Source organism: Limanda limanda, chromosome 14 (assembly GCF_963576545.1).
Source record: "Limanda limanda chromosome 14, fLimLim1.1, whole genome shotgun sequence".
Lineage (NCBI taxonomy): Eukaryota > Metazoa > Chordata > Actinopteri > Pleuronectiformes > Pleuronectidae > Limanda > Limanda limanda.
Genome location: NC_083649.1, coordinates 7,946,034 through 8,087,409, shown reverse-complemented (window position 1 = coordinate 8,087,409; position 141,376 = coordinate 7,946,034). Strand labels below are relative to the sequence as shown.

The following is a 141,376-nucleotide window of genomic DNA, read 5'->3' as shown; positions in this document are numbered from 1 at the left end:
AGTTTAGAGGACAACAGCAAGACTTCAGGTACCGTACACTTTTTACTCAAGATAACTATTTGCACCCGATGAACAGAGGGAGGATCTGTTTTTTATATAAATGCAAATCTACATAGTACCTGTCCTCTACAAATATACAAATATTTCTGGTTTAAAAGGGTTATGCAGGTTGTTTGAAAGAAAAACTGTCATGCATAAGATATTAAGATGACCTTCAAATGTTGAGGCTTCACGAGGTCTCATCGTTAATAAGAGATTTGATCGTGACAGGATTGTTTATTGTTTATACAGAGAAAAGTGTGTGTGGATGAATAAGAATTAGATTTGTAAGTGAGTAATGAGGTGTGAGCTTATTTAGACTATGATTGTGTCAACTCAAATATAAAATGACATTGTGTGATTGATATAGAGATTTTGTGATCACATGTACATAGTCAAATGTGATCGCCATAATCAATCTGTTTGCTGTCAACAGTCTGTTTAATCCAAATTCGCTGGGCATGAAGAAGTATTCCCAGTGGAGGCATTTGAAATATGTAACACACCCTTTTGTTTTGTTGATGAAAGCAGGAAATGACTGATGCCTTTAATTGGCATTAAACAAACAAAAAAGACCTGAAATAAACCTGTTTCTCCTCAGGTGCGTTATGTCGTCGGAGCTGGCCGTGTTGTGCTTCCTGCTCCTGCAAACTGGAGCTCATGGGTTCAAGATATTACCCGGGAAATCTCAGAGTCACATGGAAATCACTGAGGGTGCAATTTTAAATGTTGTTGTGCAAGTGTGCCATGATCTGGCTCAAGCTGAAGGGACAGACTTCACATTTCCTGTAAGAGTTCACTGCCCTGGAAGTTTGCACCAGAAATTACTACGTCTCTGTTAGTAATGTCGGTATGTGTTGACTCTGTGTGTGTGTGTCTTTGTGTGTGTGTTTGTTTAGTCAAAGCCTTACACCACAGAGGCTGTTGCTGTTGCATGCAACGCCAGAAAGTCCTCCAGGAGTTTTGAGCAAGCCGTCAAATCTGTCATAGTACACAACGTCCGGGTGGATCTCCGTCATGCACTCAACGGGAGCTTCCACTTTGACGCTGAAATGTTTGTGCGAGGAAGGAGAATCATCGCAGAGGGAGTCCAGGCCGTCAAAGCGAGCGACAAGCAAGAGAACTTTGAGGCAGCGAGGGACAAACTGGGGGAGATTTTACATCCATTACAGGTTTGCATCATTAAAAGGTTTACTCACTTAGATTCAGATAGATTTGATGAGTTATTACCTCTTATCTTCTTTGGTTAAGGATTTCTACAGTCATAGTAACTGGGTGGAGCTGGGGAAAAAATTCCCAAACTCTAATCTGCTCCGACCAGACACCAGCATTGGAAACCTAGCAGGTAATGAAACAGTCGAGGAATGCAGTCTGGGTGTGATTGAAATGATTTCAAAGAAGAAACCAAATGTCTTGTTGATGAACTTTCCCTCAGACATAAGCAGAGCAACATGTCGAAACTGTGATGGAGACGACTGCACCAACAACATTCTGGAGGACGTCATAGCGGAGGGGATACTGACCTCCGGTTATTTTGGTATTGTGCCTCTGGTCTCAACCAAACCAGACGGTAAATCATTTGTTAACTTACCAATTCATGCCGCAGTCAATATAACCAAGAACTCTCTATTACAGGCCAGCCTCCCTAGTATACAACTCAATCAGAATCAGAATCAGAATGTATTTATTGCCAAGTAGGTTTACACCTACCTGGAATTTGCTCTGGTTGTTTGTGCATACAATGAACATAAAAACACAATAATTACAACACACACAAGAAAAAAAAACAATATATAAAAGAAAAAGATATAAAAGAAAAAAGATATAAAATGTAAAGTAAAAAGTGAAATGCAAAATGCAAAACAGGAGAGCAAAATGCAAAACCGGAGAAAGCAATGTCAATTTGAAATATGCAATGTAATGCAATATAATATAATATGTGTTAATGTAACACATCCTTGAGGCGTGGGGGCGGGATAAAAGTCCAAGTCAGGTGGGGGTCCCGGGCCTTGTTGATAAGGCCAACTGCAGCAGGGAACGGTAAGGCCCAAAGGAGCCCATGTGAGACAGCAGCAGGAGATCCTCCGGAGGTTCACCGCGAGCGATCAGGCGCGATGAAGACGTTTGAAAACACATGAAAGACACGATATTCAACATACAAACAAAGATAGAGATAACTGTGTTGAGCGTATTTCATGTGTGAAAAACAAACCCCGGAGAAGGTCCGGCCCAAATTTGTTGGACATTCTGCAGAGTACATTTACAGATAAATATTACGACAATAACTTTCCTGATTACTTAAACATCTATACTCTAAATACTTAGAATTCTAGTGTTACTGCTCACTGATTTTAAAACTGGTCAAAAATGTTATCAGTCGAGGTTTTTATTTTCACAGTGTATTTGTTGTACAGGTAAATGCAGCCATGGAGGGGGGGTGGATCTAACAAGCAACATCAAGCCTAAAGGTGGAATCAACAAAGACGCGTTTGATTCCAGTCACGGACATCTCCACACTGAAGCAGCAAACCTGGCCGGAGCTGCAACCGCTCAGCTGCTAGATGACGTCCGAAGGGCCGCCGGCGACAGAGTCTTCCTCCAGTACGAAACCCTTTCTGCACGTTTCAATGTGCACAGTTGCTCAAAGTTTTTTTTTTCCAATCTCTTTTCCATCTGTCTACGTCCCCTCAGGATGTTGGGAATCTCCAAAGGATCCAGTAAAGCTCTTTGTTTTGTGATCGACACGACAAAGAGCATGAGTGATGACATTGAGGCAGTGCAGAGTGTCACTTCCTCCATTATCAACAGCGAAGTGGGAACGGAGAACGAGCCCTCGACTTACATTCTTGTACCGTTCAATGACCCAGGTGGGATGATTTTGTTTTGAAAAGATGCACATTCTTTTTATTAAAAACTGTGGCATGGGTTAACCAGTAGAGTTCCATGTTTCATCGTAGAAACCAAAATTCTTTCTCCTGTTTCCAAATGTTGTACAGGATTCGGGCCGTTGACAAAGACGACAGACCCGCAGGTGTTCAAGAACGTTATCAACTCCCTGTCGGTAACTGGTGGAGGGGACGACGCAGAGATGAGTCTCTCTGGGCTTCAGGTTCGCTGACGCCTTGGAGTCGATTCAACTACTTTAAGAAGACTTGAATTTCTTAACTATAAACCATCTTAACTGTTTGATTTGCTTTGACTCAGCTGGCTCTAACTGCTGCTCCCTTGAACTCTGAGATCTTCGTCTTCACTGATGCGCCTGCTAAAGACAAGCAGCTGAAAAGTGCAGTGATCGCACTCATCGAGCGAACTCAAACAGTGGTGAGTAACGAATACACTTTTCTGTTCCTTTATGTGACTAAAAAACATCCATCAATTATCTTCCACTTATCCGGGCTGGGGGGCTAGCGAGGGTTTTCCAGAAGTCCTTCTCCCTCGCCACGATTTCCGGCTCTTCCTGAGGGATCTCGACGGGTTCCAGGCCAGATAGGATATCAATGCGTGTTTAGTTTTTGCTTTGGGTGGCACCGTGGTAAAGCGGTTACCACTGTCTGTGGTTAAAACACTGGTTCAGGTTTTTCTGTATAGAGCTTATATGTCCTCTCCATGTCTGTGTAGGTTTTTTTCGGGTAATCCCGGCTTTTGTTAATTGCTTGGTTTTGTACGTCACTCATAACTTAAGTCCTTCATGACTCGATGATGTCATTCACATTTTTGTTCTCCAGGTTAACTTCATGATTACTGACTCAAATGTGACCAATCGTCGGATTCTGAGCAACAAAACGGGGAGACAGAGGGCGATCGCCACATCAGACTCTCAGGTGTACAGAGACCTGGCTCAGGCTTCAGGAGGTCAGGCTATTGAAGTCACAAAAACTGAGCTCCCCGCGGCCACCAGCATCATAACAGAGTCCACCAGCTCCTCATTGGTAATGGCACAACCATCTCACTGCTGGTCAGCATTGTCACCTCAAAGATCTCAGCTGGGTCACTGGTGTTATGCGATTTCTCCAGGTGACCCTCCTGCAAGCAGCCAGGAACCCGGGCAAAACCGAGAATTTCTTCTTCAGGGTCGATCGGTCTGTAACAAACCCGAGGGTTTACATCACCGGGCGATCTGTCACTTTCACTCTCATCAGCCCCAGTGGTAATACTGCCTCTCTAAATACATACACTACTCCACTATTCCACAAATTACACCATATGCAGATTTGCTGTTTCATGGAGCAAAGCAGCAGCAACGATTTGGAGTCAAGTCTATCTATTTCCGTGTAATCGCAGTTATCATCAGACAGCAAATGCATTTTCCTAATTTATTCAAAGTTCTTTCTCTCTTCCAAAACAGTAATTCTAAGACATATAAGAGTATAAGTTTTAAGTTTTCTACGGGAATCAAGAAGGTTTGTGAGGTGGTCTGGTGTGAATGTAACTGTAACCGTCACACTTTGCATTTCTGTTCTTTTACAAAAAGGAGATTGTGCACATATTATTGCTGCATTATTTCTTACCAACGAGCTGTTTTGGTTTTGTTTGTAGGTAAATCACAGCAAAGCACCGACGCAACAGGGTCACTGATCACCTCGTCGCAGTCAGTGGGAAACTACCTGAGTCTGCGTATAAAAACAGAAGTTGGACAATGGGAAATAAGAATGGTGTCGACTAATCCCTACACTCTGAAGGTCATAGGTGAGAAATCCATGGTTGATTAAGATATATCACAAAATCAATCCCTACACTTAAAGCTGAATCCTTGATGTGGCTTGGAGCTCAGAAAGCGAGTTCTCCTGTGTGCTTGATATGTGCAGGAAGGTTTTGTGTTCTTGTCACATATCTGAGAAATGCAGCTGAAGTTATAAAGAGATTCCTTCTTGAGATACCACATCAGGTTCAGCTACTGTTCCCTTAGAGCCTTAATCTTTCATTGTAATCTCGCATGGAACTCCGGCTTCCTCCCGCAGTCAAAAGACAAGCAGCTTCGGTTCAACAGCGACTCTAAATTGCCTGTAGGTGGTGGTTTACTTCACCTTTTTGTTTTATTCTTTCTCTTTTTCTTAGCTCAGAGCTCTGTTGACTTCCTGTTGGACTTCGTGGAGGCGTCGCAGGGCCCATTCGCTGGATACGATACACTTGACACACGCCCCAGAGCTGGTAAAGGAATGCTTCAGTGGGAATTTGATGATGCGCCAACACCATTAAGTCAAACAAGATAAAAATGAATTTCTTTAAAAGGTGTGAACGGTACCTTGTTGGTGACTTTGACGGGGAGTAAATCTGGCAAGCTGACGGAAGTCACCCTGGTTGAATCGAGTGGGTCAAATGAGGTAAAAGGAGTTGTGGAGTCACAGGGAAGCGGAAATTTCTTGGTCCGGGTTGACCAGATGCCGTCGGAGGAGTTTGTGGTGCGGGTGAAGGGGCAAGTTGGCAGCTCTTCATCGGGCGTCTTCCAAAGGCAAACACCTACCAACTTCAGAGCCTCTAATGTGACTATCAGCGTGAGTACCCATCCAAGACCATCAGAGATTGTATTTCAAACATTAGCATTTATTCACTACAAATACTTTATCCTTTCTCTGTATTTAGGCCGATTCAAATCCCATCCTAATACCAGGAACACTATTCTCTGTGCCCTTCACCGTGACGACCGGTGGAACCGGGGGAAACTTCACCATCCGAGCCACCCACAACCAACAACGTTTTGACTCAGTATCTCCAACCTCTTTAATCCTGGTATCTGGAAACAGTACCGATGGCACAGTGAACATCACAGCACCGCTCAACACCCCATCTGGAACTGATTTCACCCTGACCATTGAGGCCGAGGCTCCAGGGGGCGCTGACACCAACTACGTCATGCTGCGTTTCTCGGTTCTTAACACGGTAAGACAAAGTAAAAAAACGATATATAGCTTGTTACTTCTCTTTAAAAAATGTCAATACTCATTTGTCACTGGACCTTTCAATCTCCATAGTGTTTTACAACCTCCTTCTCGGGCCATACTTAATGACTCAGCACTTGTCTTTGTCTGATGTCAGATGATAGTGATGATGATGCTGGTACTCCCAGCTGGTATCAGCCAAAACAACTTTCTCAAAGGAATTATCATCACACAGATCAGAAGACAGTAATTCCTCCGTCTTGTTAAACTCTCTTGATCTTGATCTTGATCTTTTGGAATTTGTGAGATTTGTCTGGAAATTTTTTTGTAGTGTATTTCAATGGTTTCTTCAATATCTCGGTTCGTATCAGTAATCTGCTACGAGAGGTTGTTGGTACAATTTTAGTTTCTTTGGTTCTACCAGCTCCACAGTGGCAACAAATACATTTGACTGTAAAAGGCTGCAGCTTGTTAGCGATGTGCTCGACACTGTAAAACACGCCTGCGTAGGATTGTGTCTCCAACAAAGAGAGTTCACTTGAGAGCATCGTTCTCACAGCTCATCCGGTTTGGCAGCATCTTTCCAGCAGAGGCCTGAGACTGGAACACCTGGTTTATCATTCACTTTGAACAAAGAGATAGTTGCTTTATCACTTCTCTGATGAAGTGTGGTATGACTTTCACATTTCTTTTCTTGGTAATAAAGCTGTGTGTTGCATTGGATCTTCACCACCTTGACATGTTTGTCTACTTTTTTCTGTTGTCTTTACCCTTCATGAGATTTACTTTCGTGGTTTATTTTGTATTCATGACCTGGTTGACAGCTCAGATTAAATTGTCATGTGGGCCACACATGTCTGGTGGTTCAGAAATATCTTTTCTAAATACCCTTTATTTTGTAGTAAATTACACATTTTTCTTTTCCATGACATTCATTAATATATTAACTCAGTGATGTCATCTGTTTTTTCTTGTCTTCATAGGTGACCGATTTCACCAAGCCGGTGTGCCAGCTGCTCAGCTTGCAGTCCCGGTGCTTTGGTGCTTGCAACTCATCGACGTGGGAGCTGTTGGTGCAGGTGACTGACGGGGATGACGGGACGGGTGTCGAGCGCGTCAGCCTCAAACAAGGAAACGGGTCCTTGAACGCCAGCCAGGCCGCTGGCAATGCAGACATAATGCTGGTGTCCTACAGGGCGTCTTGCTGCTCACCTGACATGGAGCTGCTGACTGTGGATCGGGTGGGAAATGTAGGCTTCTGTTTCTACTCTCTCACAGGGAATCCGCCAGCTGCTCTCTCTTCATCCACCAAAGTCACTCAGTCACTCTTTCTTTTCCTGAGCATGGTTGGGCTTGGGCTCCATGTTACGAATGTGGGGGGGGATTCAGTGACTCCAGGAAAGCTCTGACCAACCTGCTGCATAACTGCAATCTGATGGGTCCCGATTGTTTGGGCACAGGGTGTTTTCTTTTTCCTTTTCTAAAGTAGAGCTGGTTGCAATACTGATGATTGCAATCTTACATTAAAAACTGATTTTCATCTGCATTGTAAAAGTAGTTTTTCCTCAGAGAGATGAGGTCTGAGGACTTTTGTGATCCGCCTGCTGTGAATCCTGATGGAGAGAAATCCTGTTGCTTCCCCTGTGTATGCTCCACCAACAAATGGAAATGACATTTTGTTTCTTTAAAAAAAAAGAAATTTATTGTTGTCATAATAGTGTCTAATGTATAATACTTTACAGAAAACAAGCGTTGCTTTTCACATTTTGCTACAAGTTCAACAATCTCTGTCCAGTTTCCTTTTTCACTATTTACATTTTGAAAAGTTTTCAAAGGGGCTCATTTAAATCAACTGTTCAGTGATTATGGGACAGGGGTCAGGGGTCATGAAGCGAATACATGTGTTGAGAAACATACTGCTCTCGTACGCATGTTAATGGTGACATAGTGGCGGTACCAGTATGTTTACTACCATGTAAATGGAAAAGTTTGAAGATTAAATTTACACACAAACAAAAGCCATCCCGTTGTTGATATTTTTTGAAGAAACTTATTTAAAAAAGTGATAACAGTGTCCACTTACTTTACACCTTTATCACAACTTGCACATGTCCCTCTAACCTGCAGCCTCTTCAGTCCACTTGTGCACCCTTCTCTTGTCAAATCACTTTAACTGGTGTTAATACAACAAAATATCTTTGCAATAGCATTAAAGGTACAATATCATAAAACCAGAGTGGGGATTATGTTGAATCAGCGACAGAAAGTGTTTGAGATACGGATGTCTGTTGTTAAAAAGTGTTACACAGTCAGTTTGCATCTAGATTGTCCAAATTCCTGCCCTTAAATGGCACCTTTCAAGGGACAACAGTGTTATCTGAGTATGTAGGGGAGCGGGTCCTCGACAGTGCAACGGAAATGTGTTTATACGAAATTCAGACCAGTTCTTCAGAGGGTGAGTTCACATGCACATCAGGCAGTGCCATTGGTGTACTGCGAAAGCTTATTCTCCAAGTCACAGATTCTCTTCTCCTGAGACAAAACTGTGGCCTTCAGATTCTGAATCTCCTCCAGCAACCTGTCGAGCAACTGAGGCTGGACAGGAGGAGAGTGGAGAGAAGGAGGGGGGGAGGGAAACAGAAGAGGAAGGAAAGAAAACAGACAGCGACAGGGAGGGGGAAATTAAAGGATAAAGGAAAGGAGAGAGGAAAAATAGGTCAAGGACAGTGAGCGACTAGACAAAACTAAATCAAAACAAAGAAGGGAGCTCTGGAAAAATAAAGTGGGCTGTGGGTACAAATAGAAAAGAGATGATCAGAAAAGGGTCAAACAGAGATACAGATGAGGTCAGGAGTAACAGTGCATTCAGGTTATAGACCGCAAAGATAAATCAACTCGGTGTAATGTTACAACAGGTGAGCCACAGAACTTACTGGCATGCTGTTGGTGTCCAAAGTGGACAGGCTACGTCGGGTGGTGGGTCTGGAGTCCAGCATGTTCTTCTTCGCCACTTTGAGCTCTCGGCTCTTTGGCGGCACGTAGCCCTCCTTCATGGACATGAGGATCGGGTCCTCGTCGCGGCCGTCCATCCACTCCTCGGGCTCCATGGCGGGCTCGGGCCCGGCTGTGTCTGGGTACAGGTCGTCCTGGAAGAGGTCCGACTGTGTGAAGGTCAGAAAAGGAGAGGATGAGACAGTGATTGCTTTTGCAGGGTTAACCAATTTTCTTTGTTTTTATCTCTTGTTCACTTTTCTTTTAGTCCTTTGGAAATGTCAACAGATTGTGAAATGGGAATGGGAATCATTTAAAAATCCACTAAACAGCTAAATAAAAACACCTCACTATTGAAATAACAATAAAAAGCACTGTATTGAAAATATTGCATAAGTAAAAGTACAGGAGATTTCGCTTTGCAATTAAACTAACTCATACTTACATTTTGTTGCAGCGTCCGTGTTAAAAAAATGTCTTGACATGAGCAGAACATTAAGTTTGTAGCTGATAAAGTTGGAGCTGATTTGAATTTCAATTTGTGTGTATAAATTTGACACACAGCACAAAAAGTAGCAGCACTAAGGAGATGTGGTGAAATGGAAGTATTATCCTCACAATAACAATATACAAATACAATGTATTTATTGTGCAATATGCCAGATTTATATTGTGTAATATGTCATTAGAATGTGGCGTTGAGCAGAACTAGTAACTATAGCTGTGGAAAAAACAAATGAAGTGAAAAGTACAATATTTTCCTCTGACCTTTCGTGAGATTTAAGCAGGAAGTAGCATAAAATTGAAATATATGAAAGTAAAAATATCTAAAAATTACAGTAGTTGAGTAAATGATCTGTGCTCGGTTGTGAGGTTTGATCAGTGAGTCAGCGGGACTTACTTTTCTGGGCACTGTCATTGTGATGGGTTCACACTTCTTGTCCAACAGCTTGAATAACCTGAGAGAGTTAATACATAATGATTGTGTTAGTGTGAGTAAATATAACAGGACTGCATTCATTGGATATAGCCGACGTATACATTTGGGGGATAATTGTAGGGGATAATAAAAGATGATCAGGCTTTGAAGACACTGCATCACAATTATATGTCCTTATGAATTCCATTAACCTTTAGGCCGGAGGGTGACACACTCACATGTCCACTGACCAAACTAGAATGACACTACGCCTGCCAACAGTTGCCTTAAATTTAATTAAGTTGCACCAAATCACACCAAATCATACTTACCATTCACTTAAATTTCAAATTTTTGAAAGCGCTATATAAATGCAGACCATTTAAATGTGCCTGTTTCTTTTTCAACAATATCCACAAATTATTTCCTGAGACATCTAAGAGAATCTAAATTGATCAAGGCCCTAACTTACAATGTGCTGAAAAATGATTCCCGAATGTTTGTTAGAAACCACTGCACAATTGATTGGATTCTTTTCTGACCCATGTTTCATCCTTCCAACAAATTGTGCTCAATAGTTTTTTGCGTAATCAGAAACAAATCAGTGGGGAAGGTTAAAACCGTCAAGTCCTGGACAGAGGTAATAAGATACATAAAATATGAGAAACACCTCTAATGATTGTTGACATCAATATCATACCTGCTGAATGTCAAATCTCATAATACTATGGATTTGTCATCAGGCCCAAAACTGGATTAGAGCTTGAAAAACTTCCTCGAGCGACATATTGCCTCTCCTATTCTCTTTACCTCCCATCAAACGAGCTGTGGTCTGATTCATGGCACAGTTTGGTTCTTACCTGGCGATCTCACACTTGCTGACGTCCACTCCTCTCTTTGGCATGAAGCCCATCCCCCTCTGCGGCTCCTTGGTGCTGAAGGTGTTGAGGTAGTGGACGTAGGGCGGCTCCTCTGTGATCTCAAAGTAACGGACACTGCTGTCCCCCTACACACACACAACCAGACACACACACAACACAAATAAAAGGCTGGCCTTGTCATAATGAACACACATGCACACGTGTCTATACATATTATTACACTTAAATTCTGTGTACCTTCCCACAGAGGTAGACCATGTTTGCATCGGCATCATAATATGGTAACAACACTCCGTTGCTCGTGTCCAACTCCAACAGGGCAATCGGCTCCTCGAAGTTCGTCTGTGGAGAATCAAACAACATTGAAGGGAGCCCATATTTTGTTGTGTACGTGTATATATAAATGTGCACATATAGTATTTGTTTCCCTTTTTGATAATGCATGAGCAGTATATATATAATAATGGTTTGTTACCGGGTCCCAGAGCCCGAGCTCTCTCTGGCTCATCCTGGTGAATCCGGTGGTGAAGATGTTCCCGTCTCTGGTGAAGATGGCTCTCATCGGCCGGATCCCGTCGTGCGGAGCCAGACGTTCCTGTAGATCAGCCCAGGACAGACATTACTATAAAAACTCAACTTAGGGCTTAAAATATCTTTTCAATGTTTCATTTTTAACCTTTTATCCTCTAGTTGAATTGTACATTACTCTGCTATTTGTCTTGTGACCTGTATCACATTTTATTTATTTATATTGTATTTCATGTTTATTTTCTACTCCAGGGGTGTCAAAGTCATTTTTGTTATGGGGCCACATACGGCCCACTTTGATCTCAAGTGGGCCAGACTAGTAAAATCATAGCATAATAGCCTCGTACCCCCCCCCGTTTCTTTCACCGCCGCCGCCACGCCCCTCTGCCCTGGGTTACGTCGTACAAACTTCCTGAATAACAAAGTTGCAAAGATCACATTTTGATAATAAAATAATATATGTGAAGAGAATGTCTGATCAATTTAAATTATTTCTCGCAATAATCATTAACAACGATTTCCACAACAATAATGGTAGGAAACAGATATATTAAAACAGGCTTTATTTTTTTGTTAAGCTGTTTCAACTTTGCTTAAATTCAACCTTATTGAAGTACTTTTGGTGCTATTTATCACTACATTCCTCCATCAATCTGTACTTTTTCAAAAATAGAGAAACAATAAATTAAATTAGAATCACTTTGTTACAACGATGATGAAGTTCAACCAAAAATAACACATGCATGTGACTGGGGTGTAATGTTTCTAAGTGTCTTCTTAATTTGCTGGGTCTCATACTGTCAGCTGCCAGAGTTTTCAGACCTAAAATATACACTAGTCTCTCCTCATCCCCCCCTTCATTCACGCCTTGTATCCGGCGGGCCAAGCTAGACCCCCTGGCGGGCCGTATTCGGCCCGCGGGCCGTATGTTTGACACCCCTGCTCTACTCACTCACCGCAACCACCTCCCTCTTGCGGGGGTCGCAGACACGCAGCCGTCGGTCCTTACAGGTGGTGCAGAACAAGCTGCCATTTCGGTTCCAGCTGATGCTGTAGATGAGGTCCGGGTGGTCGTCCATGGAGACGAGAGGCTCGCCCGTCCCCACGTTCCAGACGATTACCAGGTTATCACTGCCTGGTGGGGGCGATTGGAGCAGAGTAAAAAGATGGACGTCTGGACGGAGGCTGAATTGTGTGCGTGTCCTGAGACATCAGAGTGTTTGTGTGTATATCCTACCCGCAGTGAGGAGGATGTTGCGTGCGGTCGGGTGCCAGGTGACGATGCCCACACGCTTGGAGTGTCCTTCCAGGATCACCACTGGGTCGGAGAGGGGGCGGGTCAGAGAATGATCTGGGATCTGCCAAACCTGGAGAGGAGGGAGGTCGGATTGAAGAGCCAGTGTTGTAATGTTGATAACAAATCATTTATACCATGTGATTACAAATTACTGGTTCATTTAACTAGGCTGTGGATCTTGTCTCTGATGTTTTGGTTGAAATAGTTACTGCATTACTTCGATATATGACATCATTTCCTGACTACATAGTGATGAATATTTGCACTACTGCACAAATTGAACATTCATCTGTAAAGATATATATTTAGATGTATATATTTTATTTTCTATTTAAAATTTTTGATATTCTATTTCATTGTTATTCTATTTTATTCTTTTTTATTCTATTTTATACTATTTCTATTTTTATTTTATTTTTTTGGGTTGAAATTACTGAGCATTGCTTAAAGAGAGTGTGTGACCCAAGCATTTCATTGACAGTGACTGCTTCATGTTATCTCTGTGCATTTGACAATAAAAATCTTGAATCTTGAATCTTGAATCTTGATGTCAGGCCGACATCAGTCCTTTATTTAAAGGAATTTATTATTTATTTAAATCCACATAACCTTTAGATCCTGTTTATTTTCCTATAAGATGCAGAGATATCTTAAAAAGGGAGTTTTTAAATACATAATGTGACGTCATACGCTGAGGAAGCATTTTCTGATTAAAATATGTTTTGGATTTTCTCTCTGGCTCAATTATTTGCAGAAATATCCTAAACGTGTTTTATAGATATTTTCTTGATGCTGACCTTTGACCTTTGACCAATCAGTTCTTACAACCCTCACCACAGATCCAACATGTCACATTACTTCATATAAAACCTTTATTGTGAAAAGCAAATCATGGCATTCTGTTACACGAACAGGTGTTTCGTTCTGAACACATGCTGTGTGATCGAGAACACAAACTACACACAGACACACACACACTCTCTAATGAGGCTCATCAGATGACACAATGATCCGTTGACATCACAGCTATGGCCTCACTGTAACTGCACAGTGGTTACACAGCCAGGACCGGACAGCTGCAACTGTCTGTCTGTGTGCTGCACATAAACTACACACACACACACACACACACACACACACACACACACACACACACACACACACACACACACACACAAAGTGAGCGAGAACATCCCAGCAGCTGCTGCCATAGGAGAGGCAGCGATTCGATCATTCCTGTGGTGTTGTTGTGAACAAGTGTGAACTGAACTGATGCACAGATCCATGTTGAGACCAGAGACACGTTGTCTTAACTCCAACTAAAATAATTCTGTATGATTTACACTTGACATGTTGCACAGTTGAGCATAAAGCAAAAAGCAGATATAAGCCAATGACGGATCATATTATCTAGTAATTTTATCTGTCAATGAGGCTGAAAATGTCTCTTGAAAATCTACTGACTCATACTAGGACATTTAGTAGCAGCAGGGTCAGCAGCTGTGTTAACATCAGCAGCTGTGACAGAGACGGCTGCGGACAGACCCCAGCCTGTGACCAACCTGTGGAGGACAAAGTATGACGAGCAGACTGATGAAGAGGAGGAGACGAGGCAGAGCAGGTGGGCGGACAGACAGACAGGTAGACGCAGCGATGTCTCCACTGATCCAGGTCCCTTATGGCCATTATACTCAGGCGGGCGACAAACTATGAATGTTACCTGAGTCACCGAACAACAAACTCCTCCACATGCATTAGCAACTTCTCCCTCCCACACACACACACACACACACTTTTATGCACAGCACACACACACTTACCATTGCAGTGCAATCCTCCGAGCCACTGGCCAGGATGTTGTCGTCATGCGGGCACCAGTCGATATCCAGGACGGGCCCGGCGTGGCCGACCACCAGCGGGTAGTCTTTGCCCACACGACCCGACTGCAACACACCAGCAGCACAGACACACAGGAGTGAGTGAGGGAAACAACTCGCCACAAACATTCACACATTCCTCATGACAGGAGACAGAAGTAGTGATGAACAGGTGATAAAACGTCATGAAGTGTAGGTTAAACATCCAATACTACACATCTCAGTATTTCAATGAGGAACAGGAAAATACGTTCAGAGTGAAAGTTTGTAAACTGGTTCATTCAGTAGCTGCTCCCCAGCGTTTCATGGTCTCACACGTCCCCCTGAACAGACAGAGTTCAGTTGTGGAACTTTTTGACAACTTATACAAATGGGCCTAGTGGTGACAAATTGTTTTCTCCTCTACTATTTCCAAAAGCAGGAACAAACCTTCAGACAACGATGAACGAGGAGGCCTTAAAAGAAAAGCCACCACAGCTCAACAAGTAGGAAACTCCTTCGGCTGAATATGATAAAGTTATGCGATAGAAAAACTGATCATGAGGGGAGATAATCAGTAACATCGATAGTATGCATATAGGGTTTGATATCTAGGAATATGTCCATGTGAACATGCATATCAGCTTTTGAGATATGTAACCCTGCACACACACACACACACACACACACACCAGCAGAAACACACCCCGAGGGAGTGTGTATTTATATCCGAGCGACGAGGCGTTGAGAGGGGAGTTTTTCTTGTGGCCTGTTGGGGACCCGGAGGGGGGGAGATGCAGGTCGGTGTGTATTATTAGCACGAGTCTTTTCACTATGACTCCAGTATATAATCACGTCCACCTCCCGGCGTCTCTGAAAAACGGTGAATCACTCTGCGTCTTCTTGCTACTTTAGTACCACACACGCTGATGAATCCCGGCTGCGTCGGTCACCTTGTTTCACCCGGGATATAAACTGTTAAACTATCTCATAAAGTAGAAAAAAGTGCTCATCATACTTTGTATAGTCCGATAATAACACCAGAGATATACTCATGTGGTTTAAAACATAAAGTAAGCATGTTATTTATATTTTTCAAACACCACAACTATTTATCTTAGTTTTTTAATATAACAGCATTTTTCGTGTAATTCAATTAGCTTCTTCACTTAAGTGACTCCAGCCCCTGGACTCAGTGCGGATCAAACTGAAATCTGCTGAGTGGAAGCTTCTCTCGGGACAGGTCAGATCATTTGTTGCAGTCTTGGCTGATAGCAGCGGCGTCGTCAGCTATTTGGAGATTTCCTCCTCGAGCTGTGATCTGCAGCTCAGTGAAACCGGCCGTTAAAACACAAAGCTAAAATGTAAAAAAATCGTACTGCAGCATCATTGACTGAACAGGGAGATACAGGTTATATTTCCCAATCCTTCCCCGTCAAAATACAGACTGCAGTTTAGTTTTGTCTTTGTGGCGTCCATCATGGCGTTTATTTTAAAGCGATGTTGTCATCATCATGATGCAAGAGTAACTTTGACACCACGCCGAACCATCGAGGCTTTAAATGTCTGATCTGTCTCGACCTGTCACTGTATATTCAGGGCGTCCTTCCTAAATATAAATAAATAGAGATCCTAGGTTTTTATCATGTTGAACTCACATTTATTTCCCTATTTTAACCTTTAAAATCTATTAAATGTGATGTACAGGCCTGGTTATCTGTTTTAATTTCAGAAGTTGCATTTGCTAACATTTCTGCATCCACATCAAAACACAAACTGAAGTTGCGTCTCGTCTTTGTGGCCGTGTCCATCGTCGTGTTTATTTTAAGACTCTGATGTCTACATGATGAACTTCAACACCACGCTGAACCGATCTGTCTCAACCTGTTGCTTTTCCTGTCGCTTTATATTCTGTTTCAGTGATCAGGGCGTCTGTCCCATAGGGCCCAGACAAAACATGATGTCCTCTGCTATCAGAAGGGAAACATACCAGAACATAATAATATTGCATGTTGTGTTATTTCTTAAATGAACTCGATTTTATAACCATCCCACTATCTTTCTGAGGGAATTACACTTAAGAATTTAGGAACAACATTTACCCAACGGGCGGAACCTCAGAGGATGAGACGTATCTGTTGTTACAGTAAATTATTTGCAGTTAGAAGCTGCGTCTTTGCTTCACTCTGCCCTGTTTATGTCTCACAGCTTTGTTTCTGTTACAGACTCATCCCTAAATTTTACAAACTGATCAGCTTCTGATGATGAGAATCCAAACAGGAGCAATGTTTAGTTAAGAAATCTGAAAGCACCTCCGGCCAGAGCTGTTTGGAGAAATGCATCATATCAGGTGGATCGTATATTTCCATTTGAACAGATCAATACACAGAGATCAGAGAAACAGAAGTGATGTCAGGATTCATCCAAACAGCTCCTGGGCACTGAACTACAAAAGAATACAGGTTGTCCATTTAAATCAAAAATACTTTTTTCTTTTCCTGTAAAGTTCCCCTCCACTTCCTTCCACTTATTTTGAATAAAAACAAATAGGAATATTTAATACTGTTTCCATAGTAATTAAACTCTGAAGACATGGACGAGTTTCCCCTTCGACCTCACTGACCTTCGAGAGGGGCAGGACCAGGAACGCTCCTCCCCCGCTGGATTCGACAATGACCGCCAGGAACTTTGGGTTGACGGCGCAGAAGGAGCTGTCCCACGTCACCCGGGAGACGCGGATGTCGTCATAGCCGTGCTCGGCCTTCATCGTCTGGCCGAAGACGTGACGGAACTTGCTCTGCCGCACGATGCTGCGACTCATGGCTGAGGTGAGGAGAGGAGACAGAGGTGAAGAGCAGGAGAGGAGGGAGGATGAAGCAGTGGTGAAGGTTAGAAAGAGGAAGGGAGAAGTGAGAGGATGCAATGAATGGAAAAAAGACTATTAGAGAAAAAACTAAACTTTTATCCTTACACATTTCAGCATCAACTCAAAAAAATGAATTAGTGACTCATTTTACTTTGAAAATACTGCAGACCACTTTAAACAACAGCGTTGGAATAAGACAAACGTGTCATTTAACATGCTTTCAGATTGTATTGTGAAAGTTCACATGATATTTCGTTCTCCTGTGGTGTTTTTATTCATTCAGATTGAAAGATGCATCACACAGATAGATGTGTGTGTCCTGCTACTGGTTGAGTCCACTTCTTCCTTTGTTTTCCACTTCACTCATAATTACATTTACTGGACAAACCCTGTTAAACTGCACTCACACAGATCTCCCTCCACAGCAGTGGAAAGTACATTCACAACAATTAGAGATACTTACTGTGCTTTTCCATCTAATTTCATTTGCTAATTCCAGAGGTAAACATCATTAACAACTTTTCACTCAACTACACTTCATATAAAATTACCTACATATAGATTTTTAGTCCTGTCATCAATTTAACTACCAAAGCAAGTAAATCAAAGGTTAAATATAATTCTACCAAAGTGAGAATAAGTAAGTATCTGCTCTTCATATTATATTCGTCATCCGGTCATTACAGTAGGTTACTTGATTACTTGACCATGAATTGATAATATTATTATATTTTCTCTTTTTTTTATTTCTCGTCAGGATTTTAGCAGTTGTTGTTTTGTTTTTTTGCCCAATTAGCTCCACGACAACAACACAATACAATGTCTTCAATCTATTTACTGTGTCCCCTCCTTCAGTGGACCAATCAGGATCCACTTGGTTTGTTTGTTCCCTCTCAATCTGACCTAATCAAACCCCCCCAGAGTCCTGTTGAATGGGATTTTAAAGCAACTCTTCATAAATAGATTGTGAATGTTTTTGTTTCCACTTGTTAGTCATCGAGTGATGAACATATTGACTCCGCTGTGTGTTTTTAGACTTGGTCGTTGACTGACCACTTGTTGTCCTGAAGATCACAGGCCACAGGCCAGAGAATCTGTAATCCTCCGAATCACAGGAGTTATTCTATAACAGTACACGACCATCAGAGTGGTTATTAATAGGTGATTGTCCCCCTGCGCGCTATGTGGCGGCCAAACATCAGAGACAAACACTAAGACACAGAGAGCTGATAAAACGTTGTACTTCATATAAGGTACAATACCAACCAGGGTGAAGCTAGAAATACACACTCATGTGATACATCCCTATGAGAGTGCAGTTTAAAAACTGATCAAACATATATTCCCTGACTGCACTGGCTTCCACGAGGACACAATTAAATCCCTTAAAGTAAAAGTAGGCCTGCATCCGTCCCTGAAGTCGCCTGATAAGAGCAGCTCAGTTCATCCTCGTGTTTCGTGGATGATTATAAACTCCAACTGTTCTTCTCCTGCGTGTCAGTGAGGAAGGGAAGATGCAGCGACCACAGCTTAAACTGGGAGATTTCCCCAAACTCAGATGTGAAGCCTCCCGGTTCCATGACTCCACCACAGTGATGAGAAGCTGCTTTCCTGGACGCTCGCCACTATCAAGAGATTTACATTCCAGCGACCATTTCAAACAGGCCAGCTGTGGGGCGTTTCAGGCCGAACACACAATATCATACACACCTCTATAAATACCTCCGGCCTACAAAGCCTATAAATATTTGTATTGATTCTGTGTCCGTGAGTTGTTGTAGCAACAATAGGATTTTACTTCTGTGTTTGTTTTTTCAACGTGGAGCTGCAGATAAGGACGATCTCCTGGGCACAAGTTAAAAACTAAATAATCTATGTGTATATTTATAATCTGATTGAACATGAGAATGCTTTAAAAACATTAACGATGAAGAAAAGCAAAGTGGATTCGAAAGAAATAAAATCTTCAACTCTCTCCAAGATGGTTTCCACACATTAGGAATGAGCTGGAAGAAGCCGGCTCCCAGATTGAACTAATAATAGAAATAATAAAGTTTATCTATATAGCACCTTTTAGTTACTATAGGTTTGAAGGTGCTTTACAGGTTAAAAATAAAAAAACAAATAAAGCCAAACAACAGTAAACAATATAAAATACATTTAGATCACACATACAGAAATAGAACCTGTTAGAGATAAGATAAAAATCTACAAAATGTTTATAGAATAGACAGTAAGACACCTTCAGAAATGTGAGATTGGTCTCATGCACCAGCTCTGGAGCGTCGGGACCAAGCGAAAGAATGACACTGCCACTTTCCTAATATAGCCATGACAGACTGCACTGTCCCACCCGGGGCCGCCCCCCCCACCATCCCCACCCCCCCCACCAGCCAACCCACCCCCCCCTCCGGCCTGCCTGCTCCTAAATAGCCCCAGAACGAAGCCATGGCACCGTGCGTAATGAACGACTCGTAAATTTTAAAACAGCCATTGCGCACAAACGCAGATAAAGAACAGAGGTTGTGAGAGAGGGAGAGAGAGAGAGGAGGGGAGAGGGAGGGGTGGTAATTTACAGTCTTTTCTTTAAGTGTCCCCCAGCTGCCATGTAAGACCTGTTCTGGGGACAGGGGGGGGCGGCTGTGCTCCCTGCAGCAGCCACACGGACACACACACACACACAGAGAGAGAGAGGGGGTCCTCACCTCTTCTCAAGGGGAGACCCCTCTTCCCTGGACGTCTCTGAACCGGGTGGTGCTGCTGCTGCTGCTGCGGGGATCTGACTCCTCCACCTCCTCGTCCTCCTCCGACTCCTGCTGCTGCTGCTGCTGGTGGGGGTGGTGGTGGAGGTTTATTCCCTTTAGAATGATCCGGCTTCCAGGAGACGCTGCGCACTGGACAACTGCGTGACGCTCCTCGGAAGGGAAGGAGAGAGAGGGGAGCGAGCCGGAGGACCGGGGCAGGACAGGGTGGAGGGGGCGGAGGGGTGGAAGGGGGGGGTCCATCTATTTTGGAACCGGGTCTGTGAGTGCAGGGAAACGTGACGCGTTCCTGTTCCGGGGGGGGGGGGGGGGGGGGGTCAACGCGTCCCTCAGAGTCACTTGTTGGGACTTCTAATTTTTAACTATAGGTTGTGGCTGACAGAATTCTAACAATAAAGATAGGAACAGTTTTAGCTGGATATAATGCTTCATACAAATGATTATAATAACTGCTGCTTAGTGTTAATAATGAATCTTTCACTCCTTCACTCATTTCTAACTTCTGATATTAAAGGCTTATTCCCTCAGATTCATTAAACTCACATAGAGTTCCAGGAGCTGTCTGATAAAGTTCTGGAGGTCGGACAGAGAGACTTTGTTGACTTAATTTTGTGACATTGTTTGGTTTCGAGGATCCGAATGTTTACACAGTCAGGTTTGTTTTGATATAGCTGAAACATAATATTCTTTGCTTCGCTGGACAACAATTTTGCCCCACATTGCATCTGCTGGTTCAAGGATTTTCTTGAAGTAAACAGGTTGCCAAGCAACTATAGCGTCATTGGGAGTGTCTCCCTGTTCACTTCCGTATACCAAATGCCAGGAGGATGGATTACGCCTGCGCACTTCCGAGGAGGAGAAAAAAAGACCTACTACTATAAAATAGACAGATGCCGGATGTTCAGGGCGCTCTGATACATCTTATGTGTGGAAGCCCATTGTTTTGCCATAACCTGTTCATTGCTTTCTAAATAAATACTTGAATTGAGCAAACCGAATTCGGCTCTTCTTCTCTTAAAGGATAAAATAACACGTTTTTAACACACTCCAGAGGTGTGTTTGGCTCTGATAGAAGAGCTGAGGCTTTATTACAGAGAATAAACACACAGGTCAACTGATGTCTCACGCTCCTGGTTCATCCTCTTCTTTGTTCAGACACAAGGTGATGATGGGTTTTTAAAAAGCCACCACAGCACAACAAGTAGGAGCAAGTAGGAAACTCCTTCGGCTGAATATAATAACTCCTCTGAACTGCAATAACTCCACCAAACCAGCACCCTGGAATATTTGCATATTTGCACCAGCACCATAATAAGCATATTTGAATATTTGCACTACTGCACAAATTGAACATTCATTGTAAAGATATATATTTAGATGTATATATTTTATTTTCTATTTTAAATTTTTGATATTCTATTTCATTGTTATTCTATTTTATTATTTTTTATTCTATTTTGTACTATTTCTATTTTATTTTTTTTGGTTGAAATTACTGAGCATTGCTTAAAGAGAGTGTGTGACCCAAGCATTTCATTGACAGTGACTACTTCATGTTATCTCTGTGCATTTGACAATAAAAAATCTTGAATCTTGAATCTTGAATAAAGTTATGCGATAGAAAAACTGATCATGTGGGGAGATAATCAGTAAAATCAATACTATGCATATAGGGTTTGATATCTAGGAATATTTCCATGTGAGCATGCATATCAGCTTTTGAGATATGTAACCCTGCACACGCACACAAATGAAATGTTGACCAGTAAAGCATCTGTGGGTGATTATTATTTACACAACAGGTAGAACTCTAAACCTGTATTTTTTTCAAACTCAATAATTAATGTCACACACAAAAGTACTTTTTATAGGATCAAAACACTAAAAGACATTAAAAAGTAGTGTCATTATGTCATGATTGTATCTGGATTAGATTTCATTCACTTGCTTTTATTATATTGCTTTACCAAGTGAATGTTCCTGGCATGGGATCAATAAACATGATCTTATCTTATTTATTGCGTTAATTCAAGTTTACATTACAATAAAACTACTATACTCACTTTACTACATGTAGAACTGCTTTGTAGTGGATTTTAAATGCTGAAAGGTTTCATATTTCATCTAGAATTAAGTAATTTGAGTTATGAGCTGCAACAGAAATGTGTATCTGATCATTATACACTCGTAGGATCATTACATGTGTTTATCCACACTTACCCAACATTGACAGGCTTCTTAAATGTGGAAAGAAATGCCTTTTATTAAATATTAAACACCACATGTTTAACTATCTTATAAATTCATAAGAACCTTTTTACTTTAGCAATGAAGAGGTTGTTGTATATCATGTACCTGATACAGGATGTTTTAGAGACCTGGTCTGTTCCTTCCACAATCAAGTAACTTAATTTCTTTTACATAATAAATAAATATTATATATTTAAAAATCACAGGTTTGGGTGTTGAGATCTCGCATTATATTCTGCGAAAATTGTGATGTTTAGTCTATGAAAACATCAACTTATTATCTTAAAGAGAAGAAAACTTTCACTATGACGTCACCTTTTCATTAAAGCTGAAAAGTATTCACCTATAAGTCTTGTTCTTCGGCTTCACAGACACACAGCAAACCAGACGGACTCATTTCCATTGTTTAATGGTCACAGTTGAAGCACATGATATAAAAGAATATTTACACTGATAGTTTAAAATAAAGAAAAAGGTTTTTGACAACACACACACACATACCCAACAGCTTCTACAATCTAAGCATGCTCCTCAAAAGTAGCAACCACACATTAAAAAAACATTAAAAATTAAGCCACATTTAAAATTAAAAAGGGAGTAAAGTGCATGTATGACAGTCGTCTCTGTACAGACATTTCTGATAGACTGCAGAGAAGTTTCACTTGCCAGTCACAGGCACACTCCTTCAACGTGTACAAAGGAGATAACGATCCAGAATTTTAAAAAATGTACACGCCCACATGGTAAAAGTTGTGCTACACAGTCGCAATCACACACACACACACAGACACACACACAGACCAGATATAAAAACATGTACAGTTCATTAAATGTCAACACTCACAATAAAGACCTTTACTTCTTAAAAGAGAACAAAGCAGAAAACCCAACCCCCCCTAACCTAAGCGTTCTCACACACAGCAACACGTACGGAAAAACAAACATCTAGTCCTAGTGGCATCGGAGGACACGAGAGAGACGAGTTCAGTTTGTCAAGTAGTGAAATGCGAATTGTTTCTGATTGAGACGGACATTCCAGGGAATCCGGAGCCTGACGTTTCTGCAGGTCCGATTCGGTTCAGACGTACTGAGGTATGGTGTCGTCAAAACAAACATGAAATAAACAGCTTGCCTCTTTCTCTTTGCAAAGTTTCAATGACTACGCTCCGTCACCTGATCCGGGAACAACTGTCTTTGGGGATAAAACACTGATCTATAAGCGTCCGCGGTTCCACCTGAGCGGTTAGATCTGATGCTGCCAGCACAATTCAAACATTAAAGTACAGCAGAATATAATTTAATAATATACTTTGTGTATTTTTGCCAAATGAGCCAAAGTTTATACATAAATAATCTTTAAAAGACGTTTGTGTGAGCGTTGAGTTGATGATGGGCAGATTCATTCGTGGTCACATTGCACCAGGAGGACAGCCGTGTCGTTTAAACTCCGCAGCACAACTGGTAAATGCTGATGGAGAGAGATGAGAGCACAAGAAGAGGAAAACATAGGCTACATTCCACCTAACATCAGGCCGAACTTTTCAGTCAACCGACAGCAATTCAGTAAATATCAAAATGTTGACGGAGAAACCAGCGATTTTGTGCAGGCTCAGGCTTGTTAGCTTTTGAACAGAGTTACCCACGTACATCTGGAGGATTGTGTTAGCTGCTGTTTGAAATCTTCCAATTTGACTCTTTGTGTTACTTAATCGGAACCTTCATAGCCTCGCCACTGCCCTTCCACCGAAACAAATATCTCCTAACGCAGATTTCACAGAGGCTCGTTGTGGATCTGCAAGAAAAAAACACACGGAAACTATTGAACATATCCTTTAAGGCAAGAGGCATTGGTTTGTTTTGCTGAATAGATCCAACATATACACTAAATCTCCATCTCTCACAGGTGCACATTATCCCTGTCTCTCTCTCTCTCTCTCTCACACACACACACACACACACACGGACACACACTGTGAGGGTTACATGGTGTGGTACAGGGAGCTGACAGTTCTTTTCTTGAGCCGGGTCAGGGGGTGAGTCCTCCCGTACTGCTGCCTTGTGGCAATGAGCGACAGCGCATGTGAATGCAGGGAATCGGGACTGATGCTGCCGACGTCTCCTCTCTGCTGACTCTGATATGAGGGCGGAGGGATTCCTCTTGAGGTTTCTCCAGCTTCAGAAACCCCCTCCACGTCAACCTCCAGGACCTCTGGCTGCTGGTCGGCCTCGGAGGGAGAGTTGTGCACCCGCTGCTTCTTGGACTCGTCGCTCGTGTGAACTGGATGTTGTTCTGACAGCAGCGAGACGGGCGAGCGGCTGAGCTCCCACTCGCTCAGGTCGTTGGCGAGCAGCTCCAGGCAGCCCAGTTTGGCCAGAGAGGCTGAGCGCTTCATGAGGGACGGGGGGGTCAGCCCTGCCTGGCGAATCCTGGCCTCCACCTCTCGGACCCTCTTCTGGATGCTGCTACTTCTCTTCTGAGAGGATCCAGCACTGAGGCCGAAGAACTGGTCCACACAACTGGTCTTGTAGGCTCCGGCCGTGCTCACCTGCTGCAGGAAGGCACCCAGCTCACACAGGGTCTCCCACGTCTCCCTCATGATAATGTCACTGTGGGGTCCTTCTGGGGGGCAGTCCCAGTCGGTGCCTGACTCGAGCTCCGTCACGCCCTCCAGACACAGAAAGTTCACGGAGGCAAAGGGAGAGTGGGCAAAGTGGTTGAAAGGATAAGAGGTAGAGAGCAATCTACCATCAGCAGGCTGGAGTTTGTGTCCTTTTGTGCTTCTGTCATTAGTTCCTAGTGCTCCCATCTCAACGACATTACCACTCTCCCTTTTCACTGGTCCGTCCTCCTGCTCAGTGCCAACGATTGACTCCTGCGAGCAATCAGACCCGTCCTGCAATAGAGACGCAGCCACAGGATGGATGCTGGGCGCCGGCCGCTGGGAGCAGGACGTGCCAGCAGAGAGGGATGGTGGCGATGAGGAGGAGGTTGTTGGAGTCGTGTGCTCCATTTTCATTTTTTGCTCCAGCTGTCGTGTGACGCGCCGCACAGAGCCCCTCGTCCAATCGCTGTAGATTCGAGCAGGATCTTCTTCCTCCTCCTCCTCTTCTTCTTTGTTCTTCACTTCCTCTTTTACATTGTCAGCCTCCTTCTGCAATGAATCATTTCTATCCTCCATTTCCTGCGTAGACGCCCTCACCTCCTGGTCCCGAGGGCCCTGAGGCTGTGGTTGAGGGCCAGTAGATGAAGTCTCTGTGAGCACTGCAGCCTTCAGTCCTGTGGCCTGCACAGGGACAATAAATTCCTACAATAAAGAGAGAGATCAAATAAAAGTGTTTATATAACCATGAAGTTAGTTAGGAGTCATTAGAACATTTTCAGATTCAAATGTGTTGCACTTTGACTTTATACCACCAGGTGGTGCCCTTAGACTCAAGAACCCAAAAGCTAAACAGTTAAATCAATAGAGACCAAATTTAACTTCAGTGGATTCAATAGATTTAACAAATATCTTTTATCTACCAATTTTTCTGACAGTGTATTTTACATTACATTGTAAATAAATATCTATATCCCTTTGAAACAGACCACAATATCCGAACACCAATCAGATTAAGACCCTCAGAGTCTTAGATGAGATGCTCTGAAGACAGTTTATATGACCCAGAGCTGAAACGTTAATTTGGGCAGCTGTCTTTGGAACGCTTTCCTCACCTTTCCTTTCTCCTCCTCCGTGGAGACCTCCTCAGGCTGCGGCTGCTGTTCCTTGGCACAACTCTTCACCAGGGGCGACTGCTGCACTGCAGCACAGGGAGTTTTACCGTCTTGACTCATCCCCTTGAACTTTTCCCTGGCACTGAAAAAGTTAATGTGATCCGCACTGGGGCCGACCAACACTTCACCGTCTTGAGGAATGGCACTGGGATGGCTGACGAAATCACTGGTGGAGGGAGGATGAGCTGCTGAACCGTCCAAAGACGAGCCACACAGCTGCTGGTCACAGTCTGGATTTTTGACAGGCACTGGTACAGACAGACCCTGGGGTCCAGCTGATAGTGTGCTTGGTGTTTGTGTTGCCATGGGCTCAGGCACGGACACTAGAATCTTTTTTGTCACAGGCTGAGGGCAGGATGACACCGGTGGTCGGATAACCTCGTCCGTGCAGGCTGGGGCCGGAGCGGGAGAGAGGGGGAGGTGGTGAAGAGAGGGGGGCGGGTGAGGCTGGCCCACCGAGACACTTTGTGCAACAGTCACCGTATCTGTCTTTTGAGGCTCAGGCACCACGGTGGCGGCCCTCGGCTGGGATAAAGGAGGTGATGACGCCGGCTCCTCAGCGTCACATAAGCCATTGGACAGCCGAGGAGATAACGGAGAAACGGAGCCAGCTGTGGATTCAGGACGGGGGGGATCCAGCTGGCGTCTCTGAGCTGCAACAAAACGAGGGATCTCCAGGCCGCGAGGGACAGCATCACCTGAGAGAGCTGCAGCCCCCTGGAAGGATGAAGAGCTGAGCGGATTGGACTGGATGCCGGTGTCAGACTGGCTGGTGGAGCGTGTTGCTTTGCCAGCCCTGGCTGAAGTTCCCAATGACTCCAGCAGTTCTTTCACAGAGGGACCGGGCGCGCTGCTGGCCTGGTTGTGAGGGTCAGAGCGACCCAGGCTGTGCGGCTGACCTAACGATTTGCACAGTGGCTCGTGGTGCTCGGACAAGTCGCTGTCGGAGTGAGAGCGCCACAGTTTGTTGTGCCTCTGCCGGCTGTTGGAGAAGGTGACAAGAAAAACATCTTAATGTCTCACGATGTCTCTCGTGTCCTCTCTATGTAACAATATACTGCTGGAATTATTAACCTCGCCACTTTTTTTTTACAATTTCATCATTTTCCCAGCAAATGATTCATTGATTTTGATAAAAACAATTAGGCATATATAGGGTAACTGATATATACGTGTGTGTGCTTTTTGGTGTGTTATACCCAGAAATCCATGCTTGTGTGTGTCTGTGTGTTTGTGTGGGTACCTGGCCAGCAGTATTCCCTGATACTCCTCCAGCTGTCTCATGAAAGAGGGGTTAGGTTTGGTCACAGCTCGACGCTCCTTGACATAATCGAAGGCCTTTTTCAAATCCCATGCAAACTCCTTCATGGCGTATGCGATCACGGTGGCAGCAGAGCGACTTATCCCCATTTTACAGTGCACCAGACACTTGGATCCAGCTTTCCTGGTGAGGATATAAAGGATCAAGCATGAGATAAATATCTGACCGAATCCAATTTTTCCATGGGAGATAACTCAACTGACACGAGCAGACAGAGAAGGGATAGCTTTTCCATAACAAGATACATGCAGTCATCTGAAACTCACTTGGCTCTAGTAATAAACTTGTAGGTGTCATTCCAATAGGCGAGCAGGTCGGTGGCCTCCTCGTCATACACGCGGATGTTGTGGTACTCGAATACACCAGGGAAGAAGTTATCTATCTCCCTCGTTACATTGAGGATGTACTGAACCCTGTGGAAGAGCGAGACACGAATGAGAGGAAAGGTGAGACACGTTCATTGGATGGGCAGTTGTTAGACTGATCTTGAAGAATCGATGTCAGTATAACTTTAGAGAGTGGTTTGGTGCCTTCGTCCTTCTCCTTACCCGTGGTTCTGCAACTCCTCCAAATTGGATGCATTCCACTCAGATCCCTGTAGGACACAAAAGCAATCCTCAGACTTATTCAGGCCTTCTACTGAGCTTTTCATAATGCTTAAATCCTTATGTCCAATGTGTTCTCCAATGTCCACTCCAGACCGGAAAATAACAAAGCACCTTAAAATTGGGAGCCACAGACATCCTGACACAAACTGATGTGCATGTACTCAATCTGATTTACTAAAAATGATAAATCATTCACGTCTAAGCAAAGAGTGTTCTTGATATAATCTGAGATCGAGCAGCACCTGTTTCCTCCTGTGGATGCAGCATCAGAGTTGTCATGAGGGGACCTACCAAAAAGACGTAATCGAAGATCTCTGTGGGACTGTCCATCTGGCCCAGGATGACAATCATCTCGTTGTCGATGTACTCCTTGAACTCTCTCAGGTTGCACGTCATGTGCATTTCCAGCTCCGTTCGGATCTGAAGAGCGCGTCCAGACAGGAAACAGGTGAACACACAGATACAATCTTGCAAACATTAACCTAAAATGCAGGTATCACAAGTTTCAAGTTAAATACTAGCGGTGACTCACCTCTTTACAGGTCACATTCTCCAGGTCTTTCAGCATCATGATTTCTCTCAGACTGGTTTTGATCTGCCGCTCGGTCAGCTCTCTCTCTGTAGGTCTGCAAAAACACAGTGGCATTGAAATGTGTTATATTTAATTAGACATCATTTTCCTAACGGAGGAGAATTAAGACCGAACTGTTTTAGTCTTAGTAAACAGGTGACTGTTGAAATTTGTTAGTGTCATCAATAAAAAGAAGATCAACAAAATCCTGATCAGACACCTAGTGGAAGAAAATAAACACATTCCACACGATTTAGATACTTACGCATCGGAGAAGAGGACGGGTGAGTCAGCACGGTGCGACATCAGATCCTGCATGGTGTTCCACTCATTGATGCGGACTTGGTCGGAGGAGACCCTGCTTTGATAGTAGCTGACCCAGGTGAGGAACAAGCTGCCAGGGAAGTAGTTATGACAACGAGCCACGTCACACGCTTTGTGGAGGGACTGGAGGGCCGACCTGTCAGATTGAGAGAGAATTTGAGATCTTGAAATAAAAAAAAGGCTTCTGAATCAATGGCACAAAATTTGACACCGAGATGAACACTTGCTAACAATACAAGGAAGATACAGGTGTGCATTTCTACCGACCGGTGTGATTAATGCAGGGTGACTCACCACATGGCTTGCACAGAAACCGGCTTGAAGACAAGCACTCTGCTATCAGTTGACACAGTGAAACCCCTGGAAGCACAGAAGGACAGAAACTCAGCACACTGGTGTTGTGATGGATGTTTGCTCGGAGATTTAAAGATTGATGTGTTTTCTCACCCATCTCCATCCAGATGTATCAACGTGTCGCTCCATAAGGGCAAAACCAGCCCGACAGAACATGAGCTGCAGGTGAGAAAAAAAAAAAAACTCCATGTTACAACTTTTTTTTTTTATTTGCCTTTATTTAACCAGGTCGGTCCCGTTGAGATACAATGACCTCTTTTCCAAGGGAAGCCTGGCCAAGACCGCAGCATACAAAAAATGTCAACAATCACAAGACACACAGAAATCACATAACACAGATAAAATACATTTAAAAAAAAAAAAAGATAAGGCAACAGGACTAAAGCTCCGGATTCACACCAAAACAAGAACAAGTGCGGTATGAAGCCGCTCCAATTTCTCTCACACGAGTCTTCAAAGTTTCAAGGTTTATGAGCTCCTTTAACTTTAGAGTTTTTTGCAGTGCATTCCAAGCAGCAGGTGCAGCGAACTTAAAACAGTGCTTACCAAATTCAGAGTGAACTTTGGGCATAATTAATAAATAAAACTCATTTGAACGTAAGCAGTAATTGCTCTTGGATTTAAAGATGTAATTACATAAGTAGTGGGAGAGCAGACCCAAGATAGCTTTATCAAAAAAAAATAAGCCAATGTATAAGGCGGCGTGCTGCCAGAGATGGCCACTCAACTCGAGCATATAAGATGCAGCGGTGAGTGAGGGCTTTACAACCAGTGACAAAACTTAAGGCACCATGATATACAGTGTCTAGAGAACGCAGACAGTTTGCTGGGGCATTCATATATAAGAGATCACTGTAATCGAGTACAGGGAGGAAAGTGTTAGCAATCAACTTTTTTCTGGTAAAAAAAGAAAAACAAGATTTGTGACGGAAGAAGAATCCCAGTTCCACTCTTAATTTAAGCACTGAATCAAAACAGAAACACACAAGCATGCGTGTGTAACCGACTCACCTATCTACGGGACTGAAGTCCATTCCCAGCACCACGCTCTCCTCCGTGTCCTGACGACCATTGGTTGACACCACCACCATGTAGCGGGTGATGCCCGAGTGGATGCTCTCCAGTCGAACCGCCTGGAGCAGGAAACAAGACGCGGTTGGTTTCGACAATCTTAAGAATGAATTTTGCACGTGTTTGTGTAACAGTGAACGCACCAGTTTGATGTTGTCCTCCGGTCTGAGGAGAGTGAACATGGTTTGCAGGTGCTGCTGGATGTCTCCTGAGAAAACACAACTTGTATTAATGTGTGAATAAATGAAAAGCTTATTTATTAAAAACACCAGTGATAACAACAGATATCACTTTTAAGAGGTGGGCAGGCAGAAACCTGAGGGTTATTGACCAGTGGCTTTGTGACACGGGTATACAGCCATTCTCCTATCTACAAGACAAATTCCTTTTACGCCGAAGTGATATGTTCCGGTATTTTCAGATAAGAAATTACATTACAAACCATACAGATTGGAATATAATCAAAAATGCTCCAACGAACATGGAAATTTACTTTATTAAAATAACTAAACATCAATTACCCAGTAAAAAGCATGTTTCCCATATATACAGAAATCTGTTACTGGATACATCAGACAACCCTTTTTATATTTAATTTGCAGATAATCCAGCGGCAATATACTGCTGGAGACGATGTGGAATGGTTGGCGACCACTCACACATATTTTGGGATTGCTAAATGATGCTTCCTTTCTGGAAGGGGATAAAGAGCGAGATAGATAAAGTTTTGGGAATTAATATACTATTCACCCCAAGTCAGTTTCTTTTCGATCTAACCCCTGAAGGCATGTACACAAGAGACCAAGAGCACTTGTTACATATACTCTTGATGACTGCTAGGAAAATGGTAACAATAAAATGGTTGAATCCACAGCCACCTACAGTGGCACAGTGGAAACAGCAGCTGAGGGAGGTGTATGGAATGGAGGCTTTAACTGGCCAATTACAATTAAGGTCTAATGTTTTTGTGAGGAGGTGGCTACCTATTGCAGGATACCTCACTGAGGGGAATCCTGTGGTACGATGGAATGTCTTAACTGTCCATTTATTTATTTATTATTTTTCACTAATCAGTCTCTCATATATAATTTGTGATGTTGTCAAGGAATGTTTGTGTTTCTCTTCAAAAAAGTTCTAAAAATCAAACAAAAAAAACAAACACCAGTGATGCATTAAACAGAGTACGGCTCTTGAGGTAGGCCGTTTATCTTACCTGCATGTTTGCTGCGCAGCTGTGAAAAGCGAGAGGCAGAAGAACAGGTGGAGCCATTTCCTCGAGGTAAGAACAGAGCGGCTCCTTTGACTGTCAGGAAACTTTCACTGATGCTGGACAAAACGAGAGAGACAAAAGTCATTTATTCAAATCCTTTAGTTATAAATTTAAATCCTTTACTGAAGTTTCCCAAAAAAATCGAACTGACTACAACCAGCTCCAACTTAAGAATTACAAAAAGATTAAGAACCTAAATGGCACATGTGGCCTTCGATGATCCTTCAGAGATGTGTGCAGATGACTAATTGAAGCAATTGTTGAATTAATTAATTAATTAGTCCACTGAATATCAAAACAATATTTTAATGATTCACTGCTTCTCCGTCTGTTTTGCAAATGTGAAAGATTTCTGCCTCTAAATAAATAAATATGTAACCGTGGGCAATGGGCGATTTAGCCGGAGGGAAAATAAATAATTGGCCTCCTGTAGAAAAGCAGATCTGCTGTGGTTTCAAATGGAGTTAAACTTTAGTGAACTTCGCTTCACATGTGTGTAACCGTGCCCTGACACTGTTGCTGCTGCTGTGGGGATGCTGTGTTTTTATTGGCCAGCTGAATGAAGCAGAGGGTTTTGTTCTTCATAATGAAAACATCAGGTGAATATTGAGTATGAGGTCTTTTGTCATCTGAAGATTGAAAGTATCTCAATAAAGGTGATTTAATTTGATATTTTCTTAAGACAACACGGACGATATCCTGAACAAACATCATAGTCAAAAATAACAATAACAGTGAAGTTTATGGGACTTTATGAGCTTAAAACACTCGACTGTGCAGTTCGCAACAAACAGCAGCTGGTTTTAATAACGTGTCGGCTTAACTGAACCGGACATCGAAAAGATGAGGCAGGGGGCAGAAGAAAAACAGATAAATAGAGTATCAGAGAGGAAACTGCCAATTCTACCAACCTCTTCATCACATGAACCCTCCTCTTCCTCAGACAAGCAGATCTAGCCAAAGTTTTGCATCATTGTACTCGGAGTAACTGGCTTTCAGACTTCAGTACTTTAAGGCACAAAACTGAACAACTACTGGCATGAAATGAGCAACTGCAACTAAGCTACTTGGCAATTCTGAGTTATGTAATGGACTTAATGAATTCCTTGGAGTTTGACATTGCTCTGATGTTTTCTGAATCACAACCAAACTAGTAGCAAACAAATACACCAGACAAAGGGATAAAGGCCTCAGTGTGTTTTGTTATGATGGAGTGAATGTAGAGACAACAGCGACCCCTGGCTGTACCTTTCTGTCATTACACACTGACTGCAAAGAAAAACACATGGCAGAGAAGGACGATGAAGGAGTGAGACAGAAGCTAAGGTGAAAGACCCCGAACGGACAGCAATTAAGACAAAAGTGAAAATAAGGCAAATCTCTGCTTCACAACGATGGGTTTAAAAAGTACCCAGTTATATTCCCAAGTTAGAAAAATAGATGTTAAGAGATTTGATGTTCCATTTTTCTGAACAGTCAAAATCTGCATCTTCTTTACAAACAGATTCCTTCATGATGAAATTAAATAAAAGTGCAGCAATAGCACGGACCTCAGCATAACTGTCTCCCTGAGAAACCATCACTTTAAAGTGACGGCTCCAACACATCTATTGCCAATAACTGGAAGTTTGCATTCATCACATCCTCTGACTCATGAACAGTCTGTGCCTCCCTCACTGCCCCACAAACATCCATATTAGGCACATCTCTCAAATGGGGAAACAACCATTGAAGGTGGGTGGAGTGCATGTGAGCAGATGAGTGTGGCATCCAGGAGCAAAGGGAAGGAAACACCTTGTTCTGCTGTCATATCCCTCCCATTTAGTCATCATGGGAAACACCACAAGCCTTTGTCATACCAGATCTCTGCCAAGCACTGGAGAGCTGGACAAATAAGAACATGAACTGTGTCGAGATGGGATGTACTGGGATTTTCCATGACAGCTACCAGAGGAAACAATCCCTGCCTGGATCAGACTCTAGACACGTCGCTAATGAGCACATGAGAACCATGATGAGAACACCACCACCACCTCAGAAGCCGCTGCGAACACTTCTTTAACTCACAGCTGGTCAATGTCCCCCTGAGACCCCACGGAGGTGTCCACGCCGAGGCGAGGGCTCATCTTCCCGGCGCAGCAGACGCAGAAGCAGCCGGCGGACGAGCTCCGTGGCGCGGTCACCACCCCGGGAGGCATCGCTGCTCCGGTGGCCGGGGCAGGACGCGAGGGAGGCGGGATGGAGTCACCGGGGGTCGGCTCTGATAACAGCGGTCCCGTGGTGCTCCTAATGAGCTTTTTGCAGATTTTGGGGAAATATCCGCGGAGGTGATGTTTGAAAGAGCGGAACGATGTGCGGACAGATGTGGAGCAGGTGCTCGGGAACATCTGGTCTGTGGAGCTCCTGCAGCACGCTGCGGTAAATCCTGCAGCTGACGGGGGGGAGGAGACTCACTGACCAATCAGCGTCTGTCACAGCGTCTGTCACAGCCCTGTATGGAGGCTGATTAGTGCCACTGTGTCTGTGGTCAACAACAGACCTGTTTTCAAAGCCTCCCTCTGATGCTGCTCATTCTGCACATGATTGATGTAAGAAGTATATATTACAGCTGGGCTACATGGTTTTCAATTATATCAAGATCAATATTTTCCATAATTATCATAATGAATGTCAACCTCTTATTTCTGATTTAAAGACAGATCTTTGCTGGTTTGCTGGTTTCTGACTCTTATGTAAATTTTAAACACTTGATAAACAGCTAAACATTTTATAAATAATAATTATATTGCAATAATTATTGATATTGTTTTACTTCCAAGTCCTGATACTCACTATTTATATGTATCATATGCTATATTTTTCTTGTAATTTTTTTATAATAATAAACCATTTTTTTATTAGAGCTGGGCATGAAAACAATATCAATAGTTTACACAACATCATTTTAATTTATAACAAAAGTCCAAATCATGTTGATATATTAGTTATGCATTCTACAAGCACAGTGAGAAGGTATAACACATAATTGATAAATCTCAGATTTGTAAAATGTTTTGCTGTTTATTAAGTGTTTGTCATTCTTTTCCTATAAAGAAGATTTTAAAACTACAACCTTCACTTTGGAGGAAAACTTGGTCTTTAAATAAATGAATCATGTGACATTTATTGTGATATTATTACTGACATTGACAGATATGATTCTTCTTGATATCATTTTTGACCATATCGCCCAGCCCTAAATTTTACACAACATAAAATATCTGTTTTACACAGTTACTTTATTGTAGATCAGTTCGATTACCATCGGACCTTCTCTGAAAGACTGTGAAGACTTTGTACGTAATATTACTCCCAACAAAAGGCGAGGGACTTATTTAAAATTAAATTTGAGTTTTTAAAAAAAACGTTCTTGATAAAGATGGATAGAATGTTTAAGACTTTTCAAGACTGCCGATCCCCTGAATGTTAGGTCCTGCTGTGATGGCTCTTATATGATTTACTGTATATACAACATACAAGACGTGTATATGTCAAACACAAAGGTCTCAAGTCGACCTTGAACCAAGGGCATCTTATATGTTCAGATAGTATTTCCCATATCTTTCGATTGATCATTGTCATAGCCAAGATACAGAGTCAGACAATTAAACATGAAAAGCTGTGCAATCTTAGAGGCCATTTGGAAGTTTACTTAGTACTTACTTCTGCATCCTATCTTGATCCCTAGTGTTCAAATATTTTATATTAACTTATTCAACATGTTTATTTTCCTTTGTGGCATTTATTCAACATGCCACAGCTTTCCAGACTGATATAAATGAAAAGGGTGGTGATGACATCACCAGAAAGCTTGTTACTTAGCTACCATGACAACGCTACTCCTGATTAAGCATCAATTATCCCCCACACGTGTTTTTTCTGCACCCTGCCGCTGAAAGGTGGCAAAGTAGTGTAATCAATTCGAGGTCTGTAGCCTTACGGGGAAATTCTCACCGGAGACAGCGACACCTGACACCTTAGGTGCTGCTGCTTCTAGCAACACCACCACAACAACAACACCACCGCCACAACAAGGGAGATTGAGAAATCAAAAAGGACACAACAGGCCGCTCATGATCCCATGGGGAAACTTGACCTTAGACTTGGTTACGCTGCTTGTTGATTCCTCATGGTTTCTGTTTATAGGCTGGTTTACACACCAAGGGTTAATGGGTGGTCACCACCTGACTTCCAATTCAAATCACAGGATAAACAACACCTGCAGTGGTGTTTTCCTTTAGGCCCAACTGTGACCCAATATTGCAAGTGTGTATCTGCTTGTGTCGTGTGTTTTTGTGGTGTCTTTGACCTCCGTGGTCAAGAAGCCAAGACACATGATTCAGACCCAAGATGAAGTTGGTCGGTCTCTCAGTGATCTTCACACGATGAAGAGTGTTTATTTATTAGACCGTTGATTCACAGGTGCTTTATTGAAATATGTGCATTAGATAGGAAGTACAGGCACTTAGTGGAAACACTGGAGGAGACAGAGGGGCATATTTTAAATGTTTGAGAGTTTAGTACTCTTTACTGCCCTTTCAAATCCCTTAGCTGCTCTACTTTTCCATCTAGAAGCGCATGGACTCTCAGCAATCTACGTGTATTCTGTGTTTTTGGACAAAAAATTCTCAAGTTCCATTTTACTGTTCTCTCATTTGTCTGCTGAAATTCACACCATCCAATCCAGAGCAGTAAAGGCCGGAATGTGGTCGTTACATGCAGACAGACACCGGACACTCCTCTGTTGCTCTTACGTCTCCATGTATACAAATACACAGACAGTCACCCTTGGGATCAGATCACATACATATATATATAAATACATATAAAAATATATATATATAAATAAATAATAAAGTGCATCCGAGGCTGTTCAATTTTTATTTACCTACTGATTTGAAACAAAAATACACAGACATACACACACCGGGAGACAACTCCAATTGACAATAGAGGGGGTCGCACGACTGATATGTAAAGACAACAACTCACCTCCACATTCACACCTACAGGCAATGTGGAGTCGCCTATAATCAGATGAAAGTGTAGAACCAGAACAAACTACAAACACAAGTGTCGACTCACAGACTCAAACCCTGAACCCTCTTGCTCTGAGGAAAAAGAGCTGAAAGCACCATCATCTCACCCAAGATTACAAGAGTGACGTAAAAAGGTTTAACAGTCGCAGCGGCATGATGTAAACTGGAAAGAAAATTAAACCAGTGACCTTTTTGAAATTCATGATTTGACTTTTCATCTTATTGAGGATTTACACAGATTATAAAAGACATGGAAAAAAAAACCTTTAATCAAAGCACCACATTAGAATTCCTCTGTCTCCCTCCTGTAGGTCCTCCAGTGACGTTGCTGCTTCAGCTGATGTCACAGTGTTGCTGATGTCAGTGGCTTTAATCAGCAGAACTGCAGCGGGCCCTGCTTACGCACACAGACACACTGCATCACTAAACCCTTCTTCTAGTCTGAATGAATGTCGCTACCTGTGTCAGGGATGAGCTCTGCTGCAGCTGCTGACGTCTGACGACAAGCACACGGACATCTGGAGCGTGGGCGAACACGGACAACCTTGTCTCAAGATTTTAGGAATGTCAATTCAGGAATTCAACAATACTGGTTGTCTATTTGATTGAACCGCGCCCACATGTTCTGTTAGATCTTAATTAGATCTCCAAAGACACACAATTTGCTTCACTATTACAGCAAAAGCAATATGTGATGCTGTTTTTAGAGGAACAGATCATTAGGGCCTTTCTCAAGCCTTATCTGTGTCACCAGCTGATCCATTAGGTTTCTGAACCTACCCCAGCTATACGTCCTCAGTGTTGGGCTGTCAGGCTATAATCGGGCTGACATTTGAGTCCGTGCCTGACACAAGACAAGATTCTACTCCTCACTAGGACCTTAATATGTACAGTAGGCAATTTGTAGGGGGATGAGGGGTGAAACCATCCAAAATGACCAAAAAAACGTTTCCCTTTTAATAACGTGTCAATCCAGCCATCCCTTGTATGAGAGCGCGTGCTGCATGTGCAGTTAGATAATTTGTGTGTGCAGGTTAGTAAGTCAACGCTGCTAACTAAATCGCAGAATCCACCATTTTTTTTTGAAAGTTGATCCACCTGCTTCTACGAGATTTGCATGGGCGGGACCCGATGTAAATCAGGAGGTGTAAGCGCAGAGAAGTGGTCAGAGTCACACAGTAAATACCGACCAGAGGGAAAAGAACAGGAGGACAGCGCCCCCTCTCTCCAATCCTCGGCAGGCAGGCAGTATTCAGCATAAAGTCGGAAGAGACGGCTCTCACTGTGCACATTCTGGGGGCGGGTCTCGTCCCCAGAATTCTCTCCCTCTTAGAACTTTTTTTTTGGCATGTCCGTACTAATATCATGGTGTCATGGTGTAGATATTTCATAAATGGGTGTAACAACAGTAAAATCAAGCATCACAGGACCCTTTATTATTCCCTTGAAAATGTCACATGGGTGTATGAAATATTACGGTCAAGGGTCAAATTATAATCAGACTTCAAAACAAGATATTCTTATAAATAATATAAGTTTACAAAATACTGTTAATTGAAATTACATCTAATCCTTTCTGTCCCTCCTTCTCACACACAGACACAGAGAGACACACACACACCCACACACACACAGATTGAGAGACACACACACACACACAGACACACACACAGAGCCCTGCTGCATGTGAATATAGATTTCACTCCCAGCTGCACAAATACAGACCGTCCTCTCAGTGGGATGGCACAGAGCTCCAGTGACCAGACAGACACAGAGGCACTCTGACTTTGGGAGTGGCAACCAATCAGCCCCTGGATCAGCAGTGCAGCTCCTCTGACCCACATACCCAGAGCTGACTCACAGGGAGCCGTCTGCCCTCTTATGGACAGACCGCAAACCACACCTTACATCAGACGAGAGGATTTCGGGATTTCTTTTCTGATATCAAGAGACATTTAACACAAAGGGGAAGTAAAGGTGTCACTGCAGCTGAGGTTTACAGTATCATTAGCATCTAAAATAAATCACTTACTCTTTGTGAACTAAAACCAACTGCAAACGTGGTTCAGTGAAACCGGAAAAACAAGATTCCCAACTCCAGTTCACTGCCTGAGGCAACAAGGGACCACACACACAACACCACAGCAGCTCTTTGTCATGTCACCATAATAAAAGAAGAAAGTCCTGTGGGCTCCGACACATGTAATATCTCATGACTCATCTAATGGTTCTTCGTGTTAAGTCTATTTCCTGTTTCCAGGTCAGGGGTCAGTGGCAGCCACAGAACAGGCCCTGTGTTCTAATTTAGGGGTTGGGTCACAAAAGGGTAATATAATAAGGACTTGAGTGGGAGCAGATATTCAGCATAGTATTATTTAATATCTTACCTCCTCGGCTGAGAGCGGCGGTCATCTTCCCCACTCCCCGACTCCTGGAGGGACAAAATGAGAAAATTTAATTTAATAATTTAAAAGTTCAGAAAAAATACTGTACAGTCTAAAGCTGAGCATGAGACAAATGGAGACATAACGCAAGATTAAAATTATTGTTTCAAATATGAGCAAGTGAATCATCTAAGTGATCAAAAGGAAACTCATTATTTCACTTTTTTAACTCACTATTTTTAAAATCATTTCACTGTCATACATTAATAGGCAACTTATTTAATGGTTGCCGCTTGTCGAATTTGCTGATACTCTTTATTCCATATGATAGTATGGGCCTACTGACTTTTTTTGGACCAAAAAAGACACAATAATGTCATTGTAATGAAAAATAATAATATTTAGTTGAATTTCTCATTTCTAATTCGTCATAAATGTAACGTCCTTTCGGCAGTCATTTGTGAGAGATTTCAGTCAACATTAGTTTTTATGATTAATTCAGAAAACCCAATTATGTAGCACATTTACATGTTAAAACACAACTCAAATGGAATGTGAAATCACTCCTCTTAGGAGGAATATATGTAATATTCATAAAGGCAGACATGTGAATAATTACTGAGATTAAAAGCATGATCATGGTCTTTTAGTGTTAGGTTTATAAAGCTCTGTAAAGGATTTTGTAACTTAATGGCAAAGACCGTCTTCAAATTCAAACCAAACAATGTCAAGGAAATAAAACCCACTGTCCTTTGTTGGGTAAAAAAACACACACACAGCAGAGACAGCAGGGAGAGCAGAGTTCAGCTTCAACTCAATTTACACGCTCTCCAGGAAAATGACCTCAGTCTGTTTTTAAGGTGTGGTCGGTGGGACAATAACACATTCACACACAAAAACAAGCGAGTCTGTGAGGAAGAGACACAACGACACACAGAACGACTAAATCTGCACACAGTGGAATATAACACTTTGCTGAATGAGAAGCCTGAGGATTAGTGGCGGATGAACAACTGGCGGTCATGGTGTAATGCCCGGTACTGAGATGTTTACGCTGTACGTAAGCCTAACAACATAAAAGAGCCATTAACAGCTTTATAAAGAGAAGAAGTGGATTACAGGTTAATGAGAGGCCACATTGAGCCCAGACAAAAACATGAACTCAGCTCAGATCGTTTGTTTTGACTGAAGCAATATGGAAAAATGATATCACGGCTCAAAAATGCTTGATATGGTCAATATGAACTGTGTGCCCTGCATCTATGTATTTTCCAGTGGAACTTAAAAGCAGCAAATAACCAGGGGATTATTGCATCGTTGAAGATAAGGGTTCAGGATGCCAGTATTTACTGATGCGACACTGTTGCCGATCCAGTGTAATAATGTCGTGTTTAACGATGTAATAAATGGGACATCCACGCCCTTTCACAACCGGGATATCCAAAGCAGGTGTAGTAGTAGAAAAACTATGCATAACAGATCCTGTGGATTGATGAACACCTCATGTAAAGTATGTGATGCTGGAGCCCTTGTGAACTGATTATTATTACAACCTGTCAGCACAAACTATTGAGAAATTGTGTATTGAAATGTCTTATTGAGACAATATCGCCTTAATGTGTCAGTTATATTGCACTTCATGCAGTTTGAGCAGGTTACAAAAAAAGCACAAAGCACTTGACTTGAACGTTTACATGTGAAGCAACCGAGAATGACTTGATATCTCTGGAAATGAAAAGTATTTATAATCTGTTAACTTCACAGCCAGGTTTATTTTTTATTTATTTTATTGGAAACTTTAAGCAGCAGCTCCATGTTGATGCCTCTGAAATTGTGACACAGTACCCATGCAGCTTTTGTTTGGACGGGGAAATACACAGATGTTTTGCATATATGAAAATGAAAGAAGATTTTACAAAGCTTATGGAAATGTTACGCCTGATCATTCGAGCTGGGCAGGCCTCTGCAGGACTGGAGTTACTACAGCACCTAACCTTTATTAGTTTAACCAAAGTTAATAAAATATTTATATAAGTATAAATGCATCCAAGTGTATTCAACACAGTTTGTGTGTTTCCAATACAAACAGCCTTATTGTGAAGCAGACACATACCAGTGAGTCTGGACGGGCTCAACGAGAGGTTCAAGTAAATATGGTGTAGGGGGAGGGAAACAACAGCCAGCAGCCATCTCATGCAAAGTTTTACACGAGACACCATACGCACGCCACTTGACAGCAGGACAGGAAACCAGACATGTCTGTGTAGCGTGTTATCATTGTTTGTGTGCGTGGGTTGCAGCTTGAAAGCATATTTCCACAAGAAAATGCTTCACATCCTTCGACACCTCTGCCTGCCTCACCTTACACATGTGCATATCTTCTGTTGTAATGAAAGAGTCTCGCTCACCATCACACCTCGAACACGTGATTAAACCTGTGGCTGTACACGAGCTGCTCTTGCAACACATGACTCAATGTGACAGTCCGTGTACAAATTCTTGTTTCCTCCATTCTTGTATATTTCTTTTAACAATTCTTGATGACAGTCCCAGCAGATTTCCTAACAGTTACTCACAGAACCTGTTTTACTCAGGGAAAATAAAAGGTTTAAAGTACATGGTCCCTTTCAATGGACACAACGAATTTGTGACTCACTCTCAACTTGTGTCAAAAGAAACTTTCCATCGTCAAATTTCCATCCTCTACAGTTTCATTATTATGCTTAATGAGGCAATATGCTCATGTCAGCCATGAATGACTGTGTTATAACATTTTACTTGGCACAATATACATCATGTGGATTGAGGCTAAAATGGGAAAGGTTGCTTATCAAAAAGCAAGACTGCTTTATGACAGCATGTAAATTGTTATACAGTTTTTCATCTTGAATTGCCAGATATTCAAGTGACTCCATTAACAGAAATAAGACACCGCCGTCTGATTGTTTTCGATCGCTGTAGAGCAGAAAGGAGTCAGCATCTGTGGATCACTCTTCATGAGCATATGTTCACTTTCATAATCACTTCTCTGAAGTTGTGTGAACCATACAGAGAACAACATTTGAATGAGAAGCAGACGGTGAACTTGTGCTCTAGATCACTTCCTCACTCTCTAGCCCACAGTCTAGAGGAGTTACTCGTGTCGGTAGAAAGAAGACGAGCGGAGGGAAAAGCAACAGGACAACGAACTTTATAATAAATGTCTCTGTTTTGCATTTGGGTCAATCCTCATCTGCAGAATAACTCAATTAGGCCTATGTCGCTTGCACATTAAGAGACAAAACAAGGGGAAACACACACGCACAGATTGTTGGAAACCTAAAACTGAGTGTGACACCCGCACAAGAAGAGGAAATTGAGGTATAGAGAGGTCAGGTCACTCAACGCCAGTGATTTGGTTCAGATGCCTAAAGCTACATCCGCCATATCCGTTGTGAGCAATGCAGGAGGACGAGTGCAGACGACCACGGGAAACGCAGCAAACCTTCCCACAGAGTACACCAGAAATACTGCCATCCAGGTACTAGCAACTAATGCTGGTTATGATAGTTTAACATTAGTTCAAACTCCAGCAGCAGTCCCTTCTGTCATGCTTTTTCAGTCATGACCCATTAGATGAGGTCTCTGAAAACAACCATGTCAAAACCAAGAAATAAATTATTGTTCTGAGGCAAAGCAAACATCAATCTATGTAGAATTCAACCCTCAACTACTGAATAAACCGATTAAACTTCAATTAAAAAAGCCAGCCGTTGGGAGTTTTCTAGTAAACAATGACGTTATGCCTTCATTCAGTTTTAATAACCAAAACTTATTGTGTGTATCCTTGAGGTATAACAAACACCACAGTCAGTTATGGTGTTAAATGTTTATATAATTATTTATCTATAGAAAACGTGTGATAATGTTTTGGCCCTACCTCCCTGCACTAATCAACCATAACCACACTAACACCCAATCTTTACCCAATAATAAACAATATGTTTATATCCATATAAACGTATGTGTGTGTGCCCTTGAGGTATAACAAACACCACAGTCAGTTATGGTGTTAAATGTTTATATAATTATGTATCTATAGAAAACGTGTGATAATGTTTTGGCCCTACCTCCCTGCACTTATCAACCATAACCACACTAGCACCCAATCTTTACCCAATAATAAACAATATGTTTATATCCATATAAACTTACGTGTGTGTGCCCTTGAGTTCGAACAAAGATGGTTGGCTAAATCAATATGGAAAATTTGATAGTATTTTGGTCCTTCCTCACCTTTTCTGACCATAAACATAAACAAAATCTTTGCCCCAAATATTATACAATTTTGCCTTAATGTCATGGGGACATGTCTTAGTCCAAAATAGGAAGTTGAGTCCGGCAATCCCTCTCTTTCTAAATAGATGCCGATCATCAATATTATAAGATATACTTATAGGGGAGAGGGAGGACATAGAGACAGATAAAGACATGTCCACAACCGTGTTTAGGAACCGAGACTACTCTACTCTACTCGCTGCTTCCTCCGTGACACCCGGAAGCTCAGCGGGAGCGGAAGTGAATGAAGGTGCAAACAGGAACCATGTCAACAGAGGAGCACAATGAGAACAGCCGAGAGGAAGCGGCGGTTTGATGCTAAGCTAACGATGCTAACGACGTCTCCCCACACACACACACAAATATAAAACGCAGAAACACGACAGAAGGGGGGGGGGATTTTTTGGGTCAACTTGGCAGCGTCTCTGGAGCCCCGATCAACGATGAGCTGCGATGTGTCGCGCGTGCGCAGAAAAGCACAAAGGCAATGCACTTTATGACAGTCGAGCCTCGGGGAGAAGAAACACACACATGCAGCGGAAATGGAGCCTGGTGGAGCAGAGGAACACATTCCCGAGGAGGTTTGTGTGTTTTCTGGGTGTCCGGCGCCCGGGGAGGAGGCTCCGCGGGGCCGGGGACGACTCACCGACACGCAGGGGCTGGAGCTGGTGCTGGGGGTCGGGGATCGCTGCACGGTAACCAGCGCCATTCAGCGACTGGGAAGCGGACACCGGAGAGAAGGCGACGCCGGCGAGAGGAGCATAGCTGGTTGTGAGGAGGAGGAGGAGGAAGAGGAGGAAACACCCGCTGCTCGTCTCTCTCGTCGTTGCCGCTTCCTCTCTCCGCTCGGCGGCTGTGTGTCGACTCCCCGGCTGGTTCCGCTGTCAGACACTCCTGAGCATGCGCAATCACCCGGATCTCTCTCTCCCCCCGCCCCCTCCCCTCATTAACAGTGTGAGTGCTGGACACAAACCGAGCGACTGTCAGCCCCACAACGATAAGTGATGAAGTGCATTAAGAAATTAATAAATCATGAGCCCTGTGGTTCAAACCAGCAGCCACTCTCACTCACAACACGTACAGAGGCACTGGTGGGTTCTAGTTAAACGTTCAGTGTCTACGATTTAGGTGAAAAGGGATTTATTGGTAGACATTGAATATGAAAAAATCCCTGCTATATTCTTACCAGCTTTGGTCTCAGAGCCACCAGCACAGAACTGCACTAAATATACCTGTCTCCTTGCACTGTGTACCTTGTACAACACTCCGCTCCATATACTGGAACACTTCCTTCACATCATATGTGATATGTGTTAATATAAACCATATTGATATTATATATCATTTTATACAATAATATTGTCTTTTGCTCACTCTGTCTACATATTCTTACACTCATAGTATATTATATTATCTATTGTATAGTCAAATACTTATATTTATACCTCTACTATATATCATATCATATTATATCATACTCTTTGTATATTCTTTATATATATAAGTCTATATACACATATTTATACATGTGTACATGTTATTATTATTATTATTATTATTATTATTATATTTTATTTTTATTATATATACTGTTGCTGCCATTATTACTATATACTGCTATTATATTGGTATAATTACTATCATATATAAATATGTATTATGTTATATTATATACTATATATACTGTACTATTTTTATTTTTATATACTGTCTAACAATAACATTACCATCATATCATCAGTACTATTACCATCATCTTGCCACTGCACCTTATCTACCTATTTATCTTGTGTTTCTGTTTTTATTCTTTCTACCTCAATATTTTTTATTTTATTCTATTGTATTGTATTTCATTGTATTCAAATATACCGGCTGCTATGAAAACTTAATTTCCCTTTGGGGATGAATAAAGTAATCTATTTATCTATCTACAGCTTTGACGCTTTCCATCCAGTTGGTTCACTGGTTAATTTGCTCTACTGCGCTATCAAGTGGACAATATATGTAAAAACAGGCAGAGTGGTTAAAATGACACCATGGCTCTGGGTGTCTGACGCTTTTTTTTTAATAGATTAATGAATGATGTTTGTGATGCCAATACATCAATTATGAACGTATTAATATGTTGTCTGTATTTATGGTAGGCTACAATGGCGGGGGTCAAAAGGGAAAATGGAAACAATAAAAACAAAATTTCCACAGTGCTGGGTTTCAGGCAGTTTCTTTTTTTTTGCAAACAAACGCACAATAAAGTGCCAAGTCAATGAAATTTGAGGGGGGGTTATATTTTTCGATTCGGACGCCAAACCCGCCAACTTATTTCCTGACCTCAGTCACCGGGCACGGCGGGCTCGGGATCCTTTGAACGTCACCACATACGTCACCGCCCAGATGTGCAGGCATACACAGCTGCACAGCACCAGCTTTACCACGACCATCACACCTGGAACATCCTGGTTTCTTCTTCCCCGTCTCCTACACAGAGACAATACTGATAATCACAGGAAGATGCCAAGAATCACAGATATGAGCAGATCCAAAAGTTTGGAGCAGAAAAATACATCATCATTCAAAATGTTCACTTTATTGGATAATATTCAACTGTTGTGTTTTATCACTTTATAACTGCACAGATATAAGAAGGATGCAGCTCTCTGTTATTCAAAGGTTGGTTTAGTTCCTCCGCATTTTTCTTTACAGTTACATAGGTTCGATAACATCATCCATGCCCCTGTCACTCCTCCTATCCACCTATCCATTTATCCACACATCCCTCAGGCCATCCAATCATTCAGGCAGCTTTGGTCGCTGTGTTTGTAGCAAAGGGATTAACAGAGAGGCCAGAGAGGAGATGAGATGGAGATTACGACACAGATAATGGTGTTTGGATTTAGAGTTCTGCAGAGTATAGTCAGTGGAAATACAGAGCTGCAGCCTTAATCACAGGTGAGTCACATGCTCCCTGATCTTATTATAAGAAAATGACATACCGCAGGTTTAGAGCCGAGCAGCAACATCACAACAACAACAACATTGAAACTAACAAGTGACACAAGCCATTTCCCTTAATTTCTGTTAAATACACTCATCATTTCATTTCCTCCTATATTCTCAATAATAAAGCCATTATAGCCTCTGTATCCTTTGTGTAGTAGTTAAGCTGATGTGTGGTCACAGGAGCAGAAATGGTCAGTTTCTGTGCATCGAGAAGTTTCATAGCAGAACGAAGACCTGAAGGTGGATGCTCTCAGTGGGTTGAGAGAGGAAGTGGATGCACAGGACTGGAAAATGTGAGTTGTGAAGTGTATACGTCTCTCGGTGTGTGACTGTGTGACTGTGTGACTGTGTGTGTGTGTGTGTGTGTGTGTGTGTGTGTGTGTGTGTGTGTGTGTGTGTGTGTGTGTGTGTGTGTGTGTGTGTGTGTGTGTGTGTGTGTGTGTGTGTGTGTGTGTGTGTTTGTCTGAAATGTGTTATGTATTTAAGTGTCACAAGATATAAATAAAATAGTAGGGGGCCACTAATAACAAACAAAATATTGCTATCAAATAAAAACAAAGGCATACCTGAGATAGCCGTATAGATTTTAGCAATTATTTTCCTCTCAGGATCATATTTGGTCAGAGACGTCTAACTGTTCAGACCAGTTCGCACATTCGCAGCAGACCGACAAAACCATACTTAGTGAAGAAAAAAAAATACAATAAACCTGAAAACCATATGAACATGGTGCATGTATGTGGCAGCTGTGTAATTTTTTTTATTATTTATGTATTTACAGGATCATAATTGGAGAAAATCCCCCAAATAATGGTTTTCATATAACAATTTCTAGATCTTAACAATTACTTTACTTTCAGTTTCAGAATATAAATAGTTCACAGTCACGGAGAATCATTTTAAAGTATAAAACTGAGATGAAATGCAAAACATTCTAAATTTAGTTTTATAACCTAGCATTTCATGATGTGGAGCTGGAAAAACGTTTACGATATTCGCAGGGATATAATATTCAATGTTTTCATATTACTGTATGACTATTATTATTCATTTATGAAAACAAAATAATCACTAATCACTTATAAATCCCATTTTGTCCATTGTGGTCAGAGACTTCGAACTGTTCAGACCAGTCCGCACATTCGCAGCAGACCGACAAATCCATACTTAGTGAAGAAAAAAAAATACAATAAACCTGAAAACCATATAAACATGGTGCATGTATGTGGCAGCTGTGTAATTTATTTTTATTATTTATGTATTTACAGGATCATAATTGGAGAACATCCCCCAAATAATGGTTTTCATATAACAATTTCTAGATCTTAACAATTACTTTACTTTCAGTTTCAGACTATAAATAGTTCCCAGTCACGGAGAATCATTTTAAAGTATAAAACTGAGATGAAATGCAAAACATTCTAAATTTAGTTTTATAACCTAGCATTTCATGATGTGGAGCTGGAGAAACGTTTACGATATTCGCAGGGATATAATATTCAATGTTTTCATATTACTGTATGACTATTATTATTCATTTATGAAAACAAAATAATCACTAATCACTTATAAATCCCATTTTGTCCACTGTGGTCAGAGACGTCTAACTGTTCAGACCAGTCCGCACATTCGCAGCAGACCGACAAATCCATACTTAGTGAAGAAAAAAAAATACAATAAACCTGAAAACCATATAAACATGGTGCATGTATGTGGCAGCTGTGTAATTTATTTTTATTATTTATGTATTTACAGGATCATAATTGGAGAAAATCCCCCAAATAATGGTTTTCATATAACAATTTCTAGATCTTAACAATTACTTTACTTTCAGTTTCAGACTATAAATAGTTCCCAGTCACGGAAAATAATTTTAAAGTATAAAACTGAGATGAAATGAATTATCATCTGCAAAACCTTCTAAATTTAGTTTTATAACCTAGCATTTCATGATGTGGAGCTGGAGAAACGTTTACGGTGGGGTAAACATGGTGCATGTGTGTGGCAGTTGTGTAATTAGGGCCCGAGCACTGATCAAAGGTCAGGGAGGACCCTATTGTTATTGTAAGGATTATTTATTAGGGCCCGAGCACTGATCAAAGGTCAGGTTAGACCCTATTGAAATTGTAAGGATTATTATTATTCAGGCAAATGAATTGGCTTTTTAAGGGCTTTACCATGCTCAACTTCAGCCAGGCTTTATATAAATTAACACTTTAAAGGATTCATTAAGCAAAGAATTCCTTGTCAGTTTGCTTTTACCACTGAATATGATCACGTATTCCTTTGATCTAAGATAAACAAGTGTTTTTGACCTAAGCAGATCTATTAGTCTGTCTGTAGCGATAGTGATAGCATCACCTACTGCCAAAAGAAGGTAAGCCTCGTTTTACAACTTTAATTCGATATACATTAAATTTTCATTATTATTATTATTCAGGCAAATGAATTGACATTTTGAGGGCTTTACCATGCTCAACTTCTTATCAAAATTTGCAATTTACAGAAAGTTAGAAAGTGGTGAAAATGTACGTATTCTGAAGGAATTTTGAATGGGCAAAATGGCTCAACGGTGCCCCCCGAGACCCCAGGTTAAGTATTAAAGCTGCAAAGTATAAATAATAATAATAATAATTATTATTATTATTATTCAGGCAAATGAACTGGCTTTTTGAGGGCTTTACCATGCTCAACTTCTTACCAAAATTTGCAGAAAGTTAGAAAGTGGTGAAAATTTACGTATTCTGAAGAAATTTTCAATGGGCGTCGCAAAATGGCTATTAAAACACGATGTTCTGTACATACATCGACCATGAATCCTTTGATGCTGAGCCCGTCAAATATTGAAGGAATCTTTGTTTTTATTATTATTTTCAGGCAAAACGCATGCAACGCTTCAAAATGCATGTGCTTGGGCCCGCCCAGTGCTGCTTTGCAGCCCTAGAATTTTAATTTAATTTTGATACTGTATTTTTGCTATCATTATTATTATTATTATTATTATTATTATTATTATTATTATAATTGAATCTGGATTTTGCCTTTTTTTGTTTGGGTTGTCGTTGTCTCTTTCTTATTATTATTTATTAGTTGTATTTTTTATGTTTATTATTTATGTATTTAAATTGCTGCTTGAATCCATCCCCAACTGGACTCCTCGCGTTTGACCTGATTGAAAATATCGTGTCGAATCTGCCGCTGCCGCCTCACAGTGAGCAGAGCAAGATGGCGGCGCCTACGAAGCAGTGAGTTGCTAACATGCTAACTCGATTTGCGATAGTCCGGGACAAGAAATCAACAACTGTGTCGCTTGGTTAATGATTTAGAAATAACTCATCTTGAATTCAACCATGTGTTTAGCGGCTGGGGAAGTGTTTAAGCTCGGGGGTTGTTGATTAAACCGCTGTTTCGTCTATTGCTGCTTCTGTAGCTAGCTAACGATTTACTAGATTCCCTCATAGTTCGTAAAATGCATTAAGAGAAACTATCGTTAATTTATATTTATCAGCGGTTGCCTCCCATCTCCTGCATGTTTTCTCTGCCGATGACAAGCAGGAGATGATTCATTTTAATTAAGTTAACGTTGCTGCTTCAGAATTCAGTGAATTTGGTAGATTTCTCTTAATTTGTAGGTGTTTTTAATTCAGTCTTTCGTGCATGAAGTGTTGCTCCTTATCTAATGTCTGCAGGTAGTCACCCGTCTCATTCGAGTCCTTTAAAACCATGATATGGGAAATCTTTAACTGTTAAATGGAAATATATACAGTCAGATATTTCTCTATAACAGCAACAACATTTAATACTGATTACCAGGACTTCAGTTTGCTCCAGCAACATGTTGGAGACGTTCACCTTTGAGATTCTGGTTCATGCACCTCCATGCTGCTACTCTCCTGTTCTACCTCATCTTAAATGTGTCCCATTGGATTCACTGGTGACTGAGGAGTAGGGATGGGAATCGGCAGGGACCTCCTGATACGATACTTAGGTGGCGATACGATATGTATTGCGATTCTGTATGTATTGTGATTTTACGATTTCCTGGGATTTCTTTTGGTTATTTTTTTTTTTTAAATACTGGACCATGGAAAAATGTTGAATCATACCTTCAAATACAACAGTCAAATTCACTTAGAGCTTTACAACTTTTATTTCAAATATTAACATTAACTTAATGACTGCCGGGCAGCCAATGGAGAAAATAAATAAAAATGTGCCCTATTATTCTATAGCCCCTGTCAACTGCACACAAACTGACAGATTAAGAAATGTATGCCACTTAGGCTACTTTTAAACAATAAATAAAAGGTAAATTAAATAGAATGAATAAAAGTTTACTTAAAATATAAACTTTGAAATAAACAAAAAGTAGGCTATTGTAGTTTGCATGTAGGCGATGCAAAACTAGTGCTTGGGTATGTTTAGATTCTTGTGCAAAAACAAGAGCTGGTCAACATACTCTGGGGTGATGTTGCCCCCCCATATAAACCAATAAATATGTTTTAAAAAATCTATTTGGGAGGCAGCATGGCGATTTAAAATCGTCATTCACAAGAGTCGCGATTTGTAACTGAATCGATTTTCCCCCCATCCCTACTGAGGAGGCCGCTAAAAAACTCATTCTCATGTTCATTGAACCAGTTTGACACTTCTGTGCTGCGACATAGAGCTTTAACATGTTGCAAGTGACCATAAGAAGATGGTGAATTGTGTCACTGAAGGGCAATAATACTCAGATAGGCTGCGGCATTCAAATGTCGACTCATTGTTATGGAGAAGAACAGACACACACCATTACACCACCATTATCAGGCCGGGATGCTGGCACAGAATCATCCACCAACCATTTTGAACACCAGGGATTAATGAGCCTTGTTTTCTGACTGTCCACAGGTACGGGCTGATCTTGTCCCAGAAGAAAGGAGGGTTGAAGGCAGCAGCCCTGCAGAAACCCTCAGTGTTTGGAGATGACTCCGATGACGAGGTGGGTAAACTCCTGGACTCGTAATAAGCAGGACAATGCAATTGCTCATTGGCCAATCGCTGCATGCAATTCCGCTGTTTTAGCTCAGACGTAGAAATAGATTTTCTTAAAAGAAATGAAAGAACAATATCGAGGTGACATTATTGCAGGTGTCAATCCAAATATACTGAATTCTGTTTTTGTTATTTTTTGTTCCTCAGACATCAGTTGGGGAGAGTCTGAAGAGAGAAGCCATAAAAAAGAAGATGATGAAGCAGGTGAGAGGAAGAATCAAAAAAACAACTTAAAGACAAACAAGGACAGTCCCTCCTTTTGTAATTTTCATTTTCTGGTCGTTATCTGACTCTTTCTCTCTCTGTAGACACGGTTGGAGATGCAGAAGGCCCTGGAAGAGGACAGCACCGTGTACGACTACGATGGCGTCTACGATGACATTCAAAAACAGAGAAACGAAACCACAAAAAAACTTCTTGGAGGCGCTGACAAAAAGGTAATCTCCTATAAATTGAACGTTTGAATTGCTGCATTTGTCAAAAGTGAGATTTCGGAAATATCGAACACGTAGAAAGACTGTTTTGACTTCTGACATTTATTGCTGAATACAATTTTCAAAATGTGAGCTGACACTTCCTCATGAATGTGAACAGTTTTCTTTTCTTTCAACCAGCCAAGGTATATCCACCAGTTGTTGAAAGCAGTCGATGAGCGAAAGAAAGACCAAGAACGGAGGGAAGAGAGAAAGATCCAGAAAGAAAGAGTGGCAGAGGGAGAGAAGTTTTCAGATAAAGACGCTTACGTGACCTCCGCCTACAAGCAAAAGCTGCTGGAGCAGAAGGAGGAACAGGAGAGAGAGGACAGACAGTCACAGATAGAAGGTTGGACTGATACTTTAAAATTGCATTCTTTTTTGATTGTGACATTTCAAACAGTATATTTTATGTATATTAAAGTGTCTCCTCCCTCAAGGCACCTACACTATGACTTGCTGAGAGTGGAAATGGACGACTTCATGCAAAGCTATGTAAATAATTTCTTTGAATTGTGTTTGGTCTCTCAGCTGCTTTGGACGTGAAGAAACAGAGAGACCTGACTGGCTTCTACCGACACCTGCTCAATCAGACTGTAGGAGAGGAGGAGATACCAGATCGCTCTGCAAACAAGTCAGTCAAATTAGTCACGTTTTCCTCGCTCTTCCGAAATCACACTTACATTTAAAATTTGGAGGTTTAATTGTGTTGCTCTGTTCCTGCTCCCACAGACCTCAAACCGTGAAGGTAAAGACAGAGAAGACCTCACCTCTTCCTTCACCTACATCCCATGAAAATAACGCAAGTTCATGCAGCGACAGCGAGGAGGCACACGATCAGAAGTCTGCGTTTAGCAAGCTGGGTGCCGGCTCTACACATCCCAAACGCCAGTACAGACAGAGGTCGCCATCGTCCGGAAGTGGAGAAGATAAGGAGAAGGAAAAAGAGAGGGAAAGAGACCGACACAAGAAGAGTCACAGAGATCAAGACAGAGGGAGGGACAGAGATAGAGACAGAGACAGGAACCGTGGAAAGGAGAGGGATGACAGACATGGAGGAAGAAGAGACGACAGGGATAGGAGAAAGGACAGAGAACGAGGAAGAGAGGATGACAGAAGTAGAGGCCGGGGGGATGCAGAGAGGGAAGACAGGCACGGGAAAAGGGCAAAGAGCCCAAAAGACAGAGAGAGGGATAAGAATGGGGACAGAGAGAAGAGGAGGAATCCAGCTGAGGATGAGCGGAAGGACAAAGATCGGGAACAGGAGAAGGAGAGAAGGAAGGAGCAAGAGAAGGAGAAGACGGTGAAGAAGGAAGAAAAGGAACCAGAAAAGAAGGAAGAAGATGGAGGAGAAGAGGTAAAGGAGAAAGAGGTGAAAGAGGAAATAGAGGAAAAGGAGAGCAAGTTTGCAAAGCGCAGCACAGATCATACTTTGAGTTCAGCCAGAGAGCGGTACATGGCCCGACAGATGGGACGCTCGGCCTGTAAGAGCTATATCGAGAAGGAGGAGGACTGAGAGCTGTGAAGCTCACCACACACACGCAAACACACACACACGCAAACACACACACACACACACACACACACACACACACACACACACACACACATCCCTGATCGGCACTCAAACTATCTCACTCAAGAGGATACAACTCGTGTTTTCGTTTTTTCTTCAATAAATCCACTTCAAATCAGATTTCTTTCTTCGACAAAACTTTTCAAATTCCCAACCTGTTCCCCAACATAACTTTTTATATATTGTTACCTCTGCAGGGGAGGTTATGTTGTTGTGTTAGTTTGTTTGTTGGTATATTTGTTTGATTGTAAGCTACATTACACAAACACGTTGTAACAGAATTCCACAAAACGTGGGTGAAGGATGTGGTGTGGGTCAGGGAAGAGCCCGTTAAAATCTGTTAACTCCCTTTCAACGGGATTAAAGATGACATTTGTTTGCGACTACTTCATCTGTGCTTATACAGCAGCAGAACAGTGAATGTGAAACTAACTCCAGATTAACTACAGTGTCTATAGGCGTGACAGTAATGACACTGTGTTTCTTATGATGTTTTATTAGCCATGGACAACAGAGGTATAGCAGCAAAAACCATCTGGCCTTCACAAAAAATAAGTTTCTAGAAAAAGCAGAATCTTACCCAACGAGCCCTGAGCTAATCGAGAACAGGGCAGTACATTATAGACGTGGTAAATGTGAAAATAACAATGTTGACTTGTAAATATGAGTTCTGACAGAGACACTTGTATCAGCAGCACAACTGTGTTATGTCAACCAGTGCTTGTGTTCATTGTCTTTTGTGCTTTGAGGTGTTGTATCTTCCTCTTGTAATTTAATTCATGGTGAGTGATAATAAAATCATTTCTGTTTCACACTTCTTCTGCTGCCTCTTGTGAGTTGTAATGTAACGGCTTCTTCCACAGGGATCATTCGATCACAGGAACTTTCTACAGCGTCACAGGTTCTGTGGGTTTCCTCTGCTTCTGTGATGACCTGTGGTCTAGTTGTACAGGGAGACGTTGGACCACTGAAACAAAAGATAAGGTTTGTTGAACTGTTTTTAATGATGTAGTTCTGCAGAGAACGGGCCGCACACTGCGGTAGTGGAATGTAACAAAGAACAGTGCTGTTATTTCCTTTTTAAACTTTCTGCCTCTTATAACAAGACTTGTCTCCACGTCCCACCACTGTCCAGAAATGAAGCCAAAATATTATGGAGGAAAAAGAGTCTGCGAGGTTGTGACTTAACTAATTTAAATTCACTAGGAAGCACTTGAACATGTCACTAAAATGACACTAAGCATCTCAAATGTTTCCATCATGTCCAGAGACCTGGTTTACAACCTATATTGTAGCCAACCACCAGGTGCCGATCATGACACTGGCTTCGCTGTAGTGGAGCAGTCATCTTTACACTCCACTTCAAATGCAGTTTTACATTTATTCAACAGCTTTAGTTGTTAAGGTTTAATTTTTCTACACACAGATCATTTGCTTTTATTGATAATATATGTTAATATCAACTGATCAAACAGCTACACAATGATCTACCACTACACTAAGATGCTACTTACATCAGTAACAGACACACTCATAGGAGCCATAATGTAATACCGTATTATGAGTATGTTTATTGGTGTTACTTTACATACATTTGCTAATGATACTTCCTCAGTAAATTAACACTTTAAGTGCAGGACTTGTTTTTTTTTATTGCAGCTTTGTCACTTTTACATCAGGAAATGATATAAAAACAGGACGTGTGTTAACGTGTAACATGGTGAATATTTCAGAAAGGCAGTTAAAGACCCCCTTCTTCCCACGTCAAGTGGATCATGCTGTCCTGTGATTTCTCCTCATAAACTTCTGTAAATAAAAACCAATATTCTTTATTACAATAAACACATTTTGAACAAGAGAAACACTCAGGGAACTGTAGCGCTGTGCTGTAATGTTCAAATCATTCATAAATCATGAGGACGACAGATTCATTGAAGACACGGTGCTTTCACACCACTGTCATCTTCGCTCTGAACAAGTAAAAGCCTGATTTCTCAGGATGGTGTGGTTTGGAAAGTGATGGAGGCCTCGTCACTCACTTGATGTATTTTCCAGACGCATCATGAGAACGATGAAGTTCTTCAAGGAGGTGGATATGGATTCTGTGTAACGCAACATCACCTGCTTCCGGGTGAACTCGCTCACATCCGTCCCTGGAACAGACCCCAGGATAACATGACAATTACTCTACACTTGTAAACATAATGCATGTCCCCCCTCTTCATTTTGCACAGATTTAAATGAGGTTAACAGCAGCATTGATTAACAGCATCACCTGCAGCCTCAAGAGCCTTATGGAGCTCAATGTCAGACAGGGATCCAGTCTGATTCAAATTAAAGCAGTTGAAGATTCGCTGCATTCTGGATGAGCTGCAGAGGTCACTAGCAGGCCGACCAGCCAGGAGGGAGTTGCAGAAGTCTAGGTGTGAGATAACCAGGGCCTGGACCAGAACCTGCGCCGCCTTCTGAGTGAGAAGGGGACACGTTCTCCTGAAGCATGTATCTAGATAGATAGATAGATAGATAGATAGATAGATAGATAGATAGATAGATAGATAGATAGATAGATAGATAGATAGATAGATAGATAGATAGATAGATAGATAGATAGATAGATAGATAGATAGATAGATAGATAGATAGATAGATAGATAGATAGATAGATAGATAGATAGATAGATAGATAGATAGATAGATAGATAGATAGATAGATAGATAGATAGATAGATAGATAGATAGATAGATAGATAGATAGATAGATAGATAGATAAATACTTTATTAATCCCGAGGGAAATTCAGAACATCCAGTAGCTTATACAGTTAACACTTAAAACACCTCACTGACATACATACATAAATCACATACGGAGAATATATATACAGATACAGGAATGGGATGCAATGATGTGATTGTGTCAGTGTCCAGTAGGGAAGTGTTCTTGTGCAAGTAAAATAAAATAAAAAAAATATATATATATATATATAAAAAACAACAAAAATATATACATATATAAATATATAAATATATAAGAATAAGAAGTGGTAAAGTCCGTGCATGGGGGAAAGCCAGTAAAGAGATGGACAGTGGGTTGGTATATAATAATGAGATGAGAGGAGAAGAGTAGAGAGTAGAGAGTAGAGAGAAGGGGAGGGCAGACTGAGGTAGACTCATGCAGGGAAGATCACTCCCCCCCCTCCTTTTCAGCATGGTGTTATAACGCTGAATGGCCCTGGGGACGAAGGACCTCCTCAGCCTGTCCGATGAGCATGATAGTGACAGGAGTCTGCCACTGAATATGCTCCTCTGTCCGATGAGAGTTCTGTGTAGTGGGTGGTGCTCGTTGTTTAAGATAGTTCGCAACCTACTCAGGGTCCTGCTCTCCGCCACTGTTGTGAGGCCGTCCAGTTCAGAACCAACAACAGCTCCCGCCTTCCTCACCAGCCTATCCAGTCGCCTCGCACCCCTTTTCTTTATGCTGCCTCCCCAGCACACCACAGCATAAAAAAGGACGCTGGCAACAACAGACTGGTAGAACATGCAAGGTTGGTGCAGTGATGCTGGCAGTAAGGTAGAGTTGACTGTCGAGTGCCAGACCCAGGTTCCTAGCAGTCTGGGTGGGAGCTAACATGGAGTTGTCAAAGTTAATAGTCAGGTCGTGGGTGGAGAGTCTTGTCAAGGCTAATTTTCCAGTGGGGTGCAGATATCCAGAGAGATGTCAGTCAGACAGGCAGAGATTCGAGCTGTTCCCTGTGTTTCAGATTGGGGAAAAGAGAGGATTAGTCGGGTGTCATCAGCATAGCTGTGGTAAGAAAAGCCATGTGATCATCATGTCCTGATAATGTAGTTTTATTTCTATCATAGACCGTTACCCTTCTGGTAATTGTTACTTTTAACAATGTGAACATGAATGCATTGTGAAGTACTTAAAGGATTAGAAAGGTATTTGCCGATATATGTGGAGTAAAAGTGACAAGTATCCAAGAGTAAATCTACTTAAGTACAAATACATGAAAATATGCAGAAGTGCATTAACTAATTTAACTTTGATTAACTTTTGAAATGTTTTGACGGCATGTAGGATATACATCATCTCACCATGATGGTAGTTATCATTAAGGAGCCTCTGGAACAGCGTGGCTATCAGGTCACCGTTCTGACATCACACACACACACACACACACACACAAAGATCAACAACTGTGAACGACTGATGGTAGAAAAGGAAGAAAATTGAAGATTGGGGAGGAAAAGACATGATACCTGATCAACATATTGGTTGAACTTGGTGGGCCCCATGTCAGCGTCCTCATCAATGCATTTGTCAGAGTTCCTAAAGATAACGACATTGACCTGAGTTATTGTCTAAAATTGATGAGATCATGGACCAGACATCAAACTGGCTAAAAACAATTGGTCCCACTGATGTACAGCGACAGTCTTTATTTCCTCGGGATCAGTTGAGTTGTCGTGTTCATGGTCGTCGTGGGGACTGGAAGCAGAGAAGATTGTGTTGAAAACAATCTTTTAATGGTCGTCATTCATTAAGTTTCTATTGAAACTTACGGGAAATGTTACATATCATGGTGTGTCTTTACCTGGTCTTAGCCTTATCCTTGATGTAGACGGTGAGAACGAAGTCTGCGGTACTGTAGGGTATCTTGGTGGAGGGGATGATCACGTACTCTCCGGGCTCCAGGCTGAGGAGCTCAATCAGTTCCCTTTCATAGGTGTATGAGCTCTGCTTCTCAGGGGGATTTGCGTCAAAGAAGGGATTCTCCAGACGTCCTTTTGGGGTCTGAAAGTTAACGAACCATAATTAACGTAATGAAGTTGTTGCATATTCAGGTGACTTATGTGGATTGTTGTGTTTGCAAAAGTGGAGCATTATATGTGTTTTTTTGCACTTACCCCAGGTGGAATCTGTCAGATGTGAAATGAGAAGAAGTGTCATTATTCAAATCATTAAAAAATGTTTTTGTTAGCCTGGTGTGGTTTTTTTTCTCCATATCTGGATTTTGTAGCATTTGATATTTATGGATAAAATACAAAATGCCGACCTTAAAGATGGTCAGTCCAGCTGGGTAGAAGCGTTCCTGTAGGCGGTTCATCATCTCAGGTTTCTGCATCAGAGAAATCAAGATGTTTTTATCTCCCGGCTCCTTCTCGTCTATAACAGACACCTGGATGCGATACTGGGGATTTGTCTCGAAGGTAGCTGCAGGTAATAAGACGTTTTATCTTTTAGAGACGCACAAGAAGAAACAACAAACATCTTGACCTTGTGATCATGGTTCAAGACTTAAAAGAATGAATTGATCTCACAGTCAGCGATGCTGCCGCCTGCGGACTCCCCTGCCACCCAGCTGCCATCGTAAGTCATGCACGTCCACTGGCAGTTGAAGTCCCCGTCGATGAAGTTGGGGTTCTCACAGCACATGGACACCTGGAGGAAGTTGTGACAGAAGTCCTCCAACTCCATCCTGACAAGACAACACAGAGGAACGACGAGAGAAACACAAGAGGTGAGAAATTTAATAATAGGTCAGGTAATTAATAGGTCTCCTTTTCAAAAATGTACACAAACTAGTACTAGTAATCAGAGGTGTAAAAAGTACTGACATATTGTACTCAAGTAAAAGTACCTTTACTTTGATGAAATTTTACTTAAGTACAAGTAAAAGTACCCATCTAAAAATCTTCTCAAGTAAAAGTAAAAAGTAGTTCATTTAAAATGTACTTTAAGTAAAAGTTACTTAGTTACTTCCAACAACTTGATGGGCGCCGCTCCTATACAGTGCAAAAAAGGACAAGGGGTCATAAATCCAATCCAAAAACAGGTATTTTTAATTTAAGGAGATCTTTACAAAATTGAGGGATTGGAAATTGCAAACAGTTTGGGGTTTATACACTATATGGACAAAATTATAGAAAATTCAGGCGTTTCATTCAGTTCCATAGCCATTGGTTGGACCAGGCCCCTTAGCTCCAGTGAAGGGAAATCTTAATGCTTCCGCTTAACAAGACATTTTGGACAATTTTATGCTTCCAACTTTGTGGGAACAGTTTGGGGAAGCATGATTCTGCCCCAGTGCTTTGGGATGAGCAACAACGGAAAAGGCGAACCAGGGCCTCTCGTCCAACATCAGTGTGTGACCTCACAAACAGCTCCTCTGGATGAATGGGCAACAATTCCCACACACAAACTCCAAAATCTTGTAGAAAGCCTTCACAGAAGAGTGGAAGCTGTCATAGCAAAAAAAGGACCACCTCCATATTAATGCCTATGGATTTAGAATGCGATGTCATAAAAGCTCTTGTAGGTGTAAGGTGTTGGTGTCCAATATACGTTTGTCCATATAGTGTCAAATTAAAAATAATTTCTGAGACTACGAAGACACACTCATTGTATTTTGGTGCGAAACACAAACTTGAATTTGGTTCCATTTACCAGAACTCTCCATCGTGGCGCTTTGCCTGATCTTCTGTATTCAACAATTTCCCCATATCTGACCTGAGAACAAGGGGACAATAAATGGATGAAGATGAATTCTTGGCAAAATAAATAACAAATAAATAAAAGCAGTTCTCAGTTGTAGTGCTCAGCGAGTTTGTCTGTGTACGACTTTAATAATGTGTGAGGATTTAGGATTGATGTACCTTGCACCCCACTTTCCCATCCACTCTTGTCCGCCCCAAGGGTTCATGATGCGCACCAGCTTCACTTTGGAGCCCAAACAGTCGACCTTCCGATGAAATTATAGATATGGTGATAAATGTTCAGTCAGTGCCAAGTTATCACTCACAAAATCTGTAACCCTTCTTAGTTGTGATAAATGAACACATGTTCGTTTGCAGCTCCACAGTTTACCTCAGTGACACCTGTGAGAGAATAGGAGTGTCCAATCACCAGTCCGTTGTCTCCTACACTGTTCACCTGCTTATCCTGAAATAAACCAAACCATTAAATACAATGAGGGATTTTAATTTAAATGTCTTCTCAGATTTCTGTTCTTACCCCTGTTGGAGTTGTGCAGCAAATCATGGACTTGCACCTAGTGGCTCTGCTGAGCGTAAGCCAGAGCTCTTCATCGTGGTCTTTGTCGTGAGCCTCCCCGAGTTTGTAGGTGTTGTAGACCCCCCCGCTGAAATCCTTGAAGGCCTCTGACGGCAAGCCGAAGTTCATGTCATCGTATGAGCCGCACACTCTGAAGCAGAAGGAAAAACGTATGTTTGTAATCTGAAGTCAAAGTCTTGATTCTGGTATTTGTGTCCAAACTGTGACTTTACAAACGGTTAAACGTCCGAGTGAGTGAGTCTGTTACGTACTTGGCGTAGGCTTTCTCCAGCAGGGGGACCCAGAAAATATTTCCTCCTTTGCAATGCACAGAGAGTAAAAAGTTGTTTGTTGTGGGCAGAAGGTCGTCAACGACCACATCGACCCACTTGCCGTACCTCCAGAACTGTCACAGAGAGGACATGTCTGAAGTGAAATCATTTAACACAACAGTTTTGATACAATCACAACACTTTAGGTCCTTACCCTGAAGTGAAATATTCCTGCATGGCCCTCGAAGGACTGCTCTATTGGCACCACTTTGGCTATCATGCGTTGATTGAAGGTCAGTGAGGAAAGTGCAGACAGAAACCAGCAGTTACCTGGTGAATAAAGAAAAGAAAATGATTTTCCACAGTTCACATTGTCACCTACACAAGCTACTACTAGTGAAAACCATAAAACTTTGCTCACTGACGTAGCCTTGACCGAAGTCAAAGCGGGAGGCTCCCTGGGGGAAGAAGGTCGGCTCACTGCTGTTGTTTTGTCTTTTCAGGAGCTCCTGGACAAGACAGCAAATACAGACAGGCATATGAACTCAAGGAAGACACAGGAAATGCATTGAAATACAAATAAACATGGATATGATCTATTTACATCAGGTTTACATATGGGAGAAAAAACATTTGAAAGTTATTTACAGTTGGTCGAAGCCACTCCACTCCAGGATTCGGCAGACCCCCCAGAGAGCGGCTGTTAGGTGGGAAGGCGTCGTCCACAAACAGCGTCCCACTGCGGAGGTGCTGCTCATTCAGCAGTGCGTAGTCTTGATGATTGAACTTTGCCGGGTTGGAGGGGCTGCCCACCCTGCCGTCTTGAAAACGCAGGTTGATGATAGAGGTGCACGCTCCACATTCAGGCATGCTGACCAGAGGCTTCAGGAAAACTCTGACCGACAAAACAAACCGTCCTTCTCCTTCATCTATCTGGAGTTGAATTTGAAAGTGTATCTCAGAGGTTGAGTGGACACAACCACCCGTTGGACGCCTGCAACCGGCTGCTGCTTCCTCATGAGACAGGTAAGTAGGGAGTGTCTAGTGATGTCCTTGCAGCAAACTGTGTCTCTCACTGCATCTTACACAAGCCTGGAATGAGACCTGCCCCCAAAACTGCCGCCGGACGAGTGTGTAATTTTGTTCTCATGCAAAGACACGTTGACAGACGGCCAACAACAACAGACGCCAGTTGAAAAGGTCTACATGAATTTCACGTTCTTTGTACTTCTCAAAACTATTAGACTCAAACAATGCCCCCCCCCCCCTACTTACTCTAAGTGCCAAAAACATGAATGAACCTGTTTTTCATGTCTCAATGGACTCAAATCCATATGTAAATTTTAAAACTCAGGTTTGACTGTATATGAGTTTTCAATCCCAAATTTCATAATCTGAAGCATCTGATGGGAAATAATTTAACCAACAAAACAAAAGAAAGCCTGGATTATTATATTTTAGTTGTTTTGAATTCAAAGTAACTGCCACAAAAATACAGCAAATTACTTTTATTAAAAATGTTACAGGATGATTCAATTGCTTAATCGTTTTGAATGTTAAATGACACTGAATTATATGTAAACAAAAAAAACAAACATGCACATCCTGTAGCTGAATGTTTGTATTTGTAACTGCAATTGAAAAAAATCATTAGGTTGGATTAAAACATTTTTTTGTGATCATTTGTTGTTAAGTGGCAACTTTTGCTGCCTGACTTTTTTTTGCTGCATTGTATGAATGTGTTTCTTTTCTTCTCTTACACTTAATTTTGATAAAAGATAAACAGGAGAGTCATGTTTGGAAGTTGAATTATGACACTAAAGAAATCCGCTGTCGAATTATGAGTTTTGGCATCAGGTCAGTCCACAGATGCTCTTTGTTGTAATTTAAACATCAGTCAGAGAACCGGCATGAGTCAAACACTCCACTGGTGCAGGTTCTGCTGGAAAAGCAGATATTACCAGTTCAGGGCTTCGTGAAAGGTGAGACACGCCCCCGGGACAATTTGAGAGGCCCCACTAAACACACAAGACACAAGAATGTGTTTGTAAAAAAGGACTGAATGAGTGAAAAATACATAAACATCTGATCCATACTATGTGGCTGACTCTATTATGACGTGTCACTTGTTGTAGAGAGCAATTTGATTTGCAGGTAGAGTTGTGTGAAATGTTCTGTGGCCGACTTGTTTAACATGCATTGTTCAAACAGAAGCTTATATTGACAGTGGTCAAATATGAAAGATGGTGTTTCAACAGGAAAAGTTTTCCAAACGCTGACATTTTTTTCCAACTCCTTTAATTCTTAATTTATGTGAGTAAGAAGACTTAAAGAACACCAACCTTTTACTTGTGAGTGATTATGTGAGATCAAATTAGGAAGAAAAACTTAAATTCATGCTAAAGGTTGTTTTTTTGTGTGATCTAAGGATGTAAACTAAAAACAAATGTAAAGCGTGTTCATATCTTATTCTTCCCATAGTATTGGATCACACTTTATTTAGTAGAAAATACAATGTCACTCACGAGTGCGTAATTACACTAAGGCTTACAATCCCCTTATGAAACGACATTTCAATTCACTAGATCCAGACTTTATTTGGACACACAAGTAAATCATTTATAAATGAAACAATTAAAAGAGAAGACCCATAAAACATCTGAAACATTTGTTTGTGAGGATTTTTTTGTAATATTTCTAAAGGACTTGTAAAATATCTGCTTAACTAAATAAAATAATTTTATTTGTGGTCAAGCCATGTTAAAGTTAAGAAACGCAAGTGCAAAAAGGGTTCGTCATGTCACTTTTCAGACTACCGATTTGATTCAATACATCTTTAATGAAACGCTGTGTGGTTAACCCTTTGTGCATAGCATATATATGCTGTGGTCAACACCAATCACTTTTTAAGATTTCAGCACACACTTGTCAGCCTGGTGGATCAAGACAGTGTGCTTTTCTGATAAACCCGAAACAATTGTTACAAGTCAACATGTTTACTGTCAGTACAGATGTTTCACCACAGAGGCATTTAAACGACCTCCCTCAGTCGGTGTAAATGACAGGTGTCGTTCAGAAGCATCCCAGTTATTACATCGAGCTGCTATAGGTGAGGCGCCAGTTATAACACATTTACATGCAAATTGTTTTTCCATAGGTGTAACGTTTACAGGTCTCAGGAACAAGCTGTCAATACAACTTGACTCATGTCACACATTAAGACACCATAGCTTTGGGTGTGATAGATTTTGAATTGAATGTTTGTGATTCCAATACATCAATTATGAACTTAATATGGTGTCTCTTTAGGATACAATGGCAGGAGTCAAAAGGGAAACAAATTGGGCAGAGGGTTGTGATGTGAATTTTAAATGTAACATGTAAACTAGGGACATTTGATTATTTTTATTCAAAAACACTGATTACACAAGTGGGAGGTACAAAGAGTTTCATCAAATTAGATTAAATCATTATTCTCAGCCTGAAGAGACCTTTGGTTTAGTTGGAATTGTTAGATTTTTTCCCCAATTAACACCAACGCAAGTTGAGTCTGGTGATAAGGACCAGTGCGTTTAGTCAATTTAAGGACTGAGGTGCTCTTGGTGAAACTGGCATGACTGGGAGCTGCAGTATGTGGAGACGAGTAAATATCATGTGTAATATAGTGGATAAATATACAATTCAGGCCATTTTGATACAAGTTTTTTAATAAAAGCACTTTTTAAGAGTGAAATACATTTGAACAAACACAATGACATTCATCTTCAGCCAAGTTTCCATGATTCCTGTGATCTGCAGAAGAAAAAAAGATTCCAATTAGAGAAGTGTATAAAATGTATTCTGTGTTTAACTGTTAATCTGCAGTCACATCTAGTGTTCAGAAAACCGATGATCACCACTGACAATCTGACGGTAATTCCAGCTATTTCAGTTTAAAGGTTCATCACAACACTAGTCAGCCTTTCATGTATGGAGCTTTAAATGGGCTGTACCTGTTTAATTTGCATACAAAAAAATATAATATACTTACAAGATCTCAAGGTGATGGAGAAGGTCCACTCTTTCGGATCAATCCTTTTCCAGGGAATCTTTCAGGACACCAACTAAACCTGAAGAAAAACCAAAATGGTTAAGAACTCGAACATCAAGTTGAGACACGTTGCCATTGATGCATTTTGTGTTCAGAAAACCGATGATCACCACTGACAGTCTGACGGTAATTCCAGCTATTTCAGTTTAAGGTTCATCACAACACTAGTCAGCCTATAATGTAATAAAGCTTTAAATAGGATGTACCCGTTTAATTTGCACAACAAAAATCTAAATATACTTACAGTATCTCAAGGTGATGGGGCAGATGGACCTTTAGATGAATTCCTTTGCAGGGAATCTTTCAGGACACCAACCAAACCTGAAGAAGAAAAACCAAAACGGTTCAGAACTAGAACACCAAGTCCAGTGGAGACAAGGTGCATTTGTTGCATTTTGTGTTCAGAAAACCGATGATCACCACTAACAATCTGACGGTAATTCCAGCTATTTCAGTTTAAGGGTTCATCACAACACTAGTCTGCCTATCATGCAATAAAGCTTTAAAGAGGATGTACCTGTCAGTCACTGCATGGCAGACGTCAGGATCAGGTCGAGGAGACGACTACTGTAATAAAAACATGAAATTAGAACAAACACTTTCAAAACACAATCTTTTTAAACAAACAGCTTTTAAGACTCAGAAAAGTGGATACAAATAAAAATCATCAGTTCTCACATACAACAGAACTTCCTATTCCAGGATTTCATCACAGAGAGCAAATTAGCCTTTTAAGCAACTCACTATTGTACAACACGAGTCAAGCCACTTGTTCTTGGGGTATGAACTAATTTACCAGTAACTGATTAATCAACTGCAACAAGTTGAGGATATTATCGCCACAGGTCAAGTGGAGTTTGATTTACTTGGATGTATTGAAAGATTCATGTCAGCTGTGAAAAGACTTAAGTGTTACAATCAGCCTTTGTGGAGTCAGTTTGAAAATCTTAAAATGGAGTCTAGCTGTTTAAACATTTTCACTGTACAACCATGAGCTTATAAGGCTTCTCTGCATACATTTTTAATGGGGATTAAAAACTAAATTAACTTACAGTATCTCAAGGTGATGGCGCAGATCCACATCTCTGGATGAATTCCTTTCCAGTGAATCTTTCAGGACAGCAACCAACCTGAAGAAAACAAACAAACATGGTTAAGAACTCGAACATCAAGTCCAGTTGAGACACTTTGCCTTTGTTGCATTTTGTGTTCAGAAAACCGATGATCACCACTGACAGTCTGACGGTAATTCCAGCTATTTCAGTTTAGGGGTTCATCACAACAGATGTTTGTAGCGTTTATTTAATATAAAATAATAAACGTACCCACTGCTGCGAACATCAGGAGCATCGTCCGGCTTCACGTCGTATGGAAGCTCCGGCTTTCAGCTTCAGCTTCCAGGCTCTTGAAGAGGCACATTCTGATCTGGGTTTTAAGAGATTTAAATAGAATTAGGTGACATCCATGTTATAAGAGAAATTCTAAATAGTTCTGTCATTTCAGGCTCAGAACAGTGATTGAGTAACATCGTCAGTTGTCGCATCGGACGGCACTTCCTATTCACAGTTTTCATCACAGACACGGCTGCACTGAGACAAGGTGTGAACGTCTCTCACCTCCTGCTGGAGACATCATGGGACTTCATCATGAGGGTTGGGCAACTCACAGGAAGCTGCCACCGTGACTTCCACCTGAGGAAAAAACATGTTCAGGATTAGAGATTAAATAGACAAAGGAAATCTGGATTTGAACTTTCTACAATTGAAGTCTGCATCTCAATAGTTGTAGACGTGTAGTTTATTTCACTCAAAGACCAATCTCACTCTTTAAATACAAGTGTACACGCTGTTTAATATGCATCTTAAACAACTCAGTGTAATGTCTTTCGATCTCCTTATACTTACAATATTTTGCAAATATCTCCATTAGCACACTTCTTAACAGCTAGGTTGTAGTTCAGTGGCAACTTCTATATCACATCTCCTTGACTCCTTTGACCTTTTATTAATATGCTGCTTCATTTGTTTAACTGTTTTGTTTGCTACTAGATTCCGGAACTTCCCTTGGGATCAATAAAGAATCCAATTTAAAGTATCACAATAATCAAGCAGTGCAGGATGAAATCAGACTTCATAAAGAAAGTGACGCATCATTCCTTATTGTAAAACACCAGAAGACAAAGAGATAAAAGAGAGAACTCACATCTTTTCTCTGGTCTCCATCGTGGTCGTCCTCTCCACGTGGCCGCCTGAGGCCTGGCGGGAAATAACCTGAGTTCCTGTTTCTACTGAGAATAAAACCTACACTTAGAGTCACTTGTTCTTCGTGAGAACAGTAAAGTAAACTTGGATTTTCTGGACTCAATGAAAAGTTCAGATTAACCCGCAGAGTTGCTGTACGTCTGAGGAGAAGATGGAGGAAGGAAAGAGAGAGAAACCTGTCGATGCGCCTTTTTATACCGTCTGAGTGTCGCGGAAAACATACGTCACAAACCCACGGAAATGGCGCCGTGACGCCACCTGCTGCACCGGAGTGTGAACAGCACGGCTTTATGTCATATTTCTATAATTTCTTATAATTATATTTTATTGCTTACATGTCTGTTACATACATATTTTAGATCATTTTGGGGTTACTATTATTTTTTATTTAAAACCATGACTCTATTATCAGCACTTGTATAACAGTGTAAAAGAACAAGTTGAGATGTTTCACTGACAACAATTATGTAATATACTAATCTGGTAATTAGTACATGAAGCATTAAGCACTCAAAAGGCACTTCTGGCAAGAATGAGTGTTATAATATGGGAAATATATTTAAGTGTGTATTTACAGACGTCAGTATTCATGATTGAAAATCAACAATTACTATATATTATATCACCTCAATATTAACAGCTATGTACCACTTCAGATTGTCCAAACATTTCCTTGTTCTTTCATTCTCATATTCATACAGACGACATTGGTCCTCAAATATATAACAGGCTATCTACATTGAATTGTAAAATACAATATTATAACAGTGGAGTGGTCAGCCACAAGGTTCTGTATTTTAATTTTGTTTTTATACAATTTCCTGACACACACAACACTCGAATACTGAGCTCAGTTTTTAAATAAACTAGAACAATTCAAACTCATATTATATTATTATTACATATATTTATTTAAAATGGACAATGCACATTAATATGAGCACAATGTTTTTTTATAAATATACCAGAGTTGATCTACTGTCTTATATTATATTAAATTATTAATATGTATAGTTTTGCAAAGGAAGCTTCACTCATCAGAACGTTGTGTGGAAATATTCCTTGGCCGCAGGGTGGCGCTGTTGGCCTGGGTTCTCTCTGCTTCCCTCACTAATTACATGGTGAGTGTCATTAACTGTCTCTGACCGGAGGGACGAGCTCTGGATTTGTTTCGTTGGATTTCACATCTGCAGACACACAACATATTCTTTCCTCTTCAGCGTTTTACCATCCTGCACTTTCAGGTAAAGTTACTGAACTTTCTCAAATACTAATTTATTATGATGACTAGTTCTCCTCAGGTTCTTTACTCGGTGAGTCGGTTGTTTGAGTCGGTTCCTCTGGACACTGACAGTTCATTGTGTCACTGGTTGTGTGTTTGGGGTCGTTGTCATATTGCAGAATATATTTGGGATTGATCAGACGTCCCCATGATGAAACTGTGTGATGGAGAAGAATCTATTCTATCTATCTAAGAATATATCTTAGTTATTTATTCTAACATGTGGAAATCCACTGAATATTCTTCATTCCCCTTGAATCTCTATCATGTTTTCTCATAACGTCAAATAAAGTTAAAAAAAACTGATGACTCTAAACACTGTTTTAACTGAAATCAGTTATTTGAATGTTTTAATTTATGTTTCAGGAAAACTTCATTGTGGCAGTGGTGAGAAAAAAGAAGATAAGTGTGTGTTTTCTTTGACGTCAATGAAAAGTGTGTTTACTGTCAGGGAAAGTGACAGCTTGAAGACCTGTGTGTGTGTGTGTGTGCATGTGTGCGTGCATATGCGTGTTTGTGTGCATGTGTGTGTGTGTTGATCGACTACAGAAGCATGTTGCCACCTGTGAGGAAAGACAGAATTATTACTCGCCTACCAAAGGTCAGTAATACACACACACACACACACACACACACACACACACACAAACACACACACACACTGTAATGTAATCACACTAAACCCTGTTACTGAAGTGAATTGATACTTTATCGCTCATATTGCTGGTTTTCTCGACTACTGTTGATGAGGTGATTTAAAGTGTTGGACGCTGCTCTGCTCTTTGCTCTCGTCCTTGGAAAACCTTCATGTTTTAACTCTAAAGTCATGTGTTGCATCAGTGATTTACCCTAAATACAAAGGAAAGTGAGGCCTGTTCTATTGGAGAATGTAAAGCTGTTCATTTAAAGACAGGAATGGTCACTGGACAGCAGCAATTAGGCAGAAAAAATGGTATTTTAACATTAATTATATATTTGCCAGGTAAATTATATTCAGTCAGACTTTGTGTTTTTCCATTTCTTCCTCTCTGGGACTGACTTCACACTTTCTTTGCAGTGTTTCAGTCCCAATGCGGCGCTGCACACCAAAGATGGCTTCCACCCGCAGGTCCAGGCTGCTTGTCAGGTTCAGAAGTCCCGCACGGTGAGGTAAATCCACAGGAAACGCACTCTGCTCGTCCTGCTGCTAAAAACATCCACGTTTGGTCTCAGCTTCTCTTCTCTGTCTTCTGCACTGGAATCCATCAATTCCCGCTCAATCTATAAAGACTATTTGCACAGACACAGATTTAAACATGTTTGGTAACATGAACCCAAGCAACAGCAAGGATCTGTCCTTTCATTTTGATAATTCAATTTATCAGATTGATTCTTTTCACCTATTCATTCTTTTGAACATGGAAAAAAAGAACTAGAATATTGTCAGCCATATTCATTAAAGGCATCACACTTTTTAAATATATATATTTTGACTATTACTTGACAAGATTTCTGTGGTCGTTCAGAAAGCAAACTTTGCTTTTCCTTTATTTTATTCCTTTACTTATAATATCGGTGTCGGCTTCTTTCACAATTCAACTCTCCAATGTGAACAGTTGAATGAGGCCACTTGAGCATTGAATTAGTGGTTAACTGGTTAGTGTCGACTCCTGAGAGCTGTTTGCAGTGACGTCCGTGTGTTACTGATCATGTTGTTGTGTATTTCATGCTGCTGGGTGGTTGTTGTTGTTGTGGTTGTGGTTGTTGTTTGGAGTCATGAAGGAGATCCGTGGTTTTGTCTTCCCAGCTTCAATATCGCCAAGGTCATCGTGGTGGGAGATGTCTCAGTTGGGAAAACGTGTCTGATCAGCAGGTAAGAAGCCGTCATCACTAAACAGGTCTACAGATAAATTTCACTCTGATTTGAACCGAGACTCCATCATGTGTTGAATTTACAGTCTTTAAAAACAGTTGATTTGTAAATTTCATCATCACAATTGAGTTCAGTCACAAGAGGAAACACAGATAGAGACAAGTCAAACAACATCTGCTCAAAACTGAGACACATTTTATTTGGTAAAAATCTAAATCATCATTAAGGATCGAGCTTAGATCAGAAACACTTGAGCTTTATTGATCCTGGCGGGAAATTGTCAGTCTGTGTGAATCAAATCAAACATGATCCATGAACCTGTGAAGAATTTCTGATACAAATATATATATAATTAAATTAATTTTCAATTATTCCTAAGATGTTGTTATCAAATCCCTGTGACAAAGAAATTTAATTAGAGTTTAACCATAAACTTAATTATAAATGACTATAAATAAAAACACTAATATATAGAACCTAATTTCCCCTTGTTCCCTCCACTGTTCTCTTGCTCCTTCCACTGTTCCCTTGTTCCTTCCACTGTTACCATGTTAATTCCCCTGTTCCCTTGTTCCCTCCTCTGTCCCCTTGCCCCTGTAGTTTCTGTAAGGGAGATTTCGATAAGAACTACAAAGCGACCATTGGCGTGGATTTTGAGATGGAGCGTTTCGAGGTGCTCGGTGTGCCCTTCAGTTTACAGCTGTAAGTACGACACTGACAAACACTTCACATTCACACTAACTCACTTCCTGTGTTGACTCATCTCAGAGGTCATCGAGGTCAGTTCAACGCTACGTGTCCAACATTCGATCACGTAACACGGTGGAGTTAAAGTTTAACGTCTGAAGAATCTGTAAATGAAATCACATGCTGAGATAATTAGGACACTGTGCAGCATCCTCTGGGTAATCTGATGAGCTCCTTGTTGAGACTGTCAGTGGAACTTTAATGACATGTTTTTCCTTCACTAAATCACATTAGTGCAACACGTGTCGTAGAGAGGCCGAGCGCACGGGACACAGGAAACTGGAAACAAAGAGAATCACTCAACTTGTAGCTGTAACATGGCAGCACTCTCTCAACTGTTTGCCTTCTTATAGTTGTCATTCCTCCTCTTCTTCCTCTCCGTGTTGTCCTTCTGTCTGTCCCTGCGTCACCGTGGTGATGAAATAGATCAGCAGCCTTGAAGCCTGTAAATAGTTCCCAGAGGATGAGTCAGTGATCACATGACTTTCATTCAACATTTTTTTTAAACTCTGGAATAAATTTACAGATGAGAACTGAAAAATAACCAAAACATTCCAAGACAACAAAATAAAAGAACAAGAGAACACAAATAGTAACAGCAAAATCTGCCAAAGAGCAAAAACAAGAGAACAAGTAAAAGCATTGTATTAAATACAATACATACAATTAAATTTGAAACAAATAAATCAAGTAAAACAAATGAATCAACTCTAACAAATACAGAGTTCTTTAGGACTTTAAAATAAATCATTGATTAATTTAGGAATAAAGATCACGAAGCATTCACAATTCCCAGAGGATGAAACTTTTCCTTTAGAACCCATATCTATCTATCTATCTATCTATCTATCTATCTATCTATCTATCTATCTATCTATCTATCTATCTATCTATCTATCTATCTATCTATCTATCTATCTATCTATCTATCTATCTATCTATCTATCTATCTATCTATCTATCTATCTATCTATCTATCTATCTATCTATCTATCTATCTATCTATCTATCTATCTATCTATCTATCTATCTATCTACCTACCTATTTACCTACCTACCTACCTACCTACCTACCTACCTACCTACCTACCTACCTACCTATCTATCTATCTATCTATCTATCTATCTATCTATCTATCTATCTATCTATCTATCTATCTATCTATCTATCTATCTATCTATCTATCTATCTATCTATCTATCTATCTATCTATCTATCTATCTATCTATCTATCTATCTATCTATCTATCTATCTATCTATCTATCTATCTATCTATCTATCTATCTATCTATCTATCTATCTCTCTCTCTCTCGCTCTCTCTCTCTCTACCTACCTACCTACCTACCTACCTACCTACCTACCTACCTACCTACCTACCTACCTACCTACCTACCTACCTACCTACCTACCTATCCATCCATCCATCCATCCATCTATCTATCTATCTATCTATCTATCTATCTATCTATCTATCTATCTATCTATCTATCTATCTATCTATCTATCTATCTATCTATCTATCTATCTATCTATCTATCTATCTATCTATCTATCTATCTATCTATCTACCTACCTATTTACCTACCTACCTACCTACCTACCTACCTACCTATCTATCTATCTATCTATCTATCTATCTATCTATCTATCTATCTATCTATCTATCTATCTATCTATCTATCTATCTATCTATCTATCTATCTATCTATCTATCTATCTATCTATCTATCTATCTATCTATCTATCTATCTATCTATCTATCTATCTATCTATCTATCTATCTCTCTCTCTCTCGCTCTCTCTCTCTCTACCTACCTACCTACCTACCTACCTACCTACCTACCTACCTACCTACCTACCTACCTACCTACCTACCTACCTACCTACCTACCTACCTACCTACCTACCTATCCATCCATCCATCCATCCATCCATCCATCCATCCATCCATCCATCCATCCATCCATCCATCCATCCATCTATCTATCTATCTATCTATCTATCTATCTATCTATCTATCTATCTATCTATCTATCTATCTATCTATCTATCTATCTATCTATCTATCTATCTATCTATCTATCTATCTATCTATCTATCTATCTATCTATCTATCTATCTATCTATCTATCTATCTATCTATCTATCTGTTTCAGGTGGGACACAGCGGGTCAGGAACGCTTCAAGTGCATCGCGTCCACCTACTACAGAGGAGCTCAAGGTGAATCCCGCTGTTGTGTCACTGCCTCTCTCCCCTTTGGGTTCAGTCCATCACGTTGTTGTTGATCTACCGTTGCTGTTGTTTGTCTCTGTACGTTTCCTCAGCCATTATCGTGGTGTTTGACCTCAGCAGTGTGAGCTCATTAGATCATGCCAGGTAAGAAATAACCCATTACTGTCTAGTGATGATGCCATTAAAATGCCATTATAACACTTATAGTTGTGTGTGTGTGTGTGTGTGTGTGTGTGTGTGTGTGTGTGTGTGTGTGTGTGTGTGTGTGTGTGTGTGTGTGTGTGTGTGTGTGTGTGTGTGTGTTTGTAGGCAGTGGCTTGAGGATGCAATGAAGGACAACGACCCGTCCAGTGTTTTACTTTTCCTCGTCGGTACTAAGAAAGACCTCAGTGTGAGTAAAACTCAACACTTCTTTCAAATAATAAAAAGACGAAAATAATTGAAAATGTGAGGATTTGCTGTTTTCTCCAGATGTAAAAACAAAGTATTTAAATATAAGGCTAATTGTAGGGTAAAGAAAACAACAATTTGTACAAGTTAGATTAATCACACAAGTGAAAACATCGCTAGAATTATTTTATATTCAATTTCAATAGATCCCTTTCACCTGAATCTGACAAACTGAACCTTTAAATTTAAATTACTTATTTACTTTATGAAGGTTTGACTCCAACGACCTGAAGTTGGTTCTTTACTCTGCGTCTCACTCCTCAGACTCCTGATCAGTTGGCTCAGGTCGAGCAGGAAGCCATCAGACTCTCGGAGGAAATCAAGGCCGAGTACTGGGCCGTGTCTTCAAAGTCAGGTGGGAATCGAACACAAAGCAACCCCCCCCCGCCTGGCTTGTAACGTCTTTCTAATGTCTCCCCCCCTCTCAAACTCTCTCCTCCATCTTGTTGTTGCAGGAGATGGCATCAGGGATTTCTTCTTCCGAGTGGCCTCTCTGACCTTTGAGGCCAACGTTTTGTCCGAGCTCGAGAAATTGGGTTCGAGGAACGAGGGTGACATCATCAGTGAGTCAACCTCAGAAAACTGCTTCTTCCTTTTGACTGTGTCTTAGAATCATTTATCAGAACGATGCCAAGAGCCATGTTTGAATTCCCCAGATATTTCTATTTGGATCTGCACCAGATTCAAACCAAGGTCCGTGTTTTACTCTGAGAAATCAGTAAAAATGTTATCTCGCGAAGTTAAAGTGGAAAGAAGTTCCTGGATCCACACTCAAATTTAATGGGTTATTCCTTAGGTCATGTTTGCCCCCCCCCCAAAATAAAACTCTCCTCCCAAATCCAGAATTTCAAACACTCTGAGGTTTTTCTCAACCTCGTGGGAAATGTGGAATCCTCTCAGTTGTAATTGAATCATTCAAATCCGTTTCTCACGACCTGTGTGAACCCAAACTTTACTTATTCGTGCCAAGTCAATGTTTCCCTGTTTTTTTTCACTAGTGCTGTTTAGTTTTAAACATTTAGTGTATTTGTTTTCATCCACTTCTATTGTGGTGTGTTTGTCTTCTCTGTCTTTGTGGGAAAATGCCTCATCACCATCTGGTTATTTACACATTAACGTTAAATAATCTACTTTCACCACGTTCTTATGAATATGAGGGAATATGTGGCCTATTCAAGGTTTTAATACATTTTAAACAATGTTGTGTTTAGGTTCATTTAATTGTTGGTTTCAAATATTTTCACGTGATTTGTTGACAACGAGATAAACATCGGATATTTCCAGATTTTTTCACGTACAGCTCCAGCTCTCGTTGCTCTTCTGAACCATGTTTTGTTTGTGTTGCACCTCAGGACTCACAGACAGCACAGAGGCCAATCACACACCAGCCAAGAGGAAACCCAACTGCTGCTGATGAGCCAACAGCTGGACCAGTGACGTGTGCTCAGACATCATGGATAGACCCCAAAAGAACAGCCCAGTCCCCTCAACTAAATGATGTTTAGTTGAGGGGGAAGTTAGCCACCATAAAAGTTGTAGGTTTGACATATTGAGTTGTTGCGTAGTAAACAACAGTCAGCTGAATGACCAGAACAGAGTCCACTGTGTCCTCTCAGGAATGTTCGTACTGCTGGCCAGAACTACAACAAATAAAGCTTTGTCATCAGCTGGGTTACGTAAACATTTATCACAAGAGGAAGACGATTCTCGGATCTCGTGTTGAAGTGCGTTTTTCGGTTGGCGCTTCCAGAGACATGTGTCTGTCTCTGTGGTTCCCCTCGGTTACGGATGAAATGTCAGTGAGGGTGGATCTAATGCATGTGTTTCAGTCATGTGACGGTGATAATGTGATGCGGATGCCGGCTCCCATGACCACAGCCGTAGCCACAGCACAACTCGCTCTGTCTCCTGTGACATAAGAGTTCTCATGATCTGGAAAAGGTTGGGATCTGAATGTCCTTTCCTTTATCTCTTATTAAACATTCATATTCTAGATAATTGATTTTAACGAACTGCTTCAGATCGCTTTGTTGTGCTTAAGAAAGTGTAAAGAAGAGAGTAAAGAAAGTGTGGAGGTTGGGAAAATTCCTCACATTCTGTTCCTGGCTAATCATATTTTTACCATGAAGAAAATCAAGAATGCAAACACACAAGTATGTTCTGTACAGCACATGACCAGACACACGTTTCCCCACACAGCACCGACAAGTCTCTGGGTTTAATATGAACACTTTTATTAAAGGGATCACAGGTAGAAACGGTCATCAGCAGTGCCGGTGACATCATCACTCCTCCCTCACCGGACACTGCCGATGGCCGATCACAGCCTCGATATCAAAGATGCAACATCTTAATCTGGCAAGAGACGTAAAACCAAGAAAGTTTTTTACTCCAAAGAAAAGAACAGATATTTGAAAACATTTTGCATTTCGTGGGACCATGTTTGTTTTTTGCACACTGCAGATAGAAGCTCACCATTGAATACCAGCGCTGCTGCTCGTTTGTATTGTGGCACAGCAAAAATCAAGAGATGCAGTGGCCGAAAACTGTCTATCACAAAAAAGATTCAATGCTTTTAAACAACAGTAAATTCATTCTACTGAAATAGTTGCGTGCAGCTTCGACTATTATACAAAAAGAATATAAACACAGGGAAGTCAGTTTGATAGTATCTTCTGCTGACAGTGCTACAGTCGGAGAAAGTGAGAGAAATCATCCACTCTTTTGTTATATTTTTTAATGTTGCAGCTGTGGAAACACTTGTTCTTGTTTGTCGACACTCACACAGTGTCCCGTACTCAGCTGCAGCAGCGATGTGTGAAGAGACCAAGTCCTTCACGGTGCCAGACATCGTAAACCCAATGTCAAAAATAAAGAAAAAGTCGCCCGACTGCAAACATAAAAAAAGATAAAAGATTGTAATCTAAGTAAACTTATAAAATCCCTGTCTGACAAACTGCCACAGACGCTTGCTTGACATGGCAAGGCTCTTCCACTTGTAAAATTAGCCTTAATATTGTTACTTAAGATAATGTTACGCTGCTAACTTCCTCCGCACCGCCTCTCACATGAAGTCATCAGAAACAACCAGCGTTAGCTCGAGTGTGGCCCACGAAGAAGTGTCCACCAAGTTGTCTTAGGTCACATGAGTCAATACAGTAAAGACTATCTACAGAATACATGAGCTGATCATAATACAGCATGTGGTGGGAACAAACAGCAGAAATGAACGTTCCCCTTGAATGCATTTTGCTTTTTGAAAGTCGGCCTCGGCGTGTGTGCGTGTCTGTACAGTCACGGATGTGTTAACAGATGTGAAGGGGCCTTGAGGTTCAAACAGAAAAAGAAAAACAGTCTTTATTCATTCTGTGATCTGACGCATTCCAGACAAAAATTCAATTTCCCTAAGTAGCTTGGCAAAGCTCCTTTTAGCAACTGTTTGCCAGAATCCACCAGAGGAAAGGTGGACTCTGGAAACTAACCGTGGCCCCCCCCCCGTTCCAAAGCATTCATGGATCAAACTAAAACCAGTTGCAAAAAATAAAGACAGCAGGACAGCTTGTCTGACAAAGTCTGTTAGGTCCATATCCTTTATGCAACCGCTGTCCGATGTTTCAAGTGTATTTTAATGTCATTGTACTGACTTTCTGCACGACATATACAGTTTTATTCTGACTATACAAAATACTATACAGCCAGAGCAGCTGACGGAGGTGAGGAGGTGAAACGTTTGGGATAAGATGGACAGACAGACGGAAGAGAGGATGGATGATAGACTGATCGACTGCATCTACAAGATCAGGAGGACATGAAGAGGACACGAGTCAGCTGGAGGGCGAGGGCTCCAACTAGTGGTCAGCCTGAGGAAAGGGCTGATGGGCCGAGAGACCAAAGGAGGCAGATTATCCAAAAGAAGCCGCAGTACAAAGGATGGACTTAGGTAAGGGGGGTGTGCCGACGCCCCCCTCCTTGTCCTATCGGTCCATTTCATCCAGCAGGGGTGTGGCGTCTCCGGCGATGGACATGGGCGTGCTCTCGATCATGGGGCTGGGTGAAGGCCGTGGCGTCATCCTCGGGGTTTTCTTCCGCCCCTCCGCCTCTTTCTCCTTCAGCCACTGCTCCGCCATCTTGCCCCAGTCCACGGCGGAGGCGTTGCTTCCGCTTGGCCTGCGGGGGAAGGAAGAGAGAGAGGGAAATGTTTCAGTTGAATAAAGTGGATGAAAGTGAAACAGATTGAATGGCTGCTCAGCTTTAAAAAGACCCAGATAGTGGGTGTAGCGCCATCTAAAGGCAGGAAGACTCTCTTCAACCAAACTGAAAATGCAGACCGGGATGACATTACATTTGTTAAATTTTGTATCCATATGTTAATAAATAAAAAATATCTGGGACTTAACAGGAATAATAAGAAAACTGTCAACCACACAAACATGATTAAAAGTGAACCCATCATGAGACATCAGGGATTTCTCCCGTACGTACTTTGGCTGCGGCGGCTGCGACTGCTGCGACGGCTGCTGCTGCTGCGGCGTCCGTCCTCTGGATGAGGTGGAGGACGACGGCGTGCCGGACGAGTGGCCGTGGTGACTGCTATGGTGACCGTGGTGGCCTTGCTGTGGCAGTTGTGGGGGTCCGTGTGTCTGAGAGTGGGAGGACTGGGGGGTGGAGCTGGGGTACTGGGGAGTGCCCAGTGCTTGCTGGCTCGGTGTGGTGTACGAGTAGCTGGGCGTCATCAAGGGCGTCGCGATGGGCTGCTGAGGCGTGGCAAATACCTGGAGCGGAGGTGGAGGAGGAGCTTGGAATGAGTGAATGAGTAATCACAACATCTAACCCATCTGCATCCTCACTATGATTTATTGACAGCTTAAGAGAAGGATAGTCAAGTGCTGCTGGGAGCCACCAACATCTCACAAACAACCATTTCCTTCGGCAGCAGATGTGGACATTAAGAGCTGCACTCACATGATAAGCAGAGGAGCTCCCTCCTCCTCCTCCTCCTGTGCTGCCACCGTAACCGTACTGGCTGGAGCTCCACTGGGCGGGGGTGGTGTTGGGGTTCTGGCCCTGGCCTGTGACTGCAGCGATGGCACTGAACATCTGAGAGGTCATGTTGCGTGGGAGGGCGTTGACAGCTCGGGTCAAGTCTAGGGAGGGAAGAATACATTAGGAATTAATAATGTCTACTACATCTCAACGGATGCTGAATATTAAGGTGTGTGTGTGTCTGTGTGTGTCTGTGTGTCTGTGTGTGTGGGGGAGAGAGACGCACCTGCAATGTTGATATTGGCCGGGGTGGCGTTGAGGGACGCAGGCGTCCTCGTTCGGCTGCTGTTGCTGGGGGTGATGCCTTTTAAAAGAGGAGAAAATGTTTGATTATGACATACAATACATTAACGTGCTGTAATATACACCATGCACAATAGGTAAAGTGATGTCATACCTGGTACAGGCTCCTGGTAATGGTCCTTAAACCAACGGAATAGTCCGTTTACTGTGGCAAACACCTGTGAGCGGTAGCGGAAGCCATCGGGGGTGATGGTCACATACTCAACCCTAGAGAAACATGGCATACTGACATTTAGTTCTACAGGTATGAAAACACATGAACAATTTCTAATAAAAGTCATAGTAGAGGAGCAGCTTTGTGGGAGAGTCGACATGAATTGTGTAGCGTTGATTAATTCAGTTCAACATGTACAACATGATTCAGAAAGATTAACACTTGTACATTTGAGTGTGTGTATTCACTATTATCTACTAATAGGAACATTACAGGAAATAGGAAACACTTGCTGCTCACCGGGGTTTTCCACGAGGCTGATAGCCCAGGACGAATTTTCCAGGCAATGCTTTGCAAGCCGAAACAAAGTAAGGAATAAAAGTAGGCTTCTCCCTCTTTGTCTTGACAAGCAACTCCTCCATTTTCTTTAAGAGGGAGAACAAAGGGAAATATGATGAGTAATAGGTGCAGGCAGGTTGTAGAAGAACATGAGTTAATGAGTTATACTTCACAAAACTAGATAATACTCAGCACAGAAAATCTGTACAAACCTCCTTGCTTCCCCCACTGCACTCGTGGAAGTACTTATGCCCCAGCAGATCCCGGGCAAATGACGCCATTGGCTGAATGAAGCGAGCAGTGATTTCATCCAGATCTTCAAATTCCTGTGGAGATCACAAGAGACTCTGTAAGACCAAGCTGCAGCAGCCACAGTGCTGACTCATCACTATGAATGATTCTGCAGCAGAAAAGCATGAAAAGAGTAGAGAACTGTTTACTTCACTGTTGATCCAGAGAGTGTGTCCCAAGCTGAACGCATTCTCTTTGCCTTCTTCTCTCACGTCCACGTGCTGGTAGATACCGTCAGCCACCTACGAGTCATCAGAGTCAGACGCTGTGTCCAACAAACTCCAACATCCAAACAACTGCAATGTGTTGCATTGTACCGTGTATATTTGACCTCCTGTCATTTGGATCCACCTCCACAACCCTCTGAAGTCATTTGTTAACCTGCATCCCTGCATCTTTCCATCTATTCTACTATATTCGACCGTGACACTCCATCTGTTTCTTACTTTCCAGGTGACGGTGAGGTGGTTCTCTCCCTTGCTGCTCGGTCTGATGATCAAGTCCCCCTGGTCCAGGGTCTCCATCATCTTCTCCGCCTGGTTGAAACTAATATTGTGGAAGTTGGGGTGGGCGATCACACGCTTTATATATGCTGGAGAGACAAAGAATGCAAACAAATAGCCATTAAGGGCAATGATGTGGACGTGAGTATAATTGGATAGACAAAATGTACAAACATTTATTAACGGTTATTCTAACTCACGTGTTCGTTGTTGTTTCTTTTTTAACTCCTCCTCCTGTTTTTGGTCCTCAGTCTCGTGGTCAAAGTCATAGTAGCTGTCCTTGGGAAGCTTCCACTCGTTGGCCTTGTCCATCAAATCTGACGTGCGGCACGTGAGGTCAACGCTGAATTTTTCAATGTCGATTTTCATGATGCGGCAATGGACTGTCATGCCCACCTGAAGGAGAGAGGGAGGAGGAACCGCCAAGTATTAAACAGTTGTTACAAAAGAGGAAAAACAGGACAGAAAAATCTGCATTTTATCAAACATCAGGTGAGATTAACTACAGAATTTATTTAAAATCTAATTGAAAAACATCTGCAAAGCACAACAAACGAAGACCCTCACCTTGACTCTCTCCTCTGGGTGTTTCACAACTTTGTCACTCAGAAACTTGGTTGGTATGAATCCCTGGACGCCGTTATCTAATCTGGACCGGACCCCAATGGCCTGACCTGGACACGAACCACTGTCAAAGTGATTCCACACCTAAAGCAGAGACACAATAGAACAAGTGATGTTTAGATGTCAGACTCTCAGCTGTTTTCTAACATCAAATTGCCAAAAGGGTTAGAGTCTGGTACCTCGCTGAGCTCAGGGAAGTTGTCCTGCTGGCAGAAGGGACACTGCCACAGACCTGTAGAATCGTTACGTATGGCCTGGTCATAGCTTTCGCCCTGCGGCCGCCGGTGAGCAATCCCAGTCACTATACTGGTGATCAGCTTACCTGGAAAAAAAGAAGGAAAAACATTAACCACACCATTCATTTACATTCTACTTTGACTAGTACTTCAACAACAAATACTGCACAAACTTCTAGGACTGATAGCTGATGGTTATTGATTTGCCGATGTTTATTTCAAGAGATGCGTTACAATGTGTACCGATTTAAAAAGGGGCTCACCGATATAAAAGGTCTCTGGCGTCTCCTTGGTGAGCAGGTTGAAGACCTCCTCAGTGTTGGGTACTCTGTAGGGAACTCTCAGGTCTTTGTATCTGCAGCTTAGCTCTGCACGGATATCATACAGAGTGATTCCTTTGTTGCCGTAACCCTAGAGGGACAAAGCACACAAGAAAAAGGTTTGTTTTAGCTTCACGAATTCCTGACACATATAGTTGTGTCTGGAATTATTAATCACAGTCAAATCCACATTGTATACACAGACCTGTCTCTCCAACTCTTCAGCGAAGGCATCCAAGTCCAGATCTTTGAGACGTTCTGGATTTTCTAAGATTTCTTCCAGGGCTCCGGCTGGGTTAGCGTCCTCTGCTGACTCGTCATACTCGAGGGCATCTACAGCCATCTTACGAGCCCACTCGTATGTCTCAGGGTGGACACGAGACCCATCCAGAACCTCGATGTAGGAGTCCGTACTGTGAGGAGAGGTTGAGATAAGATAAAAAACAAATGACTGATCACACCCTTGTCTGAATTGCATGTGGATTATGAGAAATATCTGGATGGCCTGAGCATGAACCAGAGCCCTACTAGGTACTAACCTGTCTCCAAGGGACGCAGTGTCGATCTTGATGAAACCAGCACAATTGATAAAGACCTTTGGTCCCATGTGACACATTGTGACCAGCTGGGTTCTGTTTTCCAGACGAGTGTTGTTCTGCTTCAGAATCTGCACAAAGACAAGGTCCCGCTAATGAAAAACACAATACCCTGAGATACGACAAAGAAACTTAATATTAGCAGAATATATGCTGACCTTAAGGAGGTGGGAGCCCTTCCTTGGTCCCAGACCACAGACAAACTGGACCAGGCTCTGAGTGTGAGGATGAGCGATCGCTTTATTCACGTCCACTCCAACTTCATTGACACGGTTGATGAATTCACAGTGAAGAGCAGAAAGCAAATCCTCCTTCACCACTTGTTCCTGAGGAAAAAAGGTCATTCGTTTCAAAAATATGTGCAGAATAATGGTTCAGTTCATCAATAATCGTTAATAGCAGTTATTTATTATTTAATTGGCTGAATGATTACTGAGGAGAGACCCTTTAGACCCTTAATCTTGAAGGAAAAGCTAAGCTTTCACCACATGATTGGCCTGTGTAATGTCAAGAGAAGAATGATATCAAATCAGTCTTCAAGAGAAATCTGTAAAGAGCATACAGAAATAAATGCATATACTACACGTGCCCTTGTCTTTTCTTCTCTCACCTGTAACGGGTGAAGTTTGAGGCAGAGAATATCTTCGTCCGTGCTGCAGACCTGAGCGTACTCCAACAGGGGATCCTGAATCTTTCTGGCTATCGACACAGCCTGTCGCAGCAAGGGAGGGTAATCCCTAAAATCGACCTGCACAGACAGAAAGCAGAGTGTCAGGAGGAGACCAAAGGTAAAGAGAACATTGTGTCACACTTGGACCGAGAGTTCACCTCAGACTTCTTGCTGTTCATGTACAAGGTGGCCAGTTCATTGTCTATCAGTTCCACTCCCACAGCAGGCAGAGAGGACTCTTGTTCGAGCTCGCTGATGGCCCTCTTGATGTCCTCCATGATCATTTGGGCGTCTCTGCATACACACAGAATATTTGTAAACTTAACACTGTGACTCCTCTATACTCATTAATGTTGTTCCAAATACACACATGTAGTTTTCCAGAACATACTTAAGTAAACTTACCGGCTTTCTCCAGCAACAGCTACAACATGAGGCTTCTTGCTGGACAGAAACCTCTTGAGAGTCTCAATGTCGTGGGCCTGAAGATGATGGACACACACAAAAGGGTGATCATCACAATGAAAAGAAACACATCTGTTGACTGCAGTAATGCACAGTTGGATTTTCTTCTTGTACCTTCTTCTCTCTCTCATCCTCCTTGAAAGCATTCCTCCTGCTCATGAAGTAGGGCAGACGCAGGAAGTCCACCACCTCTCCTTCCCCGTTGATCAGAGCACAGAAAACTGGTGTATCTCTGTCAGTGCAAAGTGTGTGTGTAAGAAACTATACTGTTACGTAATCCTGCCATTTATGGGGCAAACATTCCCTGATCTTAACACAGTTCAATTTTGCTCATGCAGATAGATTTAAAGTGATTATTTTGATATTGATACCAACAATTCAAGCTACTAATATATCTGGGGGGTAAAATGTAGGGCCCATACCTGCTTGGTGCGTACGCTACACCAAGTACCCGAATTCCTTTGCCCTGACTCTCATCCATCAGATCGTCGTCTTCCTCAACTTGCTGATCGGGTCTGTAAGAAGCCACCTTAAGCCAGTTATACAGTCGGCGGCAGCAGGACTACAAGAAGAGAAGGACACAGATAGTTCAGGGTGAATTTTAAGGCTAAAACACTAATACATTTTTGTTCCATGATTTCTGAAACATGATATTATATGATCTGGACACATATCACAAATTACCCTGACGATGCTCTCTTTGGCCTCAGAGATCAGTTTGCTCTTGAGCTCCTTGGCCATCTGAGGATAGAGGAACTGATTGAGAGCTCTCTCTATGGCTAAAGTTCGCTGCCTGTTCCACTCCTGCACCTGGTGACTGAACTCATCCCTGTAGTAGAACTGTTTGATCTCATCAAAGTATGTCTGGTCCCCAGTAAATCTGAGTAGAAAGACACAGAGAGAAGCAGAGACTTAATACTATCACATTAACAACTCAAACAGCCTCATGCTCTACTGACAAGGATGTGGATAAAAACCTAAGCTACAGCTTAAAATGTCAAGAAATTAAACTACGGGGACATAACCTACTTATGAAACCTCACTTTCGGACAACATCCAAGTTAGGTTTCTACAGATGATGAAAATGGCACAACAATTTATCAGATTCTGTGCTTGGGAAATGTGCTACGTGCAAAGCATGACAGAAAACTTGACTCTGTGTAATTTGCCATGATCTTCGATCATTTGTCTGCCTATGAATTGACTTAATTGAGGATGCTCATCCTGGCTCACCAACACCATCAAAATGTTCATTCCCCATTTTTGTTGATAGTATTGTCACTGTCTTTACCCTTTGACCCCTATAAGGTCGATACAGATGTCAATGGAAAGCAGCCCCTCTTCCTCTGCCAGGCACATCTTCAAGAACTGATCTCCATTCAGTTCCTTTACGGCCTTGTTCTTAAGATACTTGAAGGAGAAGGCAAAATGTGCCTCATCTACCTCCTACACAGAGTAAACAAATGGCAATGACGGGTTAGATTAATACTTCCTCCTTAGATTTGTTATATGTGATTTTATTTTCACAGGGTCAATGTGATTAAATGCATCGCTACCTTTTTGCCCTTCTTTGTAGGTTTGATGTTGATCTTGGCCCTCTCCTGGAAGGTCTGTCGGAGAACATGTCTGACGAGAGGTTCCCGAGCAATCTGCATGGCTACCATGTACCTTGTTCCTTCCAGCACTGCCTCAGGAGTGCTGAACTGACTGCACACATAATCTTTGGCTAGTTCTACAGGCTCAGCAGGGAATTGTTCTGTCTCGTGACGCTGGTAACTGTCTCTCAGATTTTCTCCAAACTGCTCTGGTGTTAAACCAAACTTCTTAGCCAAACCATCTACAGTAAGGAAGAAACAGAAAAAGATGTTGAAGTGCAGGCATTGGACAGGATTGGTTCTGCCGAAATATTGACTCTGCAACAGATGAAACGATAGAGACTGAGATGTGATACTAAAACTTAGAGATTGTGAAGGAAGTAAAAAAAGACTCACCAAGTCCTACACTCTGACAGATGCTGTACATATCTCGTCGAGATGCCAGCTTAAGGTCAGGTCCTTTCTGTTCTTCCTCCTCTTCTTCTACCTCCACTTCTTCTTCTTCACCTATGAAGGAAGCAGTAATTATTTAATATAATGCAAACACCGCAAACGCAAAAAAGCTATTTATAAGATCTGAAAACGTCTGAAGTATCCATCCATCATCATCTTACACATCACCCAACTTACCATCCTCGTTCACTTCCTTGATCTTCCTGATCCTCTTCTTGGTGGTTTTGACAGAGTTCTGCATCTTGGGGATGTCTCGGCCATAATAAAGCAAAAAGTGGTTGTACACATCACCCAGCTCTTCAAGAGTCTGCACATCTTTCAACCTATGGAGAATTAAATGTTTTGAATGGGTGAGCATCATTGTTTATAAATCAACCACTTGGTGAAATTCTTACATTAATTCACATCCAATTACAGTACAAATACAACCTCCAGATTTATCAAGACATACCTCTCCATGTCAGGAGTGTCCAGAGGACGGATGCCGTCGGCCAAAGGTTTGTCAGGATCAGCAGAGATCTGCTCAAACTGGTAGGACTGCATCTTCCGAAACAGACGAGTCAGGTTCTGCTTCCGGGTCTTCAGCTGAGTCCACTGATGAGGAGGTGGAGGATGAAAACATTTAAGTCGCGAAACCAGAGGTTGCATACTCCACCAAGATGAAGCATTAGGGAGATTCATATTTTCACATTGAGTCCGTAATCAATTTCCTTGTGAAAACAACAATATGAACTTCACCTTTTCATCCCACTGCCACACCTTCCACAGGTCATTGATGTTCAACTCCGGTTCCACATATTCTTTCCTGTAAAAAGCTATGAAGGGAACCTAAGAAGAATACAAATATGGGGTCTTTACAAGAGCAACACATTTTGGATACCTTCTTTATGACATGATGAGTAGTTGATAATATAAGGAAAATTGTCATCAAACAAAGGAAATATAAGAAAGAAGTTCATTGTTAAAGTAAGTTGAGCTCACTGTACCTCAAATTGTTGATTCCTCATAAAGTTGAGGGCCTCTTTTATCTTGGCAATAGTGCTGGGACCCTTCCTGCTGAAGTTTGTGGTTGTTCCCCTGTCTAGGTAATCTGTGCTCTCCTGTTAAGGATCACACAAAACAAAATTGTGAGGAGATGAAGGAGATGAATCTACATAATATCTTCTACGTTTTTGTGTTCTTTGTGTTTATATGCGAGTGTGCGTCATACCTGCATGGATATTGTAAGAGTGGAGAAACCATGTCTAAAGATCCACTCGGCTTCCTCCTCCAGCTCATCATCCTCAGCAGGTTTCACCGGGATGGAGCGTAACTACAAGGTAAACGACAGAGTCAACAACACAGACACTCAGAAAGACAGCAGCACAACATTTAAAAGATTAAATTACAATTTATTAAGTTTCCCCACCCCTAACAATAGTGTATAGATGAACAAACACACACACACCTGGAACCTCTCGGGCATGTCTGTTGTGCGGATCTCATTATCCTGGTCTGTCATGTGACTACTTTCCAGCTCACTGGGCTCATAGATCTCAAAGATACTCTTCCTCCCGTGCCTCCTCTTAATCTGTTTCTTAGGCCGGTCCCAGCCCTCTTCATCCTGGTCCTCTTCCTCCTCCTCACCCTGGTCATAGGCGTCCGCATCAAAGTCAGCGAAGTCAAAGTCGCCACCGAAAATCTCCTGGGCCTCCTGGAGGGCTCTGTTGGAGGATTAATAGCGATTATGTAATTTTCTTTATTTGTATCTTAAAACAATTATCATTTAATGTTTATTATCTCATTGTTAACTGATGTATATCAATATTTTGAATTTAAATATTGAGGTGACACTCAAGTCATACGACATAAGTTATTGTATAACAAAACAATGATACATGAACCAGTAGAATTACTGTTAAAACTACCAAACTCACGCATCTGTGTATCCTGAGAACTTCTTCCCCCTCTTTTTAGTGATGGGCTGTCCATCATCATCTACGATGAAATCGTCTATATCTGTAAAAGAAAAGCACTTTTAAATAAAAATGAAAATCCATTTTACACCACATAATTTCGAGATCAAGTGTGGGTTGAAATGACATCTCATTTATTATCAGCCTTTGTAGATGATAAAACACAGATCTAAAAATTCCTTCTGGCCTACCTGACTCCTCGTCCTCTCCCTCTTCCTCCTCCTCTTGATGTTGGAGAGGCTCGTCCACAGCTTCTCCTTCCTCCAGGTCACCATCATTATCCCCATGAAAGATCTCATCTGCAATTTGGTCTTTCTCATCATCATCATCATCTTCCAGTGTTTTTACACGGTCATATTTCTTCTTCTGTAACACAAAACCAGGACAGCATTTATTAATTGCACAACTATTACTGGAGAATGCAAGGTAGAAATGTAGCTACCCAGTTGAAATTGTAATTTCACATATACAATGAGAAAGGAGGCTCACCCTTCTTTTCACTTTAACGCCCAGGTTCTCCTCAATTAGGTCAAGATCATCATCATCCAGGTAGTCATCATAATCTGCAAAGAGGAAAAGACTTAGTCAGAGGAAACAACTTCAAGTCATGTTTGGTTATTACCACTATTAAAACAGTGCTTCTGTTCTTGACACGAGATTACTTAAGCATGGGGATGGACAATTATTAGAAATACATTGTGTTTTTTTCCACAACTTTCAACTAGAATCCAAATATTCAGGCTGTGTATATATGCTGCAGGAAATCGTTATCAAATATGACGAGGATTATTCACCACACCAGCAGAGATCGAACATCAAGCGCCACCGGCCTAAGTTAATGCAAGATACATATGAGTGCATCTGTCTCCACAACATATGGAGCTTAAAGAAGGGGAACAAAACATTTCAGTCAGCAGCTGTTGTTTTATCTGCTCAACAGATGCAAGACATTTGTTTTAACTCCCATTACAGAGAGTCCAGAACAAAACGTAGAATGATATGTAATTGCAGTATTACAGAATGGGCAATAAGTCATGAACTGGCAGCTTAATAATCAGTTAACTCAGATACCTTGAAAAAGGGTACGTTTATTACTTTTTTCCAGACCAAGGTACAAATGATGACCTGATCCACAACCAGCTCAGAATGAGGTTTGTCTGTCACCAGCTTCAGTATTTCCTATTAATTATCTAGACAGTGACATCCCACAATTGTGCTAAATATTCATTATGAATACATTTTTTACACTTCTCATAACATTCAAGATCTCTAATTGAGTGTTTTGCACTGCTGCTTCATTGTAGAGTTGTGTGCAGCGTTTTTTGTCCCACTGTCGCTCTCACTCTCTCTATTGCACGCACATTTATCTGGCTGTCAGTCATACTGGCCATAGGCAACACCAGGAGAAAGTTCACCACGTTAAAGGGCCAACAAAAACTTCAGAAAAACCACCCTCAGCCGTCTGAGAGAACTCGCTATAAACCGATAGTTGCTCTTGTGTGTGCAGTTCTCAGCAGGCAGACCGACTTCAATTTAACACTGTCCCTCGGGCTTGGTTGAGCAAGAGATTGTTTTGAGTGCAGTCACAAGAAGACCCTCTTTTTCACGCATTGGAAATGTGAGGGATGAAGGAAAATGTATTCAGTTGATTGCAATCTGTAACCTCACAGCTCGATGCCACTAAATCATACACTAACCATTTAGAAACACCTGTTGAACTTACTTCGCTTTTTACGTCGATGTCTGACTTCCTCCTCCGAGTCGCTTCCCACTCCACTCCCACTCTTTGCAGCTTCCGCCTCCTCCCCCTCCTCTTCTCCATCATCAATGAGGCCACGCAAATTTCCCCGCTCATCCTGGTCCTCTGTGTTTTCTTCTTCCTCTTCATCTGTTGAGACATGACAGACAAGTTATCCAACTATCATACAACCCCATCTCCAAAAACACAAACCCCTAGTTAGAAGCTTCAAATCATACCATCTTCCTCCAGAAACCTCTGGGTTTTTTTGGGCTTCAGGTCTTTCTCTGCGAACTCCTCCTCCGACTCCTCGGCCTCGCTCTCGATGAAGTCGGACATGACTGCTGCTCCTTAGAAGAAATTCAAAACACTGATGTCAACCTCTCTCAACAGAATCCTGGCATTGCTTTTTCCTCGACTTCACCAAACACATGCAGTAGGTTCTCTCGCTTTAGACTGTACTTCAGTTCCCCTCCTCATCACCCTGTTTGTTTTAAATTCCAATTTAAGTAGGATTACTTTTCCTGAACTTTAACGAGTTGTTCAACCTCTTTGTTAGTATGACATGATAGCGTTGTGTGACATAAACAAGACCAAATGTGAGTTCTCACATATTCAATGTCGCTCCTATAATTTCAAGTTCTCCAGGAGAATTTAAACTAAATTGACGTGGGTTTGATTTATCTCTGACTGCAAATCATGAATTTTGACGGGTAGGACGAGGTCAACTGTGCCAGTGTGTGTGATCCTAACACACATGCTTTACAATATTAACCAGCTATGTGATCAAATGGTTTATTTACATGTATTCTTAAGCTTAACACATGCACAGAGGACAAATTAAAGCAACGCAACGAAGACACTCACACACACATGTCTATATTGTACTATCATTGTCAATAAACACACCATCTACTTAATAAATAACATTAATGGGTGTGTAGCCATCTTAGAACCGACGAGTGCTTTCACCTAACGGTTGTTTTGATGTCAGCAGAATAGCATTGAGCTGGATTTATAAGACAAGATTCAAGAAAGAAAAAACCTACGCCTAGAGCTGTCGCATTGCGCACACACGACCCCCTCGATGCTAACACAGCTAACGCATCGTTATTCGCACAACGCAGCTGTAAACACACAGGTGAATTGTCTTTTAAGTTAGTAGCAAAGCTTTCACCCGCAAACCATGTGTGAGTTATATTGAAAATCCAGCTCGATGTCTTTAGCTGTGAGCTAGCAGCACCGACTGGGCTAACGGTTTCGATGCTAGTTAGCTAGCTAGCGAGCAGCATCTCGCCGGGGCGCTGCTTCTTTGTCCCGCTGTTCTTTTGGAGCTAAACACAATAACCACACAACTATAACCGGACCACACTACACGCAGCGTGACGGGAAACACACCGAGGCCTCCCGGCGTTAGTCGAAGCTTTCGCACATCCCTGCGTTAGCCTAGCATTAGCAGTGAAGACAACAACAGCTAGCCACGTTAGCGTTAGCTTGATAGCCGCTGCTAGCCGAGCACACCCGTTAAAAGACTGCGCATGCGCCCCCGGGCGGGTTGGAACTTACACGTCGGCCTCACAGTGGCGGTATGTTCCGTCAGTGTGTACAGTGGTTGTTGTGTTGTGTTGTGTTTGGTGTTTCTGGGAGCTTGTGCTTGTTAAAAAAAGAAAAATGGCCGACAGCGAGCGGCGTGAAGACAATTCCGGCATGAGAGAGAAGTAACCTCCGGCCCAGCGAGGTGGCGCCCCCTGCTGGGCCAGGTCGACTCTACACCCACATGATAAACATAAAGCTACAACAACTGTGTGCCTAAATAATAAACATAAAGCTAAAACAACTGTGTGGTTACATAATAAACATAGTGACGCCTCAAATTGAAGCCACCACATACATCATATCAATAATAAAGTGCCCTTTCGTGCCCAATGTGTAATAATCCATGGAGGACAGTATCAATTTCAAATGATCGTATTTATGCTGGCAGTGTTCCTTACATAGCTTTGTACAGTGTTGTAAAGGAAATATAACAGTTGACCATAATAAGAATGTTTATTTCCCCTTTGATTGATCATGATTGAATCTCTACACACTGTAACCTAAATTTTCTCTAGACACTAAATGTTTATTGGTCTGATTCCTCTCTTTGATCATGCTGTGTTTCCTGTAGCCACTCAATGCATATTGGTCTGATTCCTCTCTTTGATCATGCTGTGTTTCCTGTAGCCACCTTAATGCATATTAGTCTGATTGTTCTCCTTGATCATGCTGCTTTTCCTGTACTACTGAAATATAGTATATAATAGTATATTGGCTTTATTGCTCTCAAGTAGGCATTGTTGTATTCATGTGATCAAAGGATCTCAACCTTTGACACCCCCTCCAGTATAGGAGGGGTTAGCCGAAGGTATAAAAGTAATGAACTATTTTCTATCCGTGTGCATATTACAAACTAAACTTTGTGGTATGCACCATGCTCTGAGCATTGAAGTGTGACAATACTGTAAGAGAATTTTGTGTCTCGTTTCCTCGTTGGTAGTGGGATTGTAGAAATTGCCACGACAAGTGTTTACAGAGATTTATGAAGAATATGTATTTATGACTTCAACTTGACCTCCGTTGTTACCATTAACTGCTATTTCTTCCTCACGTCACAGTACAAACTGCATTTTCCACAGTGCTCCCTTTTTTTACTCGTTAATTAAAAAAAAAAAAACCACACTCATCTGAAAATAATAATCAATTATGGGCCTTTTGGAGATGGGTTCATATCCCACCCACTTCGCTATTCACAGTAACAAACTTTTTTATACCAGGGGTTCCCAAAGCTTTTGTATGACATTATAATTTTCTGTGACTTACCGTCTTTTTCCTCAATGTAAAAACAAGTCTTGCAAAACAAGCATTTCCTATTCTACAATTAAAACCAAAAAACTACATTAAATTGAATAAATACAAGCTTATGAGAATTGAACTACAGCCAGATTCATCACTTTTCTGGGTCCCCGGGAAACCTTCACGTTGTCGTTAACGCCATTTGCTGTGCATTTCTGTATTTGCATGTGTTGGGAATTTTTGCATTGCATGTGTTGTTGAATCAATGAAGTTGTTTAATTAGTTCGGACGTTTTTTTCTTCTTCTGTTTGCTTGTGTTTTCTTTATATGCATGTGTTTTTTCTATCCAATTGCCTTTTTCTATTTTCGACTTTACCTTGGATTAAAAACATAAATAAAATAAAATTACACTATATTTAGTTCAAGATTCAAGATTCAAGATTTTTTTATTGTCAAATGCACAGAGATAACATGAAGCAGTCACTGGCAATGAAATACTTGGGTCACAGGCTCTCTTCTAGCAATGCTCAGTAATTTCAACCAAAAAAATAAAATGAAAATAGAAATAGTATAAAATAGAATAAAATAGAATATCAATAAAATAGAATAAAATAGAATATCAAAATTTAAAATAGAAAATAAAATATATATATCTCAATATATATCTTTACAGATGAAGAGAAAAATAGAGTAACAATAGCTCAAATTGTGCAGTAGTGCAAATATTCAAATATGCTTATAGATAGATAGATAGATAGATAGATAGATAGATAGATAGATAGATAGATAGATAGATAGATAGATAGATAGATAGATAGATAGATAGATAGATAGATAGATAGATAGATAGATAGATATATATAGATAGATAGATAGATAGATAGATAGATAGATAGATAGATAGATAGATAGATAGATAGATAGATAGATAGATAGATAGATAGATAGATTACTTTATTCATCCCCAAAGGGAAATTAAGTTGTCATAGCAGCCGGTATATTTGAATACAATAAAATACAATACAATACAATAAAATAAAAAATATTGAGGTAGAAAGAATAAAAAAGAGAAACACAAGATAAATAGGTAGATAAGGTGCAGTGGCAAGATGATGGTAATAGTACTGATGATATGATGGTAATTTTATTGTTAGACAGTATATAAAAATAGTACAGTATATATAGTATATACTATAACATAATATATATTTATATATGATAGTAATTATACCAATATAATCGCAGTATATAGTAATAATGGCAGCAACAGTATATATAATAATAATAGTAGCACCTGTGTGGCACTTATGTATAGCACTTTGTAGTTGGATTTGTTGAAGAAAATTGTACTAACTTGATTCTTCTGGTTTGTACCACACTCTATGGTTTGTACAGCCGTGGCCAAAAGTTTTGAGAATGGCACAAGTATTGGTTTTCACAAAGTGTGTTGCTTCAGTGTTTTTAGATATTTTTGTCAGATGTAACTATGGTATACTGAAGTATAATTACAAGCATTTCATAAGTGTCAAAGGATTTTATTGACAATTACATTAAGTTTCAGCAAAGAGTCAATATTTGCAGTGTTGACCCTTCTTTTTCAAGACCTCTGTAATTCGCTCTGGCATGTTTTCAATTAACTTCTGTGCCACACCCTGACTGATGGCAGCTAATTCTTGCATAATCAATGCTTGGAGTTTGTCATAATTTGTGGGGTTTTGTTTGTCCACCCGCCTCTTGAGGATTGACCACAAGTTCTGAATGGGATTAAGGTCTGGGGAATTTCCTGGTCATGGACCCAAAATTTCGATGTTTTGTTCCCCGAGCCACTTAGTTATCACTTTCGCTTGATGGCAAGGTGCTCCTTCATGCTGGAAAAGGCATTTTTCGTCACCAAACTGTTCTTGGATGGTTGGGAGAAGTTGCTCTCAGAGGATGTTTTTGTACCATTCTTTATTCATGGCTGTGTTCTTAGGCAAAATTGTTAGTGAGCCCACTCCCTTGGCTGAGAAGCAACCCCACACATGAATAGTCTCAGGTTGCTTTACTGTTGGCACGACACAGGACTGATGGTTGCGCTCACCTATTCTTCTCCGGATAAGCTTTTTTCCAGATGCCCCAAACAATAGGTAAGGGGATTCATCAGAGAAAATGACTTTACCCCAGTCCTCAGCAGTCCAATCCCTGTACCTTTGGCAGAATATCAGTCTGTCCCTGATGTTTTTCCTGGAGAGAAGTGGCTTCTTTGCTTCCCTTCTTGACACCAGGCCATCCTCCAAACGTCTTCGCCTCGCTGTGCGTGCAGATGCACTCACACCTGCCTGCTGCCATTCCTGACCAACCTCTGCACTAGTGGTGCCCCAATCCTTCAGCTGAATCAACTTTAGGAGATGGTGCCCTGAAGCCTTCTTCCAACAATTGCATCTCTCTCCTTGAAGTTCTTGATGATCAGATAAATGGTAGATTTAGGTGCAATTTTACTAGCAGCAATATCCTGGCCTCTGAAGCCCTTTTTGTGCAAAACAATGATGACTGCACATGTTTCCTTGCAGGTAACCATGGTTTACAGAGGAAGAACAATAATTTCAAGCACCCCCCTCCTTTTAAAGCTTCCAGTCTGCTATTTTGTCTCAATCAGGATGACAGAGTGATCTCAAGCCTTGTCCTTGTCGACACTCTCACCCGTGTTTACAAGAGAATCACTGACATGATGTCAGCTGGTCCCTATTTGGCAGGGCTGAAATGCAGTGGAAATGGTTTTTGGGGTATTAAGTTCATTTTTGTGGCAAAGAGGGACTTTGCAATTAATTTCAATTCATCTGATCACTCTTCATAACATTCTGGAGTATATGCAAATTACCCTCCTAAAAACGGAGGCAGCAGACTTTGTGAAAATGAATATTTGTGCCATTCTCAAAACTTTTGGCCACGGCTGTACTCAATTCAGTGATCTCTCTCGGCCACCGTCCCTCCGAGTCGCCGGAGGGCGCTGTGTCCCCCTGAGCTCCACACCGGCAGCCTGTTCACTGACGTAGCGAGAAGACGCCACCGAGCTGAGGTGTCGGCGGCCCGAGTCTCCTGGAGGAATGGGTGCTCTACTCCCCGGTTCTCTCCCCTCGCTGCTCCTGGCCCTGGCCGCCCTGTGTGGCCTGTGTGTCGGCACCGAGCTGAGCTTCGTGACGTGCGGCTCCGTCATCAAGCTGCTGAACCTGAAGCACAACGTGAGGCTTCACTCCCACGACGTGCGCTACGGGTCCGGTGAGTTCCATCCTCTCAGTCACTCAACAGCTGGAAAACGTTACTTCACGTTCATATCAAGTGTTTCCCACCTTCAGAGGCTTCAAGTGACCATTACAACAACACCTGGAATCCAGATGTTGTTGCTGAATGAACGTGGGGAATGAATGAAGTCCAGGTTCACTGTGTCAATCAGAATCAGAATCAGAAGTATTTTATTGCCATGTACGTTTACACATACAAAGAATTTGCTCTGGTTATTGGTGCATACAATGAACATAGAAACATAAAAACGCAATAAATACAACATACAGAGAGAGCAATAAAAAATAGGAAACCAGTATATATTTACTCACTGTTTACTTCTTATTTAAAAATATATAAAAGATAAAAGATATAAAAAGTGAAGTAAAAAGTGAAATGCTAAATGCAAAACAGTGAACAGTGTCAGATTGCAATATGCGATGTAATGCAGTATAATATAATATGATATGATATAATGTGTTAATTTAACACATCCTAGAGGTTTGGGGGTGGGATAAAAGTCCCAGTCAGGTGGGGGTCCCGGGCCTTGTTGATAAGGCTAACTGCAGCAGGGAAGAAGCTGGTCTTGTGGCGGGAGGTTTTGGTCCTGATGGCCCTCAGCCTCCTGCCCGAGGGAAGGGGGATTATTGTTCTGGAGCAAATCTACTTTCACATAAATCATAAGGGGGAGAACGAGCATTACAGGTGAAAATATTAATTTAAACTTTGGTATACATTATGAGATGCACAGCAGGATGTGGTCGTCACAATCTTTCACACCGTCCTCCCTTGTTTAGCTTATTTTATGCTGTAAATAAACAGGATACCAAACGATACCCATCCCTAGACACGATAGCAATTCGTTAACTGTTAGACATCTAGTTTAATGTTTATACACAAGTCTTTGAACATCTCTGATGTACCAGGTTATTTAATCTATGTGCAGTGTTTCAGTAGCACATGCACCAAATCAAGATTTGTAAATCGTAAATATAAAATGATATATTCACCTCAATGGAATATGGAACAGTGTAATATGCTCTGTGGTCTGTCTGGCCTCTTTCATTCACTTTACCCTTAGTGTCACTGGAGAGGATCTACAGTAGTATATTGTCTTAGTTTTGTTTGAGAGCGTTTGGGGAAACCAAACTTGTCTGAATATATAATGTATATAAAGTCGGGTCTAAAATGTAAAATGTAAAAGCCCAAAGCAAGATGATAAAAACAAGTATAAGGATCATTTCTGCCAAAAATGGTAACAGAAAGCTTTCAAAAACGCAGCGTCCCTCATCTTCACCTCTGTTCCTTGTCTTCTAATCCCTCTCTCATACAGGTGAAAATATTAATTTAAACTTTGGTATACATTATGTGATGCACAGCAGGATGTGGTCGTTACAATCTTTCACACCGTCCTCCCTTGTTTAGCTTATTTCATGTTGTAAACAAACAGGACTATAAATCACACACAACTGCAGAATGTCACGGATGATGGCTCGATAACATTCAAGACTTATTTCTGTAAGTTTCTGATCTGTTTTCTGGAATCAGGTGAAAAGGAGAACTCAGGCAGCAGCTCCGGTCTAATGCAAAAGATTTTAATGTAGGCTTAATACATCAATAAACAAACGTCAACAGAGTAAAACATGAGCAAATGTCCTCCCCCAAGTCTGAAGATGTCTCCCACAGCCTCCCAGTATATCTCCCTCTACTTGCATCACCCATTCCAACAGCACTTCCATGAATGGCTAGAGTTGCTGTCACATGTTGCATGGAGGTGTTTGCATCCTATTGGATAGTTAAACCTGGACGATGCTTTCCTAAATCACATAGTGTCCTTACGTCTCGCCACTGGTGTTACTGAGTTCCTCAAACCATTTCCATGGTATAAAATTAGAAAGGATGCATTAAATATATTCCTTATGGGCCAATCTATTAAATCTCTCTCCAGCTTAGTTAGAACCAGAGTGATACACTTCCACGCACAAGTTTCTTTCAATTCAAGGCAGAACACTTACAGGAGCTGGAAGATGATCAAGCGTCAGCAAGTAAACAGCAGCAGCTCTGCATTTTCCTTGAGATAATCAGAGGCTTATTGAGACTAATAACTTATACATATTGATATACAACACCTTTTTTTTTTTTTTTTACATATATGTTTATTAGTTTTCCAACAGGTTGGAAAACTAATATGTTTATTAGTTTTCCAACAGGTAATACAACACAAAACAAAACAAAAACAAGACAAACATTTTGCTCACACACATATTCAAATCCATACAGGCAGAAGATTCAGGGGTCACGTCCTATACAAGTAAGACAAAATTAAAAACAGATAAGTAAAATAAAAGTATACAGAAATAAAAGTAAATCAATTAAATGGTAAAACAGAGTGCCTCTTTTGAGGCAGAGCATTCTGAGCTATGATACAAACCCTCTTGTGAGAATGGTGGAAACATTCAGACCAACATATGACAGAAAGGGTTCCCATGTTTTACGAAAGGCAAGTTTACATGTCAAATGGTCCAACACAACATATTCAAAAACAACCCTTTGCCACTGAGCCTTAGATGGAGCTTTATCTGTGATCCAATTCAAAAGAATACACCTTCTAGCACAAAAAGCATACCTCTGATAAAGTCTTCTTTTAAATTTGTCAGTGATGGACATGTCAGATATACCAAGTAGCAGGTATAAATGGTTATTATTACTGTTAATAGACAGAATCTTATTAATTTTCAACACCTTTTAAAAAAACAGAGTTTACAAAGTGCTTTGACAGTTGAAGCAGACACAGGATAAATGCAACAATTGGAGAAATAAGAAGACAGCATCACGTAAAAGCATCACAAAGGCAAGTGGATGTGAAATGGGTTTTAAGAAGTGATTTATACAAAGTCACTGAATCTGCGAGCCTTATCTCCTCTGGCAGGTCAGGTCGTTGTAACCTTTATCTTTGGAATGACCAGAACAGGCGTATACCCGAGGATCCAAGGCTGCGAGCTGAGGGTCATGTGGGGTCAACATTTCTGCTGTGTAGTTATGGGCTGGACCAACTTGAGCTTTAGAAGTTATCAGTAAAATATTAACATCAATTTCCAGATTTAAGTGGTGTGACGTCGTCTATTAAAACTAATATTCAATTCAATTCTATTAAAACTCAAAACAACTTAAATTTTTCCCTGGAGGGCAATTCTGTGAAAACTGATAAGAACGTAGATAAATACTGAATGATTAAAGTGATGGTTTAAAGTGGTGCATATAGGCAAGTAATACAGACATGAATTATCTACAGTTAAGGTGAAAGAAGAATATATATATACAGGAGCATGTAGCAGCAGATGAATAAATACTGTAGCGTGTGAATAAAGATAAGAAGCCGAGCTGCTCATTCCAGGGTTCCTACGGTCATGGAAAACCTGGAAAAGTCATGGAATTGTAAAATGTGTATTTCCAGGCCTGGAAAAGTCATGGAAAATTTGTTATATTCATATTTTCATGTCGTTCATTTACCCTGAGTTTTCAAATAATTCATGTGCTTTTAAAGAAATATGCTCAAAATATAAGCAGGCATACTTGGGTTTGTGTCATTTAAGGTATACTGTATGCCTTGGAATTCTCATTGTTAGTTTAAATACTACATTTCGTCACTTTTTCACGTATACACCGAGATTTCACAAAATGTTTGGTCATGGGAATTTGGTTTAAAGTTATTGAAAAGTCATGGAAATCCATTGGTCAAAATGTGTATGAACCCTGTCATTCACACTAGAATGAGCCTTTACATAGAAAGTCCAACCCACCACTACTTAGTCCCCTGAAGGGATTTGTTTCCTGTGGTTCCCTCTGCTCACTGTGTGTGTTTGTCTGTGTGGGACAGGTAGCGGGCAGCAGTCTGTCACAGGGGTCACTACAGTGGAAGACAGCAACAGCTACTGGAGCGTGCGTGGAACCGGCGACACCTTCTGCCATCGGGGTTCCCCGGTGAAGTGCGGGCAGACTGTCCGCCTCACCCATGTCAACACAGGCCGAAACCTGCACAGCCACTACTTCACCTCACCACTGTCCTCCAATCAGGTGGGTGGAGAGAGAATTTAACATGTCCAACCTAATTTAAGAAAAGCTGATTATGAGAAGTTTTGGGAGATCAATCTGAATGAATCACGACGACCCCATTAGAGTAATAATTCTTATGTATAGTCAGGGATGTACCAATAAGCTGCCTTTCATATTAAGTGAAACAAAGACCAACATTTTGAGCTAGAAGTGATTTGATAGGAGCTTTTAAACTTCAGGATCTGTACCAAACTTCCTGGGAGTTCCGCCTCGGGACAGAAGAAACCTCTCCAGTCGTAAGGAAGCATGAAAACACTGTCAGACCGAAGTGCAATAGGGTCGGGAGAGGTGGACCGGGACACGATTAGGGTTGGGTACCGAGAACCGGTTCCAATATGGAGAAAGCCGTTAAAGGTTTCACAAAAGCGTCTGCAGTTTGGGGGGACAGCCCCAGCCGCGGAGACACGGGGGTCTCCGAGTGATGGAAAAGCGACCCTCAGTCTTCAATTGGCTCAGGCACCGAAGTCAGAGTCACGAGTCAGAGTGTGTGTGTTTTGTATTTATTTTTATTTATTTAAGTGTTGTGTAAACCTTTGTTAACAGTTAATATATTATTCATAGTTTTAAGTTAAATAGTGTTTTGTATTTATTTATATTTATAATCTACTTTAAACATTTCATATATTTGGCAATAAAAAAAGCCTTTCTTAAATGTGGTCAAGCGTCGTTTTGTGCACTTTTTAAAAAAAAAGTATCGGTTTAGGCACCGGTATCGTTTTAAAAGTAACGGTTAGGAACCGGTATCGGATAAAAACCAAACGATTCCCATCCCTAGACAAGATAAGAATTTGTCAACTGTTAGACATCTGGTTTAATGTTTATACACAAGTCTTTGAACATCTCTGGAACAGTGTAATATGCTCTGTGGTCTGCCTGGCCTCTTTCATTCACTTTACCCTTAGTGTCACTGGAGAGGATCTACAGGATATTGTCTTAGTTTTGTTTGAGAGCGTTTGGGGAAACCAAACTTGTCTGAATATATAATGTATATAATGTCGGGTCTAAAATGTAAAAGCCCAAAGCAAGATGATAAAAACAAGTATAAGGATCATTTCTGCCAAAAATGGAAACAGAAAGCTTTCAAAAACGCAGCGTCCCTCATATTCACCTCTGTTCCTTGTCTTCTAATCCCTCTCTCACTCGTCCACAGGAGGTGAGTGCTTTTGGTGAGGAGGGGGAAGGCGACCACCTGGACGAGTGGACGGTTCAGTGTGGGGGATCCGTGTGGAAACGCGAGGAGGCGGTCCGCTTCCGTCACAAGGCCACGGAGGCACTGCTGTCCGTGACGGGGGAGCAGTATGGACGTCCAATCCACGGTCAGAGGGAAGTTCATGCCATGTCGGGCCCCAACCAGCACAGCCTCTGGAAGGCCATGGAGGGCATCTTCATGAAGCCCAGCGAGAGCCCGGCCGGCAGCCGAGAATACAGTCACATACACACAGAGTTCTGATCTCCTCTTCTTCTGTCTCCTTCATCTTCCTCCCTGTCCACTAGGGCTAAAAAATGAACCAAACATATCACATCCCATCGATTTGGGAATATGAGTCACGATTTCTGCATTGAATTTTCTCTGTGAAAATGATGATGTGATTTTTCTTCTTTTTTTTTTTCTGGGATCCCTCTCAAACAAGCATGTTCTCTTTCATCTGGAGAATATGATTTGTAGGTCGGGGTATCTCTATAACTCCACAACTATTTATATATAATAATATTTTAAGACATTTTTATCTTAATGAGAAAAACTGCAGCTCTACAGTTTGGATTTTACACTTGGCCATATTGCAATTTCGATAAGATTTCAATAAATTGGTCAGCCCTAGTGTCAACTCTGTCTGTAACCTCATCCTCACCAGCAGCCTCCGAATGCATCTCTGTCCTCTGTCCTCTGTCCTCTGTCCTCTGTCCTCTGTCCTCTGACCTCTGTCCTCTCTCATTCTTCTCCCTCTTTAACCTCTGACTCGTCTTCTGAAGAGACTGTGCCAAAACTCTGTCATGGATCAGGGTACAATTACTTCATCCTATCAATCCATACTATCGCTCTGACTTTCTCACAGTAGTGTTTTAAAATCAATGTCCACGTGTAATGCATACGTGGAGATGAATATTTTAAACAGTATTGTGTTCAGATAACTGACAGCTTTTTCGAACAACACTATAATTTGCCTTAACAGGCACATATAGAAATACAAGTATTAAAATGCAGTTTTACTGTATGAAGACTGCACAAGGAGAGTTTTTTCTTCACAACTGTTATTTCTTTTGAAATAACTTCCATCTGCAAGCACACTACAACACAGAAGGCAGATCAGTACATTGGGTTTCGTGGGAAAAAACAACATTTGTTACACTTGTGCCTTTTGTTTTGTTTGTTTAAAAAAAAAGGAGTAGGTGTTTACATTTTGGAGCCTTTCAAACTTTTGGAAACGTACGAGTTTTACTGTGTTTTTATGGTATTTTGAAGCCATATTCTACTCAACCGATAAGCAGTGTTACTATGGTAAATTCCTTTTTTCCCTTTAACTCAGTGTAGCATTTAAATAATCCTGCACCAACTGACATGAGAAGAACAATAAGCAGATTTGTCTGTGGTGGTATTTCTTGCTTTCAGCGTTATACATCACTGAACGGCTGTTTACTGTCTTTGTCTTTCTTACGTTCATGATGTCTGTGCAAGTGTTTGTGTGTTGGATCAGCTATTTGTTTCAGAGGTTCATATGAACAACAAGCCTGCAATGAATACCCCATATTAAAGAGATTTTTATGCACAGTTGCGTCATTGTTCGTTATTGGCATTTTCCACTTTTTTTATTTATTTACAGGAGTTTTCTGCTTGATGTCTTCAGTTGAATTATTGATGTTGTCAGTGACTCTCCGGATGCTGCAATGACTTATCACATAAAACAGTCCTGTAGTACTGCTGGTATTTGTGTGTCTTTCATACAGCTGACAAAGATTAAAGCAGCCTAATGGATTTACAAGTGAGTTGAGCTCATAACATGTGGCTGGACCATTACATTCAGGATAAGGCCTTGTTTGTCTGCTTAATGTGCATATTTTGGTTCATTATCTGACAGTTAATGGGGTTGGGTGCAGCGGCTATGGGGTTATTCTCACTTGTGTTTGACCTACGCTCCCTATTAATCATGATTTAGAGTGAGTGTCGATGCCAGCGCTGCTCAACAGGAAACCTCAGCAAACAGGCTGCCAGATGAGTAAATTAATCTCATACTGCGTCGAGCTAAATAGAGCTGTAACCTCTTAAAGACTATTAAATGAACTGAGCTCACTGGGAAATCAGTTGGTGGTTGATACTCTCACGAAGAAGCTTCCACATCCTTTACTTAAAAAGACTTCAGGTGATACTGAAGTAACAACCACACATTTTGACCCAGTATAGATCGCAGCAGTGACCACCCGCTTATAGAGCAGCTCTGGAATTCTGGATGTACATTTCCTGTTTCTTTACTTGTGAAAAGAATTGTAAATCTGGAACCAAGCCGACTGGCTACGAGATGAATCCTGAACATAAAACTTATAATTCAGATCAAACAAATATGGGAAAACGGAAAACAAAGGCAAAGGTAGAAGACTGTGAACATAATTATTTTAAGAGTTAATGAAGTATGCATCCCATAATCCTTTGCAAATAATTAATGACCTTGTTGTTAATATATTGTAGTAATACACGACCTGACCCTTTGGGCTCTTTTCCTCATCTCTAAACTGCATCATGGTAGAAAGTTTGTAAACTAATGTAAAATGGCCCAATCTGCTGTTTTCGCTCTTGTGCTTGAGGCCTCTGTCGTTTCGGATGCTTTTTGTCTTTAGAAATTAAAAGCTTTCTGTGCAATCTCACCATTTTATCGGCCAAGTTCCACATCCCAGAGTGGAAAGTGCTGACAACTAAACCTCCTTTTTGTGATTTTGAGATACTCATCTCATTTGTGAGATCTGACTGCTGCTTCTGCGGCTGTTCCCTTTTATTCAGCTCTTTGTGTGTGCGCTGTTGGTACCGCTGCTCGGGGAAACTGCACTGAAGTGAAAACCACGCTGTGTTGTCATTCTATTTTTAGGGCTGGTATTTAAAATGACACGGCAGCGGTGATAACAAGTGACAAGCGAAGCAACAGGCCTAATTTTACTCTTATTAACAGCCAGGCCTGTGTATCTGTGCTCAGCAGCTCACTGGGAGCCAAAAGTGATGTAGACAGTGGCCTTGGTACCTCAGCCAGAGGTCTTTCATCCCTGTCCATTTGTTTATTTATTTATTTGTTTGTTTATCTGTTTGTTTGTAAACAGGTTAAGCAAAAAAAAAAATACACAACAGATCTCCACAAAACATAGAGTAAGGATGGGACACAGTAAAGAAAGAACCCAGTACATTCTGGTGCAGATTCAGGAATTGTTACCTCTGCAAAGGAAGTTCTGCGCTTTTGTTTGTTGGATTGTACGTTAGTAGTTTGTAGATTATTTAAAACTACTGAATTATCACAAAACTTGGCTAAAGGATAGAATGGATGGATAGGAGAAGAACCAGTTAAACTAATCTGGTGTGGATCCAGATCAGGTGGCGGATCCAGGAAAGAACACGCACAAGATACGGCAGTTTTTGACATTTTCACTTTCCCAGGGAATTATTCATGGGTCTTGATTAAAAAATAAATCCAGCATATTCAGAGGACTGATATTTATGAGTGTGTGCAGCTTGATTGGATTGAAGGAGACTGTTGGGCCCTGGTGGACGTATGCGCTCTAATGAGTTATTATTATCTACAATTCAAACAACTTCAGTTAATAACTTGAACTTCAATCAAAATAAAATTTGCCATATTAAGGAGACTGATGTGTGTGAAATTTTATTTTAGAATATTTTACCTTTAGTGTCACACGATCACTTTATTTTGTCGTTAGTGTATTGTGTGTGTTGTGAAATTTGAATCTGAATTTTTGCAGAATCCCTAAACACAAACACAACTACCACAAATTTCTATCAAAACAAGGTTTTATTGCATAAACATATATGGATATATCTTCTTTTTTTTCTTTAGATTAAACAGATTAAACTTATTATTTGCATTTTTAAATATCCAGTCGGTAACTATTGCTGTTTTCTTTCACCTTTTCTAAGCAGCATGCCAAGGTTGTATTACACATCTGTGTTTAGTTTTTATTTCTATACAATCTACAAGGTAAAAACATGTTTTGGTTAAAAAAAAAAGCCTCAGAAGGAACTTTCAAAAACATGAAAATCGTGAACTGATCTCTTCCCGTCAAAGATGTACAGAAGAACAATGTAAACTTCAAAAGTGTTGATAAAAGTTTTTTTTTTCAAATGAGTCTCCGTCACATGGCCACACGAGGACATGTGAATGGCACAATTATTAGAGAATCGGTACGATAAAGTGATCTATGCTGGTTTCAGAAGGACCATGGCGCTAATAGACACAGGTGAAGACACGGTCCGTCGGTCAAATGTTAATGTGCTGAGGATATCAAAGACATGGACTGACTCACACGGATAAGTGTAGCACACATTACACAGCAGTTAATACAGGACCATGAGGCAGTGGGAACATTCCATAGAAAACCTAATGTGACTAAAACACACAATATATTTTATTTAATGTCAGTTTCAAACATCCACAGTGAGGCCTATAGACTCTAGATGACGTGAAAGAGAGATGATGATGATGATGATGATGATGTGACCTTGTATTTGCATATTTATGAAAATGTCCTCCCCTGCACTCTGATTTGATTAATAGCTGGTAGAAACTAGAAAAATGGCTGTTACAGTATAAATTGGAGAGTCAGATATGTGACCGTAGTACATACATTTAATTGAAATCTAGGCTGTGCCTCCACAAAGAAAGGTTAAATGGATTTCCCTGTCTTTCAAAGACACGGAAATCGAAACAACATGCATACTGATTTACAGTATAATACATTTTTGCTGTTATACTTGATCTTACAAAGCAAATTTTTTTTTTAATTCATAAAGAAAGCCCTCTCACCCTGGAAACAGACAGTGTAGAACTTTCCATGGTTGCACATTAGTTTGATTGAAATGTTTCATTTTGCTTTCATCCAGCACAGCAAAGGACAAAAGACAAAAACAGAATTGCCCCTGGAAATTAATCGGAACCCATGATGATGTAATCACGAGTAATGAATACCAATGATGTATAATTGTCATCATATTAGTGAAAATATTTTGAGGACATCTCTTAATATCACAAAACAATCACATAAAACACAATGAAAATGAAGTGATGAAATGAGTTCCACCGACACTTTAAACTTCAGGTAATTCAAATTTCTGAATGACAATTTGCTAACAATAAACGATTATAAATATATAATCAATACAATACAATTCCAGTGACGGTAGATAAACAGTGACATCTCTTTATTGCCCTGCACCACATTACAAAATAACCCCCCAAACATTTTCAGCCTCAAATTGAAACAAATTCGGATCTTCGACCTTGGGCGGCTCAGAGGAGCATGAATGTTAACACCTGCAGTGCGCTTATTAAAATTGTAGTGCTATCACATCTGAACCATAAAACATAGCTGTGACCCCAGAAACGATCGAAGGCCACCGCTGCTGTCACCTCGAGTCTCTCATCTAATCCTAAACCGTGCACCGGCCTCGTGTGCACATCCTGGGATGAGGGAGGGGGAAACAAAATCGTTGTTTTGCCATTACAACTAATGAACGTTCACTAATTCAGACCAACTGCCCCTGTGACACCGACACTACACACATCAGTGCTCAAAGCCTTGTTTCTGAGCACCTTGTAAACAGGGCTGATCAGGCGTTAAGCTGCAGTTTTCATTTGAACCACTAGGATGCAACCTTCACCTTGCCAACAGCGAGTCACAGCCCTACTGAGAATCCCTGATATGTCTCACTAGTTTTCTACCCTTCATACATTCTGCTGTAGAGAGGAACGATACATTACACAAGCTACGTAGCAATGAAATCCACGGGAAACGAGAGAGATGTCCGGTATGGCAGTGTACATACTGGTCTTGTGTGGTTTGGATTTGCCGTAGTCAATGAGATGCTGACGTGGAACATTGTCGCCCAACACAAAATAATTTATCTCAGCCTGGTTCTATTAATATCACAGAAACCACATCTCGAACGTCATTGGACAGATTCTATATCTCTTTTTATTTTCATATATCTTACACCTGTTGGTGAGTAGTGATCACCACCGTCTTTAACACACACACACACACGTTGGGTGACCAGTGAATCCATCAGTACCATGTTAGACTAACGAGTAGAGCTAGCGGGACAGAGGTCCCTCACTGAGTATCGAGTTGTGCTCCTTGAAGATGCACACGAATGTTCCATGTGCCCCAGGATCGAGGATTTAAACGTTTCACAAAAGGTTGCGATGTTTGTACAAGACGACAGAGTGAAAAGTGAGGGATTCACCATGCATTTAAATACTGTGTCCAACATTCAGTGCCCACATTCATTCAGTTCACATTCAGCGGGGTAACTTCCTGGGGTAAATATGCAGTTGTCCATAATAACTGCTGTTGTTTTTCTTTTTTTAAATCAGTAATGGCTCAAAGCACCTGATACACATATTTTTCTCGTAGACTAGAAAATCAAGTTTTAAAGAGCGCTCTTGATCTTCAAAACAGAATAGAAACAAAACAACCCACCATTCCACCCCCCCCCACCCAGTTTTCAGGTTCCTCACGACCGTTAAGTCCAGTCACTCTGCGTGGTCTATATCCACAATGCAAATCAAATACATCTCTCTCCATTTAACTCACGTTGTCTGGGTTTTTAAGTTCAACCTAAACTTAAGAGAAAGAATACAACTTGAACTGATTGTTTAGAGAAGTGCTTGGGTTGTGGCTGGTCCAGCTTTGGCTGCAAAGACAAGATGTGAGGTCGTGGCTGTCCTGTCCACTCCTCGTGCTCACAGTGCAATCGGTTACTCCATGCCGTTCCGCAGCATCTGATTGGCTGCGATGAGCATGACACTGATGATGAAAGCCATGGCGAAGGCGCAGATCAGACTTTTCCTGACGCACGTCTGCCGATTCTTCTTCTTAGGATGAACTGAGAGAGAGGGAAAAAAAACAGTAATAATTTCATTAACATTATGGATTGTCTGTGTAATTGTTAATTCCTGGTTTCATTCAAGTTGATTGGTCAATTTGTCTATGGCATGTGATGATCAGGGCAGTCACTCTTTCTCTTTTTCTTTCATATGAAAAAATGAAGCTGGGGATTTATTTCATAAGTTCTCAGATGATCATCATTCACGGCAGCAGTCCCCGTAAGAAACTGAAACCTTAGAAACCTCCATTATCTGAGCAAAGACTGTGACATTGAGTCAAAAGCTCTAAAAAAAAAGCTATTAAATGGACTTTTGAGTTTAAATCGACGACGATCGAGAATGAACCTCGAATCAAAACTCTGAAGAATTCCATAATCCTCCAGGCGTCCGTTTAAAATGTCAAATTCATGCATTTGAAGGAATTTCAACCAGTTTCGAAAACGGCTGAAATATCTGCTAAGGTTTGCAGCGCTTTTGCTTTGCACCTTATTTCTGTGACCCAGATCATCAGTGGAAGCGTCTGCGCTGTGAAGACGGATGAATACATGAGAGGCACAGACTGGCTCTAATCCTCACTCTGCCGCAGCCAAAACAAAGATGAGAGTAGTGAGGTGGAACTTTTTGTTCTGTTAACTATTTGTTTGGGCATCTTTCCCCCCCATAAGAGCTAATCTCTGGAGATTGGAAGGAGGGAGCAGAGGAATGACAAACGCGTCCTCCAACAGTTCCTTGCTGCCAAAGCAACGCCCAGAAGTCGTCTCTCTGTTGTCCCCCTTGTCTCAGTTTGTTAGAATCACACACCGCATCAATAAATCAAGTCGGAGCTTTGAGTCGTGGATCTGAGAGGGATTGTGAACACTGCTGAAGTCCCACTGGACACGAGGAGGATGGCAGCAGGCATGAAAGAAGGAAGATGAGGATGTGGGACGGGGGGTTAAAAGTACGGAGGGATAAAGCTGTTGATTACAAGAGAGGCTTTGCACCTCTTCATCCCTCCTTCGCCAACTCCTCCTCTTTCTTCCTTCTCTTGTTTTTCTTTCCTCTCACTAACTCCACAGCTTGCCCTTTCCTCAACACCAGAAACTTTGAGAAGAAGAAGTGCAGTGCCAGCAGTTCCCTGATCCCTTCTTCAGCCTCTTATCGCCTCCTTCACTGTCCCTTCGCTGCTAAATGTCTCCACTTCCTCTCATCTATCTCCTTTTAGCGGCTCCCAGTGACTGTCGGCCAGTACCCGATGGATTCATTAGGACTTTTCTGGCTTTGTGGCGCATTTGATCCGTCTTTACCTTTGTCCTAGTCGGACTTTGTGGATGTTTCATAGCAGAAGAGCTATTTCCAACTCTCACTGACACAGGGTCAGATTTATCTTTTCGTTTCCTTCTTCTCCCTCAAGCAAAATAACTTGAGTCTTATGCTGCAAGAAAAATGTCTTTTCAATTTCGCTTGCGTGTTCAAACATTGGCAATATTAAGCTGTTTTGGACCTTTCTCTCAGGACCAAGGCCGTACAGATGGAAGCTCTGTGTCAGATGGTGCCGTAATAACAGCAGAAGAAATAATTAAGGATTTCACCTTGAAACTTGTCAAGCAAAACCTCAAAAGTGGTTTAAAAGTGTGTTTGCATGTGTTATTTTTATCGTCCTCAATAAAACTGTTGTTTCCCGTTTTATTAGGTCTGTGAATAAAATGAAGAAAGCTTATCTAGCGAGTATTGTGCTGTTGCTGTGTCGCTGACGTCTGCAATAGATTTATTTATTCGTCTGCTCATCGATAATTTCACATCCAAGCTTGTTGCCATTTTAGTTTTGCTATAATAATGGATGTAGCTACGTAGCTCACAACAAGCTAATTATTCGGAATCATCCCAAGTAAACTCTGATTGGCTACTTTCAACAGCAGAAAAATACAACAAAAACTGATATAAATTGTTGCACAAATTGCAATAGATGTCTGGAAACAGGCTAGTTTAGCTCTTCTTTCAGTCTGAGCTGACCGCCTCGGGGCTGTAGCTTCATATTTTGCTCACAGACATGAGATCGTTATGGATTTCTTTGTGTTTTAAGTATCTTAGTCAATGTCCCATCTGTGAACATGGAGTAGGCAGGGTTTATGCCTTGTACTGCAACCAACCCTCAGGGGGGGATTTGGCTTCACTTTTGCGGCGCTGTCATGTCGTCCATCTTTACACACAGCCTGTGATTAAACGTGTCGTGTATTACAGTACAGAATTAGAGGTATATATAAAGCTTAAGTTTCCATGAGAACAGCTTCCTCACCTCCCTCGTACTCGGGGCAGTTCCCTGAGGCTTCGTTGAGGCTCTCCTCCTCGGTGATGATGATGTTCTCGATGTCCTTCATTGTCAGGTGGTCCCGGAAGGCGTGGAACAGCACCTGCTTCAGCTCATCCAGAGACAGCTGCTGCATGTCAAACTGCGGGGACACACGGCGATCAATGCAGACACAGTCATCCACAAACCGGCTCGGGGGCAGATAAATATAGATGTGATAAGATATGGATGAGGTGTGAAATGTAGTCGCGGTAAAAAAACCTGATGGCATCTATGAACGTGTGCTTTGTTGCCTACATGTGCTCTGCACAGGGTACAGTATGTAAGCAGGAGAGGTGTCAGTTGTAATGTAATGGCAGCGTGTTTGCTCGTGCATCACTGCTGCTATTTTTGGGAGCCGGAATCAGTATGCAAACCTGCGTGTGTGTGCAGTGATTAAGTTGGATACAAGCACTATTGATTTAATGGGCATATCAATTAAAATGAAAATACCAGCACATTAACTTCATTGTAGCTGCTTGCATCCTCAGGTGTTTGCTCTTGTTCGTATTGCAAATAGCTTTCGAGGCTCTGACCCATCTCTGACTTAAAGTATGAATCTTAGTCTGTGTCCTCCTCAGTGTCTGCCCTTCCCAAACATCACGTCCCACCTGTCCCGGCAGATCCCTCCTGCAATCTACACACACACATGCATAGAGTCCGTGTCTGTGATTATTACTGACAGACTCATATACAATCGGTTACCTATAGTCGAACACCCCAGATGGACACACTGCGGCAGACGAGGCAAAGAGGAAGAGAATAAGGGGTCGATAGAGAGTCGAGAGAGATGCTGCAAAAACAACAAAATGGAGAGTATGGCGAGGTCAGAGAAAACCGAGACGATGGAAGTGGGAGACACAGATGGAGCAAACAGAACTGGCAGACAATAGTGGTGGAGACGTACGAGTTGTGATGGTGGAGAAGAGATGCTCATTTCACCGAGGGGACTGTAATCCTGCCTGAGCTTCATTGCTTTGCTCACTAAATGCGAAACAGAGTCTTTCATACGTAAACACCTCGGGTAGAAACAACAGATACTGTTTTGCATAAGCTGCTTTCATACATGTGGGGATGTTTTCCTGAAGTTTTTCCGGAGGGGCGTGACGTAACAATTCGAACGCCAGGTCATTTGCTACGGACATCTGATGGAACTTTTCCTGGGAACCCCTGACAAAAATGTCAGAGGGAGCCCAAATTTCAATTGGGCACGAGTTGGCATGTTGATGTTGTTTCTAACACACAACAGAAGCAAAACTGGAAGAACACAAACATCTCAGGATGAATTGGAGGAGCTGTACATGTAGAAGACGCTGAGGATGTGATGAACATAACAAGAAAACAAAATTCTTACACAAGATGCAGAAACAGCAAGTAACTGCATTCTCTACAATCTCCTGCTGCGATCTTCATATGTGAAAAACAAAGTTCATGTCTGAGAACTGTGCAAATGAAAAATAGCAAATGTTAAAATTGTATTTTTGTGACTCTGAGCTGTCATGTCGTGCATGTTTGTGTAAAGTTTGTGTTGGCAGGCTGTCGTTACTCCCAGTTTGACGGAAATGTTTGAAACGCCTCAACAGCAACCTACTCTCGGTTATTAATACTTTCACCTCATGAAACACAACTGCAAAACAGTCAATCATTTGGATAATGATTTTCATACATATGTTCAAACAAAAGTATTGGACCTTGAACTGCTGTGACTCATGCCACCCTTATGTGACACTGCAGGGCAGATAAACAGGGAGCGGCAGCAGCAGCTGGAGGAGAAGCTCCATCGCTGCCACAGCTGTCTCTGCCTCCAGCGGCTGCCGGGAGACGGAGGAGCAACTCTTTGGACCGCAGCCGCAGGACAGACAACATGACGGCTCAGGACAGGAACATGCAGAACGTACACTGTTTCAATCTGCCTGGCTTAGTGGAGCTGCTACCTGTTACCAACCAGCGGAGAGATTTCTCCTCCTGTCTCTGAAGGACATCCACATCCACACAAACAACAAGCAGAGATGATGGGGAGATAACGACACACAGGAGTTCGTCTATCAGAGTGTGTTGTCTTTCACTGACAACACAAATATGGGATGTGTGTGTGTGCGGTGACCAGTGAGATGCTGAAGGAGTCAGGACACAGCAATCAGAGGAACAGGTGCTCACGCGCCGTCCTTCCTGTCTAATCCTGCCGGCACTCGTTCAGCTCAAACTGGATTCGTCAGTCGACCACCTGCTTCGTGTTGTGACCCTTCTCGCAAAAAGTCACCCAGAGTTACAACCTGGAACTTTTGTGTCTCTTATTCTCTTTTGTCCCTCTGATCTGTGCCGAAGTGCTTTAATGAAAAAGAATTAAAAAAGGGTGTTTATCCATGTGTTCTACATGTGCGCACACACATGCTCACAGAGGAAACATGCTGAGAAACACTGCAGGTAAGAGAGGGTATTTTTAACAGAAACAGCAGAGGCTAGAGCCAAGTACAAATGAATAATAGATTAATTAGATCCACAGAAACAGACACAGTCACAGGAGTCAGAAGACATTTTCCTTAAAATAGATCTGGTGAATGTGAAACAAAATGTTGTTCAGTGGAGCTGATGAAACAGACGAGCTGCTCAGGTCCGACCTTTCAGACACCAGTGTGAGAATAATTGCACTTATGGTTCTGCACTCTGGAAGAAAGCAGCCACCAAATGGCAGCCGTTACGTAACAGAGAAACACGTTCTTTAAAAAAACGTACTCTACATTTAGCATCACCGACTCAACAGATGTAGACGTCACTGGGAAAATTCTCCATCCTGCTTCCTCCTTCACTTTCTGTTCCCTATATACAGAAATACTGGCAGCTGGTCGAGCTTAAAATCATAAGTTTGGGGTAGAAAGCTCGGTATTGACTTCACATTTATAACATAACGTTTTACACAAATAAGAACAGACGACTTACTCGAGAAAGCTGAAGGGTCTGTCATTGATTTTCACTCAAACTATAGTTTCACCCCGAGACAGTTTTAAAGATGGATGACAAGACAGTTACTTGAAAAGAGACAGCAAATCATCTTGATCACCCCCTGGTGGCTTGCTGCAGTACAGGTCATAAACCCTGCTTCCTCCATGTCAGTGGACGGGACACGGACCAAACTAAAATGTCAAAGTGGAGTATACAGAGCTGGGGAAGCTATTTCTTATTTTTGTTTGTCCAGTACTCTATGTGAAGCGAAGCTAACGAGCTGCTGGTAATAGGAACAGCCATTAAAAAGATATTGATGTTCTCGTAAAATTCTTGGCAAGAAAACCAAACAAGTAGTTGTAGTTTTGTTTAGAAGCAGAACAGAACAGTGGGGTTTTCAAACGACTGTAATGATAAAGAGATGTGCACCTGCGGATCACTGCAGCAGCACGAGAGGAAAAGTACTGATCTGCAAAAGATGAAATTCATACACAAATCTGCAGGGGATGTTCAGATACTTCAGACCCTGCATGGGTGCATGTAAGGTAAAGTCACTGTTTACGTTCTTCATGTGGTTCAGCGTAATAACTGTCGTTCTCTGGTTTGCTGTCATACTTGAGTGAGTATTACCTGACCAATGAGATATTGAGCGAGCACCTGAATAAGAACGAGCACTAAACGGTCACTACTTTATGCCCCTGGTTTAAAATGATCAAACAATTAAAATTCACAACTCATAATTGCAGTAAACGGGGTTGAACACTCTTTCATGGTCATAGCTCAGGTCACACACTTGGCCATTAATCCATTAATCTGGTGCCCCATGTCTCCATGTTCTGTCCTGTGTCCTTGAGCAAGACACAAACCTCAGAGACCCTTCAGGACAAGAAGGGTCTGACAGATGAACGCGATGTGAGGCCGACCACCGACGACAACATTTCCCAGCTGTTGTAAAATGATCAACGATTCTGCAGACCTCTCTCCTGCAGTTGTTCCGCACAAATTTATGTGTCAGATTTTCTTATACACACTGTTATGAGCCGAAAATGACTCTTCGGGCACCGCGGCTTAATATGCAATGGAAGACCGGGCGCTTCCTTTTTCAACTTTAATTTCCTGCCTGTCAGCAGAAATGGGGTAACTTGAGTAAAGAGTTTTTCAAAGCTAAATCTCCCCTAGGTTCTCACTGTGACCAGGCTGCAGCGGAAAATAAACAGAAAAACAGGAATGTTTCTGAGATGTTTCACACCGAATCAAAGAGGAGGGACACACACTGAATGTATTCACGACAGACACACAAATGCACACACTGAGGAAAAATGTAATTACACAAACAAGTCAACACCAGCCTCCCTGATGAGGTCGTTCCTTCCACATCTCTCTGTGTGTGAGGATATTACCTGAACTGAGTGATTATGGCCCAACTTGATGGGTCTGCTTCTCTTTCCATCTTTTTCTTTTCAACACAATGACTCTCCCTCGCTGCCTGCCTCCCTCTGAGGTCTGTGAAAAATCAACACACACACACACAAACACACACACACAGCTCTCACAGTCCTCACACACTCTTCCTCCCACCATCTCATCCCCCTCCTCTTCTTCCTTATTATATTCTTTCCCTCTCTGCTCTCATCGTTCCCTCTCTCGCTTCGCCTGCATCTTTTCCTCTCTGGCTTTTCTTCCTGTCCTCCTTTCTTCCTCCTGTTTTCTCCCGGTCTTTGTGTCAGGTGGACATTGTAATTCACCCCTGAGACGCACACCGTCTGCGACCTTCACGAATTACAGTCTCTCGTACCGCTTTCTTTCATTCTCTCCCACTCTGCTCCTTTGTGGGTTTCACTTATATTCCTGTCTCTATGTGGGGCATCCCCCCCCCCCCCCGCTCCCACTGCACCACCCTCCCCTTCCCCACATATTGTCCAGCGTGCCTCGCTATTCTCTCATCTCTTTCAGCCTCGCTGGCTGGCACGCACTATAGTCCTTGCTGCTCCATCTCTCTGCCACAGATGCAATGTGTCTCATTTAATGTCTCTTTCACACAATTTAGAGAGAAACGATCCTGGTGTTAAAATCTGGAGGGTTTTTTTTTGCAGTAATTTATTTGTTTTTCTGATGTTTGAATGGCTTTTTTTTTTGGTGCATTTTCTGAAGTGATTGAACAATGAAATCGAGGATGAAGACTGCCTATATGTAAATGTGGCCCAGTATGTTTTTTTAACCTCACACACACACACACACACACACACACACACACACACACACACACACACACACACACACACACACACACACACACACAGACGTACACACACACACACACACATTTTTTCATTTCAGTGAGTCACCCTCTAAACGTTTCTCCTCTCATTTGACTCAAGGAAAGCAGAGAGCAGCTTCCTGAGAACTGTCGCCCGGCTCAACTAGCCGTTCTCACACTCAGCACCCCAACACACACACACACACACACACAAACACACAAACACACACTCCAAACTCTGCACTTTTCATTACTGTCGCATGTCTTATACCTACGAGGCACACAAACAAAAAACTCTCTGAGGGAAGCAAATTTTCTATCTGGAACAATTTCTCTAAAAACAAAGTAAGCACGTTCAAAAGCATGTAGATGAGCTGCAGCATTAACCACCACTGAGCCCAGTTTGGACTCTCGAAGCACACAAGCTCAGACTTTCCCCACAAAGTGGTGCATGCCTGAAATCTTTATTATGGTAATACCTTCTGCACCACTGTGAATGGTAAACCCCCACACACCCGGCCAAACTGAAGAAAACATGCATGTACACACACACACACACACAAACACACAGAGAGAAACACACTCAGCAGGTGACTTTTCCTTCAAGGTCCTCCTCCTCCAAGTTGAAAGAAAAAACGTCTCCATTTCTGACAGGGGAACAGAAGAAGTAGGCGGGGGGGCCTGAGAGTGTGTTTGTGTGTTTTTGCACTGAAGTATGTGCGTGCCTGTGCCGAGTTCCTGCAGAAACTAGGGCTGAGCTTAAGGAAGTCAGACCTGCTGAAATACGCAGTCAGTCAGACGTGAGAGAAGTGAGAGGAGTGGTTCAGGATGGAGTTGATAAGCGATGGAGTGAGTGATGAGAAACAGACTCTTTGCCAGCTGGGAGGAGGGAGCTCACCTGCCAGAAGATGTTGTCAATAGTGGTGCCCAGGAATCCTTCTCTGTTGTCGGACGACAGCAGTTTGGGCCCAAGTATCGTCATGAACTCCTCAAAGTCCACCTGGCCGTCCCCTGCAGTCACACACACACACACACACACACAGACACACACACCCACAGAAAGAGCCGGAGATAGACCGTGACGATAAGTAAGACACTCAGACAGGAAGGCTGGCAGACCGCAGCTCACGCATTTCATGCTGAAGTTTATTTGTTTGCAGAAACTAAGCAAATCTGAACAGGATGGATCAACAGACGGCTGTGCCCTCATCCGTGACAGACATTCACGGATCATCAATACTAAGTCTCCTTTTCGAATTTTCTGTAAACAATTATTAGCCGGATGTTTTTTTCTGCCACTTTTTGGGGAACATTTGGCCAATTTAAATTCAAAGAACACAACTTGTAAGACTTTGCATTATGCATTCTGCTGCTGAACGTTGTTGGAGATTGCAATCAACAGCCAGTGTCCCGTGGAATTAGTTCTCAGTGAACATCTCCACAAGAGCAGGTCTTATAAACTGAGTTAACTTACAACACAGACTTATTACACTGGATATTGCAAATATTGACATTACCAACAGTTAACAATGTTATCTAATCTTTATTGTTCGCAAGAATAAGCAGCATATCAGAGGAATAATTCTTCAGGAGTGTCAGTGCTGTTGTGTGGGGGCAGGATGTTTAATTTATGGATCTGTAGAAGTTTGCTCACGTTGAAACCAGATCAATCAGCGAGCTCATGTAAACTTGTTGTCGCAGATGTGTCTGGAACCGCCTGGCATTCAGACTGATTTACATCCATCCTTCAACTGGTTGGATCCATCCAATGAAACAGTTTTGATACAAAAAATGTCCGAGGGGTGACCAATGAATCGTCCTGCAAAGCTCACAGGTTCGGTTTCGGATCCAGAACTTTGCTTCTATCAGTACAGGTGAAATTCTCAAAAAGATATCGGAGGTCTGTTGAATCTTCTATTGAGGCGATATGAAACTAACTGGATGGTTTATTTTCTCTCGTAGAGGAAGCAAACACCTCATCTCTCTACATTTTCCCGTCACTCTGTGCTACATCCCATTTTCTGTTGCTCTGATTGGTTGCAGGTCTGTTCTGCAAACGTTACAGACGCCTCTTTAAAATGGAAAACGAACCGAGATGTTCCGGAACCGTTTGGAATTGTGAATGCCAGTTTAGAAGTTCCCTCAAAAACACTATGTTATTTGGTACTAATTAAAGGGAAAAGCAAGTTAGTTTTACACCAGTACACTGGCTATAATTGAAGTCTAATTAGGTGCAGAGTAGTTTAGAGAGTCTTTGAGTCAGTGCACAGCAGCTGAACATGCACAATGGTCTACAGAGAAGCAAAAAATTCAAGAAACGTTTTCAACAGTGTTTACTCGGGTTCAAACGGAGCTGTTCTTCCAAGGATACTCATTTTTCCCACTAAATTTATTGCTAAAATTACAGAGTTCTTTTGAGGCAAATTTTCAAGGAGATTACTGAGAAATGACTGCACAATTACAGGTTCATAAAACGCAGCGCTGCCATGTTTTACTGTGCATTAATAGTATAAAAGACGAGCGGGTCTCTGTTCTGAAACCTGACTGCAGTTTATTTTAAAGGCAGCTTTGAATTAACATAATATAATCGTACATTTTAAAAGCACTTTGCCCCAAACCTGAAGGGAGGGTGAGACGATAATGGCACAGATCAGCGGCTGAAGATTCCTTAGGGACATAAAACACCTGATAATAACTGATATGCTTTGACTAATTCTTCCAGCGACCACTTTCACTGCTTTATACGAGATGACACTGGGATGATTGGTGAGAGATCTGTCCTCGGAGAGAAACGTTGACCAGCTTGTTTGCGTTGCAGAGACCGTTTCCTCTGGGAATTCACAGACGGAGCTGGGGCTTAAGGAGCAGGAGCGGAAAGATTTGCTCTTTATCGTCTTGGGGGGAATTCGTTTTTTTTGACATCTGACCACCTGCTGGTCCTACGGAGGTTTATAGAAAGATTCTGAGGGAGCATTTCTGAAGAAAGCTGCAACGCTAAATCCCATTTGCCCAGAAGGAAGTTAAAAGAGGCTTTAATTTCTCTGTTTTTGGCATCATTTACATCACATTAAAATTCAACACACAGAAATATTCATACGACTCGGTTGCTTTGATAAGGAAAATAGATACTTGAAGCCTCAACAAATTTTAATACAGAAACAACCACTCGAAAGAAACATCCAGTATCTTTTTAACTGAACACTTGCTCATAAGAAATGTTGCTTGTGTGTTGCCTCACCGTCCATGTCCAGTCTCTGCATGATGATGGCCAGCTCCACTTCACTGGGCATGTAACCCAGGGAGCGCATGGCCATGCCCAGCTCCTGCTTGGAGATGAAACCATTCCCATCACGATCCAAGATACGAAACGCCTCACGGATCTCTGCGTGACAAACACACAACATATCACCGCACATGTTTGTCTGTCTCTCCTCGTCCTCTCTCTCTTGTTTGCTAGGTGAAACAAGACTTCACTTTCCTTTCGATGTCTTGTTTGTGTTTCGAAGGTCTGAGCTCTCCACAGCAGACGGAATTATTCATTCATCTTTAATTTTCATTACTCAAGGCCGGTACTTAATTGTTTGAGTGATTTCTCTGGTGTTTCCTGTGTGTTTGTGTTTTTGATAAAGAGCTGTGCTCCGCTATTTCAACGGTTTCCTTTAATTCATTCTCATTTCAGAGGTTGTGACAGACATTTGGAATTAATTAGGAGATTTGTTTACCACCGTTTTTACTTGTAACTTTATTTTCTTGCTCTGTTTGAAAAAATGGTCTTCTTGACACTAATTTCTCTACTAATTTCATCATCTATACCACTAATTACACAGATGCTGTTAAAACTCGATGAATAAAACACATAAAATAATAACGACAGTTCTGCAAAACCTCTACGACACATTTTTGCATCCTCTCCCCTCTTCATGTTCAGCCTGGTTTTCTTCAATCATCTTATTTACAGACTCCAAAGCAGACTCACTTCATATATTTTTATTTCAACAATCAATTAAATCCCTACTTGTGTGTAATAGAGTTCACCTGTACCTCTAACTCAGAGAATTACCACCTGACTCTGCAGTTCCTCTCAGCCGTAAAGAGTCTGAGCTCATTGTTTTTTTCGTTTTTACAGCTCACAACTTTAGTGTTCTGGCTCAATACCCTAATAGTATTGTGTTCGGTTGCAGCGGTGATAAAGCTCTTAAAACCCGACGGCAGAATTCCTGCTCAGCACCGAGCAGCAGACGCACAAAGAAGAAACTATCAGGTGAAAAACAGGATTTAAAAGTCACATATTCCTCAGCAGGTGGTAGAGACCAAAGCTGAGCTAAAAGAGGGAAATTTGGACACAAATTTTTCTTCCACGTGCAATCTTCCTGTGCCACATGACACAAATACATTTTCTAAAGATATTATTCTCATATGTATTGAAAGGTGTATATTATGTAAATTTTCAATTTTATTGCTTATTTTAATAAAATTGTATTCTTTACATGTCCCACTATCTGTAACAAGTGAATTTGATCAACATGCATGGAATCAACAAAGTTCATCTTATCTTATCTTAACTTTAAATTGTTGCTTTTAAAGCTTGTTGACAGCTCAAAAAAAACACTAAATACCGGTTTAACTCTGCAGTTTTGGTGCCTCTCTCTCTTGCTGCACCTTGTGACTTGTGCGTTACGCTTGTTGTCTTGACCAAAGATCGGTAAACACCCAGATGTGTCAACTTAGGAGCCAATTACAAACAACCTACTGCTTCAAACAAACATTGCATCAAGACATTATCTCTGTCTCCTGCTGGTGTCTTTAGCCTCATAAAGTCTAATCCTGAAATGTAAACACAGAGTCGTCAGATGGTGTCGGTGAGATGAACTCATCCAGGAGACGGAATGAATGATTAACAGATAGGAGGCAGGTCTGGAGAGGAAGCTGAAAGGTGCTTCCCCGGTGCTGATAACAGGCTTTCCCATTAAATGGAAGTGCTGCAACCTTTCTGTCAAGGTGAGGCTGAGCTCACGCAGTCCCTCCTCCCCCTCCCCCTCTTCCTCCTCCTCCTCTTCCTCCCTGCTCTCTGTCTTACTCCTTTTCCCTGTTTGTACTACATCTTTATATACTTATTGCATTTCACAACCCCCCCAGGGACCCATCCCTACCCCTTCGCACGGCACTGCACAATCACCACCAGCATAGCCAAGAGCATTTCTGACTCTCTCCTTCCACATAAAAGCCTTTTTCTGACTTGAAATTGTAAGTAAACGCACACGTCTCCCGAGGCGTCTATCTGTTAGTGCAGGAGAATTACTGAACCCTCTCAGGACCTCACAAAATACTCCACTCAATCACGGGCTAATTGCCTGTCAATCAGTTAGCCCCACGTGAGCTGAGGTGCGAGGGGGAGAGGTGGTCGAATTTATCGACTCGTTAAAGACACAGAGACAGGGCAGACTTCTCAGGTCTTTCTTCAACATCTATTCTCATGCCAGTGTTTCATTGTTCTGTGGATCCCGACACCTCGGTGGTTGGAAGTGGTGGCCTGCGTTCGGCAGAAACACAGTCGCAATCACAATTTCCTCAAGACTAATCCTTTTTCTAACTTAAACAATGAATTTTACATGAAATTCTTCTCGCTCTCTGTCTCTCTCAGGCCGTTTGTCATTAATATTCTTGTCCAGACATGCTGTTCCTTCCTTCCTTCCGCTGTGTAATAAGTCCGTCTCAGATCTGCCTCCTTTGCCTGTCTCTGCTCTGTCACTTGCGTGAGAGCCGAAGTTCAGTCGCGGCCCACATCTAAGCCTGTAAATATCCCCCACGGCTGCTAACTCGAGTCGAGCACCGTGCCGCCGCCGCCGCCTCACTTTCTATCTCACTAAATAAAGTGAGAATCAGAGGCGATTGGAATGGGAATGTGGGTGAGAGTGTGGCCTGGAAAAACAAAGCGAAACGTATCTGTATGCAGCTCAACAGCAAAGAGTACATTTTCAGTCGGGTATGAATGAGCTGGTCCCTGATGTATTACTGTGCAATTCCTGTGTGTGAGTGTGTGTGTGTCTGCGGTTGTGTATTACGAAGCCAGCCCCCTAGGATTGAACATGTTCTCACTGTGACTGATGAAACGCCTCAAAACCAGAGACGATGATAGCGGCCGTCTAACACACGGGTGATTAAATGGCCGTCTATCTGCGCCAACAGACGATCCTGGAAGAACCTTCGGCATCTCTCTGAAGTGGGATTAGGAGTTTCAAATGCTGACAGCAAACACAATGGTGATTTTGTCCGCGTCAAGCAATTTCATCAGCTGGATTTGTGGCTGACAGCGTCTGGATAATGACTCATCACGATGTCCACTGTCTCAGAGTCCAAATTCAATTTATGTAATAGCTTTACATAGGTTCAGAATGCTTTACCCTTCTCGCTGCCCTTGACGAGACACAAACTAACCGGACTAAAGATGATGAGATGTTTCAGTCGCAGCTCTGCTTTCACGACACCATGAGCAACTGTTTTAGCAAACTGGGTTGAGTTGAGCACAGGGGACGGTGGATTAAAAGATTTATGCTACAAAGTACTTCATCGCAGAGCTCGTTCGGGCAAACGACAAAAGGCCACATGTATAAACACAAACAGTCAGGGACACACTGGTGCTCCGTCCTCACACGGTGACAGGATTAGATTTTTGTGTGACGTGCAACCTTTAAAGTAACATGTTAGGTTGTGTCATGAGTTCAAATCACTGGAAACACCCGGAGCATGAAGTCAAAACTTCTGTCTGTCAGTTGAAGACAATTTAAAGATAAATTGCTTCTACCTTGGTGTAATTTGTGTAGCTCTGGCTCTGATGAATGAGCTATCCTATATTAAATGCGCTAATTCCAGATTAGCTACCACATTATTTGTTATGATTCTATAACTGATACAAAGGCAAACTGTGAGTGCAAACGCTTGCAACAAATACTGCAGCTGAACCAGAACATTTTATGTGTAGGCTACTGTGATGGAAGCTTACAACCGACAGAGTTGAATCGATTACCCTGAACAATTAAATGAAGATTAATTAAGGGGTAAAAGCCCACTGTGACCTCAATCATCGGTTTGTGAGCTGCCGTTTGGAATCCTCGAGTTTTGGATTTTGTCAATCACACGGTATCCATGCCCAATGCTTTATTGTCTATTAGACTCTAAATGAGACAGTAATTAAGAAATGAACATCATGATGTATTGAAGATTTAAAATGTTACAAATCAAATTTCTTATATTTTCTTATGTTGGCTTCACTTTCTACAACTATATTTATATATAATCCATGTGAGTAAAATCTGCTTTATACTAACTCTAGTACAATACATTAAAGAGCTATGTTTGTTTCATGTTGTGCAAGAAAATAAATGCAAATTTCACCACTTATTCTCATTTCTCGAAGGCACCTGGAGTATTTTTAGAGCTCACGTGCTGAGATCACATGAATTGCCGACTACAGCGCAGTATGACTATAAAATCTACGCTGTAATAACCTGTAGTTTTCCTGAAACAATACACTGGGTTGTGTAATCATGAGTATTATGTTATAGAAACCTGTAAATTTGACTTTACCATCAACCTGCAGAGGAAAACAAGCCTGAGTAACTACATCTGACAGATTTACACGTTGGACATAATGTGCATTGTCCCTTTTAAATAAATCAAATTAAAAGAATATCAAAAGCTATATTCAGTACAGTGCTGCTGACATCACTTGAATTAGGATTCTAATATCAATACATTTATGTCTTAATTCAGACTTGGTCAAACATATTTTAATTCCTTCAGACTCCTGGGTCCTGTGACTGATTCAATTTCCTAACAACTCTAATGGGCAAATGGAAAAACTTAACCCCGGGAGAGCCGGACCATTGTATCTACATTTTCCAGTTGAGGGACATAAATTGCTCGTAGGCGACCCCACTCTTTACCCTGCACTGCATACCCACCTCCCCTACACCCCCCAACCCCCCCTCTCTGTCTCTGTCAACGCTCTCACCTCCGAGCTCTTCCGTGGAGATGCTGTTGAGCTGGAAGGCTTCAGTGCCCTCTGCCAGGGAGCTGCTCAGGTAGTTGTCTGGATAGAGCAGGCCCGCCCGCACATGGTGGAATGGCATCTTCTCCCTGGGGAGCACACACACAAACACACACAAACACACAGTCAAAATAACCTTTGCATGTGTGTGTGTGCGTGTGTGTGTGTGTGTGTGTGTGTGTGTGTGTGTGTGAGAGCTACAGGTAAGAAGCATGTATATGTTTTCAAACACTGTTAAACATGTTCCCTTGTTAGAAACACGTTTCTGTGGAGGGACCATTGTTTCTTCCACTCTGACAATGCTCAATTCTGGGAGAAACCGCCGTCTCCTTGTGTCTGAATCACAGTGACAAATTATGTAATCACATTATAATTCAATGTAGTCACAGAGAAATATTCCACTGTTATTGTTCTGATAAACACCATCATTATTATTGTCCAACGATCATTCTCTCGCTGTCTTTCTCCTGCTTGCTCTTTGTTCAGTCCCCCTCCAGAGGGAAAAGCACTAACGTCCTGTCACTCGCTATCTTTTCTTAGGCCCACCGGCCCGTCACGTCTGTTGACTTCCTGTGGCACCAGACAATCCCAGCCGCCACCCAGCATCTCACCCGGGGACCTGAGGGCTCGACAGGGCATCAATCAGCCACGGCTCCTGCTGCCGCACGATCAGAGCGATCCACGGCTTTGATTCGGGAGAGTTGTCGCTCCGAGGGCTGTCCCGGCGTAATGTTTTGACACTTTGGCAATATGCTATCATGTGATATTCCTGCCAATAGTACATGCTGCACTGAATTGCACTGAGGTGAGGGAGACAGAGACAGATAAGACGAGAGGAAGAGATAGAGATCCCAAGAGCCTTTTTGTGAGCGGGCTGCTGGCAGGCGGGAGAGACAGGGATAGAAGTGGAGATGTCTCTGTCAGAGGAGACATGGTCAAACGTACGAACACAACCCTCCTCTTCCCTCCCCTCCTCTTCCCTTCAAGACCTAAATCCTTTGTGGATCTTGGAATCGGAGCCGAGGCACGAGGAGGACACAGACTGAGCGTGGAGACAAAGACAGTGTGAGAGGTTAAGAGCTGTGGGACCTGCTGAGGACAGCGGGTCTGACAGCGTCAGTGTGCATGAGACAAGAGACAGACAGCAAGCAAAGTGTGCAGGGAAGTGTGTAAGGGCAGCAGAGTGTGTGCAGGGAAGTGTGTAAGGGCAGCAGAGTGTGTGCAGGGAAGTGTGTAAGGGCAGCAGTGTGTGTGTGTGTGCAGAGAAGTGTGTAAGGGCAGCAGAGTGTGTGCAGAGAAGTGTGTAAGGGCAGCAGTGTGTGTGTGTGTGCAGAGAAGTGTGTAAGGGCAGCAGTGTGTGTGTGTGTGTGTGCAGAGAAGTGTGTAAGGGCAGCAGTGTGTGTCCGCATAGAAGTGTGAAGTGTGTAAGGGCAGCAGTGTGTGTCCGCATAGAAGTGTGAAGTGTGTAAGGGCAGCAGTGTGTGTGTGTGTGTGTGCAGAGAAGTGTGTAAGGGCAGCAGTGTGTGTCCGCATAGAAGTGTGAAGTGTGTAAGGGCAGCAGTGTGTGTGTGCAGAGACGTGTGTCAGGGCAACAGTGTATGTCTGGCAGAGAGGTGTGTAAGGGCAGCAGTGTGTGTGTGTGTGTGTGTGTGTGTGTGTGTGTGTGTGTGTGTGTGTGTGTGCATAGAGGTGTGTAAGGGCAGCATCTGTTCCTGGTTCCACTCTTGTCTGACCTGCACATTAAAGGTGCTCAGGTCACCATGACAAAATGCATCTGTTAGATGTATTTCAGTCGAGACACCCACCCACACACACCCACACACACACACACACACACACACACACACAGTCCAACCTGCACTTTTCTCTTCTATCATTATGCCTCAACTTCAGAAAATGTAACTTGCACTTGCACATACATGCCTCTCTTCCCTCTTACAAATTAAAAGTTCAATTTAAAAACAATAAAACACACCTTCTTGCTGCCACAGGTCTACGTGATGTGACGCTGGCCGTGATGGCCTGATCCACAGCCACGCAATTAAAATAAGTACAATTCATCACACATTAATTTAAGCTCATGGTTTCACACTCTAACGTCAGTATCACAGGTTTTGTTATTTTCTGTTTGAAATGTCACTGTTTTTAGGTTTACACTGTTTTGTGGTAATTAGTTATATTAACTCAGTTTTCTTTGGATGTTTGTTTGTAAGTTAGTTACTTAGTTGGTTAGATAGTTAGATAGTTAGATAGTTAGATAGTTAGATAGTTAGATAGTTAGATAGTTAGATAGTTATATCGTTAGATAGTAAGCTAGTTAGCTAGTTAGATAGTTAGTTAGTTAGATAGTTAGTTAGTTAGATAGTTAGTTAGTTAGATAGTTAGATAGTCAGATAGTTAGATAGTTAGTTAGTTAGTTAGATAGTTAGATAGTCAGATAGTTGGATAGTTAGATAGTTAGATAGTCAGATAGTCAGATAGTTAGATAGTTAGATAGTTAGATATTTAGATAGTTAATTAGTTAGATAGTTAGTTAGTTAGTTAGTTAGTTAGTTAGTTAGTTAGTTAGTTAGTTACTTAGTTACTTAGTTAGTTACTTAGTTAGTTACTTAGTTAGTTAGTTAGATCGTTAGATCGTTAGATAGTTAGATAGTTAGATAGTTAGTTAGATCGTTAGATAGTTAGATAGCTAGATAGTTAGATAGTTAGTTAGTTAGATAGTTAGATAGTTCGATAGTTAGTTAGTTAGATAGTTAGATAGTTAGATAGTTAGTTAGTTAGGTAGTTAGATAGTTAGATAGTTAGATAGTTAGATAGTTAGATAGTTAGTTAGTTAGATAGTTAGATAGTTAGATAGTTAGATAGTTAGTTAGTTAGGTAGTTAGATAGTTAGATAGTTAGTTACCATGTGTCTCCTGCATCAGTCCTCCTTCCTGTTTTGGCCCAAAGATGTGGCCGATGGCGGAGCCTAGTTAAATACAGAGAAACAGTAGCATGGACAAGACCAAGTGCTGCCTCAGCATGGGGGGAATGGAGATTCTCTGTATTAACATTTACATGTTGTCTATTTTGTTTCCACCTATAGTTTCCAAATGGTTCGATCAGCGAGGTTATATGTCTCCACTTCAGTTCATTTGTGAGGTTAGGTGTTTGAGTTGAAGTCCTGTTTTGTTTGTCGTTTTTTTCCAGTAGCGTTGACTCCAGTTATTAACTTAACTGAAAATAAATCCTGTGCTCACTTGTCGTTTGGCTGCTTGCTCCCTGACACTGTCTGTTGTTGTTTGTTGCTGTGTATCTGACGTCTCCTCAGTCCACTGATTGTGTCTCTTTTCTACTTGTGCTTCTGTTGCATGATGTCTTATCAGTTTTCCATCATCATGATGTTTCGAAGTCACTTTGGCTGCTTTGAGCAGAAATGACACGGTCTCCCTTAAAGGTGCCACGGAGAGCATATTAACATCAATGAAATACTGCTGCATTAATTTAGAGATTTAATTAATGTAGGATTTAATTAAATGAATACGTGAGGCCGTCACTGAGAACACTGGCAGCCCCTCTACTACATTTAACCTTGTGTGGCATCAAGTTGGTTTTACAACATGGCACAAATGTCCTTGTTCGTCGGTTTTTCACAATCGCGAAAAATGAAATCCTTATAAAGTTAAGGGCAAATCATTTGAAGGAAAAGGACACGTTTCGGGTGGATATAGTTTTATTGGTTGTTTAGATGAGCGATTACTTTCGTTCGAGCTGCTTGTCCACAGCTCTCTGGTGTCAGGTTATATTTCCTGCTGTGTTCGTCCATTTCCGTAACTTTGCAAAACAAACACTCCAACAATGACAGACTGTTTTTCACACCCACTTCACACAGGGATCGGCCAGCTGTGCTAAATTTGAAAAGAAGGGGCCGAGGTTTGCTCTCTCTGTTTCATTCAAGGTGCGGCTGTGGTTTACATCGGGCTGTCCAAATCGTCCAGGTTGATGGTTCCATCCCAGTCTCCCCCAGTCTTCTGCATCCTGAAGTGACCTTGGGCAAGATGAACCACAAACTGCCCCTGACAGCTATGCCGGCACATGTGTGAGCGATGTGTGATGGAGAAAGTGCTGCACATGCACTACATGAATGGGTGTGAATGGGTGAATGGCCAAAACTGTACTGTGCTCTAAGTGGTCATAAAGAGTAGAAAAGCACAGACCAGAGACTATTCAACATTGTCGACACAACTACGTCTCTGACTTTTCATGCAAATAGCCAAGTGTAGCCAAGGATATCTAAAATAAAGTGTGTTTAGTCGCCTCTCTCCACATGATGACCGGCGTTTCACCCTGAGCGTGACAAAATAGACTCTTCAGATTTCCAATGTACTTAGAAAATATGTCATGCTAAGTAGTCCCTTGCATAAGCCAATTATATATTTTGGGGTGTTACTGCACTGGAGGTGGTGACTCAATGTGCATGTTTGAATTCCTAGATCTAAATGAGTGGATGCATGTTTGTAAGACAGATCTGTGAATACTGCATGTGAAGATTGATTCAGAATGAAAAGTGTGGAAAATTTAAGCCGCAGCTGGAACCCTGAAATACTTCTGCTCCTCAAATGAAACAAGACCCAGCAACTATTTAATCAGCGGACAAATTAATAAGACATATGATATGAAATTAATATGAGAGTATATTTTAACAGTCCATCTGCTCTCACACTTGTTCCACTGACAGAAACACCCACTCACTCATGGCGAAAACCAGCACATGCAAACACATGCATCCAACTCAGTCACACACTGATTTTCATCTTTTATTTTCTCCCCCTACCTCTCACTCACTCTGTATTTTTCTGCCGTGTATTTTTGGATCGAGGTTTTTTTCTTGTCATGCAAACGCAGACTGTTGTTGCAGAGACAGACACGAGAGCTGACAAGGACATGGATTTGGTAGAAAAACCTCCATCTGATGAGCCTCAATTACCGGCTGAGAGGCGGAAGGAGAGCAGCAGAAAGACAGACAGACAGGCAGACGGGTAGAGGGATGGGTGGGGGGGGTACAAAGGGGATGAAAAGAGCATATGAAGAGGGGCTGACTGATGGTCTTTGAACTGTGGGGTCACCTGTACCCCAGGGGGTCCGGTTTCAAGTCTGCAGTGTGGTGATCAGAGCGAGTTTAAGCCCAGAGAGGAGAGTGGAGGCTGAGATGAAGGAGCCACCAACACCGAGAGGAGAGCAACCGACGGGGGAGAGAGGAGAATCGTGTTTTTCCTCTCACCTCCCTCTGTCCCCGTGGAGGAAAATGCATTAGCAGAATGACAGGGAAGAGCCGAAGGGGGTCACAACAGCCAGTTTCCCCACATGCACATGCACAGCTGCCTGCACGGCAAGACAACGCAATCAAGCCCTATCTGCCAAATCACACAAAACAGGTTGTTTACTAGATGTCGGCCGCCACCGATTCAGCATCAAAACGTGCAAAATTCAGCTTCATCCCAGGATTCTCTGATATGCACGACATCCGTTGGCTGACGGACGACGAGATTGATCGAGTGATTCTCCGTCTGGGAGCTCTCGCCATGTCTCCCCCGGTCCTGGATCTGAGGCCACTGCAGCCTGCCAAAAACAATGATAGATCCCAGCTGATCACTTGAATTAGTGCTGCAGGGAAACAGCAAAGTCTCTGATTCGTCAAATCAACCACAAAACAAACCACAGTCAAAACGGTTCAAAGAGAGATGAGTGTCACCTCAACAGGCAGCCATCTATACACTGGCTTCTGATCAGTTGTTGGTCTCACCCAGTGATAAAGCTCGTTAATGCTTTGCTGATTCTGCTCAGTGTCACATTATCGGTGCAGCTATTGAAGTCCCCTTGGTTAGAGACAGGCAGGCAGCACACTGATCTGTCTCTCATCCGTCAAGACTCGGTCTCTACTTCCTCAGCAGAGCCGCTGCACATCCTTACTGCTGCTGCATCCTGACGCCTCTGCTGGAGGTCAACCCGGGTCATCCAGATCCATCCAGAGAGGTGCAGGCTTGTGGCCTTGATCTCGGCCTCAAATGACGCTTTTGTCGGATGTTCTAGTTCCAGGCGACGGGGGCAGAGTTGGAAACCTGCGCATCTGCAGCTGGACGCACACGCATATCCAGCCACACAAGCAAGTCGGTGAGATTAGGATGACAAAAAACTCATGCGTGTGTCACCTCTCACACCCCCAACATGCTCTCTCTCTCACACACACACACACACACACCATCCATTATGCGCACGTACACCCACCTCACCACCTCCACCACCTCTCCTCCAGGGAATCCGATGGTGCACTTGTGATGGAGGTGTTAGATTTGACCACTGTGCAGTAACTGTGGAGTTTGGGAGCTTCTGGTAAAACAGAGTAGAACCACCGGGGCTGTTTGCTGCAGCCGATCCACATGGACCAGAACCAGAACCAGAACCAGAACCAGAACCAGAACCAGTGTGAGTGCGCAGCGGAGGAGCCACCGAGCCGGATGTATGGTGGCGCGCTTTACCCCCCGTTGCGTGTTGAGACAATTATCCTGTAATTACACGCATGGTGTGCGTGTGATGGACCTATAATCACCTCATCACACCGATCAGACCCCCCCCCCCCCACCGACGCGCGGGAACGCACACGCACAGCTGGGGGGGGTTTAAGGCAGTTGATGGAAACTAAATGTGGACAGACACGGGCATCATTATGTTGTCATGTTGTCACCAACTGCAACAACACGGCCCATCAGCACACACACACACACACACACACACACACACACACACACGCTCACGCACACGCACACTCACACGGATCACAACAGGTGCAGTCGCGCTGCGGCCGACAGACGCATGGGCGCTAATCACCTTCACCACCTTCTGCACATCTGTCCAGAGGTGTCACACTCATCAGCCATTACCTGCCTGTGGCACCGGCCGCTCCCCCGCTGTGAGATCCACCCCCGCTCCGCTACACCACCGGGTCTGGCGGAGACGCTGAGGCTGATGCGAATTGCCAAGATGTGTTTTTTAGTCTGTTCGCATCCGTCCTGTGCGCCCGAGGAGTCCGTCCGACCGCCAGAGGTGAACTCATCCAGTCTCCTGCGCTGGACTTCAGCCGTGCGTCAACGTGCTCCACACTTTTCAGACAGTTGCATCAAAAAATATCAACTGGTTAGACGATGAGGAGGAGGAGGAGGTGGTGGAGGAAGAGGAGGAGGAGGATGGTGGTGGTGGAGGTGATGAAGAGATTCTATCCGTATCAGCTGAAGTCCAGATCCACATGAATGGCCTCCCATCCGCTACATCTCACCTCTCATCGCCGTATCTTGAGGATTGGAGGTGTTGTTGAGATGGAGCAGTGTGGAGCCAGATCCTCGTCCAGACGCCACCCAGCCGCCCACGGGTCTGGGTCTGTGAGAACTGCTGCTGCTGCTGCTGTCTCTCGCTTCTTATGACAATGATAAATCAGGATTTAAATTCAGAGGAAGCTTTGAGCGTTCACCCAGCGGAGGGATGGGGACGGAAGGGGTCTCCTCTCCTGGTGCGCCCACCTCCGGTGCTTTAATTTCGGCTGCTGCCGGTGGCAGAGTGAACTCCTGCACCGTGGACCATGCACTGTGTGGGTGAGCGCGAAATATGCGACGCTCAACGGGAGCTGCCCTCCTTGCAGGTGTGTTGTGAGAGTGAGAGATGGAGAGAGGGAGAGAGAGAGAGAGAGAGAGAGAGAGAGAGAGAGAGAGAGAGAGAGAGAGAGAGAGAGAGAGAGAGAGAGAGAGAGAGAGAGAGGAGGATGTGAGGTCCAAGTAATTAAGGTCTCCAGGTTTCAACGGATCGCTGAAGCCACAACATCCCCCTGGGGAGTGTGTTTGTGTGTGTGTGTGTGTGTGTGTGTCTGTTTGTGTGTGTGTGTGCGTTTGTGTGTGGGCGGGTGTTTGTGTGTGTGATCCAGGTATTCCTAATGTTGTGAGGACCTACATCTGTTTATTTTATTATTTTTAGGTGAAGACATGTTGCAATATTAGGTTTAGGCTAAAGTTAGTCTTAGGTTAAGGTTAGGGTTAGGCATGTAGTATCTATATGGTTAAGGTTAGTGTAGGCCTACAAAGTGTGTGTGTGTGTTTGTGTGTGTGTGTGTGTGTGTGTGTGTGTGTGTGTGTGTGTGTGTGAGTGTGTGTGAGTGTGTGTGAGTGTGTGTTTATTTAAGCCCATTCCTTACAGATTTGAGACATCGATGACCAATCATGGTGCTCAGGAAATGACATCAGCCGCAGTACTTAAATGATGCAGAGCATCCCCCCTCTCTCCCTTCCCCTCCCCTCCCCTCCACCATCCCAAATTTCTTTTCAGCCTCTTCGTGGATTGAAGGAACTCAAACCTCCTTTTCCACCACTGTTGTCAGACGTCCTCTCCCCCCCCGCCCTGTTAACTCCAGGCTGCCAGGCTGTGTTTCCCTCTCTGATTAGAGGACCCCACCACTATCTCATTTACATTGCCCTTATAATTGCTGCCTACGTGTGAAGCACCAGTTCTCCACCAGTGGGACCGCAGCAGCCCAATTGCAGTATTCGCCTTGATGTTGCTGCTGCGCCATTATAATTAAATGTGGTTGAAGCAACTTGGGCCTATAACCACCCAGTCTAATCTGCTGATTGCGAAGGGTTAACGCACTGTGTGTGTGTGTGTGTGCCTGTGAGGTGTAACAGTGTGGTGTGCTACCATGCAGGCTGCTGCCACTGGGAGCCGAGGCATCACTGGAAAGTAAAGATAACAGTCTTGACAATTCATCCTGGCGCTTGTCGTGTATTCAACAGAGTAAATGATTTTAGCATGTGTTTAAATATAATGACAGGCTGATATTCTCAGAAAGTCCTTCAGTTGTTTATTCAAGTAGGTATCTCCTTGTTTGGAAGGACCTTTGACCTAGGGAATGACCTCTGACCAGCAAATGAATGGAGGTGAAGGGAAGATCCTTGACCATTGTATTTTCATCTTCATGTACAAAACACGTACTTATTAGGAGGCCTTAGGTGAGATGATATGTTACCCGAAGCCATGGGCGGAACTAACCTCTCTATATAATGTGTGTTTGAACACGGCCTGTCAGACTTCACCATTTGGCTGTGTGATTTCTCCGAATTCTAGAGCTCGTCTTGACCTGTACTACTTTGTGTAATAAACATTATTATACTTGTAAGTATTGGGTCCGCGTTCCTTTCCTTCACCATCAACTTCTACAACCACATCAACCTCTCGGCTGACCAGAAATACACTTCTCGCTCTAACAGCATTGTATATTATCAAATGAGTCAAACCAAGGATTTTAGCAGACTTTCTTAATATTCATGAGAAACTTAGATCAATCTGAGAATCAAGGTTGTTAAATATGCAATTTATTGTTCTTATAAATCATGTCAGAGAGGAAGAGCGTCCTGTGACCACGTGTGTCTCTGGTGCTGGATTGCTGGCGCTGTCCGTGGTGCTGAAGGCTTTTCTTCTGCAGAGGCAGGACAAACGAAGGTCAGCACAACTAGGATCCATTGATTCATTGATGTGTCACTCAAAGAACATGAATCTGCAACCCATTTGTTGATCAGTTATTAATTAGATAACCTTTTACACAAAACTATACATTACATTTGCTGGTTAATTTATGGAATTCTCTGTAAATGCTTCTCAGATGCCTGACGTGCATTCTGGTCAGCCGAGAGGTTGATGTGGTTGTCGAAGTTTGATGATGAAGGAAAGGAACGCGGACCCAGTACTTACAAGTATAATAATGTTTATTACACAAAGTAGAACAGGTCAAAACGAGATCTAAAACTGGGAGAAATCACCCAGGCAAAATAGTGAAATCTGACCAGCCGTGGTCTTACACACATTTATAAAGAGATTTGGTTCCGCCCATGACTTCAGGTAAATGCCATCCCTCACGGGATTTCTGGCTAAAGATGGACATGTTTTTGTGTCCGAACATGAAGACACATTGGTCAAGAACATTATTTCTACTCTCATCCATTAGCTAGTCAGAGGTCACTCCCAGAGTCAAAGGTCATTTCAAAAAGGTAGAGAACTTCTAAGATAAACATCTGGAGGACTCTCTAAGAATGTCTGAGAGTCCAGAAGGCAGGTATCATAAACGTAAGCCTGTCATTATGTTTTGAACACATACCAAAGTGATCTACTCTAACGAATATACAACATGCAAAAATAGGTTTGACCTAGATTTGACGCACACCAAACACTGTCATCCAGCCCACATACCGTGTGGAGTGATGGCACATGGGTGGTGTGCTCCTGTTTGCCAGATCCGGGCCACAAGTGAGCCGTAGCAATGGAGCATGTCTACTGAAAGGTGCCAGATTTGGAAGGAATTCGTTATATGCTATTTGGGCCTCGCCTAGAGCCAGACTACATGTTTGCCAAAAAAAGGCCCATATTGGTTTTGGCATATTTTGGCCACATTTGCGATTTAAAAGTGAGCCACTTTAGGCTCACATCCATTTTGTCTGGGCCACAAGAAGGGCAGAAGTGCTGCATCATTGCCTGAAGTGGACCACATCTGTCTGGGTGAGATGCTTCGCGTATAGTTTTCAATGCATGTAATGAAATTAAATGTGAAGAGGGACACAGCTGTGTGGTGGGTACCTGGTCAGTTAATCATATTAAATCTCATGGTGAATTGAGCTCAAATTTCTCAGGTGTTGAGAAATCTAATTTATTAAGTTGCTTTTTGTAGCTGTGGGGGGTGTTGGTCGCACTCGGGCTGCAAACACAGAACGTTTGCAGTTAATTCACGAGAAAAACACTGTTATACAATAATAATAATAATAATAATTATAATAAAATATCAGCATCTTCTCTTTGTGTTTCCTTCAGTACAAACCTCTCCGCTGAGTGGAAGAACTTGACTTACTTTCAGAGTCCTGACTCACTGTGTGCTGCCGTTCTCCGCTGAATACACTTCACCCTGGGTATTGTACATTCACAATCGGAACCTGCTAAGTGACCTGAGAGAATTGACGATTGGTAAAAAACCTCCGTCTTCTCAAATACAAAGAGCGGAGTCGTGGGAGGAAGTGTAAACCATAAAATAGAGCCACAGGGACACGAATAACATGGACTCTGACCTCACAAAACAAATCAATACAGGGAGTCATGTCGACAATCAAAAGTGGCTGCTCCGGTTTTCCTCCCTGTAAGGTTTGCTCTGTCAAACCATTTATTGCAACGCTAATAGTGATATGCTTTCATCCTGCCCCCTGAGCTTTAATCACTAAATCAATGCGCCTGGAGTGACAGAGTTAATACTCTGGATTTTTATAATTGGATTGTTGACATAGAAGCGCAGAGCAACATATCAGTGAAGGGCATGAGACAGAGAGAGTTCAATCTGAACACCAGGACACCAAAAGACTCAAATTCATTCAGGGAATAAATAAAAAAAGAGTATCAAACGATCCACGTTCAAATAGAGAGAGAAATATCTGGTAGCATATTAGGAGGTGGAAAGAGGCATAATGAGATTTATAGATTGAAAGAGTCTCTGTTGAGGTCACAGTGCGCAGCAGGTACATTAGCATTTCAAAGTTCACGTTCTGATATGGCAATTTATTTCCATATCAGAACGAAAAGAAAGGTGATGACAATGTGCTGTGTTAATAGCCTCCTTCCGGGTGGTGCATTTATCAAAACGAAAGGATCATCTTGAAGTTTGTGTTAAGATGATGAAAGTCAAATTGGAGATGTAAGGAAATCATGTGTAGTGTTCTGTATCAATACTGCAAAGATGGAGAAGACACTATCGTTCACGGTACGTCGGATATTGACTATAAATACTGTATCCTCTGTAAAGTTACAGCTGGAAGAGAGGTGGTGCCTCGGTCCCGTCCCCTGCTCCATCGGGAAGTGGAAGCGCCGGAGCCATGGGAACCCGAGGAAGCCGATCACGGTCTCTGAGCACGACCCTGCTGCGTAATGCATTCAACGTCTCACCAAATCCAGCCTTATTTTCATTAGCATTTAAATATGGTCATCATCAATTCCGCTCCACGTCTCTGCCGAGCTGATTCCAAGTCCCGCAGCAACGAGGGCTGTCGATGTGAGACAGAAAAACAGGATCCTGACAATCGCTGAAAATTAAATATAAAGGGCAGGTTAATACACATTCAGCTACGTGGCCGAGATTGTGAACAGGAGGAGGCAGTAAAACAATCAGCAGGTGTGTGTGACATATAGTGAGTCAGTGCTCAACGAGTGAGGCGGAGACGAAGTGAATAAGAAACAGTCGGAGTGAAATTGGAGGAAAGCAGGTGAATGCTGGAGGTGAAAAATACATAAACATACACTGTGAGGTTCAAGAGTGCAAGGCCTGCATTTCCAACCCCACTGTAATTCAATCACAACTGCTCAAAGGTCAAGCAGCTAAACAAAAATCTTGGTACATGTGCAAAAAATATTTTTTCAAACTGTTCCCCACACACACACACACACACACACACACACACACACACACACACATACACACAAAGTGAATATATGTCCTGTATTATAGACAGTACCTTGAGGAGCTGGGGGAAAATCTTAAAGTTCCTCTCAGGAAGGTTATATCTGCAACACTTCATGAATAATGCAACACTAACTGGATTTAACACCCAGACCTTTGGAAAGAGTGTGTGCGTGTTTGTGTGTTTGTGTGTTTGCGTGTATGAGTGTGTGTGAGTGTGTGTGTGTGAGAGAGAGAGACAGAGTTATAAATTGGTCAGCTCCTTGCAGATGTGGTGACAAAGTCACATTTAATCAGATGAAGAAGGTTGTGAGTCATTTGGCAAAAATAAATAAAATTGAGGCCATCATTAGGTGATTTGTGGTAAATTTTTTCAAAAGACTGAAAACATATTTTTAGAGCACTAAACTATTGGAGAGAGAATGTCCAGGGGTGAGTTACATGTGGCAAAAATACAGATATATGTTCTGCGATATTAATTAAATAATCATGAGCTTTGATGGGGCTGGAAATCAAAGCAAGGGCAAGATGTAGCTTTATAAACATTTGCAGATGTTTAGGATGTTTAACAGAACGTTCAGTACTTTTATCTGTGTTTTCTTCAGACAGATATGATCCTTTAAAAGCAGTGGAATCAGATCATCATACATTATGGAGAGTATTAAATCAGTGGACAGTGGAAGACAGTGTAGTTTCGGTCAAAACTTCCTTCAGGAAATGAGTGTGTCCTCATTTCAGCTTGAATACAAGTAGAATAAAGTATATTATATAAAGAATATATAGAGATATTTTTTTTTAATTCAGAGCAATCCTCTTTTTTTCCAGTTCTACTCGGTTCCCTTATTTCATTATGTCTTTGAAGTTTTGAAAAATAGAGAAATGTTCGGTTTCACGGTGTAATTTTTAAAGTGATACACACTTGAGTGTTTTAAGCTGAAAACTAAATGATATGACTGCTCTCTGATGAAATACATTAACGCTGGTTTTTAAAATTGGATTTCTTATCACATTCATAGAAAATCTACATTTATGGCTCATAACGCCACCGAACTGTCTCGGAGCTTTCAGGGCCAGTGCTCATGTATAGCCAGTCATTTGGAAAATCTCTACGTCATAACATCTATAAATATTAAAAAATGTACTCTTATCAAAGGCGGGAACCCACTACCAGCAACCACTGGTGAGCGAGTCCTAGTCCTGTCTCCCATCACTGTTCTCAAGGCATCATTTGAATTTCCAGGTGGAGGCACATCACCAAAACCTTGGAGTGAAGTTGTAGTTAAGTATATTTGATGTAATCATTTTTATACTATAGTGCTGCACAATAAATGAGAAGGCTGCAGCGAGGACACAGGAAGTGCCTTCGAGAAACTCAGTGAGGCTTCACCTGCTGACACTATAGTAAAATGTGTGTGACAGCTTGTAACGACATAAGCTGTTTTAGCTTCAGTACAGTCTGTTGCCCCTGTTCTCTACAGACCATGACATTTAGAATTACGGCCATTAGCAACAGGTGCAGATCTGCTAACCGGTTAGCTTCGCACCGCGACCACCCTGACAACCTGCCGGTACCTGCTGGAGACATGATGGATGTCTTCTCAAAGTGCAACAGCACTCACTTCCATTTGGAGATTACTCTGTGACTCATCATCTCCCAGAAATAGATTGATACACTCAGGAACACACGTACACACACACACACAGACAAACGCACACACACACACACACACGCACACGTACACACACACAAGAATGCATGAACATGAACACTGTATTCCAATATATCATACTTGTAAGTCAGTGTCAGTGTCATTATGGATGTGACAGATCCAAAGAGCCATCTTAATATCCACTGCAAATTTAATTATCTAGCGGCGGTTTGGTAAATTTAAAGCTCATTTTATGCTAAAGTCTCAGAACATTCAACAGGAGACGTTAAACCCTGAGAGAATTGAATATTCACTGAGTTTCGGGAAAGTCTGAGTGCAATATTTTGGTGTAAATGTGATTTCAGAATCTTCCTCTAACCGAGATATATAAATATAAGCATGAAAACACTTAATTGTAATGCAGAGGATATCATCTATAGGAGCCTTATTTCAAATATTCCATATCAGCTATACCTCAGCAGACACACACACACACACACACACACACCCACACTCAGACAGCATGAATAAATCTCACACCTTGCTAGGTTTAAGCTGCTCTACACTGCTTTCTCTTCTGAGCCAGGCAGCTGCCAGTCCATCATCCCTCCAGACACCTCCATTGAGCAGCAGCAGTTTCCTCTTATCTTGTCTGGTTCCAAATGGTTTGAGTTCGAATCGGGCTGAATTTATATCCAACAGGCACACGGTACGTGGACAGAGTCAGCAAACTGATAAAAAACACTTCACCCGACAGACTTCTGTGCAAGTGCCTGTGAATTCTCTGTGTATCTTTGTGTACAACTGTATGAAAAGCGACAGTGGAGGCACACATCCGAGCCGTCTTTAAATTAGAAGTGTGGAAAAGGGTAAATACAAAATCAAAGCGAGAGGCGAAAAAGAAAAATGAAAAACTAAGCGCATCAGCGAGATGAGCTAAAGTTGAGAGGGCAGCGGGGGTTATCAGCAAGTGTACGAGTGGGGGTTCTTTAAAGTCCATCACCACAAACAAATACACAATTAAAAGTCATCACATAGACTTTATTTCCTGCAGATTTCAAACCCTTGTCTTACCCTAACGCAAACCAGTTACCTCATCCTAACTCTAACCTTAACCTAAACCCGAAGCTAAACCATCACCTTCTAACCAGTCTCTAACCCAAACCTAAAAATGTAATGATGCCGTTATGGGGACTTGTTTTTTGTCACCACAATGAATACAAGTCCCCATAATGTGACTGTGTAAACAGATTTATGTCCCCACAGCTTGAGTTACACCTGGACCACACACACACACACATATTCTTACACTTCTGTATAAGTGAGAACTGTCATTGGCATAATGCATTCCCTAGCAACTTACCCTAACCTTAACTATCACACCAAATTGCCTTAACTTACTCCTAATTTCACCCCTAACCCTAAAAACCGGTCTTAACCATCATTCATTCTAAAATGTCCTCAGTCTGTAAGTTCTGTGTTCAAATGGTCCTCACACAGATATAAGTACACACGCACACACACTCACCACATGCTGGTAACGGACCCAAATGAGGTTTAATTAAAACACGATTAAATTAGTTTTAATTCATGATATGGAAATGCTGCTGACGCTCTCCGAGAAAGTCTGAGGGATAAAATTAACAGGATTACAAGTTCATTCGAGCTCCAAACTTCATGACTCACAAAGTAATCAAACAATTCCCAGTAAACAATGGTGTGCGATTAGAGCTGGCCACAAACAAACCTCTGCCTATCAGCACAAAAGAAAGCATCAGGCTAATCGGACGCATTGAATAATAACACTAAAATGGGATGCACTATTTCCTGTGTTTGTACTGTTTACCGAAAGATATTTTTTGTTTATTTGTGTATTCATTTGTCGTTATTCTGAAAATCAACTGCATCTCAACACAAAAACTGATGAAGCCTATCATATGAAAACACAGTGTCAACAAATGTCTAGTTGCAGCGGCCTTTATTGCCATATCATTTTTTGTATAGCCCAGTGTTTGATAGACTAAATCAATGTGATGTATGAAATGTTTATTCTGCCGATATACTTTTATTGCAGGGATATTCTCATGTGACAGGATCTACAGGTTAAACAAAATTTATAAAGCAGCTCTGTGCCAGAGGCCTTTTATTTCAACAGATACATATCACAGAAAATACAGCCCGGACAAGATTGTACTTTATCTCAGACATTCAGATCTGTCCTCTGCAGCTCAGAGTGAGTCCTTTGGGTTGAATATAAATGGGCAATACAATTTTGTCTTCATCGCCGCAGCTCCTGCAGCCGCACGTCACAGCGTCTGGAGACTATTCCAGGTGAAGAGCATTCCCTGCAGCTAATAATTCCCTTGTCAATAATGCATGAAGTCACATAAATCACAATGCGTCTGTTTATCTGGCCTCTTCAAGGTCGTTCCTCCTCTTCCTCGCCTTCATCTTCTCATCTATTTCTCATCCTCCACCCCGTGTTTTTTCCCCCGCCGTGGCTGTCAGAGCATTTCCCCTCATCACCCGTTCGTTCCAGCGCCTCCTAATGTCTCCCAACTCATACTCAATCATATGAATAAGTGATGACCATCTTGGCGTGATTGTAAGTTAGTTTGTTTACTCGGAGACAAGTTCAGGCTGCGAAGAACCAAACAATTCTGCTCTGCTGAAGGGCAAGATGGTGCACACTGCAGACCTGCAAACACACACACATGCGCTTCATTGTACACACACACGCACGCACACATGCACGCACGCAACAGTGAAGCTACACCCCCTGAATCCCTGCTGAGACATCACAAGTCACGGCTCTCTAAATGAAATAACATGAAATTAGGTTAAAGTAAATGAAACATCGCTGAGGAGCAGGAGGAGGAGAGGATGGAAGGGTTGTGCAGGGACAGTGAGGAGGACGAGAGCAGGAAGAGGGGACAGATTCTGTAGATTTAAGGTGAAAGAAAGGTCGTGGAGAGAAAGACGGGAGACAAGGGGGAGGTAAAGTTAGGGAGCGAAGACAGGAGACGAGTAGGTTGAAGTAAACAAACAACAGCCGGCCAGGAGGAGCGTATGTGTTTGTTTGTTTGTGTGTGTTTGTGTGTGTGTGTGTGTGTGTTTGTGTGTGTGTGTGTTTGCGTGCGTCTAACCCTGTGCATCATATCGTCGTCTATTGTAAAACCAAAATAGAAAACCTGAATGGAGCATGTTTTTTGTCGTGCTCTTTCATGTGCTGCCAGCTCATCAGACTCAAGCGACAGGAATATTCAACTCAGCTACCATGGGGATTACCATGGCAACATACTATTAGCTTTCTGAGTCACTTTGCCCATTGGACCAAAGTCGGGGCTGAAACCGGCTCTAATTTCTATGACAACGTTACCAAGCGTTTTGCAGTGAATGCAGCACTCAGACAGAAAGCGTTTTGTTTCGTCAACTTTTTCTCCGAAGGGGCCATGACAATACGGCTATTGCAGAGCAGAGAATGTTTTGCAACCCGCAACAGTGCCCTCCAGATTTCCCTGAGTAATGCTCTCCCTCTCGGGCTATGAAGTGCCCTATAAAGTCCCGGCTACAGCAGGTGAATAGAACCCCGGTGTTTCCTCAGGTATTAATATCTCCCCTGGGACGGAGCACTAAACTGGAGCCGGAGGCAGACGGCCATGGAGGGGATCCTAATCTGAACTCGGGCAGTAAATCAACCCGCGCTCGAGGCACAAGGAGGCTGAGACCGGAGAGAGTGATGGGACCCCTCCACCTCCAGCCACCCGTCGACCTCTCCCCCCCTCCTCAATTTGCCCCTTTTCCCACCACTTTCCTACACATGCACACCTCCTCCGCAACTCTCCTCACGCTCCCCATCTCAGCACATGCCTTGGATTTCATTTCACTCCTTTACCTCAACTCTCCCTCCATCAACCCAATTTTCTCACTCCATCATAGGCAGTTGCCGTTCCTGTTACCGTGTCTCCCCCGATGCCTCCCTCTTCCTCTCCTCTCTCTCTCCTCCTGCTGGCAAACTCCCCGGGGATGCGGAAAAGGAGGTCAGCTTTGTCACAACATATAGGTTCACATTTCATTGCCACAGTGTTGGGGCTGCCAGCATGTGGGAGTGATGGTTTTGGGGGTTTTCCCCTGGCCCAGAGAGGAGCTGCCCAGAGCAGACATCTCCTGCGATGGATGAATACAATGCAAAGCCTATGATAGCGGGTAGGAAGTAAAGTACAGTTTGGGAGATTAACTACAGCAACAGCAAGAAACATCAGATCTGAACATAAAGACAAGGCAGAGTTGAAAGTCTTACAAGTGCCTGAGGGGGAAACTTCACATTTCTCACTAAAATGCAAAGTCCGTTGAGAAAATGTGTTGATTAATGTGTAATCCTACTTAATTTACTCACTCTCCGAC

The 141,376-nt window shown here is 42.0% G+C and overlaps 8 protein-coding genes, 1 long non-coding RNA gene, 6 other non-coding genes and 1 pseudogene across 15 annotated transcripts; 4 read left to right on the top strand and 12 right to left on the bottom strand.

Annotated features, from left to right (window-relative positions):
• Positions 1-647: 647 nt before the first annotated feature.
• Positions 648-7,391, top strand: LOC133019889 (von Willebrand factor A domain-containing protein 7-like). Its single transcript, XM_061086477.1, has 15 exons — positions 648-827; positions 939-1,211; positions 1,291-1,384; positions 1,475-1,609; positions 2,454-2,640; positions 2,731-2,906; positions 3,036-3,148; positions 3,244-3,360; positions 3,765-3,968; positions 4,054-4,186; positions 4,576-4,725; positions 5,095-5,187; positions 5,269-5,531; positions 5,620-5,916; positions 6,899-7,391. Exons 1-15 carry the CDS (start codon positions 648-650, stop codon positions 7,322-7,324), a joined length of 2,841 nt encoding a protein of 946 aa, XP_060942460.1. The 3' UTR covers positions 7,325-7,391.
• Positions 7,392-8,387: 996 nt separating this feature from the next.
• coro6 (coronin 6) lies at positions 8,388-17,208 on the bottom strand. Its single transcript, XM_061086168.1, has 10 exons — positions 17,011-17,208; positions 14,352-14,474; positions 12,472-12,601; positions 12,191-12,369; positions 11,182-11,301; positions 10,944-11,048; positions 10,686-10,831; positions 9,808-9,865; positions 8,849-9,076; positions 8,388-8,510 (listed from the first exon to the last, which is right to left on the bottom strand). Exons 1-10 carry the CDS (start codon positions 17,206-17,208, stop codon positions 8,388-8,390), a joined length of 1,410 nt encoding a protein of 469 aa, XP_060942151.1.
• Positions 17,209-22,655: 5,447 nt separating this feature from the next.
• On the bottom strand, positions 22,656-44,200 carry ssh2b (slingshot protein phosphatase 2b). The gene is made up of 15 exons (XM_061086145.1): positions 43,985-44,200; positions 39,025-39,068; positions 31,503-31,615; positions 30,433-30,497; positions 30,230-30,351; positions 29,312-29,377; positions 29,159-29,224; positions 28,806-29,000; positions 28,502-28,595; positions 28,261-28,389; positions 27,910-27,956; positions 27,628-27,774; positions 27,284-27,484; positions 25,981-27,022; positions 22,656-25,570 (listed from the first exon to the last, which is right to left on the bottom strand). Exons 1-15 carry the CDS (start codon positions 44,045-44,047, stop codon positions 24,245-24,247), a joined length of 3,720 nt encoding a protein of 1,239 aa, XP_060942128.1. The 5' UTR covers positions 44,048-44,200; the 3' UTR covers positions 22,656-24,244.
• Positions 44,201-49,542: 5,342 nt separating this feature from the next.
• On the top strand, positions 49,543-54,238 carry nsrp1 (nuclear speckle splicing regulatory protein 1). Its single transcript, XM_061085660.1, has 7 exons — positions 49,543-49,580; positions 51,229-51,319; positions 51,520-51,576; positions 51,681-51,809; positions 51,987-52,194; positions 52,377-52,479; positions 52,578-54,238. Exons 1-7 carry the CDS (start codon positions 49,561-49,563, stop codon positions 53,359-53,361), a joined length of 1,392 nt encoding a protein of 463 aa, XP_060941643.1. The 5' UTR covers positions 49,543-49,560; the 3' UTR covers positions 53,362-54,238.
• Positions 54,239-54,361: 123 nt separating this feature from the next.
• LOC133019800 (calpain-1 catalytic subunit-like) lies at positions 54,362-61,619 on the bottom strand. Its single transcript, XM_061086371.1, has 18 exons — positions 61,398-61,619; positions 61,171-61,258; positions 60,964-61,079; positions 60,750-60,883; positions 60,439-60,628; positions 60,292-60,366; positions 60,081-60,166; positions 59,872-59,934; positions 58,746-58,903; positions 58,481-58,638; positions 58,332-58,343; positions 58,019-58,218; positions 57,844-57,912; positions 57,684-57,753; positions 55,697-55,874; positions 55,461-55,574; positions 55,177-55,227; positions 54,362-54,390 (listed from the first exon to the last, which is right to left on the bottom strand). Exons 1-18 carry the CDS (start codon positions 61,617-61,619, stop codon positions 54,362-54,364), a joined length of 2,013 nt encoding a protein of 670 aa, XP_060942354.1.
• A 2,819-nt stretch (positions 61,620-64,438) lies between these two features.
• Positions 64,439-67,250, bottom strand: LOC133019436 (uncharacterized). Its single transcript, XR_009682876.1, has 8 exons — positions 67,042-67,250; positions 66,456-66,530; positions 66,165-66,264; positions 65,892-65,969; positions 65,357-65,406; positions 65,084-65,160; positions 64,780-64,858; positions 64,439-64,541 (listed from the first exon to the last, which is right to left on the bottom strand). It is a non-coding gene; the product is annotated as an uncharacterized LOC133019436 (long non-coding RNA).
• On the bottom strand, positions 64,625-64,698 carry LOC133020035 (small nucleolar RNA SNORD65). The gene has a single exon (XR_009682909.1). It is a non-coding gene; the product is annotated as a small nucleolar RNA SNORD65 (small nucleolar RNA).
• On the bottom strand, positions 64,929-65,001 carry LOC133020036 (small nucleolar RNA SNORD65). The gene has a single exon (XR_009682910.1). It is a non-coding gene; the product is annotated as a small nucleolar RNA SNORD65 (small nucleolar RNA).
• On the bottom strand, positions 65,239-65,312 carry LOC133020033 (small nucleolar RNA SNORD65). Its single transcript, XR_009682908.1, has one exon. It is a non-coding gene; the product is annotated as a small nucleolar RNA SNORD65 (small nucleolar RNA).
• Positions 65,477-65,556, bottom strand: LOC133020029 (small nucleolar RNA SNORD49). Its single transcript, XR_009682904.1, has one exon. It is a non-coding gene; the product is annotated as a small nucleolar RNA SNORD49 (small nucleolar RNA).
• LOC133020037 (small nucleolar RNA SNORD65) lies at positions 66,048-66,121 on the bottom strand. The gene has a single exon (XR_009682911.1). It is a non-coding gene; the product is annotated as a small nucleolar RNA SNORD65 (small nucleolar RNA).
• Positions 66,348-66,419, bottom strand: LOC133020041 (small nucleolar RNA SNORD49). Its single transcript, XR_009682914.1, has one exon. It is a non-coding gene; the product is annotated as a small nucleolar RNA SNORD49 (small nucleolar RNA).
• A 1,560-nt stretch (positions 67,251-68,810) lies between the features above and the next one.
• Positions 68,811-75,081, top strand: LOC133019107 (ras-related protein Rab-34-like; annotated as a pseudogene).
• Positions 75,082-75,880: 799 nt separating this feature from the next.
• Positions 75,881-90,623, bottom strand: supt6h (SPT6 homolog, histone chaperone and transcription elongation factor). Its single transcript, XM_061085468.1, has 37 exons — positions 90,519-90,623; positions 89,192-89,302; positions 88,938-89,102; positions 87,704-87,777; positions 87,406-87,580; positions 87,176-87,257; positions 86,707-86,962; positions 86,470-86,571; positions 86,246-86,359; positions 85,998-86,087; positions 85,711-85,853; positions 85,437-85,582; positions 85,203-85,313; positions 84,768-85,048; positions 84,503-84,657; positions 83,896-84,091; positions 83,634-83,773; positions 83,326-83,443; positions 83,152-83,228; positions 82,905-83,040; positions 82,687-82,824; positions 82,235-82,402; positions 82,020-82,147; positions 81,686-81,893; positions 81,424-81,571; positions 81,104-81,246; positions 80,868-81,008; positions 80,501-80,696; positions 80,244-80,389; positions 79,947-80,039; positions 79,719-79,832; positions 79,468-79,592; positions 79,108-79,220; positions 78,937-79,014; positions 78,630-78,811; positions 78,150-78,439; positions 75,881-77,834 (listed from the first exon to the last, which is right to left on the bottom strand). Exons 2-37 carry the CDS (start codon positions 89,289-89,291, stop codon positions 77,642-77,644), a joined length of 5,265 nt encoding a protein of 1,754 aa, XP_060941451.1. The 5' UTR covers positions 89,292-89,302; positions 90,519-90,623; the 3' UTR covers positions 75,881-77,641.
• A 4,192-nt stretch (positions 90,624-94,815) lies between these two features.
• Positions 94,816-101,922, top strand: sdf2 (stromal cell-derived factor 2). Its single transcript, XM_061085706.1, has 3 exons — positions 94,816-95,039; positions 98,920-99,116; positions 100,306-101,922. The coding sequence occupies exons 1-3, from the start codon at positions 94,868-94,870 to the stop codon at positions 100,603-100,605; spliced, it is 669 nt and encodes a 222-aa protein (XP_060941689.1). The 5' UTR covers positions 94,816-94,867; the 3' UTR covers positions 100,606-101,922.
• A 5,200-nt stretch (positions 101,923-107,122) lies between these two features.
• caln2 (calneuron 2) lies at positions 107,123-122,933 on the bottom strand. The gene is made up of 5 exons (XM_061086471.1): positions 122,786-122,933; positions 118,013-118,156; positions 115,673-115,785; positions 109,527-109,680; positions 107,123-107,250 (listed from the first exon to the last, which is right to left on the bottom strand). Exons 1-5 carry the CDS (start codon positions 122,901-122,903, stop codon positions 107,123-107,125), a joined length of 657 nt encoding a protein of 218 aa, XP_060942454.1. The 5' UTR covers positions 122,904-122,933.
• Positions 122,934-141,376: the final 18,443 nt, after the last annotated feature.

Excerpts from the sequence above, each read along its gene's own strand:
- ssh2b (XM_061086145.1), bottom strand. The coding sequence starts at position 44,047 with ATGGCGCTGGTTACCGTGCAGCGATCCCCGACCCCCAGCACCAGCTCC. Across the intron at positions 28,596-28,805 it reads CCCGTCCTCTTCTCCGATGC|ACCTACAGAGAGAGAGCTGA; the intron begins GTAAGTATCTAA and ends GTGTTTTTGCAG. Across the intron at positions 27,957-28,260 it reads TCTTCGATTACGTCTTTTTG|GGATCTGAGTGGAATGCATC; the intron begins GTAGGTCCCCTC and ends TGTGTCCTACAG.
- caln2 (XM_061086471.1), bottom strand. The coding sequence starts at position 122,903 with ATGCCATTCCACCATGTGCGGGCGGGCCTGCTCTATCCAGACAACTAC. Across the intron at positions 115,786-118,012 it reads GCAGAGACTGGACATGGACG|GGGACGGCCAGGTGGACTTT; the intron begins GTGAGGCAACAC and ends GTGTGACTGCAG. Across the intron at positions 109,681-115,672 it reads TTGACAACATCTTCTGGCAG|TTTGACATGCAGCAGCTGTC; the intron begins GTGAGCTCCCTC and ends GTGTCCCCGCAG.
- coro6 (XM_061086168.1), bottom strand. The coding sequence starts at position 17,208 with ATGAGTCGCAGCATCGTGCGGCAGAGCAAGTTCCGTCACGTCTTCGGC. Across the intron at positions 11,049-11,181 it reads AGCTCGGGCTCTGGGACCCG|ACGAACTTCGAGGAGCCGAT; the intron begins GTAACAAACCAT and ends GATTCTCCACAG. Across the intron at positions 9,866-10,685 it reads AGCAAGTGTGAGATCGCCAG|GTTATTCAAGCTGTTGGACA; the intron begins GTAAGAACCAAA and ends TAACTCTCTCAG.
- LOC133019889 (XM_061086477.1), top strand. The coding sequence starts at position 648 with ATGTCGTCGGAGCTGGCCGTGTTGTGCTTCCTGCTCCTGCAAACTGGA. Across the intron at positions 2,641-2,730 it reads GGCGACAGAGTCTTCCTCCA|GATGTTGGGAATCTCCAAAG; the intron begins GTACGAAACCCT and ends ACGTCCCCTCAG. Across the intron at positions 5,917-6,898 it reads GTTTCTCGGTTCTTAACACG|GTGACCGATTTCACCAAGCC; the intron begins GTAAGACAAAGT and ends TTGTCTTCATAG.
- supt6h (XM_061085468.1), bottom strand. The coding sequence starts at position 89,291 with ATGTCCGACTTCATCGAGAGCGAGGCCGAGGAGTCGGAGGAGGAGTTC. Across the intron at positions 89,103-89,191 it reads GAGGTTTCTGGAGGAAGATG|ATGAAGAGGAAGAAGAAAAC; the intron begins GTATGATTTGAA and ends ATGTCTCAACAG. Across the intron at positions 85,854-85,997 it reads TGTGGCAGTGGGATGAAAAG|TGGACTCAGCTGAAGACCCG; the intron begins GTGAAGTTCATA and ends CCTCCTCATCAG.
- nsrp1 (XM_061085660.1), top strand. The coding sequence starts at position 49,561 with ATGGCGGCGCCTACGAAGCA. Across the intron at positions 51,320-51,519 it reads GAGATGACTCCGATGACGAG|ACATCAGTTGGGGAGAGTCT; the intron begins GTGGGTAAACTC and ends TTTGTTCCTCAG. Across the intron at positions 52,195-52,376 it reads CAGACAGTCACAGATAGAAG|CTGCTTTGGACGTGAAGAAA; the intron begins GTTGGACTGATA and ends TTGGTCTCTCAG.
- sdf2 (XM_061085706.1), top strand. The coding sequence starts at position 94,868 with ATGGGTGCTCTACTCCCCGGTTCTCTCCCCTCGCTGCTCCTGGCCCTG. Across the intron at positions 95,040-98,919 it reads CGACGTGCGCTACGGGTCCG|GTAGCGGGCAGCAGTCTGTC; the intron begins GTGAGTTCCATC and ends TGTGTGGGACAG. Across the intron at positions 99,117-100,305 it reads CACCACTGTCCTCCAATCAG|GAGGTGAGTGCTTTTGGTGA; the intron begins GTGGGTGGAGAG and ends ACTCGTCCACAG.
- LOC133019800 (XM_061086371.1), bottom strand. The coding sequence starts at position 61,619 with ATGCCTGAATGTGGAGCGTGCACCTCTATCATCAACCTGCGTTTTCAA. Across the intron at positions 59,935-60,080 it reads ATGGGAAAGTGGGGTGCAAG|GTCAGATATGGGGAAATTGT; the intron begins GTACATCAATCC and ends CCTTGTTCTCAG. Across the intron at positions 58,904-59,871 it reads CGCCACGATGGAGAGTTCTG|GATGGAGTTGGAGGACTTCT; the intron begins GTAAATGGAACC and ends TTGTCTTGTCAG.